The sequence below is a fragment of the Erinaceus europaeus genome, unplaced genomic scaffold (genome assembly GCF_950295315.1).
Source record: "Erinaceus europaeus unplaced genomic scaffold, mEriEur2.1 scaffold_307, whole genome shotgun sequence".
Lineage (NCBI taxonomy): Eukaryota > Metazoa > Chordata > Mammalia > Eulipotyphla > Erinaceidae > Erinaceus > Erinaceus europaeus.
This window is the reverse complement of record NW_026648251.1, coordinates 568-144,047: the sequence shown is the minus strand read 5'-3', so window position 1 is coordinate 144,047 and position 143,480 is coordinate 568. Positions and strand designations below refer to the sequence as shown.

Sequence of the window (143,480 nt, the reverse complement as noted above, 5' to 3'; positions counted from 1 at the left end):
GGAGGGATCAGTTAAAATGGCCTTAACAGGGAGTCGGGCTGTAGCGCAGTGGGTTAAGCGCAGGTGGCGCTAAGCTCAAGGACCGGTGTCAGGATCCCGGTTCGAGCCGCCGGCTCCCCACCTGCAGGCAGGTCCCTTCACAGGCGGTGAAGCAGGTCTGCAGGTGTCTGTCTTTTCTCACCCTCTCTGTCTTCCCCTCCTCTCTCCATTTCTCTCTGTCCTATCCAACAACAACAACATCAATAATAACTACAACAATAAAACAACAAGGGCAACAAAAGGGAATAAATAAATAAAAAAATTTTTTAAATGGCCTTTACTTGGCAAGTGCTGGGTTGATGCAGAGCATAGAATTGGTTTTTGTAAGTCTTGCTTGAGTCAGCAAGGGGAAATGTACCGTAGGAAGTCTGAAGTTAATGAATTATGTTAATGGAAGATACAAATGATCTTTACTTATAAGTAGGTAAAGAAAAGAACATTGATTGCTTCTAAATGTAAGAGAGATGTAAGAACTTTGAGAGCAGCGTAAGATGGGCAGTCATAGTTGCTGTGAAAGCTAAGAGGTTTGACAATTTCAATGTACCTTTGAATGACACAAGGAAATGGTATCTTTTTCTTAGTAAGTATTTATTTGCCAAGCAGAGGGAGTTCTAGGTGCATGACACATAACCAATTAGATCCCTAATCTTAGTAAGTTTTTTCCACTTAACAGATAATGAGCGTGCTGGCTGTGGGGCAGAAAAGATTTAGTTACTTATTAGATTAGCAGAACTGGGGTTTATTTTTAAAATGAACTGGGTAGTTGTTTGTTATTGGTGAGCTTATTTTTAGCATTTGAAACTGAAAAGTTGAAGCTGGAAATAATTTTAAGAGTGTATTGAAGAAATAGATGTGCCTTCCAAACTTGGGGAAGATGCAAGGGCAAATATAAACTAAGATTTGAACTTAATTTTAGACTGAGACATGAAACCATTTATATGGTAATGGAAAAAAATCAGTGATAGTTGAGTCTAGAGAAAAGCTAGTGAAATGGAGATGTTAATATTAGCTAGAGCAGGGTTAGATAAGCCAGGGAATAAGTCTCCTTGAATTGTAAGAGGATGTGGTAAAGCGCATCTCTTACACCTGCCAGTTGTATATTCATTCTAGGTCTATATAGATGTTGGGGGATTTAATGGTTCCTTTGGCACTGGTTTTTGTTGTTGCTGTTTTTCTCCCTTGCTGATGCTTTTGGAATGTATTTGTTTTTAACTCAATTATGTGTCCTTTGTACTACTAAATTTAGTCTTTTGTTTTCCTATTTGGAACAAAAATAATGGCAGTAGGTGTTCTGAGCTGTTGCCCCAATAGCCTTTTGTCTGCTCTAGTGGTAAACTGCAAGCAACATGATTTCACACACCAGAAAGGAAAAAAAGTTAATGATTTTTTTCACTCTATTACTAACTTGGCGATACTGTCTAAAGAAAGGTGAAAATTATCTTTGTTCTCAGTGATACACTTTGCTAATTTAACTTATCTTCTAGATATTGGCATAATATTTGTAGTAACACTTTAGATTTTTTAAACTCCCTGACAAAGCAATATAAGCACATGCTGTATTATTGGTTAATGCTACTTCAGGATTCAAAAATCCCATTTACTGCCAACTACTATTTTGCTTCGAAGGTTAGATTAATACATTTCATTTAGGATTTTTTTTTTAAAGTTAACCTATACATTTGGATTTGTAATCTTTCTATCAAACAGAATTCAAAGAAGCTTTTTCACTATTTGACAAGGATGGGGATGGAACTATAACAACAAAAGAATTGGGAACTGTAATGAGGTCTCTTGGGCAGAATCCTACAGAAGCAGAATTGCAGGACATGATTAATGAAGTAGATGCTGATGGTAAGTAAGTCTGGAGGTTTGCGGAGGGAGTTGAAGAAGATAGAGCCTTTAAATATCCTTGTGATGCTTCAACTATAAACAAACCATTTCAGGTAATGGCACAATCGACTTCCCAGAATTTCTGACCATGATGGCAAGAAAAATGAAAGATACAGACAGTGAAGAAGAAATTAGAGAAGCATTCCGTGTGTTTGATAAGGTAGGTATTCAGGAAGGTTATTGTTAAATTTTAATGAAGTGAAGACATTGGTGCCTCTCTAAATGCTTGTTTTTGTGATTAGCCAATATTAAATACCATGTTTTAAAGATCTGGATAAAGTTGTGAATAGTCAGACATGAGGTTCTGAGTTCGATCCCTAGCATTACATGTGCCAGAGTAATGCTCTGGCTTCCTCTCAATCATTTTTTTTTTTTAAGAATTTTTATTTACTTATTTATAAGGAAGATAGGGGGGACGATGACGAGAACCAGACATCACTCTGGTACATGTGCTGGCAGGGATTGAGCTCAGGATCTCATGCTTGAGAGTCCAATGCACCTCTCAGACCACAATAATAAAATTTTTGAAAAATAAATTGGCATAAAGTGAGATTTCCTAGTATGATGTTAAACTTGTGACAAAAGAAGTATTACTTAAGTCTGAATGTAAAAAAAAGACTTTATATAAGGAATCCTGTTTGTTTTCCAGTGATACTTTGTTTATATATCAATTATTTTCATATTTGTAATTTTATAGATTTCTCAAGTATATTTTATCCCTGATATTTAGTAAGCTTATTAAACTTTGATTTCAATAATTTTACTCAACTGTTCTAGGATGGTAATGGTTATATTAGTGCAGCTGAGCTTCGCCACGTGATGACAAACCTTGGAGAGAAGTTAACAGATGAAGAGGTTGATGAGATGATCAGGGAAGCAGATATTGATGGTGATGGTCAAGTAAACTATGAAGGTAAGTCTTTGTCTCACCACTTCTGTGTTTTGAATTTAAGTTAGAGATACTTGCTAAGTGATAAATCTTTTAATTGGCCTTAATTAGTCTGAAACTGTTTTGCTGTGCTTCACATTTAGTATTACATGCAAGAATACTTTTTAGATTTTCCAATGGCCTGTCTAAAGCATTAATTTTTATTAATAAAGCCTAGATTTTGCAAGCTTTGCTTTTATTTGCACTTCATAATTTCGAGCAGTGAAAGGATATGGGGACTGTTCTGTGATTGAGTAAATATGATTGATGATTGATGTTGCTAGTCTTTTGTTATTGACTCAATTTTCTCTATTTCTTTTTCAGAGTTTGTACAAATGATGACAGCAAAGTGAAGACATTGTACAAAATGTGTTAAATTTCTTGTACAAAATTGTTTATTTGCCTTTTCTTTGTTTGTAACTTATCTGTAAGAGATTTCCCCCTACTGTCAAAAAAAATATGCATGTATAGTAAGTAGGACTTCATTCCTCCATGTTTTCTTCCCTTATCTTACTGTCATTGTCCTGAAACCTTATTTTAGAAACTTGATCAAGTAACATGTTGCATGTGGCTTACTCTGGATATATCTAAGCCCTTCTGCACATCTAAATGTAGATGGAGTTGGTCAAATGAGGGAACATCTGGGTCATGCCTTTTTTTTTTTTTTTAAGTAGTTTTCTTTAGGAACTGTCAGCATGTTATTGTTGAAGTGTGGAGTTGTAACTCTGCGTGGACTATGGACAGTCAACAATGTTCTTAAAAGTTGCACTATTGCAAAACGGGTGTATTATCCAGGTACTCGTACACTATTTTTTTGTACTGCTGGTCCTGTACCAGAAACATTTTATTTTATTGTTACTTGCTTTTTAAACTTTGTTTTAGCCACTTAAAGAAAATCTGCTTATGGCACAATTTGCCTCATCCATTCCAAGTTGTATATTTGTTTTCCAATAAAAAAAAAATTACAATTTACCCAGTTGTTGCTTTGAATCTGAGTCATTTAATATGAGGTAGAATAGCTTCAAGAATAAAATGGTGGAGGTGGTATAATTTAGATGATTGTTTTTTGTTGTTTTTTTTTTTTTTTAGTTATAGTGGCAGGAGTTAAAATGGGGAGATTGCATAGTGGCAATGCAAAAAGACTTTCATACCCGAGGCTCTGAAGTTCCAGGTTCAATTTCCAGCACCACCATAAGCCAGAAATGAGCAGGGCTCTCGTTAAAATAAAAGATGCAAAAAGCCAAAATGAAATATTTTTAAATTTCTGTGTCTAGCATGGAAATGGTATAGGTGTTTGGTATTTTTCCCTTCGTTTTCCAACTGTGACATTCATTTGTCCATATTACTACAACCATATGATATGTGTTAAAGAAAAGTAAAAATCCAGATATGAGGGAAAAGATCTTTGTGTTTTTACTCCCCTCACCAGGGCACTCCTCATCTCTGGCATATGATGGTGCTGGGGATTGAACCTGGGCTTTCTGAGCCACAAGCATGAAAGTTTTTGTATAACCATTTTGCAGCTATCTCCCCACCTGTGCTTTTTGTTTGCTTGAATGCTAGGATTAGGTGACAGCACCACAGAGCCACTGCTCCCAGTGACCCTTTTAAATTTTCCCTATTTTTATTTGACAGGACAGAGAAATGAGGGGAGAGATAGGAAGAGAGAAAGACACTTGCAGACTTGCTTCACTGCTCATGAAGCATTCTCCCTGGAGGTGAGGAGCAGGGCTTCAAATCCTGGTCCTTGCATGTGGTGACATGTGCACTCGACCAGGTGTGTGGACCACCTGTCCCTCCCCCACTTGCTCAAGTCTGTTCACAAAACAAAGGAAAGTGAGTTGTGCTATACCTCCCCTTTAAGTATATTTTGTAGACTAGCAGTAACTAAGCTTTGTTTTAGTTTTTTGCTTCTACCTTGCTTTCTCTATAATTAAGCTACTCAAAAGGTAGTTATCAGGCTTTTCTTTTAAACTACCTTTTAAATTCTTAATGAAAGACTTTATATCGCGACGCCCGTCGGGTGGTCGCAGGGGGGGGTCAGGGTCGGAAGAAAAAAAAAAAAAGACTATTTATACATACATATATATATATATATATATATATAGCAAGCCAGAGCCAGGGTTAAAACAGTAGTCGGTACCTAATGATTATAGCCACAAGGATTTTAATCGTTTCATGGGACAATTCATTGCTGCCCATCTCTATCAGAAAAAGATTTTATTGCACATGGGGGTAGCGTCATCTGAAAGAAGCTGGAATACCCCTCCAGAACACAGAGCTCCAGGGCCCAAACCAGGATCCTTTAGCAAGCAGACCCTGTGCTTTTCCAGCTGCACTTAATAGTTCCTACATTTATATTAAGATCGTGGCAATTGATATTTCTCAGGGCTATCTATAATGGGTTTGCTTTCATACTTCTAAAAAGAATCTACTACAGTTGAAAATAATCCTAAAATGGTTACCAAAGTACCTGATAAATAGCATAGGCACTGTTGAGCTCAGTGCAGTTATATTCTCAAAGATAGTGCCTCTTCTGTATTTATTGGACAGAAGTCAATACAGAAGGGGGAGATAGGGAGAGACAGACACCTGCCACACTGTTTCACCACTCGTGAAGCTTCCTCCTATAGGTGGGAGTAGGAAGCTTAAACCTGGATCCCTACACTTTGCTGCACCAGGTGTTGCACCATTGGGCTCCTGTGCCTCTCCTGTGTGCTTTTGTGATAGTTTGTCACAAAATGACAGACACAGATTTTCTTTATTATTTATTATTGATTTAATAATGATTGACAAGATTGTAGGACAAGAGGGGGTACATTTCCATACAATTCCCCCCACCAGAGTCCTTTATGCCATCCCCTCCATTGGAAGAGACAGATTTTTCTACTGCCTGCCTTGTCAACTTCTGTGAGCTGATTTTTTTCAGATAGAGAACGGGACAGATGCCACCAGTGCTGTGGGGACGAAGATCAAACCTGAGACGTGTGCATTATAGCAAGTGTTTCCAGATTTACCTTGCCAACACAAGACAGTGGTTGCTTTTTTTCTTTTTTTTTTTTTTTAATTGGGTTGGAGGGGTGGGCAGGAACATATATCAGATAGTAAAGTCCTTGAAATCATTGACCCATTGCTGTTTCTATTTCTGAGATGTTAAAAAAATGTTCTGTCATTTAGCTGTCCCCTCTGTTTCACACCTTGTGTGGGTTTCTGGGCTTCTCTGTACCTTCTCATCAGATTTGTTTTCTTCAGTCTCTAGAGTGTTAGTCCCTAGTCTGCTGAGCCAGTTTTATAGGCTCAACCAAAATAAGAAAGTTAGAATTGAGGGACACTAATGGGCTTGATCTCTTCTATTTGTGAAAACTGATTTTTCATTAACTTAAATTTATCATTTCAAACCAATAGCCATTTTTCCTGCCCCCCTTTAAGGCTCTGTCAAATGAATTTAAATCATTATTTTAAGAGGAATGAAATCAGAGTCATCCGATAGTTGTAATTTAACAGAAATTCAGACTCTTGGGCCCTGACCCAGAATCTGAAGATCTGAAAAAAACCTTGTATGCAGATTTTTTTTTTTTTTTTGTTATTATGGAGATGTCCACTGAAGGGCCAGCTTTTTCAGGTAGATGCCATAGCACCAAAGCTTGATTCAGTGTGGTAGGGCTGGGCTTGAACCTTAGCTGAACTTTTGCTAGCCCACATTGGTAGTTTTTGTTTTATTAGGGAATGGCTTACAAAACATTTGACACGTAGGTACACTTTCTCATCTTTCTGAGATGCAGGTTATTCCCCACACCAAACCAAGTACATGGAAGCTATTCAACACATTTTGAACACCTTTGTCCAAACAGTTTAAAGCAAAAATCTGTGTTTTACTTATGTTCAAAATTAGGGGAGAAACTGTTTGCTTGGATGTGTGTCCTTTTAAAAAGGTAATAAACAGGGTCATTTGGATGGGGTTGCAGGGCTAAGGAGTCTAGGAGGAAGGGTTTTGAAGAGTTTGAGATTTGCCAGGCTGTCAGTGAAGGGCGTAACATTTCAAGCAGAACATGGGAAGAATGAAGATGGCTTGTTTGGGTTTGGAATTGCACATTCAAGAATGAATTCTGGAGAGATGAGATTGGGTTGTAAAGTTGTCCCTACATTTGCTGAGTGCTTTGGGCCAGACATGATTCCAGACATCTTACTCAAGTTAATCTTCATAACACTACATGGGTAGATAGCAGCTATCAACTTCTTTGTAAACAAGTATCATAAATTACAGCAAATGTACCAGTATTCAAATTCTGGTTGTCCAGGGAGAAGGGATCCAAGAATGGGGGAGGAAATGCTGAGAACACCCTACCCATGTTAGCAATTGGACCACTTACTAGTTTCAGTTTTCAGTCCTGTTATAGTTGAAAGATGTGTGTATGCAGCAGATTGAGACCATTTTAGAGAAGTGGGAGGTTTAAATACTTAAAAATCAAGTGTACGGGGGTCAGGCGGTAGTGCAGTTGGTAAAGCGCAAGGATTGGCAGAAGGATCCCGGTTCGAGCCCCCAGCTCCCCACCTGCAGGGGAGTCGCTTCACAGGTAGTGAAGCAGGTCTGCAGGTGTTTTTCTCTCCCCCTCTCTATCTTTCCCTCCTCTCCATTTCTCTCTGTTCTGTCCAACAACAATAACAGTAATGATAACCACAACCATGGTAAAAACAACCAGGGTAACAAAAAAAAAAAAAAGAGTGTGGGGGGGGAATGGGTTCCAGGAGCAGTGGATTCCTGGTGTAGGCACCGAGCCCCAGCAATAACTCTGGAGGCAAAAAAAATAAGTTCACATTCTTGAAAGTCTGGAAGTGGAAGTTGCAGTGGGATGTTAGACCTAGATTTGAGCTGGCTCAGCCACATGATGTTGATTTTGAGTCTACTGCTCAACTGTCCCAGTAAGTCTATCTTTGTCCATTAAATAAGATTGATACCTACCTTAAATTAAAAGACATGCATGTGACATACCTGGAAGACTGTAGGTACTCTATGAAAATGAGGTTGTGGGGATTTCTAAAGAGTCTTTTTATAGGTTGAGAAGCCATCCAGAGGTTGAAAGAGGAGTCTATACAGATGGGAAAGAATTTTTCACAGTTTAAGAACTACTGTGCTAGACACTAGTGCTCTGGAAACAAGAGAATCACATCCCAGGATTTCCATCTGGAGATTAGAAACAAAGTTTAGAAGTTGGTTGGTCCAGATGACTAGGGAAGTTTGGTATAGATATATTCAGTTGTGCAAAATGATGAAGCCATCTCCTTTGCCTCATCTTGGGTGGATCTCAAAGGAGTAGTGTTGGTGAGAGAAGTCAAAGAGAAGAACAAGTACCAAATGATCTCACTTCATAAATGGAGCTTGAGAAACAAAGGGAGCGGGGTGGTGATGCACTGGTGAAGGACACACTGGGTTCCAACCCCTGCTCCCCCCCTGCAGCAGGGATGCTTAATATGTGGTCAATCAAATCTGCAGATGTCTATTTCTCGCTATTTCCCTTTCTCAATTTCTCACTGTCCTATCCAATAAAATGGGGGGTGGGGGGATGGCCAAGCAGTGGATTTGTAGTGCAGATATCGTGCCCCAGCAATAACCCTGGAGGCAAAAAAAAAGGAAAAACACCAGATGGAACTTGGACTGGTGGTGTAAAAGGCACTACGCCGAGGTTAACTCGAGTTACCTATCGTAGGGAGATGAGATATTGTACCCATATGTCAAAAGTTTTACAGCAAACTCATCCACCCCACCCCCCACATACACCCATAAAACGATTTTTTAAAAAAAGGTTGCTAAGATTTATTTATTTTTCTTAAACTTTAAGATTTAGCAAGTGTGCTTGAATATGCACCTGTCTGGGCGTGCAAGATTACAATGGTTTGGCAGAGCTGCTGAAGTTTTGGTGCGCTCAAGCCCTTACAGTCCCGCATGCTCCCGGCATCCTCCTCACGCAGCGCGGCCATCTCCGCCTGGTGGAGGGGGGGGGGGGGGAGTCGCTTGCGCATGCTCCAGAACTCGCGCCCCCCAGGCGCCTCCTAGCAACGTGACACCAAACTACAGAAGGAGGAGGACAAAATGGACCAGCCAATCATAGCCATCACCACCTCAGTAAGGGGTGAACCCCGGGCCCTATCCCTCCCTACTCCCGCACTTATGGCCCCTACTCCCGCGCTTATGCCAGAGATCCTACCCTTCCCATCCCAGGCACTTGGGCCCCTACAATCCACTCTACACCTCCCCTGTATTCCCGAGCTTTATCTGATGCCTGCTCTGTTCCTTTTCTCTGTTGCTGCTTCTTTGTCCTCTATTTCCTTCCCATTACTAATTGCACTGAACAACTATAATAGGATAATTTTAAAAGTTATTAGTGATTTAATATGGATTTACACAATGACAACAGGGGTATAATTCTGCACCGTTCCCACCACCACTTCTGTGTCCCCATTCCCTTCATTAGAAATGACAGTACTTCTTCCAAAGTCAAAGATATGGGTTGACTATTATTTTTACAACTGTCTATATTTGTATATATTTGCCCATTCCTCCCCCCATAGTTATGTCTCCTTTTTCAAGTTACACCTACACCTATTACTACTATCAAATGCCCCTCCTTTTTTTCATCTTTCTTAACATTTTCTCTCTCTGTTGAACGCCCCCCTGCCCCGTGCTTCAGGTAAAGTGAACTTAAAATGGTAGGTGGGTGGGATTTATTTTGTTATTTTTTATACCAGAGCACAGCTCAGTTCTGGCTTATGGAGGTGCAGGGGATTGAACCCAGGACTTTGGAGTCTCAGGCACAAGAGTGTCCTTGCATAATCATTATGCTTTCTAGCACCACCTGATGGGTGAGATTTAGATCACCTGCTTTGGGCAGCACAAAGTAGCAGCTATTAATGCTTTTCTTCTATCAGGGGTAGGGACCTTTCTGACCTCACTGGCGGAGTAGGGTGAGGGGGGTAGATCATTTGATCTGGCCTTGCCAACTCAACTTGAAGTTGCAAGCTAGACTTGAAATTCAATAAATTTAGGAGTTTTTTTTTTTCTTCATAGCACCATAAAGTGCTAATTTTGTATGGTCCAAGAATGATGTTATAAACATCCAAATAACCTGTAGCACAAAAAAGTTTCCTCACCCTTACTAGATATATGGTGACTTCCCCATTCTTCCCTCATCACTTTTCTGGAACAAAATAGAAGTGGGAGACCTGCCTAAAGTTTGATTTCTGTGACCACAAGTATGCAGCAGAGATTTAATTTAAATCAAGTAAAGGGAATGTCTACAGAAAATAAATTTGCACTTAGTGTATACAAAAGGATGCCTTTAGACACATATTTCTGAGTAAAACTAAGGTCCAGAGGTCATCTAGTGGATATATGTTGACAGGAAGAATAGAATGTCAGTTTTACTGATTACATATATTTTTTAATTTCTTTGTTGGAAGATTAATGGTTTACATTCAACAGTAAAATACAATAGATTGTACATGTGTAAGATTTCCCAGTTTTCCACATTTCCACTCAACCCCCACTAGGTCCTCCTCTGCCATCATGTTCCAGGACCTGAACCCTCCCCCCACCACCCCAGAGTCTTTTACTTTTAGTGCAATACACCCAACTCTAGTCCAAGTTCTGCTTTGTGTTTTCAACTGATTAGATTATTATCATTTTATCTTTGTTACTATTTTTTACCAGAGCACTACTCAGCTCTGGCATATGGTGGTGTCAGGAATTGAACCTGGGACTGTAAAGCCTCAGGCATGAGAGTCTTTTTGCATAATCACTATGCTATCTACCCACCCCTGTTCATTACTTTTAATGTATTGCTGCCTGAGATAACTCATTTTATAATAGTAAAAGCAACATTATAAACAAAAACAGAATGCTTGATAATTTTACATAATGCAAGTAGCACTAAAGGAAAAGTACTAAATAACTTCTTTTCAAAGTGAGGCTGAAGCAAATATGTAATAATAATGAGTATAGAATATGGAAGACAAGTCAATTGGTCCAATCTCTATGGAGAACAGTCTGGAGAACTCTCCGAAGGCTAGAAATGGACCTACCCTTTGACCCTGCAATTCCTCTCCTGGGGATATATCCTAAGGAACCCAACACATCCATCCAAAAAGATCTGTGTACACATATGTTCTTGGCAGCACAATTTGTAATTGCCAAAACCTGGAAGCAACCCAGGTGTCCAACAATAGATGAGTGGCTGAGCAAGTTGTGGTATATATACACAATGGAATACTACTCAGCTGTAAAAAATGGTGACTTCACCGTTTTTCAGCCGATCTTGGATGGACCTTGAAAAAATCATGTTGAGTGAAATAAGTCAGAAACAGAAGGATGAATATGGGATGATCTCACTCTCAGGCAGAAGTTGAAAAACAAGAGCAGAAAAGAAAACAGAAGTAGAACCTGAAATGGAATTGGCGTATTGCACCAAAGTAAAAGACTCTGGGGTGGGTGGGGAGAATACAGGTCCATGAAGGATGATAAATGACATAGTGGGGGTTGTATTGTTAAATGGGAAACTGGGGAATGTTATGCATGTACAAACTATTGTATTTACTGTTGAATGTAAAACATTAATTCCCCAATAAAGAAATTTAAAAAAAAAAGAATATGGAAGACAAGAACTTCCTTGGAAACTGAGGAACACTAAAAATAATCTGCTTAATTTAGCAGATGAGATGTTAAAAATAAAAGCCATCATTTATTAAGCACTGTTTGTGGGTACGAGTCTTTTTATGTACTATGTCATTCTCCTGCCAACTCTGACAGTGCCTTTATGAGGGAGTCTCTAAAGGGTTAAGTAATTTACTTAGTGCTCCAAGTCTGTTAAGTGACAGAGCTATAGTTTAAGCCCAGATCTGTCTGGTTGCTCCATCATCCCTCCTCTTCAGTGTCAGACTCTAGCTGGAAAGCACTGACAACTGGCTGTATCATACCCATACGGTGCCTATTTGATGGTATATATGAACAGCATTCCCCATTTGCCATATGGCCAGGAGTTTGTATCTGCAGATTACATTAATATGGTGCCTCTACATTTTTTACCTTGAGCTTCCAGCAGAATGACAAAGCATACATCTTTTTGTTTGTTTGTGTTTTAATATCCAAATAATTTTATTGGTGACACAATGGTTTACAAGACAGTTGTTGACACATGGGCACAATTTCTTATCTTCCTGTGATAGGTGTCTGTACACTACTACTATCAGTTCCAAGTTCCTATTCACCATTGTCTACTGGCTACTTGATCCCTTCTCTTCCCCATCTGCTCCTAGTGCAGAGTTCTTTGCTTAGCTGAAATACACCCTATGCCCTACAAGCTTCACCCTGTGCTTCCCTCTTTTCTTCTTAAGTTCCACCTGTGAGATCACCCAGTACTCATTCTCTTTTTGGCTTATCTCCTTTAATATTAATCCTTCAAATTCCACCCAGGATCTGGAAAAAGAGAATATTTTATTATTTCTTATAGCTGAGTTATATTATTATTATATATTTATTTATTATATTTATTATTATATATTTATATAGTTATATTATTATTATATATTTCTTATAGCTGAGTTATATGAGAAATATTTCTTATATTTGTTGTTTTCTTTTTAAATTTATTTTCTTTTAAATTTTTTATTAGTGATTTAATAATAATTAACAAGATTATAAGATAGCAGGGGTACAATTCCTTATGATTCCCACCACCAGAGTTCTCTTACCATCCCCTCCACTGGAAATTTATCTATTTTTTATCCCTCTAGAAGTATGGACCACACTTCTTTATGGGATGCTGAAGGTGGGAGGTCTGGCTCCTGTAATTGCTTCTTCACTGGACATGGGCATTGGCATGTTGATCCATACCCCCAGCATATGTCTGTGGGCCATGGATATCTCTTCTTTAGAAAACCGTCTGTTTATGTCTTCTGCCCGTTTTTTAATTGAGTTGTTGTTTAATTGTAGGAGTTCTTTGTAGATGTTTGATATTAACCACTTGTCTGAAGAGTAGTGTGCAAATATCTTTCCCCATTTGCTGGTTTTCCTGTTTATCCTTATGGAATTTTCTTTTGATGTGTAAAATCTTTTTAATTTGATATAGTCCCATTTATTCATTCTTGTTTTTACTTCCCTTTCCCATGAGATGGAGTCTCCAAATACATCTTTATTTTATTTGATTTTTGTCTCCAGGGTTATCACTGGGGCTTGGTGCCTGCACTACAAATCCACTGCTCCTGGAGGCCATTTTTCCCATTTTGTTGCCCTTGTTGTTGTTGTTATTGTTGCCATTGCTTTTGTTGTTGTTGGATAGGACAGAGAGAAATCGAGAGGGGAGGGGAAGACAGAGAGTGGGAGAGAAAGATAGACACCTGTAGACCTGCTTCACTGCCGGTGAAGTGACCCCCCTGTAACAGGTGGGGAGCTGGGGGCTCAAGCCTGTCCTTGCGCTTTGTGCCATGTGCACTTAACCTGCTATGCTACTGCTTCCCCCCCCCAATACATCTTTAATGTTAAGGTCCTGAAATATTTCATCAATATATTCTTCTGTGTATTTTAGTTTCAGGTTTAATATCCATATCTTTGATCCATTTTTAGTTAATTTTGGTACATGGTGTTAGGTGGTGGTCTAGTTTCATTTTTCTGTAAGAGAAGGTAAATTTTGGCAAGGATGTTGAGAGAGAGAGAGAGAGAGAGAATGAGAGGAACTCTACTACACTGCTGGTGAGAATGCAAACTGGTACAGCCACTCTGGAGAACAGTATAGAAGAGAATCCTTAAACAAAATCAAAAGCAAATGCCTTACAATCCAGCAATTCCACTGCTAGGCATATATCCAAAAGATATAATAACACTTATTTGAAGGGACATATATGCCCCCATGTTTATAGCAGGTTTATTCACAATAGCAGAAACCTGGAAACAACCAAAATGCCCTGTGACAAATGAATGGATAGAAAAGTTATGGAACATCTACTCAACAGAGTATTATGCAGCAGTAAAAAGGGATGATATTGTGTCCTTTGGGATAAAGTGGATGGACTGGAGAAGATTATGCTCAGTGAAGCACGTAAGGGGGTGAAGGACAACTACAGAATGGCTTCTTTCACTCATATGCAGATATAGACAATTGAATATACAAATGTGAAAAAAGCAACATGTCAACTTATTTTCAAGACTGTGGGAGAACTATAGTGCTTATCTATAGGGGTGGGGATGGAGACACAGACCTTTGGTGACAGGAGTGATGAAAAAAAAAAATAACAACAAAAGAATACATTTTTCTTAAGCATTGAGGCTTTCTCTATTGAATTAAGGATTGGAGTCAAATCTGAGTCTTGTGTGTGGTGTAGCAGGTGTGCTATCCAGGTGAACTATTTTGCTGGTCACATAAATTGTTTGTTTTATTGCCACCAGGGTTATTGCTGGGACTCAGTGCCAGCACTATGAATCTACCACTGCTGGCAGCCATTTATCCCATGTGTTTGTTTGCTTTGCTTCATTTTTCCTTTCTTGTTTTTTATTTGACAGGACAGAGAGAAATTGAGAAGGGAGTAGAGATAGAGAGGGAAAGAGAGAGAGATAGGAACCTTCAGACCTGCTTCACTGCTCATGATGTGTCCCTCCTGACGATGGGAAGCGGGAGCTCAAACCCATTTCCTTCCGCATGATAGTATGTGTGTGCGCTTAACCGCATATGCCACTGCCTAGCTCCCCCATAAATGTTTGTAGTACTATCTTGGATTTATACAACTCTTTTCTTCCTAAGAACACCAAATATTGTTACTCCTAAATATCCAGCTGGGGGAGAGACGCACATGAAGAGGTGAGGAAGGAAGGGGACACCCACCTAGCCAGCCAGATCAATTGAGTCAACCCTGGCCATCAGTGGGGTGACAGATGTCTCAGACAATCACCCTCACATCTTGAGGTGGAATCTCAGTGTAGTTTCAATTTACATTTATCTAATGATAAGTCAAGTGGGACATTTCTTCATATGTCTGTGGGTCATGTGTATCTCTTTAGAAAACTGTCTGTTCAGATCTTTTGCTCATTAAAAGAAAAAAATAACCCTTCCCCCCTTTCTTTTATTTGATTGGACAGAGAGAAATTGAGAGAGGAGGGGGAGATACAGAAACAGAGATACCTGCAGCCCTACTCATGAACCTTCCCCTCTGCAGGTAGGGACCAGAGACTTGGACCTGGTTCAACCAGGTGCACCACTGCCCTGCTCCTTTAGTTATTTTTTTTTTCTTTTGTTGAGCTGTATGATTTTTTTTATAGATGTGTGATGTGCAAATGTCTTTTTCCAATTATAGGGGTTTCTGTTTGTCCTGTGCAGTATGTTTGCAATGTGTGGAAGTTTTTGGTTTTAGTTTTTGTTTGCTTGGTTGTTTTTTGTTTCTGGTGCTTGTTGTTGTTGTTATTGCTTTGTTTGTTTATTTCTTTGTTTTTTTCACCAGAGCTCTGCTCATCTCTAGCTTATGGTGGTATGGGGACTGAACCTGAAGTCTTCTGTATAAATAGTATGCTTTCTCCTTTCCTTGTTATTCTGATTTCCCCAAAGAGGACCTAAGTATTCAAAAAGCATTTAAGATCATAAAATAGCAATCTGAAGAACTGTCACAGGAGGAAACTAGCATTAATTTTATTTTAATATGAACAGATCTTTAGTACAGGTAAAGGTCTTTGCTCTTCAAGTAGATGTTTTAGTAATTACGTTTAACTTCCAGGGATCATCTCCTAAATAAGCACATTTTGTTTGTTAACAGAGGCCAGTCCATAAATCATCTTTTGGAAGAGAAGGATGGTGGAGAGTAGCATTAACAGTATGTACATTTTCAGTTTTCTCCATTCAAGTTCTTCTTCCTTTACTAATACCTCACTGGCGATTACTAATAATTTTAAGAAAATGGTGATTGTCTACATCTACCTGGGCCTCATTCACATTTAAAATATTAATATCACCTATGCTTTGAAAGTACCGCATCTTTGTACTAATTAAGTCATATTTCCTGACAATTCACTCTCAGTCTCTTGTTACCAACCCTGTAAACAGAAGTAGAGGGCCTGGGTGATGGCACAGCTGGTTGAGCACACATGTTACAATGCACAAGGACTCAAGTTCAAGCCCCTAGTCCCCACCTGCAGGGGGAAAGCTTTGTGAGTGGTGAAGCAGAGGTCCAGGTGTCTCTCTCCCTCTCTATCTTTCCCTACCCTCTCAATTTCTGGCTGTCTCTATCCAATAAATAAAGGTGACAAAAAAATTTTAAGAGAAAAGAGAGACAAAGCGAGAGAGGGAAAGACATCACAACAAGTCTTCTCCCAGTGTAGTGGGGTAGAGCATCTCACCTGAGACACACACAACAAAGCAGGCACCTTTCCAGGTGAGCTATCTTGCCAGCCATCTCTTTCTGAGAGAGAAGAGGAACTAGAGGAACCAGAGCATCCCTTCAGTACATGTGATTCTGGGGACTAAAACTGAGACCTCATGCTTGAAGGTCAAACACTTTATACACTGTACCACCTCTTGGACTGTTCCTTCTTTTTTATTTTATTTATTTATATTTGAATTATCCTTATTTATTTATTGGATAGAGACAGCCAGAAATTGAGATGAAAGTTGGTGATAGAGAGGGAGAGAGACAGAGAGACACCTGCAGCACTGCTTCACTACTTAAAGCTTTCCCCCTGCAGGTGGGGGGACTGGGGGCTTGAACCCAGGTCCTTACACATTGTAACATGTGCGCTCAACCAGGTGCTCAACCACCTGGCCCCCATCTATTTTATTTTTAAAGACTTACTATGAGAATGGGGCCAGGTGGTGGCACATCTGGTTAAGCACATACTTTACAGTGCACAAGGACCTGGGTTCAAGCTCCTGGTCCCTATCTGCAGAGGGGAAGTTTCACAAGTGTTGAAGCAAGGCTGCAGATGTCTCTCTGTCTCTCCCCCTCTCTGTCTCCTCCTCCCCTCTCATTTCTCTCTGTCTCTATCCAACAATAAATAAATAAAATAAAAATAAAAAAGAATAATGCTTTAAGAGGTGTTACTGGTTGACACACCAATCCTAAACAGATGTCTGCTTTCCACAGAATACTCCCATCCCTGGAACATATCACTTGAAAACTTTTATTGAAGAATCCCTGTTAAATCCAGTGATTGCAACCTATAATTTTAAAAACCAAGGAAGGAAAAAACCACCTCTTGTGCAAAGAAATGACCCAGTACTACATGACCTTCCCCATTACATGCCTCCTGACTTCATGGACTTGTTAAAGAAGCAAGTGGCTACTTATTCGTTTAAAAATCAACCTCGGCAAAGTCCCAGTAGACTGGTTTGCAAAGATCAGGTAAAGCACTGCCAACTAGGTAATTGTGGGGAAGCTACCAAGAGCTCCTGAGGGAAACATCCTCTACAAAGTCAATCGAAACCAAATGCCTAATTCGTTGGTATGTCCAGCAATGCTTACTAAGTGCAAGAACCTGTGGAAGGATCTAGGTTTGTACCTCCAGTTCTCCACCTGCAGGGGGGATGCTTCACAAATGGCAAAACAGATCTGCAGGTGTCTATCTTTCTCTCTCCCTCTGTATCTTCCCATCCCCTCTCAATTTCTCTCTGTCCTATCCAATAAAATGGAAAAAATGGCCACCAAGAACAGTGGATTCATAGTGCCAGCACCAAGCCTCAGCGATAACCTTTGAGGGAGGGAGAGAGAGAGAAATTGAGAGGAGAGGGGAGGGGAAGATATATAGACACCTGCAGACCTGCCTCACCACTTGTGAAGCTACCCCTATGCAGGTGGGGAGCCAGGGGCTTGAACGGGGATCATTGTGTGGGTCCTTGTGCTTAATACCATGTGTGCTTAACTGGTGCACCACCTCCCAGTCCTGACTTGTATATAGTTTTAACCAGAAGCAAGAAAACTCAAACTTGCTGCTCTTCCGTTTCTTACTTCCTTTTTTCTCTAATTTTTACTAGATAGCACAGAGAGAAATTGAGAGAGGATGGGGAGATAGAGAAAGGGAAAGACAGACACCTACAGGCCTGCTTCACTGCTTGTGAAGCTTACTCCCTGCAGGTGGAGAGCCAGGAGTTTGAACCCAGGTGCTTATGCTTGGTAGTATGTGTGCTTAACCGGATGTACCCAGTCCCCAAATCTGCTTCTCGTTTTAGACTACTGCATACCCTTGATGTTGGTTCAGAAGCAGGCTTTGGTTGAGTGTGATCCAAAGGAAGGGCATAAAAATTGTGTTGGGACAAAATTGTCACTTGGACTTTATTATTTATTTTTATTTTTGCCTCCAGGGTTATTGCTGGGGCTCAGTGCCTGCACCATGAATCTACTGCTCCTGGAGGCTAATTTTTCCCTTTTGTTACCCTTGTTGTTCATCGTTGTTGTTATTGCTGTCATTGCAGGATAGGACAGAGATAAATGGAGAGGAGGGAAAGACAGAGAGGGGGAGAGAAAGATAGACACCTGCAGACCTGCTTCACTACTTGTGAAGCAACCCACCTGCAGATGGGGAGCCGGGGGCTTGAAACAGGATCCTTACGCTGGTTCTTGTGCTTTGCACCAAGTGCACTTAACCCGCTGCGCTACCGCCTGACCCCTACTTGGACTTTGTTTTTTTGCTTACTTTATTTTATTTGTTTGATAAAAGAGATAAATTGAGAGGGGTGAGGAAGACGCAGAGGGAGGCAGACAGACATCTGTAGCACTGCTTCACCACTTGTGGAGCTTTCCCTCTGGAGGTGAGAGTGGACTTTGGCTCTTAATATCTCCCATTTATGGAGATGCTAGTAACAATATTAATCTTTACATTTCCACCAGAATATTACTGTGATAACATGATAAAAATGCATTCACCTGGATGATGCATGAAATATGAAGAGCTGGGCTACTAGGCTAGACAGGAAATTTGCAGCAGGGTGAGCCTGTGCCTTATGTGACTACAGGCCCTTTCTACTGCTTTGCAAGTTATAGTTTTGAAACAGGACAGAATGATAAATGTTCATGGAAAGTCTTGGCCTGTTCTTTTCAGTGGAGGTACACAAACACTGAGTTATACTTAGACTTCTGTGATGTGGTGCCAGGTAACTATGTTATAGGCAAACTTATTCTGCCCATCTCCTTTGCAAAATCATTCTTTCTCATTTTCCACCATTTACTTCTCTTCTGCTCTTTCTTTAATTTTTTAAATTTTTTTATTAGTGACTAAATAATGATTAACAAGATTTTAAGATAACAGGGGTACATACAGTTCCGTACAGTTCCCACCACCAGAGTTCTGTGTCCCATCCCCTCCATTGGAAACCTCTATTCCTTTTTTTTTTTTTTCATTATGGTTGCCCTTATTATTGTTATTGTTACTACTGGTGTTGGATAGGAGAGGGAAATTGAAAGGGGAGTGGAAGATAGAGAAGGGGAGAGAAAGACATCTGCTGACCTGCTTCATCACTTGTGAAGTGACCCCCCTTTAGGTGGGGAGCTGGGGGCTCAAACTAGGATCCTTACTCTGGTTCTTGCACTTTGTGCCATGTACGCCTAACCCAATTCACTACCGCCCGGCTTTCTAAAATGTCTCTGTTCTTTATCCCTCTGAGAGTATGGACCATAATTCTTTTTGGGGTGCAAAAGGTGAAAGGTCTGGCTTCTATAATTTTTTCCTACTGGACATGGACGTTGGCAGGTGGATCCATACCCCCAGCCTGTTTCTACCTTTCCCTAGTGGGGCAGGGCTCTGGAGAGGTGAGGTTCCAGTGCACATAAGTGAAGTCATCTGCCCAGGGAAGTTAGGATGGAGTCATGGTAGCAGCTGCAACTTGTAGCTGCAAGGCAATAAATAAGATATAAAGCAGGACAAATTATTTAATAAGCAGTAACCCAAAGGTAGGAATAGAGCAGATGAAATTTTGGGTCTTCATGTGGGAATAAGCTATGAAGTCTATTTTAGGTATATTCCAAGGGTCCCATGACTATAGTAACTTTTTCCCTAATTCTGATAGTTAACATGCAGGTGGACTAAAAGTATTGTCTGGGAAGGTGATTTCAGAGTTGAGAATAGGGCCTTTCTTGTTTTTATGGGCCACTAGGAGTTAGCCAAGGCTCAGTGTTGAAAGGAGAAAACAGAACGTTGGTACCAGGCAAAATTTAAAGCTTTCAGAGACTAAAAGATTTTTGCTTCTTCAGAAGAATTAATAAAACCTTCTGAAAGCACACTTTTCCTGTTTCTCCCCCTCCGCATCTCTCTTCTCACTCACCTCCCACAAAAGCTTGAGCTTTAGTAATTAGAATAATGAAATGTTTTCCTCATGATCTGTTTTAATGATATATGGTCATATATTCATGAGAGGAGAGCTATTTAGAGGTAGCATTGTTTGCTTACTAATAAAATTCATAGTTCTGGTGTTTCAGTAGCAAAACTCAGTAAAAACAATAGTTTAAACTAGATAGATATGTTACCAAATCAAAGATTTGAATTGCTTGCTGCTCAGGAAGACCAGTTAACTAAGAGTCCAAGCTTGGTATGAGATAAGCAGATTCATAGGAGGTTTAGGCCAATCCTGAGAAGATGGTCAACTCATGTCTCAATAAATAAGATCCATCTTACTCTGAGACTGGGTCCAGGATCTATAAAGGATAGTGGGTTATTAGGGAAGAAGGGGTCCAGTCAAGTAGCTATCTGAATAATGGCTGCTTGTCTGATGGCAGGGGGTCTTGTCACAGTGCTGTTTGTTCAGCCAGAAGGGCTCCTGTCATGAGACATGAGTCACTGTAGCATAGTGGTTTATAAAATTTTGAGATAAAATACTTAAGCAATACCTTCCCCTGTGAGGTCCTCATAACATCTATATGACAGAGGTCTGTCTAGTTTTTAACCATTTATTTATTTATTTATTTATTTATTTATTTATTTATTTATTATCTTTGTTTATTGGATAGAGACAGCCAGAAATCAAGAAGGAAGGGAGAGATAGAAAGGGAGAGAGGCAAAGAGACACCTGCAGCCCTACTTCACCACTTGCAAAGCTTTCCCCCTGCAGGTGGGGAATGGGGGCTCAAACCCAGGTCCTTACACACTGTAACATGTGCAGAGCACTGCTTAGCCCTGACTTATGGTGGGTGGTACAGAGGATTAAACTTGGGACTTTGGAGCCTCAGACATGAGAGTCTCTTTGCATAACCATTTTGTTATCTACCCCTGTCTATTTCTAGCCTTCTTTTTCTTTTTTCATATTATCATATGTATGTGGAGAGCAAAATAGAGTTTGTAGTGCTTGCTCACTTACAGAAGTAGATAGTAATTTGAATTGAAAGTAGGTGTACATAGCATACATCATTATTATTAAGATAGAACAACCTCTTTAAGCTCTATAATTTTAGTTGAATATTTACTCTATACTGTGCTTTATTTGTAACTAAGTTTTTTCTATTTTTAACACCTTTGTTCTGAAGAATATAACTGTTGAAGAATCTATATAGAATAATCAGATATGTCATACATATGTATATTCAAATATACATGTGTATTCTGATCTATATCTATTTGACTGTTAATAAATATCTTATTTATTAATTTAATATTTTAATTTTTATTGCCTTTATTTATTGGATAAAGACAGTCAGAAATCAAGAGGAAAGGGGAGACAGAGAGGGAGAGAGACAGAAAGACACCTGCAGCACTGCTTCACCACTTGCAAAGCTTTCCCCTGCAGATGGGGACTGGGGAACTCAAACCTGGGTCCTTGTGCACTGTAACATGTACACTCCACCAGGTGCACCACCACCCAGCACCATTAATTTTATTTATTGGATAGAGACAGAAATAGAGAGAAGGGGAGATTGAGAGGAAGAGATCCTATCTCTTCCTACAGCTCCTAGAGCACTGCTTCCCTGCTTGTGAAGCTTCCCCTCTGCAGATGAGGTGTGTAGGCTTGAACCCAGGTCCTTGCACATTATAGCCTGTGTTCTCAACCAGGTGCACCACAGCCTGGCCCCATTTGTCTCTCTTCAAATAACATTTTTCCTATCAGAGAAAAAATACAATTTTTAAAGGGTTTCTTCATTGTATGAGGTAATGTATGAGGGACAGATATTAGAGCACTTCTTAGTTCTGTCATATATATGAACCTAGAGTCTCTGGGGCTCATATATGTAAGTACTGTGTGCTCTAACACTGAACTGTTTTCCTAGCCTTAGAAATAATATATTTTTAATTATACATACAATATTCAAACTCGATTTGTTCCCCACCCCTGTGTTTCATTATTCCACTAAGGCTATTCCACCAGTTTATTTTGGGGTGAGTTCAACTGTTTTCATTCATTGCCACTCTTTCCACTACTTTTTTTTTTCTTGGATAGAACAGAGATAAATTGAGAGAGATGGGGAGATAGAGAGGGAGAGAGAAAGAGAGAACCTGCAGACATGCTTTATAGCTTGTGAAGTGACTCCCCTACAGGTAGGGAGCTGGGGGCTTGAACCGAGATCCTCGAGCATGTCCTTGCACTTGGTACTCTGTGTGCTTAACCCAGTGCACCACCACCCACCTCTTTTTTTATGTTATCTGTGTAGCTTACATTTTTTGTATATAAATCTCTGACCTGAAGCAACACATGCAAAAACATTACCAAATACACTTGGTTTACAGTATAGTCTATAAGACATAGGCACAACCTCTCATCTCCTGTTGACTGGTGTCTAGAAGACACATCACGACCCCAATGTCCCTTCATCCTGTCCCTCTCTCTCCTTTTCCAGAGTCCTTTGCATTGGTGCAATATGCCACACCTAGTCCAGGTTGCACCTTTTTACTTTACTGTTCTTTGTTCTTATATTCTGCCTATAAGTGAAATTATTTGGTACTAGACTTTCTCTTTCTGGCTTGTCTCACTCAACATGATGCCTTCAAGTTCTAGCCATGTTACAGCAAAGGAGCTGACCCCATCATCTTCACAGCTGCATAATACCTCATTGTGCATATGTGCCATGACTCCTTTAGCCACTCACCTGCCCTTGGGCATCTGGTGCCCAAGGTGCTATTACAAACTATGCTACTGTGAACATTGGTGTGCATAGGTCTTTTCAGATAGACATTTTTGTTCTCCCTGTATAAATCCTAGGAGAGGGATTAGTGGGTCATAAATTAAGTCCATTTCTAGAGTTCTGATGACTCTCCAGACTTTTCCATTAGGATTGGACCAACTTACACTCCCAACAGCAACGTAGGAGAGTTTCTTTCCCTCGCAGCTGCTTCTCCAACAGTCAGTGAGTGCTTCTCTCTTTCCTAATGTGTGACTTTCCCACAGGTATCTCAGTGTTGCTTTTACTTGCATTTCCCTGATCATCAGTGACTTTGAACATTTTTCATATGTCTGTTGGACCATAGGATCTCTTCTTTGGAGAAGATTCTGCCCTTATCTTCTCATTTTTTAATGGGGTTGTTTGTCTTTTTATTGTTGAGTTTGGCGAGTTCATAGTATGTTTTTGGTTATTAGTCCTTATATATATGATTCCTTTCAGCTCCACCCAAGATGAATTCATCATTCTTCATAGCTGAGCTGTGTGTGTGTGTGTGTGTGTGTGTGTGTTAAAACTTTCTTAGCCACTCATCTGTTCTTGGACAGTTTTAAGGTATTTCCAAGTTTTGGCTATTACAAATTATGCTGCTATGAATATAGGCATACACAGATCTCTTTGGATGGGTGTGTTTGGTTCCTTAGGATATATGCCGGGGAGAGGAATTGTAGGGTCATAAGGAAGGTCCATTTCTATTCTTGTGAGAGTTCTCTAGAGTGCTCTCCACAGGGATTGGACCAATTTACATTCCAGCCAGAAGTACAGGAGCATTCCTTCTCCCTCCTCCCCCACATCCTCTCCAGCATTTGTTACTGTCCTTTCTGATGTATGACATTCTAGCAGGGGTGAAGTGGTATATCTTATTGTTGTCTTAATTTGCATTTCTCCAAAAGTCAATGACTTGGAGCATTTTAATATATGTCTGTTGGCCTTTTGGATCTCCTCTTTAGTGAATATTCACTTCATATTCTCTCCCCGCTTTTGGATGGAGTCATTTGTGTTTTTGTTGCTTAGTTTGGTGAGCTCCTTATATATTTTGGCCTTTTGTCTGATGTACAACACATAAAGGTTTTCTCCCATTCTGTAAGGGATCTCTTTACTTTGGGTGGTAGTTTCTTTTGCTGTGCAGAAGCTTTTCAATTGGATATATTATCACTGGTTTATTCTTGTTTTGTCTTTCTTATGATTGGACTTAAGCCACTGAAGATACCTATAAAATTTAGATAGAAAAGAGTTCTGCCAATATTTTCCTCAAAGTATTTGATAGTTTCTGGTCTAACATCCAGGTCCTTGATCCATTTGGAGTTTACTTTTATGTGTGGTAAAATGTAATGGTTCAGTTTCATTATTCTGAACATTTCAACCCAGTACTTAACACCATTTGTTGAAGAGACTCTCCTTATTCCACTTAATAGTTTAGGGCCCCCTGTAAAAAAAAATTAGATTGACCATAGGTGTGGGGGCCCATTTCTGGGCTGTAACTTTTATTCCACTGGTCAATGTGGCTATTTTGTTCCAGTAGCAGGCAGTTTTGATAACAATGGCCCTATACTGTAGTTTGAGATCTGGGAGCATGATGCCTCTGGTTCTGTTCTTTTTTTCTCCAGATTGCTTTGGTAAGTCTATTTGTAGCTTTTGTTCCATTCTCTTTAAAAAATTTGATGAGACCAGTACTTGGGTGGTAGCGCAGCAGGTTAAGCACACGTGGCACAAAGCGTAAGGACTGGCAGAAGGATCCCGGTTCGAGCCTCCGGCTGCTCCCCACCTGCAGGGGAGTCGCTTCACAAATGGTGAAGTAGGTCTGCAGGTGTCTATCTTTCTCTACCCCCTCTGTCTTTCCCTCCTCTCTCCATTTCTCTCTGTCCTATCCAACAGCGATGACATCAATAACAACGATAATAATAACTACAAGAGCACCAAAAGGGAATAAATAAATAAATATATTTTTTAATCTTAAAAAAAAAGAATACAAAAAGAAAAAAATTTGATGAGACCTTGATAGGGATTTCATTAAATTTGCATATGACTCTGGGTAGAATATTCATTTTGATTATGTTAATTCTTCTAATCCATGAATATGGGGATCTTTTCCACTTCTTTGTATTATTTTCTATTTCCTGCTTCTTTTGGATTTTTTAATGTACACTATCATATCATCTGCAAATAGTGACAGTTCAGCTTTCTCCATTCTAATCTGTATCCCTTTAATCTCTTTCTCTTTGCTTGCTATGGACAGGACTTCCAAGACTATATAGTGTTGAACAGTAGTGGAGACAGTGGGTAGTCCTGTCTTGTACCTGCTTGTAGAGGGAAAGCTCTCAGTTTCTCTCCATTGAGTATGAGGTTGACTGTAGGACTGCTGTAGATAGATTCTATTAGTTTAAGGGATTTTCCAGCTATCCTTATTATTATTTTTTTAAATTTTTTATTTAAGAAAGGATTAGTGAACAAAAACATAAGGTAGAAGGGGTACAACTCCACACAATTCCCACCACCCAATCCCCATAATCCCCCCCCTCCCATGGTAGCCTTCCCATTCTCTATCCCTCTGGGAGCATGGACCCAGGGTCGTTGAGGGTTGCAGAAGGTAGAAGGTCTGGCTTCTGTAATTGCTTCCCCGCTGAACATGGGCGTTGACTGGTCGGTCCATACTCCCAGTCTGCCTCTCTCTTTCCCTAGTAAGGTGTGTCTCTGGGGAAGCTGAGCTCCAGGACACATTGGTGGGGTCTTCAATCCAGGGAAGCCTAGCCAGCATCCAGGTGGCATCTGGAACCTGGTGATTGAAAAGAGAGTCAACATATGAGGCCAAACAATTTGTTGAGCAATCATGGATCCCAAGCTTGGAATAGTGGAGAGGAAGTGTTAGGGAGGTACTCACTGCAAACTCTAGTGTACTTCTGCTTTCAGGTATATATTTTGCAGTAGTTTATGGATACGTGTGCACATAGGCTCTCTCTCACAGAAACTGGTGTATATCTAGATTATGGGACTTTGTTAGAAAGTGAACTACCTGAGATGAAATTAGAGTGTACTATAAAAGGAAAGGTCTCACCCGAGTAATGAAGTTGAAGGGTTGTCATTCCACACGTGAAGTCTCTGGATACAGTCTGAGGTGAAGCATATTGAGGTGGCAATCGTTGCTTTGGTTAGGTTGTGGTCGGCGGATGCAATATTATTTGGTTCGGATTGGGAGATGCATACAGGAAAGTGGGCCCTATCCAAGGGTTCCAGGACTGGGGGAAGTAGGGGCTCTATAGTAAAGATGTGAGGTTCCTGCTGTCTTAGGGTTCAAAAAGACAATCGATAGTTAATATTATCATCACTTTATTTGTTAATTGGGTTAACTTTGAAAAGTCCCTTTGTTATGGTTTGCTGTACAGTACCCAGTATCTTGTATATAGCTGTGCTATTGGATGCTTCTAATCTACTTGGTCTAGGCTTTTGAGAGAGTCCACATATCAAATACACAGCCTATATATTAAAAAGATTCAGTTTGTCTTTTGAGAAACTTTGAGACATACAATTGATTTCCCCCTCTCATATTAATTAACTACTGATTTATATGTCTACATTTTGCTAGGAGTGTACATAAACACCATTCCCACCACCAAAGGGCTGTGACCCATCCCTCCCGCCCACTCCCACCCCCCACTGGTCCAGGAGGCTACATGTCTACCCCTCACCACAGGGTTTTTACTTTGGTGCCCTACTTACAATTTGATCAGGTTCTGCTTTTAGTTTCCCTTTCAGATCTTCTTACTCAACTTCTGTTGATGAGTGGGATCATCCCATACTCATCTTATCTTTCTGACCTAGCTCACTTAACATAATTCCTTCTAACTCTGTCCAAGATGGGTCAGAGAAGGTGGGTTCATTGTTCTTGATAGCTGCATAGTATTCCATTGTGTATATATACCACAGCTTTCTCAGCCACTCATCTGTTGTTGGGCACCTGGGTTGCTTCCAGGTTTTAGCTATGATGAATTGTGCTGCTATGAACATAGGAGTATACACCTCTTTTTGGTTGGGTGTTATGGAGTCCTTGGGGTATAACCCCAGGAGAGGAATTACTGGGTCATATGGAAGGTCCATATCTAGTCTTCTGAGAGTTTTCCAGACTGCTCTCCACAGAGGCTGTACCAATTTACATTCCCACCAGCAATGTAAAAGGGTTCCTGTCCCCACATCCTCTCCAGCATTTGTTGCTGCTGTCCTTTTTGATGTATGCCATTCTTACAGGAGTGAGGTGGTATCTTAGTGTTGTCTTAATTTGCATTTCTCTGACGATCAGTGACCTAGAGCAGTTTTTCATATGTTTGTTAGCCTTTTGTATCTCCTCTGTGGTGAATGTTTTGTTCATTTCCTCTGCCCATTTTTGGATGGGGTCATTTGCTTTTTTGCGGCTAAGTTTGCTGAGCTCTTTATATATTTTGGTGATTAGTTTCTTGTCTGATGTCTGGCATGTGAAGATCTTCTCCCATTCTGTGAGGGGTCTCTCTGTTTGTTTAATAGTTTCTTTGGATGTGCAGAAGCTTTTCAATTTGATGTAGTCCCATTGGTTTGTTTCTGCTTTAGTCTTCCTTGCAATTGGGTTTGATTCATCAAAGATGTCCTTGAGGTGTATGTGGGAAAGTGTTTTACCAATGTTTTCTTCTAAGTATTTGATTGTTTCTGGTCTGACATCTAGGTCTTTGATCCATTTGGAGTTGATTTTTGTTTCTGGTGAGATAAAGTGGTTCAATTTCATTCTTCTGCATGTTTCAACCCAGTTTTCCCAGCACCATTTATTGAAGAGAGCCTCCTTTTTCCATTTAATCCTTTGTGCCCCATTATCAAAGATTAGATGCCCATAGGTGTTGGGATTTACTTCTGGGCTTTCAATTCTGTTCCACTGGTCTGTACGCCTATTTTTGTTCCAGTACCATGCTGTTTTGATGATGATGGCTTTATAATATTGTTTAAGGTCTGGGAGTGTGATGCCTCCATTTCTGTTTCTTTTCCTTAATATGGTTTTGGCAATTCTAGGTGTTTTCAGGTTCCAGATAAATGATTGTAGTGTTTGTTCTATTACTCTGTATCTTAAAGAAGCTTGGTGGAACTTTGATGGGTATTGCATTAAATTTGTATATGGCTCTGGGGAGAATATTCATTTTGATGATATTTATTCTTCCAATCCATGAGCATGGGATATCTTTCCATTTCTTGGTATCAGTTTCTATTTCCTTGAGTAGCGACTCATAGTTTTCAGTATACAAGTCTTTCACTTCTTTGGTCAACTTTATTCCTAGGTATTTGATTGATTTTGCTGAAACAGTAAATGGGAGTGATTTCTGGATGTCTTCTTCTTCAGATTTAGTGTTTGCATAGAGAAATGCCACTGATTTTTGTACATTGATTTTGTAGCCTGATACCTTGCTATATTGCCTAATAACTTCCAGTAATTTTCTACTGGATTCTTTAGGTCTTTCTATGTATACTATCATATCATCTGCAAATAGAGCTTGACTTCTTCCCTTCCAATCTGTATCCCTTTGATTTCTTTCTCTTGCCTGATTGCTATGGCAAGAACTTCCAATACTATGTTGAAGAGTAACGGTGACAGTGGACAGCCCTGTCTAGTCCCCGATCTGAGGGGGAATGCTTTCAGCTTCTGTCCATTGAGTATGATGTTGGCTGTAGGTTTGCTATATATAGACTCCACTATCTTGAGGAATTTCCCATCTATTCCCATTTTTTGTAGAGTTTTGAGCATGAATGGGTGTTGGATTTTGTCAAAGGCTTTCTCTGCATCTATTGAGATAATCATGTGGTTTTTGGCTTTGCTTTTATTGATGTGGTGAATGACATTGATTGACTTATGGATGTTGAACCAGCCTTGCATTCCTGGGATGAATCCCACTTGGTCATGATGAACAATCTTTTTGATGTGTTGCTGTATCCGGTTGGCCAAGATCTTGTTTAATATTTTGGCATCTATGTTCATCAGAGATATTGGTCTGTAGTTTTCCTTTTTTGTTCTGTCCCTATCAGCTTTTGGTATCAGGGTGATGTTGGCTTCATAGAAGGTGGAAGGGAGTATTCCTGTTTCTTCAATCTTATGGAATAGCTTAAGAAGTATGGGTATTAACTGTTTCCTGAAAGTTTTGTAGAATTCGTTTGTGAAGCCATCTGGTCCAGGACTTTTGTTGTTGGGGTATCCTTATTATTTTTAAGGTTTTCATCAGGAAGGGGAGCTGGAACTTATTGAAGGCTTTTTCTGCATCTACTAAGATCATCATGTGGTTTTGGGATTTCCTTTTGTTGATATGTTGAATCACATTTATTGACTTACACATGTTAAACCAGCCTTGTATCCCTGGGATAAGTCCCACTTGATCATGGTATATAATTTTTAAAATTATTATTGGATAGAGACATATAGATATTGAGAAAGCATATAGACATATAGACATATAGATATGCATATAGACATATATGCATATAGACATATAGAATGCATATAGACATATAGACATATAGATATTGAGAAAGCAAGGGAGATAGGAAGCGAAAGAGACCAGGAGACAAGTGAAGCTTTCCCCCTGCAGGTGGAGACCAGAGGCTTGAATCCATCCTTGTGCATCCCTGCATGGCCTAGTGTATAACTTTTTTAATGTAATGCTGTAGTTGCATTGTTAGGATTTTATTTAGAATCTTAGCATCTGTGTTCATCTGGAATATTGGTTTGTAGTTTTCTTTTTCAGTTGGAGCTCTATCTGCTTTTGGTATCAGGGTGATGTTGGCTTCATCTTTCCACTATTTGTATCATAATTTTAGCATACCAACATGCTTTATAGAAAAATTACACTAATAAAAAATGATAGTTTCCTTTGGGACAGAATGGATTGAGCTGGAGGTGATGATGATTAGCAAAATAATTAAGAAGGTGAATAACAACTATAAGATGCGTTCACTCATTTGTGGAATCTGGAGAACTGAAACTCATAAACTTGCAAAAACAAACAAATCCTAAGTAAATCATCTCTAAGGCTTTGTGAGAAGTTTGGTGGTTATCGTTGCGTGCGGGGGGGGGGGGACAGAATTTTGTGGTGAGTGCAATGTGGAACTATAATCTTATGATTTTGTGAACCACTATTAATCACAAATAAAAATGGCTTAAAAGAAAAAATTGTACTATAATGCACCTCTTATTGAAGACTTTAAATGCACTGTTTATAGTTTCAACTGGAAACAAAATTCAAGTGACTTAAACAAAGAAGTTTAAAGTACAAGTCTGAAACAAATATGCTAAAACTTAGAACAGCCTAAAGATAGATAAGTATCCCTAGGATGAATGGAATGGGGGGATAGGTGACTCTCCCAAGAGTGAGGACATAAAATCACAACTTAAAAATAAAATTGCTTCTAACTGCCCAGAATAGCTTTAGTATTGCCTTGGGTAATACAGCTCATTTGAAAATTCTATCCCTAATTGCCAATGTCTGTTACAGATACGAAGTAGGTAGCCACCTTAAAATATATTTATTTATTAGTGAGATGGGAAGAACCAGAACATTGCTTTGGCACATGCGATTCCAGGAATCAAACTAAGGACCTTACGCTTGAGAGTCCATTATACCACTTCTTAGGGTAGCCAGTAGCCATCTTTTAAAAAAAATATTTATTTATTCCTTTTTTGTTGCCCTTGTTGTTTTACTGTTGTAGCTATTTTGCTCCAACAGGGATCCTTACACTGGTCTGTGCACTTTGCGCCACGTGTGCTTAACCCGCTGCGTTACTGCCTGACTCCCAGTAGCTATCTTTTGAAAGGATCCCCTTAGGAAAAGATACCCTGGGTGAGGGTAGATAGCATAATGGTTATGCAAAGAGACTCGCATACCCAAGGCTACAATAGTCCCAGGTTCAGTCCCCCATACCACCATAAACCAGAGCTGAGCAGTGCTCTGATAAAAAATACAAAAAAGAAAAGAAAGAAAAAGAAAAGTTACCTCTATTAACTTAGAGAATGCTTTTTTTTTTTTTTTTTTTGCATGGTTGCTAGTCAACTTTTTCAGACAGAGAGAGAGAGACCATAGTACCAAAGACTCCCCACTCCTGTGGGGGCTATGGGCTTGAACCTGGGTCATGTGCATATCAAAGCAGAAAACTTTCCAGGTGAGAGTTCAAGACATATCCTTGGACAACTTGGTTGAAAGATTGAAGTTGAGAGCATCTTTCCAGCTCCTTGATCAGCTTTGACTGTATTTATAAGCTGTGACAATATTTCTGAAGACATGCTAATTTGAAAAGTGCTTCATAATAAAGTAAGGGCTGAAAGCATTTTTTACAAGATTTTTCATTTAGCAAGTCCTCAGTAGAGAGAAACCCTAAGCCTAAGAAGGGGATGACAAGTAAAACTTAAGGAACTCAACACTTCAAAGTTGGAATAATGAAGATAAAGATGTAGATAGCATGGGATAAATTATTGTACGTTTAAATGTGGGGAAAAGGGAGTTGGGCGGTAGTGTAGCAGATTAAGCGCACGTGGCACAAAGCGCAAGGACCAGCAAAAGGATCCCAGTTTGAGCCCCCGGCTGCTCCCCACCTGCAGAGGAGTCGCTTCACAAGGGGTGAAGCAAGTATGCAGGTATCTGTCTTTCTCTCCCCCTTCTGTCTTCTCCTCCTCTTTCCATTTCTCTCTGTCATATCTAACAATGACAACATCAATAATAACTACAACAACAATGAAAAACAAAAAGGGCAACAAAAGGGAAGATAAATTTAAAAAAAAAAGTGGGGAAAAGACCCTCGAAGTTTTCTCATTTAGCAGATTTTTTTTTTCAGTTTGAACTCTAAAAGAGCAACTATAAAACAAAGCAGTATTGTCACATGCAAGTATGCCAAGTGAGTGCTAGTTGAAAATGAATTTTGAAAGGTGACTACAGAAAGCTTATCTCAAAAACTCTGGGGCCCACTTAGTTCATTTAGAGCTGATGCTAAGTATAGGGCACTGGTAAAGCTAAGGACAATATCCCTGGTATCACTAGGCAAGCGTCTTTTTTCTTCTTCTTTTAATTTATAAAAAGGAAATATTGACAAAACCATAGGATAAGAGGGGTACAACTCCACACAATTCCTACCACCAGATCTCTGTATCCCATCCCCTCCCCTAATAGCTTTCCTATTCTTTAACCTTCTGGGAGTGTGGACCCAAGGTCATTGTGGGATGCAGAAGGTGGAAGGTCTGGCTTCTGTAATTGCTTTCCCGCTGAACATGGGCATTGACTGGTCGATCCATACTCCCAGCCTGCCTCTCTCTTTCCCTAGTAGTGTGGGGCTCTGGGGAGGTGGAGCTCCAGGACACATTGGTGGGGTTGTCTGTCCAGGGAAGTCTGGTTGGCATCATGCTAGCATCTGGAAGCTGGCGATTGACAAGGGAGTTAACATACAAAGCCAAACAAATTGTTGACCAATCATGAACTTAAATGCTAGAATAGTGCAGATGAAGAGTTGGGGGGGGGGGTCCTCCATTTTGTAGATAGCTAGTAGGCATATTTTAGTTATATTTCAAAGGGCCTGTGGCTATACTAGTTTTGTTTTTTTTTCTCTGAGCGTGAAATCTGATATGCAGGTGGATCCAAGTTATTGTCTGGGGAGGTGATGCCATGGCTGGAAAAGGGACAGAAAGCTGGGTCAGGGAAGAGAGTAGCTCCCTAATATGGAGAAGGGTTATAAGTATTGTTGACTATAAACCCCATCAGTCTGATTTGGTTTGGGGCCCATATTCAGCTTAAGAGCCTATGTGATCTCTGCATCCCTATAGATCTGAGCTCACATTCTGTGCTCATGAGTAGGAACATTCCAAGCTGCCTTGATATCAGGACCCATCTTCCTCAGGTGTAGCATAGTGTGTGTTGTCCAGCCTCCCTTCAGAGGATGGAACATTCTCTACCTTTGTTGATCCAAGTTGAGGGCAAGGTCCTGTGGGGGCCCCACAAAGGGGTCCATTTTGTTGTTCCTGATAGAGATGACCGGTAATAATGGAGAGGGATTTATTTGAGGTCTAGGCCCATCATGTCTGTTTGGTAATCTCAGTAATCCCCATATAGAGCCCTAGCTGATGGGGTGGCCTGATAGTGACTGAAGAGTCATCATTAAAGTATGCCAGTCTCTTGCCCTTATTCAGCTTTTGCAATCCTTGCTTTGAAAAGGTTAGCTTTGGAGTGAGTGAGAGAAGTGTAATAATAGGAAGTAGGCGAGGAGGGTATCTAAGTCTAATTAGATACTATTTCATTAGGAACTTTATACTGACTCACTGCAGACTGTTGTTGTACTTTTGCTTTCAGGTATATATTTTGCCCTAATTTATGGATACATGTGAACATATGTTCTATCTCATGGGACCTGGTCTATATCTAGGTGTTGGGACTTTGTTAGGAAGTGAGCCACCTGGAATGGAATTAGAGAATACTATGAAAGGAAAGGTCTCACCTGAGTAATGAGGCTGAAGGGTTGACATTCCACAACTGACTCTGGACACAGTCTGAAGTGAAGTATGTTGAGGTGGTACTCGTTGTGTTGATTAGGTTGGGATCAGCAGATGCAATATCATTTGGTATGAATTGATAGATGCATGCAGGAAAGTTAGCCCCACCCTAGAGGTTCTAGGACTGGGGAAAATATAGACTCTGTAGAGGTAGTGGGAGGTTCCTGCTGTCTTAGGGTTAAGAAGACAATAGATAGTTATTGCTATAATCACATTATTTGGCAATTGGGTTAACTTTGAAAAATCCCTTTGTTAGGATTTGCTATATCATACACAACATCACCATAATTTATGCCCTTGGACATTATTTGTATATAGCTGTGCCATCAGTTGCTTCTGTTATCCCTGGTCAAGTCAACATATCAAAGACTCAGCCTATGTATTAAAAAGACTCAGTCTGTGCTTTAAAAAGTTTGAGACATACAATAAATTTTTCCCCTCATATTAATTAGTGATTTATATGACTACAAATTAATAGGAGTGTACATAAACACCATTCCCACCACCAAAAGACTGTGTCCCATCCTATCCCCCCTCCCTTATTCCCCACTGCCCCAAGAAGCCAAACATCCACCCTCACCCTCATCCTCACCTCCACCCCCACCCTCACCCTCACCCTCACCCCAGGGTTTTTACTTTGGTGCCCTAGGCAAACTTCTTTTTGAGAAGTTTTTTTTTTTTGTGCCTCCAGAGTTATTGCTTGGGGCTTGGTGCCAGCGCTAGGAATTCACAGCTCCTAGAAGCTATCTTCTTTCCATTGTTGCTGTTATTGTTGGACTGGACAGAGAAATTGAGAAGGAAGGGGAAGACAGAGAGGTGGAGAGAAAGATAAACACCTGCAGACCTGTTTCACAGCTTGTGAAGTGAGGAGCCAGGAGCTCGAACTGGGATCCTTGTGCCGGTCCTTGTACTTCACATTATATGTGCTTAACCCGGCGCACTACCACCCAGCCCCCAAGAGGACCTTCTTCTTCTTCTTCTTTTTTCTTTTCTATTTCTTTATTGAGGGATTAATGTTTTATAGTAGAAGACCTTCTTTTTGAGACAACCATGTTGTCTATTTCTCCACCTATACAGGATTCTGATCAGTGAGTTCCCTATGATACAAGAGACTTTGTTTTTTAGAAAGAAGATGCACTTGATGAGATGTCTTCCAGTAGTGACTGAAATACTGTACCTGGTGACCCTTTGGTTGCATTCAGCTTATGTATTCAGAGTCTGATAGATTCTGATAGATTCTGATAGAGTGAAAAATCTCGTGTCCTATCTACGTGGGGTGGGTACTCAAAACATTGTCATAAGACCCTAGAAAATAGGGTCAGATTTTTTTTTCACTTATTCCAGTTTTCTAACATTGACAGTATTGGTGTAATACACATAAACTTGGTACTCTAATAACATTCTGCCATATTCTGTGACTCCAAGCTATTATAATTTTTCTCAGTGCTTAATCAATATGGAATGAAGGATTAATGAACGAGAATCAGATATTGTTAGGAGCACATAAACTAGCATCTCTGAGCTTCGTGCTACAAATGCAGACATGTGAAGCATATATGGGAATTAGGAAAGCATCTAACTTTCCAAATATGTGTTCATGTGTGTATGCATGTGTGTGTGTTATTACCATATGGACAATAGAGTTACCCAAATTGTTCACTTTCAACAAATTCAGCAATACATAGACCATCTCTCATGTAGGGCAACTGATTAGTCAAGGAATTATGGGGGGGGGGGGTGCAGATAGCATAATAGTTATGCAGAGAAACTCTCATGCCCAAGGCTCCAAAGTCTCGGGTCCAGTCCCCTACACCACCATAAGCCAGAGCTGATCAGTGCTCTGGAAAAAAAAAAAAGACATTATGGGTCAGCCCCTCTTAGCTATATAAAATAGACTCAGTAGAACAAACTAAAGAAGATGTAGATAAGATTCCTTTATAGACTAATGCTAAGAGTTTATCCATGAGTACTCAATTATAAAAATTTTATGTGTTTAGAATAAATGAATAAGAAGATCCATTAAGTCTGTTTTTTAACCATCAGGGCTATGACTAGTGTTTGTGTCTGCATAGCTGCACAGTTTTGGTGGCTTTATTTTAAATAGAGAATGAGAGAGGGACTAGGCGGTGGTGTCCCCTAGTTAAGCACACAGATTACAGTGCGTAAGAACCCAAATTCTAGCCCTTGGTCTCCACGTGCAGGGGGAAAGCTTCACAAGTGGTGAAACAGGTTGTCTCTCTGTCTCCCTCTCTTTCTCCCCTTCTCCTCATACTTTCTCTCTCTGTATATCCAATAATAAATAAGTAGTATTTTAAAATAAATAAATAATAAAAAGTTATTTAAAAAAGAAAGACAAGACAAAGAGTGAAGGAAATGTAGAGAGAAGGGGGGATGCCTGCAGCACTGCTCCACTGCTCATGAAGCACCCCGCCTCCTGCACACCACTTATAGGTGGGGACTATAGAAATTAAAAAATATAAGGATTTCATGGGGCTTGACTGGGGTTTAAAACAATCAAGGCGTGATCCGGGAGGTGGAGCAATGGATAAAGCACTGAAATCTCAATCATGAGGTCCTGGCAGCACATGTACCAGTGTGATGTCTGGTTCTTTCTCTCCTCCTATCATTCTCATTAATAAATAAAGACAATATTTTTTTTAAAATCAAGGCTTATTACATGGGAGTAACAGCATTACTGAATGATATATTTTAGGTACAGCAGATAGGCAATTTCGGCAGAGGTAAGACTAGGTTAGGCCCGTGAATCCATAAGTTAGTTACCAGATTTCAGCCACATGTGTTTAAGTCCAGGAAGCAGTGGCTATTGTGAGCTCTGCAAGTGTTCAGAAAGGCAGGGAGCTGGAAGATTGGGAGTGCAGGAACAGACTGACTTCAGCCCAGCGAGTCCTTAAGTCAATCCAATCTTGCTGTCAGCCTGACATCAGCCGAATGCTAATTTCGTTCTCACATTCAGCCTCAGCTGTTTGCTTTCTTCTTCTAGCGTTTGCTAATCAAGTCCCAAAGTCCTGTTCACGGGCTGTGTCACAACAGGGGACCAGGGGCTTGAACTCATGTCCTAGTAATGTGTATGCCCTACTTGGTGAGCCACCACCTGGCCCCTTGTCTTTACTTTACAATTATTTTCCCATCTGTTTATATGTGCATGATAGAACAAACAAGGAGAACAGGGAACAAAAAGTACTTATGGATGGTTTATAGAACAAACACCTATCTAGCCATAAAAATTGAACAACAGAATGTCTCTGACCCCAAGAAAATTCTTTGCTTAAAAAGAATTTCTGCAGTGGGGGAGATAGCATAGTGATTATGCATGCAAAAGGATTTCATGCTTGAGGCTCCAAAGTCCAGGTTCAATTCCCCATACCACCATAAACCAGAGCTAAGCAGTGCTATAATAATAATAATTAATTAATTTTTTCTGTGCTTCTGTGGCATGCTACAAGAATACCTGTATTTCTTTAGTGTTTTTCATGCCAACTGAGCAATTAAAAAGGTACAGGTGCAGCAGAACAAGTGCTAATGCATCATAAAATTACATTTACCATTGGCATGACTAGATACACAGAAAGCTGCTTCCAAAATCAAAATTATATATTAATATGTTAAAGATAGCTGCAAGGTGAAATATAAAGGCTGAGCTCCCACGTGGCAGATAATATCAGGATATGGATGGCTTCTTTTCTTATTTTTAAATTTTTTATTTATAAAAAGGAAACATTGACAAAATCATAGGATAAGAGGGGTACAACTTCACACAATTCCCACCACCAGACCTCCGTATCCCATCCCCTCCCCTGATAGCTTTCCTATCCTTTTTAAAAATTTTTATTTATTTTTTCCCTTTTGTTGCCCTTGTTGTCTTTTTATTGTTGTTGTAGCCATTACTTTTGTTATTGATATTGTCGCTGGATAGGACAGAGAGAAATGGAGAGAGGAAGGGAAGACAGAGGGGGGGAGAGAAGGACACCTGCAGACCTGCTTCACCGCAGTGCTCTTTTATCTTTTTAATATATCTTATTTATTTATTTGATAAAGACAGCCAGAAAACAAGAAGGGAAGGGGAGACATAGAGGGGGAGAGACAGACACCTGCAGCCCTCAGTAGGGACCAAGGGCTTGAACCTGGGTCCTTACGCACTGTAATGTGAGTGCTCAACCAGGTGTGCCTGGCCCTGGACTTGCAGTGCTTTTTTGAATAGGCGAGAAAGTGGGCTCCCATGTTTGATCTCTGATCTGAAGAGAAAAGCTTTTAGCTTTTCCCAACAAAGTATGACATTAACTGTGGGTCACTGATTCAGTTTAATCTCTTCCCCCTTTCATCCCCAGTTTCCAATCAAACAATGATATAGATATTATACAGTTTTATGTTAGAGTTGCTTTTGTAATGTGTCCTCATTTCTATTGCTCATGACCATACTTAACACACAGGGCAGGTTCACTAAGTTGATTTGTTGAACCTAATATTTTAAGCAAAATTTATTCATTTATTTTATTTTCACAAGAGAGGCCTGAGCACATCTCAGTTTTGTATAAGTAGTGCTGGGGACGGGGTGGTCAAACCTATGATTTCATTCATGTAAGCCCTGTGCTCTACTGTTGAGCTGTCTCCTCAGCTCAAAAACAAATACATTCAAAATATGAACAGTTGTGGGAACTGGGAGATGACTCACCTGGCACAATAGTACAGTGAATTACCATGTGTGAAGACCCCTGGAGCACCATCAAAGCAGAAGTTTCCTGAAGGGTGAGTAGTCTGCGATGTCTCTCTCACCCTCTATCTGGAAAAAAAAAAAAGTGTAAAAAAGTTAACTGGGTAGGGGCTGGATGGTGGCACACCTGGTTGAGCACACATGTTACAGTGCACAAGGACCAGGGTTCGAGCCCCTGGTGCCCCACCTGAAGGGGGAATGCTTTTGTAAGCGGTTGAACAGTGCTGCAGGTCTCTCTCTCTCTCTCTCTCACCCCTTCTCTATCATCCCTTCCTCTTTCAATTTCTGGCTATAGCTATCCAATAAATAAATAAAGATAATACAAGTAAAAAAAATTTTTTTAAAGTTTACTGGGAGTGGTGGAACTGTGCATCCCAAAGTTCCAGCAATGACCTGGAGGCAAAAAAAAGTTTAATTGTATATTTCCTACACATCCTCTCAGGCACAGTCATAAAATCGACTATGAAAAGTGAATATATAGGGGCCAGGCAGTTGTGCACTTGGTTAAGTGCACACATTACAGTGTGCCAGGACCTAGGTTCAAACCCCTAGTCCCCACCTGCAGGGGGAAAGCTTCACAAGTGGTAAAGCAGGGCTGCAGGTGTCTGTCTCTCTCTCTCCCATCTCAATTTCTTTCTGTCTTTATCCAATAATAAGTAAAATTAAAAAGACAAGAAAAGTGAATATGTGTTGAGTATAACTCCAAATTTCAAAATATAGCCTTTTCTACTATTAACTGAGATTGCACTATATGATGTTATATGGGTATAAAAAGTTGTAAAGAAGATAGATGATAACAAAGAAAATTTAAAGCCTGTATTAATCTGTTGTTGGTGTCCTTGTCCATTCTGTGTAGTCAATTAATCTTTCACCAGGTCAGTACGATATACTTCCTGCTCCAGTTCCCAAGTATGCTGCCAGGTAATTATATACTTATCAAGTTTCTTTTTAATACTTTCACTTGGGTGAGATTAGATAACATAATGGTTATGCAAACAGACTCTCATGCCTGAGGCTTTGAAGTCTCAGGTTCAATCCCCCACACCACCATAAGCCAGAGCTGAACAGTGCTCTGGTAAAAATAAATAAATAAATAAAAATTAAATAAAAAATACTTTCACTTACATTCTTTTGTTTACATACTTAATCAATATTAATTATTTTAAAATTTCATTTGTGCCCATAATAGTCAGATTAGCATTTTAAATAGTCATTGAGAAATAGTAAGTTAACAAAAATCCTCACATTAGAAAACAGATTTAAGCCTTCTTTCTTTGCCGCATCTACTGCGAGAATGAAGACCATTCTCAGCAACCAGACTGTCGACATTCCGGAGAATGTCGACATCTCTCTGAAGGGCCGCAAGGTCATCAGGTCATCATGAAGGGCCCCAGAGGCACCCTGCAGAGGGACTTCAACCACATCAATGTGGAGCTCAGTCTCCTCGGAAAGAAAAAGAAGCGGCTCAGAGTTGACAAATGGTGGGGAAGTAGAAAGGAAGTGGCTACTGTTCACACTATCTGCAGCCATGTACAGAACATGACCAAGGGTGTTACACTGGGCTTCTGATACAAAATGAGGTCCGTGTATGCTCACTTCCCTATCAACGTTGTTATTCAGGAGAATGGGTCTCTTGTTGAAATCAGAAACTGCTTGGGAGAAAAATACATACGCAGGGTTCAAAATGAGGTCAGGTGTTGCATGCTCAGTATCGCAAGCCCAGAAAGCTGAATTAATTCTTGAAGGAAATGACATCGAACTTGTATCAAATTCAGCTGCATTGATTCAGCAAGCTACAACTGTTAAAAACAAAGATATCCGGAAATTTTTGGATGGTATCTATGTTTCTGAAAAAGGAACAGTTCAGCAGCCTGATGAATAATCTCTATGGTGTCCAACCACACAAGCAGCAAAATAATGGGATGATGTGTGATCTCTTAAAAGATGCAATAAAAGCCAATGCTGGTTTGGGAAAAAAAAAACAGATTTAAAAATCATATATTTTTATTTTTTTTAATAATACAGGAGCTTTGTATTTCGGTCTGCAGTTCAAAGATTCCCAACAAGCTACTTTGTCCCTGTAAGTAGACTATACATAATTATTACTTCATGATGAATTTGATGTTTATGATAGACAGTGAATTCTTCTGATATGTTATATCTGTTGGCAACTGTCTGCTCTTGGTCTACCCTTTCATAGTCCATGTATGGGGAAAAGAAAGTTATGACTTTAAAGTTTTATTTATTTTTAATATTTTATTTGTTAATGAGAAGAATAGGAGGGGAGAGAGAGAAAGACCAGATATCACTCTGGTACATGTGCTGCCAGAGATTGAACTTGGGACCTCATGCTTGAGAGTTCAATGCTTTATCCTGGACCACCAAAATTTATTTATTATTTGGTGGATAGAAATAGAGAAATTAAGAGAGAAGAGGGAGGTAGAGTGAGGGAGAGGGGTGGGGGAAGGAGACCTACAGCCTTGCTTCACTACTCAGGAAGCTTCCCCTTATAGATGGGTAACAGGGACTTGAACCTGGGTCTTTGTACTTTGTAACATGTGAGCTCAACCTAGTGAGCCACTGGCTGGCTTCAGTTCTTTATCTGATGTGGAGAAACAGAGAGATTCATGTGTTCAGTTGGTTTTGGCTTCAAGTCAAGACACTACTAGTTCTCTTCTCATGGAGTGATATTGCGTGATTTTTGACATGCATTCTGTAAGTGAATGCTGTAAGTTAATACGATTTTGGTTACTATTAGTAGAGAAACTCAACTAAAAAACTATTTGTGTGGCTGGTGATGATGCAGCTGTTTGAGTGTACAAGTTACAATGTGCAAGGAGTCAGGTTCGAGCTCCTAGTCCCCACCTGCAGGGGGAACGATAAGATTTTTGAGTGGTGAAGCAGTGTTGCAGGTGTCTCTTCATCTCTCTCCCTCTCTATCACCCCCTTCCCTCTAGATTTAGGGCAGTCTCTATCCAATAAGTAAATAAAGATAATAAAAAAATTAAAAAAAAAGAATTTTCTCTTAGTTCAAATTAGACATCCTGGCAACCCATGATATGAACTAGTACAAGACTGTTGCTTCTGACAGTTTCTGTGTTTGCATTAATGGCTTTGATGGAGGAGGAGGTTTTTTCAGATCCTTTCTTCTGCCATTTTCATTTATGTCACTTCATCTATTTCACTTTATAAATAAAAGCTATTCACTGATTTGGAACATCCTGTCCTTCAGCCAAGTTAAAAGAATGCTTTCATGGAAAATGTTTCAAGATGAAGAAATAGCCCAGAGTTCTGATTTAGTCTGTCCAAAACATACATTCCCAGAGCAGCACTTTGGATGTGGTTTAGAGCCACAAATTTATAAATTGCTCAGAGCAGACTCTTTTGTACCCAACAGTAGAAGATGGTGGGATGTAGTGGATAATAAAGTAATTATACTTTCAGGGGAGGGAGGATAGCATGATGGTTGTGCAGAGACTCGTGCTTGAGGCTTCAAAGTCTCAGATTTAATCCCCTGCACAACCATAAGCCAGCGCTGAGCAGTGCTCTGGTAAAAGAAAAGGAAAGGAGAGGGGAGGGGAGGGGAGGGGAGGGGGAGGGGAGGGGAGGGGAGGGGAGGAGAGGAGAGGAGAGGAGAGGAGAGGAGAGGAGGAGAAGAGAGGAGGGGGGGGAGAAAAAGGGGGCAGGTGGTGGCACACCTGGTTGAGCGCACATGTTACAATGTATAAGGACCTGAGTTTGGTTCCCATCTGCAGAGGGAAAGCTTTGCAAGTGGTGAAGCAGTACTGTATGTATCTCTCTGTCCCTTTCCTTCTCTATCATACCCTTCCCTCTTTATTTCTGGGTGTCTCTATCCAATAAATAGATAATAAAATTTTAAAAAAATTTAAAAAAATAAAGAGGAATAATCTGTAGACCTTTATCTGGAAAACTCACAGGATTAGTTTTTAGCTTTCAGTTAAATTGTAGAAGAGATTACTATCACAGTGAGGAAACCATTAAATGATGCTTAGAACTGAAAAACACTTTATAAATCAACTGCTCTCTTAGGGTTGATCTGAATAATGAGTATGACTGTGGTTCACCTGAGTTTTTTCTGGTGCTGGGTACAGTGCTTGGGGTTGATAGCCTATCTCCTCTAATCCTCACTGCAGTTTAAAGATAATAAAAACTTTTTAAAAAATTTTTCTTTTAGTTCAGGTTAGACATCCTGGCAACCCATGGATTGGTCATCTCTATTTGGAAGGTCAGGAAATGGAAATTAGTTGCCTGAAGTCACACACACATATACACACATATATGAATAGGTAGAGTCATTTTAGACCCAATCTATTGTTACCTCAAAACTTGGCTCTAATCAGTGTTCTCTCTAAAACCAGTAATAGTGTATATACAAATAAATTCACCCATATCTATACATTTTAAACAAGAATCTGATTCATAATGTGTGTATCTGACCAGTATAGGACCAAATGACTTAGATGTTCAAATTGAAACATAGTTCCTGAAATTAGTTGCTGATGACTCAAGTTTGATATCTATTGCTCGAAGCACATGTGCCTTCTTCCTTTCAACAGAAAATGCCCCCAAAAGTTCTGATATATTTATGTGTAAGCTTTTCAGCGAGTACCAGCTCTAGGTAGAAGAAAGAGGTAAGTAAATGCTTGGGTGTTCCTGTCCCTTCAACACTTATATCCTAACACTTAATATCCTAAACAAAAGTCAAAGAAGCCAAAGTTCTAGTTATTCTCTCAAGTTTTGAATCCCAGAACCTTTCCATGAGGCATTTATTATTTGAGGGATCCAGGAAGGGAAATCTGACGTTTTATATTTCTTCTAATCACTGCAGTAATGCCTGAAACTCTAAGAGGGATTTTTATGTTAGAGTCCAAGAGTTGAGATGCAAGACATATATCTTAACTGTCACAAAATTTGGGGGGGTTTCCTCCTTTAAAAAAAAAATATTACCTTTATTTATTGTATAGAGACAGCCAAAAGTCAAAAAGGTAAAGGAAGATAGAGAAGGAGAGACATATGTAGCCCTGCAGGTGCGGACTAGGAACTCAAACCCCAGTCCTAGTGCATTGTAGTGTGTGCTCAACTCAGTGTACCACCACTTGCTCCCCCCTTTCTTTTTTTTTATATAATTTTTATTTATAAAAAGGAAACACTGACAAAAACCATAGGATAAGAGGGCTACAACTCCACAAAGTTCCCACCACCAGAACTTTGTATCCCATCCCCTCCCTGATAGCTTTCCTATTCTTTATCCTTCTGAGAGTATGAACCCAGGGTTATTATGGGATGCAGAAGGTGGAAGGTCTGGCTTCTGTAATTGCTTCCTTGCTGAACATGGGCGTTGACAGGTCCATCCATATTCCTAGCCTGCCTCTCTCTTTCCCTGGTGGGGTGGGGCTCTGGGGAATCAGAGCTCCAGGAGATAATGGTGGGGTCATCTGCACAGGGAAGTCTGGTTGACATCATGGTAGCATCTGGATCCTAGTGGCTGAAAGAAGAGTTAACATATAAAGCCAAACAAATTGTCATGAACCTAAAGGCTGGAATAGCGAAGATGAAGATTTGGGGGTCTTTGTTTTGTAAATAGCTAGTAGGCCTATTCTAGTTATATTCCTTTTTTTTTCTTTAATATTTATTTATTCCCTTTTGTTGCCCTTGTTGTTTTATTGTTGTAGTTATTATTGTTGTTGTTGGATAGGACAGAGAGAAATGGAGAGAGGAGGGGAAGACAGAGAGGAGGAGAGAAAGATAGACACCTGCAGACCTGCTTCACCGCCTGTGAAGCGACTCCCCTGCAGGTGGGGAGCCGGGGTTCGAACCGGGATCCTTATGCCGGTCCTTGTGCTTTGCGCCACCTGCGCTTAACCCGCTGCGCTACAGCCCGACTCCCTCTAGTTATATTCCAAAGGGCCCATGACAATACTAGTTTGTTTGTGTGTTTGTTTTTCTGAGCCTGACATCTGATATGCAGGTGGACCCAAGTTATTGTCCTGGGAGATGATGTCATGGCTAGAAAAAGGACCAGAAAGCTGGATCAGGGAACAGAGTAGCTCCCAAATATGGGGAAAGTGTATAAATATTGTTGACTGTAAACCAAATCAATTTGATGTGATCTGGGGCCCATATTTAGTTTAGAAGCCTATGTGCCCTCTGCATCCCTGTAGGTCTGAGCTCACATTCTGTGGTCGTGAGTAGGAACATTTCAAATGGCCCCAATTTCAGGACCCATCTTCCTCAGGTGGAACATAGAGTATGTTGTCCATCCACCCTTCAGAGGATGAACATTCTCATTCTCTACTGTTGTTGATTCAAGTTGAGGGCAAGGTCCTATGGAGGCTCACAGAGGGGTCTATTGTGTTGTTCCTGATAGAGATGACTGGTAACAATGGAGAGAGAGAGAGAGATTGATTCAGGGTCTAGGCCCATCTTGTCTGTCTGGGAATCTCAGGACTCCCTGACGAGGGCCCCAGCTGATGGGGTTGCCTCCCCTTTCTTTACACATTCTCAGGTGAAAAAAATCCACTAGAAAGATAAATATATTGTTAAAAAAAGAACACAAAAATCGTCACCTTAATTCCCCTTTTAAAGATGGTACTGGTGATAATACAACAAAAGAGTGAATCCAGAAAGAGGAGGATATGTGATTGAGGAGAGCGGGGATTCCATCTGGGAGAATCCTGGAAAGATGTTCCAGGTAGGCCACCCTGTGTCAAGCTGAGAGTAACACTCCCACGCTGGGGAATAAAGGAGAGGACTCCAGGAAGCATGTTTTTAAGGAAAAGGGAATTTAATAACTTAAAACTGTGCAAGTGAGAAAAAGACATTAACTAGCTTTAAGTGAAACAGCAGTCTGTGCAAGAGAACATGTCCCAAAACTTGGCTATGTAAGGATGAGACCACAGCACACTCTGATACTCATGAAGCTTCCCCCATGTGGTGACTGGGGGCTTGAACCCAGGGTCATCTCATGGCAAAGATTGTGCTCTGCCAGATGTGTCATCTCCCACCCACCCTCACTACTTGCTACTTTAATTAGGACTTGATTATTACTGAGGTTAAGTCTTCTTCCATTTTCTGGATGAACACATATTTCTTCTTTGTGAATTAGCTTTTGTTAACTTACTACTGTGGTGTCTATCTTTTAAAAATTGTATACATCTATCTTGATCTTTTAAGTTTTTTTTACTGGGGGATTAATGATTTAAAGTCAACAGTAAAATACAGTAGTTGGTACATGTGTGACATTTCTCAGTTTTCCACAGAACACTCTAATCCCCCTCCTAGGTCCTCCTCTGCCATCATGTTCCAGGACCTGAACCCCCCACCCCACCCCAGAATCCTTTACTTTGGCGCAATACACCAAATCATTTATCTTCATCTTATAGTGTTATAGTATTTACACTAAGATAGCATATGGTAGATACATTTACATAAAAGAGTATCTCTTCCTCCCTCCCTTCTTGCTTTCTTTCTTTCCTCCCTTCCTTCCTTTCTTATTTCCTTCTCTTTTTAAAAGATTTTTAATTTTTTAAAATTATTATTATTATTATATTTTTACTTATTTATTGGATAGAAACAGCCAGAAATAGAGAGGAAGGGGGAAGATAGAGAGGGAGACAGACAAAGAGACACCTACAGCCCTGCTTCACCATTTGTGAAGCTTCCCCCTGCAGGTGGAGAGTGGGGGCTTGAACTTGAGTCCTTAGGCACTGTAACATGTGTGCTCAACCAGGTGCGCCACCACCCAGCCCCTCTCTTTCTTTCTTTCTTTCTTTCTTTCTTTCTTTCTTTCTTTCTTTCTTTCTCTTTCTTTCTTTCTTTCTTTCTTTTTTTCTTTCTTTCTTTTTTATCACCAGGGTTATCTCTGGGCCTCTGGTCCTACATGACCATACAGCTCCCAGTGGTCTTTTTTTTTAAAAAAATATTTATTTAAAAAAAAAAGAAAGAAAAAAAATTTATTTATTTATTCCATTTTGTTGCCCTTGTTGTTTTCTTGTTGTAGTTATTGTTGTTGTTATTGATGGTATCATTGTTGGATAGGACAGAGAGAAATGGAGAGAGGAGGGGAAGAGAGAGGGGAGAAAAAGATAGACATCTGCAGACCTGCTTCACCACCAGTGAAGGGACTCCCCTGCAGGTGGGGAGCCAGGACTCAAACCGGGATCCTCGAACCAGGATCCTCGAACCGGGGTCCATGTGCTTTACCCACTGTGCTACCGCCTGACTCCCTCACTTTTTTTTTATTATTAAAAAAAGGAGACATTAACAAAACCATAGGATAAGAGGGGTACAACTTCACACAATTCCCACTACCAGATCTCCGTATCCCATACCCTCCCCTGATAGCTTTCCCATTCTTTATCCCTCTGGGAGTATGGACCTAAGGTCATTATGGGATGCAGATGGTGGAAGGTCTGGCTTCTATAATTGCTTCCCCGCTGAACATGGGCGTTGACTGGTTGATCCATACTCCCAGCCTGCCTCTCTCTTTCCCTAGTAGTGTGGGGCTCTGGGGAAGTGGAGCTCCAGGACACATTGGTGGGGTTGTCTGTCCAGGGAAGTCTGGTCGTATCCTGGTAGCATCTGGAACCTGGTGGCTGAAAAGAGAGTTAACATACAAAGCCAAACAAATTGTTGAACAGTCACGGAGCTAAAGGCTGGAATAGTGATGAAGTATTGGGGGGGGGTCCTCCGTTTTGTAGATAGCTAGTCATTTTTTAAAAAATCTTTTACATAGAGGGTGAGAAACAAAAATAGAGTGACTGAAGAGAAAGAGAGAAACCACAGGACTTTTCCACTATTCATGAAGCTTCCTCCCTGGCTTGAACCCAGGTCTGTGAGCATAGTATCACGTGCACTATAAACCACCTCCCAACCCCCAAAAGAGTGTGCTTTATAAAGTTAATAGCTCAGGGCTGAGGAGATAGCATAATGGTTATGTAAAATATTCTCATGCCTGAGGCTCTAAGGTTTTAGGTTCAATCCCCAGCACCACTATCAGCCAGAGCTGAGCAGTATTCTGTTCTCTCTTTCTCATTAAAATTAAGTTAGTAAAATAAAGTTACTAGCTCAGAGCAGCAAGTCTTTGTAGTTGTGATCAAAAGAACAAGCATGGGTGAGTCCTGCTAGAGTAGGAAGAGCTCCTGACAAGAACAAGGAAAAGGGTTACAGATCACTTAGTCTCCCTCAGTATTCAGAGTTCACGTGCAGAGCAGCTGAGCAGGTAAAACAAGTATTATTCCCATGTCACAATGACTTCCCTCAAGGCAATATGGTGCTGGAATGCTCAAAGAGATAGCAAAATAAATCCACAGGCAAAGCGACAGAAAAGGTTTTAAGTTTATTGAGGAAAGTGTGGCAGGGCGCACAGTGGACAGAGAGGCTGTCCCCTATCCACCCCCTGCCTATATACCCTTCTTTCCCAGTGGCGCCTTCCAGGTAAGTAGGAGGCAGAAGATTTTCCCCCTTGGGGTAGCTTATTCAATCACCAGATTTAGAGACAGAATTTTACTTATGTTTCTACCTGGGGGTAAGAACCAGAGTCTAATCTATTGATATTCTTTTTTTTTTTTTAATTTTTTATTTAAGAAAGGATTAGTGAACAAAAGCATAAGGTAGGAGGGGTACAACTCCACACAATTCCCAACACCCAATCCCCATAACCCACCCCCCTCCCATGGTAGCTTTCCCATTCTCTATCCCTCTGGGAGCATGGACCCAGGGTCGTTGAGGGTTGCAGAAGGTAGAAGGTCTGGCTTCTGTAATTGCTTCCCCGCTGAACAAGGGCGTTGACTGGTCGGTCCATACCCCCAGTCTGCCTCTCTCTTTCCCTAGTAGGGTGTGACTCTGGGGAAGCTGAGCTCCAGGACATATTGGTGGGGTCTTCAATCCAGGGAAGCCTAGCCAGCATCCTGGTGGCATCTGGAACCTGGTGATTGAAAAGAGAGTTAACATATGAAGCCAAACAATTTGTTGAGCAATCATGGATCCCAAGCTTGGAATAGTGGAGAGGAAGTGTTAGGGAGGTACTCACTGCAAACTCTAGTGTAGTCCTGCTTTCAGGTATATATTTTATAGTTTATGGATACGTGTGCACATAAGCTCTCTCTCACAATTAACAAATAATGTGATGATAATATTAACTATTGATTGTCTTTTTGAACCCTAAGACAGCAGGAACCTCACATCTTCACTATAGAGCCCCTACTTCCCCCAGTCCTGGAACCCTTGGATAGGGCCCACTTTCCCGTATGCATCTCCCAATCCAAACCAAATAACATTGCATCTGCCGATTACAACCTAACCAAAGCAACGATTGCTACCTCAACATGCTTTACCTCAGAATGTATCCAGAGACTTCACGTGTGGAATGACAACCCTTCAGCTTCATTATTGATATTCTTAATCAGGGTGGTTGGCAGCTAGAAATCCAACCCTTTCACTTGCTGATTAAGCCCTGATCTATGGTTTGAGGGTTTTGTTCTTAGTTGTTTTTTTTATTAGTGATTTAATATTGATTTACAAAATTATGAGATAACAAGGGTATAATTCCACACCATTCCCACGACCAGAGTTCTGTGACCCCATTCCCTCCATTGGAAACTGCAGTGGTTCTCCCAAGGTCACAGATATGAGTTTTCTTTCTTTCTTTCTTTCTTTCTTTCTTTCTTTCTTTCTTTCTTTCTTTGCCACCAGGGTTGTTGCTGGGACTCAGTGCCTGCACTACAAATCCACTGCTCCTGTAGGCTATTTTTTCCCCTTTTGTTGCCCTTGGTTTTTTTTTTTTAATCATTGTTGTGATTATTATTGTTGTTATTGATGTCCTTGTTGTTGGGTAGGACAGAGAGAAATGGAGAGAGGAAGGGAAGACAGAGGGTGGGAGAGGAAGATAGATACCTGCAGACCTGCTTTATTGCTTATTGAAGCTACCCCCCCCTGCAGGTGGGGAGCAGGGGCTCGAACTGGGAACCTTATGCTGGTCCTTGTGCTTTGCATCATGTGTGTTTAACCTGCTGCACTACTGCATGACCCCTATTATTTCTATATCTACATCTACATCTACATCTACATCTACATCTACATCTACATCTATATATTTGCCCATTTTTTCCTTATGGTCCTGTCCTCTACTCTTGATTTTTAATTTTTTTTTTTATGATTTACTTTTTTTCTCTCTATTATATTGGGGGATTAATTAATGGTTTACAGTCAACAGTAAAATACAGTAGTTGGTACATGTGTAACATTTCTCAGTTTTCCACACAACACTCTAACCCCCCACCTAGGTCCTTCTCCACCATCATGTTCCAGGACCTGAACACTTCTCCCCACCCCAAAGTCCTTTACTTTGGTGCAATACAGCCTGGCTTAGTTTTAAAACAGTTCTTTTTTTTTTTTTTTTTTTTTATTAATTAACAAAACCATAGGGTAGGAGGGGTACAACTCCACACAATTCCCACCGCCCAATCTCCATATCCCACCCCCTCCCCCGATAGCTTTCCCATTCTCTATCCCTCTGGGAGCATGGACCCAGGGTCATTGAGGGTTGCAGAAGGTAGAAGGTCTGGCTTCTGTAATTGCTTCCTCGCTGAACATGGGCGTTGACTGGTCGGTCCACACTCCCAGTCTGCCTCTCTCTTTCCCTAGTAGGATGGGTCTCTGGGGAAGCTGAGCTCCAGGACACATTGGTGGTGTCTTCAATCCAGGGAAGTCTGGCTGGCATCCTGATGACATCTGGAACCTGGTGACTGAAAAGAGAGTTAACATACAAAGCCAAACAAATTGTTGAGCAATCATGGACCCAAAGCTTGGAAAAGTGGAGAGGAAGTATTAGGGAGGTACTCACTGCAAACTCTAGTATACTTCTGCTTTCTTACTTTGGTGCCATACTCCAAACTCAGTCAATTTCTGCTTTGCGTTTCTACTTCTTCTTCCTTTTTTTGTTTTTTTTACATGCATAACATTCCCCAGATTCCCATTTAGCAATACAACCCCCACTATTTCATTCGTCATTTTTCATGGACCTGTATTCTCCCCACCCACCCACCCACCCCAGAGTCTTTTACTTTGGTGTAATACTCCAATTCCATTTTAGGTTCGACTTGTGTTTTCTTTTCTAATCTTGTTTTTCAACTACGGCCTGAGAGTGAGATCATCCCATATTCATCCTTCTGTTTCTGACTTATTTCACTCAACATGATTTTTTCAAGGTCCATCCAAGATCGGCTGAAAACGGTGAAGTCACCATTTTTTACAGCTGAGTAGTATTCCATTGTGTATATATACCACAACTTGCTCAGCCACTCATCTGTTGTTGGACACCTGGGTTGCTTCCAGGTTTTGGCTATTACAAATTGTGCTTCCAAGAACATATGTGTACACAGATCTTTTTGGATGGATGTGTTGGGTTCCTTAGGATATATCCCCAGGAGGGGAATTGCAGGGTCATAGGGTAGGTCCATTTCTAGCCTTCTGAGAGTTCTCCAGACTGTTCTCCACAGAGGTTGGACCAATTGACATTCCCACCAGCAGTGCAGGAGGGTTCCTTTGACCCCACACCCTCTCCAGCATTTGCTGCTGTTACCTTTTCTGATGTGTGACATTCTCACAGGAGTGAAGTGATATCTCATTGTTGTCTTGATTTGCATTTCTCTGACAATCAGAGACTTGGAGCATTTTTTCATGTGTTTCTTGGCCTTTTGGATCTCTTCTGTGGTGAATATTCTGTCCAGTTCCTCCCCCCATTTTTGGATGGGGTTATTTGTTGTCTTGTTGTTGAGTCTGGTAAGCTCTTTATATATGTTGGTTATTAAACTCTTATCTGATGTATGGCATGTAAAGATCTTCTCCCATTCTGTGAGGGGTCTCTTGATTTGGGTAGTGGTTTCTTTTGCTGTGAAGAAGCTTTTTAATTTGATGTAGTCCCATAGGTTTATACTTGCCTTAGTCTTCCTTGTAATTGGATTCGTTTCATTGAAAATGTCTTTAAAATTTATGCGGAAAAAAGTTCTTCCAATATTTTCCTCTAAGTATCTGATAGTTTCTGGTCTAACATCCAAGTCCTTGATCCACTTGGAATTTACTTTTGTATTTGGTGAAATACAGTGATTCAGCTTCATTCTTCTGCATGTTTCAACCCATTGTTTCCAACACCATTTGTTGAAGAGACTCTGCTTTCCCCATGTAATAGTCTGGGCCCCTTTGTCAAAGATTAGATGTCCATAGGTGTGGGGCCTCATTTCTGGGCTCTCAGTTCTATTCCACTGGTCAGTGTGTCTGTTCATGTTCCAGTACCAAACAGTTTTGATGACAATGGCCCTATAATATAGTTTGAGATCTGGCAGTGTGATGCCTCCGGTTCTGTTCTTTTTTCTCAAGATTGTTTTGGCAATTCTAGGTCTTTTCTGGTTCCAGATAAACATTTGTAGCATTTGTTCTATTCTCCTAAAAAATGTGCTTGGGATCTTGATGGGGATAGCATTAAATTTGTAGATGGCTCTGGGTAATATATTCATTTTGATGATGTTAATTCTTCCAACCCATGAGCATGGAATATCTTTCCACTTCTTTGTGTCTTTTTCAATTTCTTTGAGTAGTGACTCATAATTTTCAGTATACAAGTCTTTCACTTCTTTGGTTAGGTTTATTCCTAGATATTTTATTGTTTTTGTTGCTATAGAAAAAGGAACTGATTTCTGGATTTCAATTTCTTCTAACTTAGTGTTTGCATACAGGAATGCCACTGACTTTTGAATGTTAATTTTATAGCCTGACACATTACTGTATTGCCTGATGATTTCCAAAAGCTTCTTGCTGGATTCCTTAGGTTTTTCCATGTATACTATCATGTCATCTGCAAATAAGGAGAGTTTGACTTCTTCTCTTCCAATCTGTATCCCTTTAATTCCTTGCTCCTGCCTGATTGCTATGGCAAGAACTTCCAACACTATGTTGAATAGTAATGGTGATAGTGGGCAGCCCTGTCTAGTACCTGATCTGAGGGGAAATGCTTCCAGTTTTTCACCATTGAGTATGATGTTGGCTGTAGGTTTGCTATATATAGACTCCACTATCTTCAGGAATTTTCCATCTATTCCTATTTTTTGTAGTGTTTTGATCATAAAGGGATGTTGTATTTTGTCAAAGGCTTTCTCTGCATCTATTGATATGACCATGTGGTTTTTGGTCTTGCTTTTGTTGATGTGGTGGATCACATTGATTGATTTACGTATATTAAACCAACCTTGCATGCCTGGGATAAACCCCACTTGGTCATGATGAACAATTTTTTTGATATACTGCTGTATCCGGTTGGCTAGAATTTTGTTCAATATTTTCGCATCTATGTTCATTAGAGATATTGGTCTGTAGTTTTCTTTTTTGGTTGTGTCCCTGTCTGCTTTTGGTATCAGGGTGATGTTGGCTTCATAGAAGCTGGCAGGGAGTATTCCAGTGTCTTCAATCTTCTGGAAGACTTTTAAAAGTAGAGGTATTAGTTCTTCTTTGAAGGTTTTGTAGAATTCATTTGTAAAACCATCTGGTCCAGGACTTTTATTTTTGGGAAGATTTTTGGTAACTGTTTCAATTTCATTAGCTGTGATGGGCCTGTTCATGTTATCCACTTCCTCTTTACTTAGTTTTGGAAGTTGGTAGGTATCTAGGAAATCATTCATTTCTTGCAGGTTCTCTAGCTTGGTGGCATATAGTTGTTCATAGAAGCCTCGCATGATATGTTGAATTTCTGCAGTGTCTGTTGTGATTTCTCCTCTTTTATTTACTATCCGATTTATTTGGGTCTTCTCCTTTTTTTGTTTTGTGAGTCTGGCTAAAGGTTTGTCGATTTTGTTTACTCTTTCGAAGAACCAACATTTACTTTCATTGATCTTTTGTATGGTTTTCCTATTCTCAATGTTATTTATTTCTGCCCTAACTTTAGTAATTTCTGTCCTTCTGGTTGCTTTAGGATTCCTTTGTTGTTCTTCTTCTAGGTCTTTAAGATGTGCAATCAGGCTGTTTATTTGTGCCTTTTCTTGTTTCCTAATGTGTGCTTGTATAGCTATGAACTTCCCTCTTAGGACTGCTTTAGCTGTGTCCCAAATATTTTGATAGCTTGTGTCTTCATTTTCATTGAACTCTCGAAACATTTTGATTTCTTCCTTGATTTCCTCTTTGACCCAGAAGTTGTTAAGAAGTGTACTGTTGAGCTTCCACATTTTCGCACTGTTTCTAATCTTTTGTTGATTGTTAAGTGTTAGTTTAATTCCACTGTGGTCTGAGAAGATGCTTGGGATGATTTCAGTGCTCTTGAATAGGCTGATGCTGTCTTTGTGGCCTAACATATGGTCTATTCTTGAGAATGATCCATGTGGATTTGAGTAAAATGTGTATTCCAGTTTCTTGGGATGAATGACTCTGAAAATGTCCAATAGTTCTAGTTTATCTATCTCTTCATTTAGCTCCCTTATGTCTTTATTGATTTTCTGCCTGGATGATCTGTCAAGTTGAGATAGAGGGGTGTTGAAGTCCCCTACTATGATTGTGTTACTGTTAATATATTGCTGTAGCTCTTTCAGTAGAAGTTTGATGTATTTAGATGGCTTCTCATTGGGTGCATAGATATTAATAATTGTTAAGTCCTCTTGATTGACTGATCCTCTGAGCAGTAAGTAGTGTCCATTCCTATCTTTTTTAATCTTATCTATTTTAAAGTCTATCATGTCAGATATGAGAATAGCTGTTCCTGCCCTTTTTTGTGGGCCATTGGCTTGAATGATAGTTTTCCATCCTTTCACTTTAAGTCTGTGTTTGTCTTGTTGCGTTAGGTGAGTTTCCTGTAGACAACATATTGTTGGGTTGTGTTTTCTGATCCATCTTCCTACTCTGTGTCTTTTAATAGGTGAATTCAGTCCATTGACATTTATTGATATCAAAGATTGAAGATATTTTAACGCCATTCTTGTAGAGTTTTAGAGTGTTTTGATATATGTTCTATTTGTGGTGGTCTGGTTGTTTATAGGAGACCTTTCAGAAATTCTTTCAAGGCAGGCTTGGTGATGGTTGCTTCCTTCAACTGTTGCTTGTCTGAGAAGGTTTTGATGCTTCCATCTAGTCTGAATGACAATCTAGCAGGATATAGTATTCTTGGCTGAAAGCCTTTCTCATTGAGCACTCGATAGATATCTTGCCATTCTCTTCTGGCCTGTAGTGTTTGTATGGAGAAGTCTGCTGCTAATCTTATGGGTTTTCCTTTGTAGGTGACTCTTTGTTTTTCTCTTGCAGCCTTGAGGATCCTTTCTTTATCCTTATTCCTTTCCAATCTAAGTATGACATGTCTTGGTGTCTTTAGGTCTGGGTTAATTCTGTTTGGGACCCTCTGGGCTTCTTGAATCTTTATGTCTTTGGTGTTGTCTAGACTAGAGAAATTTTCAGCTATTATGGCCTGGAGAATGCTTTCTTCCTCCCCTTCTCTTTCTTCCTCTGGTAAGCCAATAATGCGTATATTGTTTCTTTTGAAGTCATCCCATAGGACTCTGTTGTTGTTTTCAGCATCTCTTAATCTCTTTTTGAGATCTCTTACTTCTTTTTTAGTTGTCTCTAATTCATCCTCAATCTTGCTAATTCTGTCTTCAGCCTCATTGATTCTATTCTCTCTGCCCTCTACTGCTTTCTGGAGTTCATCTATTTTGTTGCCCTGCTCTGATACTGTTTTAGCTTGTTCAGTTAGTTGCCTTCTTAGCTCAGCGATTTCAGCTTTCAGCTCTCTAATAACCATGAGATTATTAGAATTTTCTTCCATATTCTCATTTGTTGTTCCTGCATTTCTGATTACAATTTTTTCAAATTCTTTACTCACTCCTGTTATTATTTCCTTAGCTAATGTTTGGATGTTGAACTCGTTGTTTTGTGCTTCACCCTCTGGAGGACTTTTAGCTGGACTCTTGTCCTGGTTCGAGTCTCCAATATTTTTTCTTGTTGTTTTAACCATTTTATATAAGTTAACAGTTTTTTCAATCCCTGAGTTGGAGTTCAGTGGTGTAAAAGCCTTTTTTTTTTTCCCCCTGTAGGCTATGGGAGCCTGAGGGCTTTTAAACTATCAATAGGCTTCTTGGCTTAATCACTGACTCCTGACCAAGAGATAAAGCAGGGTGTGGCAGAGATACTCCAGTGGTTATGCAAAGAGACTTTCACAGCCCCTCAGCTATGCCACCGAGAGGCATAGGTCTTCTCCTGAGTTTCCCGGTCAGATCTCTGTACCCTGGTGTCCCTCCCTGTTTCTGCTCCAGACTCTGAGGGCAGTAGCAATGGAGACTCAGAGTTGTACTTGGTGAGTCTCTGGGGAGCCTCCTCCTCCCTTCAGCTGTCCCCTTGTTGTGGAGCAGACTGGAGGTGGTGTCTCCACTGACAAACTGTCGAACTAAGCAGCCACTTAATCTCTCCTTAGGCCCCTCTCTCCTCTCTGTCACCAGCCACGCGTGTTTGTACTCATGGGTGATTTACTGGGTTCCTGTGGTCATTCTAGTCCTGTCCTGTTTTGGTCCGGGTGGTCTCCTCTGGTATTCCTAGTTGATCCGGGAGAGGAGAGGAGAGGAGAGGAGAGAAAGCCATCTGCTGCTCGTAGCTCCGCCTCCGGAAGTCCTTTTAAAACAGTTCTATTTCATCAGCCTAACAAAATCATATTTATAAATTTATTCTATAGCACAGGGCACAGTTTCAAAAAAATTTATTTATATGTTTGTGAAGGAGAGGGGGGAGAGGGAATAAGAACTAGACTATCACTCTAGTACATGCAATGCTGGGGTTCAAACTTTGGGCCTCATGTTTGAAAGCCCAGTGCTTTATCCACTGTGCCACCATCCTGGTCACAGTCCTTAATAAGATCTTTCAAACCCCAATCCAGAGCCCCTTCTATTACATTGAACTTATTCACATTTATTTCTGGAAGGTACACAAAGCATTAAAATACATCAAATATTAATAATCTTGGGGCCAGGTGGTGGAACACCTGGTTAAGTGCATAGATTACTATGCACAAGGACCCAGATTCGAGCCCCTAGACTCCACCTGCAGGGGGAAGCTTAAGCAGTAAAGCAGAGCTGCAGTTGTCTGTCTCTCTCTCCCTCTCTCCCTCGCCCTCATTTTTCTCTCTGTTCTATCAAATAAAATAAAGTTTTTAAAAAGTTTAAAAAATAGATATTAGTAATCTTGAAATATTTTTTTATCCTACAGCATGAAGGTCCAGGACCAGGTCATTATAACCTGAAAATACCTGCAACAAGTTCTGTTACTTCTTGCTTTCAGTCCAGGGTGCCTCGATTCTTGCCTACCTATTCGGTAAGTATTCAAGAAGACAGACATGGCTGTAGGTTTTGTGATTGTGTATGGGGGCTGGTGGGCAGTGGGGGTACTAGGCTCTGCCTACTTTATTATTATCATCATCTTTATTTATTGGACAGAGACAGCCAGAAATCAAGAGTGTAGGGGAAGATAGAAAGGGAGAGGGAGAGAGACAGAGAGATACCTGCAGCCCTGCTTCACCACTTGTGAAGCTACCCCCCTGCGGGTGTGGACTGGGGGCTTGAACCTAAGGCCTTGTGCACTGTATGGTGTGCGCTCAACCAGGTGCGCCTCCATCTGGCCCCTTATCTTATCTGTCTATATTGCTGCTTGTCAAGGCAGCAGAATGTAGAGCTCAGAGAGATGAGAAACTCTTGGTCATCTCTGGACTCGGAGTGACTCCATGTTTGAAAACTGTAGCTGAATTATGGGCCCTGTTGACAACAGTTAACAAGTTATTAACCATCCACACTACGATGTGGATACTGTGTGTGGCGGTGGCTTGGTGATTTGAGGCAAGCTGTGTTCTTTTTTTCTCTCATGTATGAAGGGAGGGTGAAGGGAAAGAGGTGAGAGGACTGCCCCAGCATGTGGTGTGTGTATGGGGGGGAGGTCTCACTCATGATCTCTGGAATGCAAGTCCTGTGCTCAACTGTTTAGTTGTGGACACCTGACCACATTCTTTGTGGGTATAGCTTTTGGAAGTAAAAAGAAAAGAAACATTCTTACTGAGCCAGAGGGGACAAGGCATCAACAACCATCCTGCCCCTAAGGACTCAGAATAGACTGGGAAGAGGCTAAAGTCCACTGAAAAAATGGATGCTGGGAGCAAGCAAGAGAACCTCAGGGCCCTAGGGATTACACTTGCATAACATGGGATTTAGGAGTAGTGGCTCTCTTTTTTTTTCCCCTTTATTGGGGGGATTAATGGTTTACTGTCAACAGTAAAATACAGTAGTTGGTACATGTGTAACATTTCTCAGTTTTCCTCATAATACTCTAACCCCCTACCATAATGTTCCAGGACCTGAATACTCCCCCACCCCAGAGTCCTTTACTTTTGGTGCAATATACCACTTTTCTCTCCTCCTCCTCCTCCTCCCCCTTCTCCTCCCCCTCCTCCCCCTCCTCCTCCTCCCCCTCCTCCCCCTCCTCCTCCTCCTCCTCCTGTGCCTCCCCCTCCCCCTCCCCCCTCCTCCTCCTTTTCTCTGCTCTGATTTATAGTGGTATGGGGGACTGAATCTGGGACTTTGTTGCCTCAGGCATGGAAGTCTTTGCATAACCATTATGCTATCTTCCCACCCACCCTCTCTGACAGCTTCTTCTCCTTCCCCTCCTCCTTTTTTAATGCTGAAAGATAGGTTTCTTTCAGTTCCATGGCCTGCACCCCAATCTGTAACTCCCCCAAACTCATTTGTATTTAAACTGACTTGAGATATTGAGCAGACAAAAGTGCAAATACTGCCAGAAAGAAAATGGAAGCAATCCCAGGGCTTAGGGAGGATGGGAGGAGCTAGGAACCTCCCCAGAGAGCTGACACTCCTCTCTCTGGGCCTGTAGCCTACCCACCTGAGGTCTCTCTCCCAGGCTATCACCTCAGAGGGCCACTGCAGAGCTGTCAGTGCAGTGGAGGGAAAATGGTATTTATCTAGAGGAATACTGGGGATACTCTGGCAGCTAAATCTAAAACAGATGACAGCAGGGAGCTGAGGGAGCCTCAGAGCAGGTCTCACCCTCCAGCAACATCTTGACGCTCTAAACAACAGAACTCAGAAGCCTGAGAAATCTTGAGACAGTGGAGTCATTGTCATCCAGCTCCAGGAAACGGATAGAGATGCTAGAGGATACCATCAAGGGGATGCTGCTTCAGAGAATGTCTCTCTTAGGGCCGGGATAGATAGCATAATGGTTATGCAAAAAGAGTTTCATGCCTGAGGCACCAAACTCCCAGGCTCAGTCCCTCATACCACCATAAGCCAGAGCTAAGCAGTTCTCTAGTGAAGAGAGAAAGTCTCTCTTACAGAAGCCATAAACCAGAAAATTGTGTAGTGATGGTGCAGCCAGGGCTGGGGGATGGAACCGGATGTTGTTAAGGTGTGAGAACCACAGCCAGCAGCCTCCTGAGGTTGAGGCCCACCTCACTTCTGGTCCTGTGGGCCAGCCTTCCAGAACTCCAGTTGCAGATTGCTTCCTCATTAATAGCATTAATACAGGCTCATGTTTCCTTTGACAACTGGCCAGGACTTAATTAGATTTCCAAGCTGCTCCTCTGCCTTTGGCAAGAGAAACATCCTGTCGCTGACAGCAGCTTCTGCAGTGCAGCCGAGCTCATTCATTCTGGGCTCTGTCCCACTCCCAGGCTAATCCTATTTCCGTTCTCACTATCTCCTGAAGATATAGCAGACTGCAAGGAAGGATGGGTAGACAAGTAGGTGACCACAGTAAATGATAACAGTGGTGGGAGCTTCTGCTGCCAGTCTGTATGCCCTCGAAAGTCTGTGTGGCCAGCCAGTTTAACGGGAAGTGTGGCAAGCACAAGGCCTGGCGTCATGCAAAGTCACTAGTGAGTCCAGGTCTGAGGCTGCAATCTTCCCCTATCTGTCCCACAGGCCTCTCTCTGACAGACCGAAGATAAAAATGTTTTTGGGTTTCAATGATATGGGCATGCACCTGGCATGAAAATGACATGGCATTGAGATCTTACTCTGCGACAATGACATTTATTTGCATTTAGTCACTAGGGAAAAGCTTTGTTTAAATAATTGGAAGAAATAATTTTCCCCAGAGTTTTTATCAAAATGGAAACATGACTTTTTAGAATTTTTTAATTGATATTGATTTAGGATTGGTTTGCACATTATAAGATTACTTTTTTTTTTAATCTTTAAAAATATTTGGTTTTAATCTAACATGGTGGGGAAAAATTGAGAGAGGAGGGAGAGATAGAGATAGACAGTCAGACACTGCTCCATAGCTCAAGCATGGTAACATGTGCTCAACCAAGTGTGCCACTACCCAGCTTCTAAATTATAAGATTTCAAGGGTATAATTTCACATATTTATGTATGGAAACATGGCCTTTTTAATTGATTTAGTTATGAATGACAAGTTCATTAGATAAGAGGGGTACAATTGCACACAGTTTCCACTACCAAAGTTCTGCATCCCATCCCCTTCACTGGAGCTTTCCTAGTCTTTATCTCTTTGGTAGTATGGACCCAGGATTGTTATGGGGTACAGAAGGTTGAAGGTCTGGCTTCTGTCATTGCTTTTCCTCTGGACATGGGTGTTGGCAAGAAACATGGCTTTTTTAAGATTAGAACTGTATATCCCTTGACAATACTTTTATCTAACCTCCTTACCCCCCAAGTCCATGAAACCTTTGTAAAGAAAGGCCTTATTTTATTGTGTCAAGCCAAGGACCAACACATTTGTGTTTATATGCTGAAGTCAGCCAGTCAGATTCAGAATCCATTGTTTCTGACCTCTCACATTACATGGAGAGCACTAGAGGGGAGGTTGATGGGCCTCCAGGGACAAGAACCACCATGGCAGTGTCCTTTGGGAGCTGTGCCTTGCAGTACAGGTGAGCTAAATCCTACCTCCCTCTAAAGTCTAAGCTACTGCTAGCTCCCTGCTCTCAGTATCGCTGCAGCCTGGGGAGAGCTGCTGATGGAAGGCATGTGCTGGGCTCCAGCTCAGGGGTACACCATGCCTCAACACAGCTCTCTCTGTGTCCCTTGTCCTTCTGAGGGGATTCAGCATCCACACCTGAGCCAGCCCAGTTTGAATGTCCTAGATTTTGGCATTACCAGTTCATCAGTTTCTTGTTTTCTCTTCTGTTTACAGAAAACTCCAGGCCCAGGAGCATATACATCTTCCAGACAGTTCCCTAAGCAGCCCCGGACCATAGCCAGAATGGGCCGAGAACACAGCCTCTTCTTCAACAATACCATTGGCTTTTAGAATAAAGTTAACTTGCTTCTACACTACTATGAATTTTAGCAAGTCTTTGTGTTCAGAAAATTTATCTGTGACCCTGGAGGTGGTGCAAAGGGCAGGGCATTGGATTTGCATACATGAAGTTCTGAGTTCAATCCCTGGCCAGAATGATGCTCTGGTTCATTCTCATTCTCTCTCTCTCTTTCACTTCTTAATTATCTTTTATTATTTATTGGATAGAGACAGACAGAAATAAAGATGGAAGGGGGAAACAGAGAGGGAGAGAAATAGGTCCAGCACTGCTTCACCACTTGCAAAGCTTTCCCCCTGGAGGTAGGGGCCAGGGGATCGAACTCAGGTCCTTGCACACTGTAACGTGTGTTCAACCAGATGTGCCACCACCACCTGGTGCTCTCCCTCTCTCTCTCTCTCATAAATATCTGAGTTTAAAAAGAAAATAAGGGAGTCGGGCAGTAGTGCAGTGGGTTAAGCGCAGGTGGTGCAAAGCATAGGATCCTGGTTCGAGCCCCTGGATCTCCACCTGTAGGGGAGTTGCTTCATAGGCAGTGAAGCAGGTCTGCAGGTGTCTATCTTTCTCTCTCCCTCCTCTCTCCATTTCTCTCTATCCTATCCAACAATGACGACATCAATAACAACAATAACTACAATGAAACAAGGGTGACAAAAGGGAATAAATATTTTTAAAAATTTAAAAAAAAGAAAAAGAAAATAAAAGGGGATTGAGTGGGTTAAGCGCACAGTGGGTTAAGCACACATGGTATAAAGTGCAAGGACTGGCATAAGGATCACGGTTTGAGCCCCGGCTCCCCACCTGTAGGTGGGTCACTTTACAAGTGGTCTGCAGGTGTCTCTCTCTCTCCCCTACTCTGTCGATTTCTCTCTGTCCTACCCAATAACAACAACAGTAACAAAATGGAAACAATGACTCCAGGAGCAGTGGATTCGTAGTGTAGGCACCAAGCCCCAGTGATATAACCCTGGAGGGAAAAAAAAGAAAAGAAGGAAGAAAGAGAAAGAAAGAAAGAAAGGCTTTAGAAAGAAAGAGAGAAATAAAGAAAAAGATATTTTAGTCTTTTTTTTTTTTTTTTTTTTAGCTAGGGTACTGCTCAGCTCTGGCTGATGGTGATGCAGGGGACTGACCTGGGACTTTGGAGCCTCAGGCATGAGAGTCTCTTTGAGAGACTCATGAGAGTCACTACCTCCTAAATACCTATCCTTTAGAAAGTTTTAAAAAAATATTTATTTATTTAGTCTCTTCTGTTGCCCTTGTTGTAGTTATTGTTGTTGTTGTTATTGATGTCATTGTTGTTGGATAGGACAGAGAGAAATGGAGAGAGTAGGGGAAGACAGAGAGTGGGAGAGAAAGACAAGACACCTGCAGATCTGCTTCACTGCTTGTGAAGCAATGCCCCTGCAGGTGGGGAGGCGGGGGCTCAAACTGGGATCCTTACACCGGTCCTTGCACTTTGTACCACCTGCACTTAACCTGCTGTGCTATTGCCCGACTCCCTTTTAGAAAGGTCTGACCACAGAATATATTGGTATAATCTATTGCCCAGTGACCATCCAGCTGGCTCCTCTGAAATGGTCCCATGGTTCCTCCAGAGGGTTGTGTGTGCTCCTATAAGGCAGATCCTCTTAGCCCCATTTTGTGAGGGAAGCACAGGGAGCATACAGCCCAGGGTCAGCCAAGTCACTGGTGGAGAATTAGGACTCAGATGTGTCTGGTTTGAACAAAATGACACATGCTTGCTCTGTTTATTGTCAAAGGGTTTGCCCTTTTAAGAGTCTGTGCCCCTGAACTGCCTTCACAGCATCTGAAAATCGCCTGGACTCTTGGAGGCTGCATTCTGTGTGGCCTTGAACTCTCCAGATGGGTCACAAGTGCATTCAGGTTATAAAGCCTCACAGCTTCATAGAGACTTCCTGAAATGTATGTGTGTGTGTGTGTGGGGGGGGGGGAGTGTAGCAGCCAACCAAGTCCAGCCTCCCAATAGGTGGTGCTTCTCTCTCTCTCTCTCTCTTTCTCTCTCTCTCTCCCTCACTTCATCGCTGTCTCCATCCATCCCACTCTCTCTCCCTGAACAGGACACTATTGGTTCAGGCAGAGGAGGACTTATAGTTTCAAGTGAAGCATCGCTTCTCAGCCTTTTGGCTAAGATCAAGTGTAGTATCTGTTCTTATCAGTTTCAAGTGAAGTAAAATACTTAGGGTATCTGCTTTGAGCCAAGTGCTCTGCTGAGGTTGGGCAGTGGAGATTTGAAACAGACAAATGCGGCATGTGATTTAAGTTCGGAGAGAGTTGCAGGGGAGGAAGGCCATAGAGGTAATTTGGGAGAGTTCTCAATTCAGGAAAGCTTTGTGCCTAGAAGCTCCTTCTGGTCACCACCTTGTGTTGGAAGCTCAGAGACAGTCCTCATGAGAAAGCACATTAGCCCCAGTCTCCAGGCTGCAAGAGGACAAAGCCATGGCTAAGGTGATGATGACTGTGTGAGGGGGTGAAACCTGTCTGGGCAGAAGGCAGTACTAAACATCTGTCAGATGGGTACAGAGAGAGCCCAGCCTGACTAGACACAGGGGTGTGGGTAAGGCTTGAGACTCTTGTGGCTGCGTAAGCCAAGAAGCCAGTCCTGAAAGGGTTGATGCATGACAGCAGGTGTCTTGAAAAGGTTGGGAATAGTCTAGAATCCTTAATAAATAACTGGAAGGAATTTTTTTATTGATTTAATAATGATTGTCAAAAATGTGGGATAAGAGGGGTACAATTCCACATAATTCCCACCACCAGAGTTCTGTATCCCATCCACTCCATTGGAAGCTTTTTTTTTTTTTAATCCCTCTGGGTGTATGGACCCAGGATCATTATAGGGTGCAAAAGGTGGAATTGATTTTTCCACTAGACATGGATGTTGGCAGGTGGATCCATACCCCCACCCTTTCTTTTTTTCAAAATATTTATTTATTCCCTTTTGTTGCCCTTGTTGTTTTATTGTTGTTGTTGTTGTTATTGATGTCGTTAGGACAGAGAGAAATGGAGAGAGGAGGGGAAGACAGAGAGGGGGAGAGAAAGATAGACACTTGCAGACCTGCTTCACCACTTGTGAAGCAACTCCCCTGCAGGTGGGGAACCAGGGGCTTGAACCAGGATCCTTAAGCTAGTCCTTGCACTTTGCACCACGTGCACTTAACCCACTGCTCTACCGCCTGACTCCCCCACCCCTTCTTTCTATCTTTTCTTAGTGGGGTAGGGCTCTGGGGAAGTGGAGAGTGAACCCATATCTCTGATCTTGGGAGAACTACTGCAGTTTCCAGTGGAGGGAATGGGAAAAGAAAAATGTTATTTTATTGTTGTAGTTATTATTGTTGTTATTGATGTTGTCGTTGTTGGATAGGACAGAGAGAAATGAGGAGAGGAGGGGAAGACAGAGAGGGGGAGAGAAAGATAGACACCTGCAGACCTGCTTCACCACTTGTGAAGCCACTCCCCTGCAGGGGGGGAGCCAGGGGCTTGAACCGGGATCCTTACGCCACTTGCACTTAACCTGCTACACTACTGCCCGACTCCCAAGAAAAATGTTAAAGGAGTGTCTTGACATTGCTTTTTTTTTGCCTCAAGGGTTATTGCTGGGGCTCGGTGCCTGCACTACAAATCCACTGCTTCTGGAGGCCATTTCCTCCATTTTGTTACCCTTGTTATTGTTGCCGCTGCTGTTCTTGTTGAATCAGACAGAGAGAAATTGAGAGAGGAGGAGAAGAGAAATTGAGAGAGGAGGAGAAGACGGGGAGAGAAAGATAGACACCTGCAGACCTGCTTCACCACTAGTGAAGCAATTCTCCCTACAGGTGGGGAGCTGGAGGCTTGAACCAGGATCCTTGCACCGGTCCTCATACTTCATGCCACGTGTGCTTAATCCGCTGAGCTATCGTCTGGCCCCCTTGCTATTGCTTTTTTTTTTTTTTCTTTTGTGCCTCTAGGGTTATTGCTGGGTCTTGGTGCTTGTACTATGAATCCATTGCTCCTGAAGGCTATTTTTTTCCTTTTGTTGCTTATTTTTTTGTTGTTATTATTATTGCTGCTTTTGGATAGGAGGACAGAGAGAAATCAAAATAGGAAGGGGCAGACAGAAAGAGAGAGAGAGAGAGAGAGACCTGAAGACTTGCTTCACTGCTTTTGAAGTGACCCCCCCACCCCACAAGTGGGGAGCCGGGGGCTCGAACCGGGATCCTTATGTTGGTTCTTGTGCTTTGTGTGCTTAACCCACTGTGCTACTGCCTGGCACCCTTGTTATTGCTTTTTAACCAGAGTGCTGCTCAGTTCTAGGTTATAGTGGTGCCAGGGATGGAACCTGGGTCCTCAGTGCCTCAGGCATGAAAGTCTTTTGTATAGTTACTATGGTCTCCCTGCTGAACCACCAATCTGTAGCCAGTTGATTAGCAGGCCAGGTGGCAGCCTGGGGTTGTGGTTGTCTGGTTGGCCAGGCTGGAGTCTTTCTGGAATCTGATGCCATCTCAGAGTAGATAGTGTCAGAATTGAGCTGAATTCTTAGACACCCTGCTGGCACCTGAGAAATGCTTGTTGGTGTGGGGGAATCTCTACTCTCACATAGGGCCTGGTTTCAGGACACCAACTTCATGGTGGGCCTTCAAGGAGGTGTAAGTTCTGTTCTCTACTTCCTCCAAAGTTACTTGCATGGAGCTCAGTGCCCAGGACAAGGGGCATGGGTTGACACAGGGCATTAGAAGGGGTCCAGTCATTGCCCACTCAGCATGCCAGCTGTCCAAGTAGCTGTAGTCCTAAGATCCATGATCTCTGGCCAGTGTTGACTGTAGCCTGTGGAAAAATGAGTGGGAACCATGGGGCCTTCTCACTTAAAAGTCTAAGGTTGTTATTATTATTATCATTATTTGCCTCCAGGGTTACTGCTGGGGCTTGGTGACTGCACTATGAGTCTACTGCTTCTGTAGCCATTTTTTCAATGTTTTGGACAGGACAGAGAGAAATTGAGAGAGGAGGGGAAGATAGAGAGGGAGAGAGAGATAGATACCAAGTGACTCCCCTGCAGCTGGGGAGCCAGGGTTTCAAACCGGGATCCTTGTGCAGGTCCTTGTGCTTCGTACTATGTGTGCTTAACTCAGTGTGCTACCTACCACCAAGCCCCCTAAGGTTTTTATTACTATTTTACCAGAGCACTGCTCAGGTCTGGATTATGGTGGTCTGGGGGATTAAACCTGAGACTTCGGAGTCACTCAAGGTCTAGATCCTTGGGGGGGGGGGGGAGGGTAGTGGCACACCTGGTTAAGCGTGCATATCACCATGTGGAAGGATCCGGATTTGAGCTCCTGCTGCCCACAAGCAGTGAAGCAGGTCTGCAGGTGTCCTTCTCTCTCTTCTATTACCCCTCTCCTGTCAATTTCTCTCTGTGTTGTCAAATAAAATAGGAGAAAAAGGGAAAAAATTAATAAAAAATTAAAAAAAGCCTCTGGGAGCAGTAGATTCATAGTGCTGGCACTGAGCCCTAGAAATAACTCTGGTGGGGGAAAAAAAAAAAGATCTTCAGGTGGAACTTGTTGGCTGTGCTGTGGATGACAGGTCAGGCTGAGGTGGAACTGGGTTGGCCCAGGTTCATCATGGACCTAGTTGCAAGGCTGTGTTCCTCTAAGCAAATTCTGCCTGCAGGGAGAGGCCTTCAAGCAACCCTGCAGGCCTTCAAGCGTCTCTGGTGACTGCTATGAGCCAGGTGCGATTCTAGGTTGTTTCTACGCTTTCCTCACTTACTCATCTTAATAACCCACAAGGCAGGCAGGAGTCCTGCACAGCTATCTCACTGGCAAGGCAATGGGCCACGGAGCACCTAGGTGACTCAGTCAAGGTCTCAGTTAGAGGCAGTGACAGGATACCGCCAGGGAGTTCAGTGCCCAGCTCTATTTCTCACTATGCTGAATCGACCTTCAGTGCATTTCTGTGCTTTGCAAGTAAATGTATTTAATGAACACGGGGAGGCATTTCTGACGGGGACAGAGGCCTACTTTGTGGCCAACACCTCACCCCCTCCCCAGAATCCTTCACATCAGTCAAGTGACCAGTGTCCGGTTTGCTAGTGCATGCCACCAGGAGCTGGCTGAGTAGGGCTGAGAGTGGTCTCTTTAGCTTCCCCCAGCCAGGAAATATTTGTCTGGTGACAACATCTGACTGCCCTGGGTGGAGGGTGTGAGTGCAACAATGGCACTTTGGTACCAGAAAGGAGTCTGGGTGGTGGCGGCTGACATTCCATTCATAGCTGTGCCTGCAGAGAAGCACTGTCCATACTGTTATGTTCTATATTCTAGGGAGAGTGGGGAGTTCTGTGGGGGTGAGCAAGTGACCTCCAGTCTCTGTCCCCAGATTCTAGCCTTTATTCCAGCATAACAGGTTGGTGATGGGAGATGGGGTGCTTCCCTCTTCACTCTTCTAACCCCCAAGAAGGTGAGTGGAACTGGGTTCAGAAAATACCTAGACTTTCCAGTATCCAACTGACTTGAGGTTAGCTGGGTAAAGGCTTAGGAATGGGAAGATCCTTGCCTCTTCCCCTCTTCTGGCTCTGATGAGTTTTCTAGGTCTTTCTCACAGGCTGATATACAACCTGTGGGCTAAGGCATGGAACCCCAGGGGGACAGGAGCTGCAGGTGAGAGTTTCAAGTGATCTGATACTAATCACTAAAGATTGTGAAGGTGTTGTCTTAAAAAAAAAAAAAAGCACAAAGTGAAACATGGACCAAACATGGTGTATTGCACCAAATCAAAGGACTCTAGGTAGGGGAAGAAGGAAAGGAAGAGAACTTTGGGGGCCTACTGCATAGTGAAATTGTATGCATATGTCAATGACTGCACTGTAATATTAACCCCCTCAGTTACATACATACGTGTACACACACACACACACACACACACACACACACACACACACCCAGAAACCCAACGGCTCCAAGAAAGGTGCTTTCTCCTTACAGCAGCAAAACCCCAGAATCTTGAGAATGGGGCTAAGCACAGGGCTGGGGAGGTCACCAAGAGGCTTGAGTTCAGGAGTTACAAGGAAAGCCAGGAGTTGCAGCAGGTGCCCCCTGGGGGCACCCCCCCAAAAGTTTCTGTGTCAGCATGTATCCTCCTTTAAAATATGAGTGGGGGGGGGCAGTGGTAACCCATCCCAGTTCTAGCACCCTCCGGCTCCCCACCTCCAGGGGGGTCACTTCATAAGTGGTGAAGCAGGTCTGCAGGTGTCTATTCTTCTCTTTCCCTCTCTATCTTCCCCTGCTCTCTCAATTTCTCTATCCTATCCAACAACAAAAATAGAAAAAAATAGAAGGCCGCTAGAAGCAGTGGATTTGTAGTGCAGACAATGAACCCCAGCAATAACCCAGGAGGCAAAAAAGAAAAGAACAAAAGATCTGAATGCACTTGTGTGACACAGGGCACTGGTGTAGGGAACAGCATCTATAAGCAGGGCACTGCACAAGCCCCACAGCACCAATGGCTGAGCTAGCCAGGCTTGAGCCAGGCTTCAGCACTGCTGGCTGAGCCCCTGCCATAAACTCCTCTCCTGGGGGTTCTCCCCTTGGTGCTGAAGGGACTTTATCAGAAGAGCCCTTGGAGGTCACTTGCCCCCTTTCAGATGGCCAGTCTGGTCCTGGCCTCTCTCAGCTATTTTTTTCTCTTTCTAGTTATCTTTACTTATTGGATAGAGACAGCCAGAAATCAAGAGGAAGGAGAAGATAAAGGGAGAGAGACAGAGATACACCTGCAGCACTGCTTCACCACTCACAAAGCTTTCCCCCCCGTAGATGGGGACCAGGGGTCTGAACCTGGGTCCTTGAGCAAAGTAACATATGCACTCTACCAGATGAGCCACCACCGGCCCCCTCCCAGCTATTTCTTACAAGTAGCAGGGCACTGTGGATACCCATTCCCCTCAGGATGGGTAGAAGGCCAATTGGAAAAATGCTGTTTCAGCAGATTCCTGCTCCGCTTCAGCCCCTCATTCCAGCTCCCCAGAGATTCACAAGTCTCCTCCTCGTCTTCCTAGCACCCACCTTATGACAGCTGGGGCTTGGTGTCTACATGGCAGCCAGAGGCCACCATTTTCCTTTGTGACAGAGGGTGAGAAACAGAGATCGAGGGGAGAGACAATTCAGCACCACACCTGAAGCCTCTCCCCTGCAAGTATGGGGGACAGGTCCTCATACATGGTAGCATGGGAGCTCTAGTAGGTAGGCTAAATGGCAGCCCAATCTTGGGATTTCTTGACCCTCACCCACATTCTCAAACAAAGCTTCAGACAAACTTTTCCCTTCAAGGGTCTCTTTATTCAATCTTGGCCTGGCCCTCTGAAATGCATCTGGTGCATTTCCTATTACCCAAACCCAAGGCACTCTTTTCTTGTTTACATTTTTTTCCCTAATAGAATTCTGAAAAAAAAATAGAGCTCTATTATATATATTTATATTTATCCACGCACATACACATATATAGAAAGAGCCTTCTATCAAGGTGCAGGATCTGCTGTCCTCTGTTCCCCTTGGCCCCATGGGAAGGCACAAGGTGTCCTGGGCTGTGCTGTGCTGAGTGTGCCTCCACCAGCTCTTTCCCCTCCTGGGAACAGACCGGGCCAAGACAGATCAGAGAAGCCCTCACTGGCCCTTTCTACACACCTCAGAAATGATGGCTGTACCTGGTGGAGCTTTAAAACAAAAAATCCAAAGTGCAGAGAAAAAAGGAATTCCCTGATAGGCCCATGTGTGCCATGTAATGGGCCTAGGAAGACACCCACCCACCAGCTCCCAGGGCTGCTGCAGACAAAGGTGTCACACAGGGGGAGGGTCCACCACCTCACACCCTGGGTCGCTGACAAGTGTCTCCACTTGGCCCTGAACTGGGAGAACTGAATGGCTAGGGGAGGGCTCAGGTCACCCGGGAAATGGGGTACGGGTGAGGAGATGTACTGAGGACTGTCCCCTCTGCACATGGCCCTAGAGGCATCTTTACTGTTCCCTCTGCCCAGAGGTAAGGTTTGAAGGAATGATGCACTGATGGAAGGTATCAGACAGGGCTGGGTCTGGCAGTCATGTCTGTCCCCAGGTCCATTCTAGAGACTATTGGCCCAGGGTCTGAGGAAAATAGGGCATATTCTCAGGGAAGTGGGGGGCAGGCAGAGAAGGAAGATTAGTTAAGGCCTGTGCTGTTGATCTTGGCCAGATACTCTGGGTCCTAAAGACACTTGGCAAGAGAGGGGAAGGAGCAGCGTGGGGCTCAACTGGCCTCATTGGGCAAACAGGCAATGCCAGGCATGACCCCTCTCCCACCTGCTAACAGTTCTTCAAGCAGCAGCCACTGCAGGTGAGATATGAGAAGGGCCTGAAACCCTGTCCTGAGAATGGGGTTTGAGACTCCCCGAGACACATGTCCAAGAGGGGTGAAGTCCAGTTGCGAGGCTCCCTGTGTGCTCTAGGGGAGTAGGTGAGTCTCTAAGACTTTAAGGCACTTAGGGCTCGAGCAGATTGCCTGCAAGGGGCACTGAGAAGAAGCTGGGAGGACCACTGTGGGAGTTACCTTTGTTGGTGGAGGCTGGAGAGTATGCAAAGCTGGGGGGCTGGGGGCAGGCAGGCTCTGAGATGCGGCCAGAGGGTGGCAGGGACAGTACAGGTGGACCGGACAGACAACTACCACACATCTAGACACAAAGCCAGCCTGGGAAGAGGCCCTGGGAAGTTGTCCTCCCAGCTGCTTTCCCTTATCCTAACTACTGTGATGCCTGAGCCCCAGAGAGCACAGGATTTGCTTTGGATGCAAATCTGGTGTCCCCACCTCCCGATGGGCAGTTCCCTGTCCCCACGGGTCCTGTGGGGAAAGCAGGGGTGGGGGTGGGGGAGGCAGAGGATGAGCCGAGGCGGGCTGCAGCCTGCAGAAGAGTTCCCGAGAGATGTATTTCCCTCCCCACCCTCCTGAGCCCTGCCCTATGTCCCTGTGTCCTTGTAGCTGCTGGGCGGTGTCAGAGCTCCCTAGGGATGATGGAGAAGGGCAGCACGGGGCTGCTGGCCTCCAGCTCCAGGGCGGTGAGGAAGCAGTCCACGGCAGCCTCGCTCTGGCCCTGGGCCTGCAGCACCTCCCCCAGGCCCTGCCATGCCTCATGGCAGGTGCTCTGCCTCTCCACTGCATCCCGCAGCACCTTCTGGGCCAGGCTTTTGTGGCCGAGGCGGTTCAGTACCAGACCCTGGGAAGAGAGCACAGGGCAGAGTTAGCAAAGGTGTCTTAGGACAGGGGGCCCCTGGTTCTCACTCAGTGGGAAGAGGAAAGTAGCTTCCCCCTTCCAGTTAGAGAGGAGTCTTAGGCTTGGGCACTGCTGAGCGACTGTGCCCTTGTCCCCACAAAAATCCTGCCGAGCCCTGCTTCCAAGCAGGCCTCTCCATTTGATGGAATGTCTTCCAAGTCAGCAGTCCTGGCCTTCAGCCTCCTCATACCAGCTGGGGTTCCCAGAAAAATCTACCCTCACTTTCCTCCTCGGTCAACGGCTAGTACCACAGCAGCCACCTCTAGTGCTACTGTGTGTCTGACATGCCGTGGGCCTGCTATAGGTCTAGCCATGGTACCATCTCACACCCTTGTCTGGAGGGAGGACCTCAAGGCCGTGTGTGCGCGGGGGGGGGGGTAGGGGACAGCTCTTTCACTTATATCAGTAGCCAGCCTTCCTGGGGCCATCTGGCCTGGCAGACGAGGATTCCAGGAGGACAGACAGATGGCTAACAACCAGGAGCCAATGCTGGGTGAAAGGAGAAACTCTGGGAGGATGAGCCAAAGGTGACCAGGAATCCTTCCTGACCCTGCTGTTGGGCTCCAATAACCCTGTTGCTAGTGAGATAAAGGAAGTGATGGGGCCAGGTTGGTGGTGCACCTGTTTGAGTGCACACATTACAATATGCAAGGACCCGGGTTCGAGCCCCCAGTCCCCACCTGCAGGGGGAAAGCTCTGGGAGTGTTGAAGCAGTGTTACAGGTGTCTGTCTCTTTTCCTCTACTACCCCTTCCCCTCTCAATTTCTGACTGTCTATATTCAATGAATAAATAAAGATAATAATAATAATAGAGGATGTGACAGGAACTGTCAGAAAAATGGCTTGGGAAGCAAAACCACCAAGCTCCTATATCCTCTTCATTTACACTGAGCAGGGTACAGGGAGTGGCAAGCAGCCATCTTTCTCTCTCTCCTACCCCCCAAAGGCTGCTTTGTATTGTACCATTCATCTTTCAAGGCAGTGCAGGGATGCCCTACTAAGACAGGAGCAAGAGCCTGGACAGAAGAGTCTTCGTGGACAGGCATGGGCTAGGGCTGGGGAGTTGCCTTCGCTGTGCCTGGAGCCCCCTCTTGGGCACCCGCCCACTGATGGCCATGTACATTTTTAGCTGGAACATTTTTCTTCTCATCCAGCTCCCTGGAGTTGGGCCCTGCGTTGCTATGGAGACTCACTGGGGAAGAAGCAGACGCCTGATTGCACAAAGGCCTCTGAGCACTTGGAACATGACCAGCTAGGCAGGAGCCAAGCAGGGTGCTCAGGAATCCTAGGAAAAACCTCTCCTCCTCAGAGGTTGGCCGGTGTGGTCCTGCAGCTGGGGCAGGGGGCCAAGCAAACGAGGGAGCCACACATACAGTCTCTTTTCAACCAGTGTAGAGCCTTGCCCAGAAAGCTCAGGATAGGCAGAGGACCAGGGAGGACAGGGAGCAGCATCCAGATGGAAATGGTGCTGAGTCAGGGCACCCAGGATGGGAGGACACTCCCCTGTCTGGGTAGCAGGGTGCCAGGCCAGGCTGTCCTGTCCACATGACCTGGAAGCTAGGCCCTGAGCAGTGTGGATGGTGCAGAGCTCACAAGGAGGAGGGAAGCAGGCAAGATGACAGGCTGCCATATCCCAAAATTAAACACCAAAAAGCTGGATGTCTGAGCCCACAAGTGCTGCCCATGGGGGAGCTGACAGGATAGCAGGGCAGATGGGTGGGGTCTCCTGGATTGGGCAGTGGTACACATGGACTAGGGAGAAGTGTTTGCTAGATAAAACAGCTCTGGTGCTGACAAGGCATTTGAAAACCCTGTGGGTGTTTGGGAAGGGGTTAGATGTGTCGGTAGCCTGAACAGGGTGTGTGTGTGTGTTTGAGGGGGTAGGGAGGGCTTCTCTCAGTTTGGAAGTGTTGCAGGAGGCTCCCTGGCATGTCCTGTGGAGAGTCCACAGTGGGAAGACTAGACTGGGTCTGAATCCCAGCTCTGCCACTTGGTGAGTGCTGTGACCGTGGTTGAGTGGCTGGCTTTTTCTTGGCCTCAGTTTCCTTGTTTGGTTCACTGAGGAATTATGGGCAATAAATAGTGTGGACCTGGGGGGCTGTCTGGTGGTTCACCTGGTTGAGTGCACACATTACTGTAAGGACCCAGATTCAAGCCCCTAGCTCCCACCTGCAGGGGGAAAGTTTTGCGAGTGTTGAAGTAGTGCTGCAGGTATCTCTCTCTCTCTCCCTATCTCCCACTTCTCTCTTGATTTCTGATTGTCTCTATCAAATAAAAAAAGAAAGAAAGAGAGAAAGAAAGAAAGATAATAAATGGTGTGGATCCTAGAGTGATGACTTTGAGGGTCCCACAGTTAGGGTACAAAGTAGACAGTAAAAGGAAGTGCCCCCATTTCTCCAGCAGGCAAGGTTCTCTGAGGGTATGGGGGGGGGTGGGGAGACTGCAGTGCTGACCTTAGAGCCTGAAAGGAGACACCAGGCAAGTCAGGGTCAGGCGGAGGCCCTGAGGCCCAGGGTCTGTAACAGGATCTGCTGCCACCTGCCTGAGATACCAGCCCTGTTCCTGTTTGCTAGCAACTCAGAGCTGTTTGCTGCCTGACAACTGGGTGGGGCTCTGCCCCAGGAAGATGTGAGGTCTCACCTGCTGTCTTTGTCCCCCAGCCTGAGGCCTGTGGTCACACCCCCCCCACACACACACACACACAAGAGCCACTCACCAGGGACAATGGTAAGAACACAGAACAGGGAATCTAAAGTCTATCCAAATGCTCCTGAGTACCTGACTCCTCCCCACCCTTCCAGGGACACCTACAGAGTGACCATCACCTGGCAGATGCCACAGCTATGCTGTTCACCCATGGGTGAACTATGCACTATGACTAAAAGGGGGTGGATGGGTGGATGAATGTTCAGAGAGGGGCAGAGCTATGGGGGAAGTCCCTCTACCCAATCATTCTTCCCTCTGTTCCTGGATCTCAGGGGGAAAGGAGTATATGGTCGGGGGCCAGGTGGTGGTACACCTGGTTGGGCACACATGTTATAATGCACAAGGAACCAGGTTCAAGCCCCCAGTTCCCACCTGCAGCCCCCACCTGAAAGCCTTGGAAGTGGTGAAGTAAGGCTGCAGTTGTCTATCTCTCTCTCCCTATCATGCCCTCCCCTCTTGATTTCTGGCTGTCCAATGAACACATAAAGATAATAAGAAAATTTTTAAAAAAAGGGGTATATGGTCAAGTCTCATCTAGCCAGGCCCCTACTACCTCAAGAAGCTTTTCTTGCTCTTACCATCACCCTGGCATCATGCTCCTGACTGTGAGATTGTTGATTTCTTCCCAGTGGTTGTGTCCTGCCCCTTCCCAGAACAGCAGCTCATTGGAGCCTGGGGACGGCCGATACTGAGGTGGGCGCCATGACCTGCTTAGGGCCATATGAACCTGAGATGCAGGCTGAAGGGAGGAAGCTTCCCGTTTCCAGAACTGTCTCCACACATGAACTCATCCCATTCTTTCAGCGCCTGCCACTATCCCCGAGGAGAGCAGAGGAGAGAGGAGGCAGGCAAGGCTACTGTCCCCTTGGAGAGGAGAAGAGGCAAGCAAGGGAGTCCTGGGGTGGGGTGGGGTGGGTCCACGTGCCTCTTCTGAGGGGAAGTGGTGTCTAGTGCTAGACCAGCTGTAGGCCAGGCTGAGTGCTCTGTCCCCTCCAGTATTTATAGAAGTTATTTTGGGAATTTTCTTTGTGAGCTCAAGGTACATTCCTGGGATTCTGCAACAGTCTTTCCAACTGGTTCAGCTGGGAATCCACTGGAGTCTCCAGGTCCCTGAAGCTTCAGCTTGGAACCTCAGTCCACAGGATTCCAGGAAGCAGCACGTGTTGGGGTCCCCTCCCTCCCCCCCTCCCTGCAGTGCTGACACACCTTGAGAGGGAGGCCCACATTCCAGATGCTCTGGATTGCCCCAGGTGTGTCAGACCTGTCCAACTAGACTGAGAGTGCAGTCTAGGCTGGGGAACTGGCTGACACATGACCACACCAGCCCTCTGGGCACTTGTAGGCTGGGTCTAGATGGTGAGGCCCTTCCTGAGATAGCTCCTCCACTCACATGGGCCCACCCTAAGATGTACACCTTCCATGGGAGAAGCTAGACCTGTCCTGTCTGCCTGCCCTTCTCCTGGGGCCCCTGGGCATAAGATGTCAAAAGTCAGTGGGCCTCATCCACTGGGGTCTGTCTCAGAAGCCCCACAGTGCAGGTGATTTATAGCTAAGCTTTGTCTTAATATCAGAGTAAGTTACACCCTGAGGGGTCATAGGGAGTGTTCTCCACTAGCCTTAGAGCTGGGCCTTCCTTCTTTCCCCTTGCTGTGGACTATCTGGGGGCTCAGTCCTCAACACTGGGTCAGAAGGTGAAAGCTGATTCTCTGGTTCTGGAAGTGGCAGTGAGGAAAGGACTCAGGAAAGAAGGGTTCCCCCACCCCCAACAGAAGGTAGAGTCTAAAAGGGCAAAGGCTGACCTTGGGGGGTGGGCGGTGGCACATCTGGTTAAGCACACATTACACGAAGCACAAGGAATTGGGTTTGATCCCCTGGCTCCCCACCTGCAGGGTGTCACTTCACAAGTGGTGAAGTCGGTCTGCAGGTGTCTTACTCTCTCCCTATCTCCCCCTCCCTTTTCAATTTCTTTCTGTCCTGTCAAATAAAAATGGAAAAATGGCTGCCAGGAGCTGTGAGTTCATAGTGCTGGCACCGAGCCCCAGTGATAACCCTTGAGGCAGAAGAAAAAAAAAAAAAAGAAAAAAAGGCTGACCCTGTGCATGCTCTATCCAAACATTTGGTCTTTCAGACCTCAATTCTGAACTAGCTGATCACTTCACATTCTGATCTGGTGAGATTGGACTCCATTGGCAGCGTCAGCGTGGCCCCCACAGCAGCTCAAGGTCTATACAGAGTCCTGGGAACCAGAGCCAAGGGCACCTGCTTCAGTCCTTTTAAAGGCCCTTGAGATAGGGTGAGGGCTCAGGGTGTGTACTGGGGCCATGCCAGCCTAGGGGTGGGTGCAGGGGGCCTGTCAACACCAGTGAGGTCATGCTGAGAGGCCTGTCCCTGCACCCTACCCCCCACAGTGAGCCTCCATAATGCTCCCTTTTCCACTTGCCCCTCAGAGGATGCAGAGCACAAGTACTAGAGGGCAGGGGTGAGGAAGAGAATTGGTTCAGTGAATCAGTGGTTATACATTGAATAGAGACAGAGAAAAGCTGAGAGGGGCGGGGGAGAATGTGAGGGAAAGACGTGGTCTAGGAGGTTATGAAGTGGATTAAAGCATTGGACTCTCAAGCATGAAGTCCCGAGTTCAATCCCTAGCAGCACATGTACCAGAGTGATGTCTGGTTCCTTCTCTCTCTCCTCCTATCTTTCTTATTAATAAATAAATGAAACATTAAAAAAAGAAAAGAAAAAGAAAGACACAGAGAGACATCTGCAGCCCTGCTTCACCACATATGAAGCTTTCCCCCCACAGATGGGGACTATGGCTTGAACCTGGGTCCTTGCACACTGTAGTGTGTGTGTTTAGTCAGGTGTGCAACCACCTGGCCCCCAACCACACATTTCTATTGAGCCACAAGACGTACCACTTGAGCAGATGGGGCTGGCAGACTCCACTGAGTAGGGAGTGGCTGTGGTATGTGCTGAGGAACCTGAGTTCTTGGCAAAAGCAGACTGCAAGTTTGGGAGTCCTCTCACTCCCTCAGACTGCTGGGCCCTCACCTGTCCCACCCAGCTCAGAACGTTAACACAGACAAGTCTAGAGCAAAGGACACAGAACAGAGGCCAACAGAACCCCAAGAAAGAGCTCCTGCTATGCTGGGCACCCCCAAAAGATGGAGTCCTGCATTTTATTTCTTGGCTGCTCGTTAGAAGCAGAGGCTGACCCCGCCAGCAGGACTGCAGAGTAGACCACTGGGGAGGAGCCCAGTCCTCCCTGCTTCTCTTCGCCAGCAGCCTTGGGGCATAAACAAGTCCCTTTAGCTGAAGTCTCTCACCCCAAAGAGGAGAATGGTACCTCACTGCTTAACTTACTCTTCTCCTATGGAGAAGACTGTCTCTACCTAGCACTGAGGCAAGCCTGGCACTGCACTGTGGGGAGAAAAGAGGCTGCTCACATAACCAAGACGACTCCAAAAGTGACACGGTGAGGTTACATACCACAGGAGCCAAGGCTCAGGCACAGCAGACTCCCACTTCTGCTGGGGTGCCCAAGGAAGGAAGGGTGCTAGGGAGATGGGCAGCAGGAATCTGGAGCATGACCCAGCACAGGGGCTGCGGAGGAGCAGGGGACTAGGAAAGCAAACCCCCCTCCCAGGACTTGACCTGCTAAGGGGAGGCAGATGCCACCCACAAAGGCAGGTGGCAGGGCTGCAACTGCCCCTGCCCACTCATGGCGCAGCTTTCAAGCTGTTTTCTCCAGTGAGACGGGCTGTGCCAAAGTACACACACTCTCGGCACAGTCATGTGGAGGCAGGGACAGCCAGTCTGTGACTGGGTCATGTTCTATTCACAACCTCAGAGAAACTCTTGCTCAGGAGGGCGCTTTCTGACTCCACTCCCCACAGCTCCCCATTGATTCCTGTCAGCCTCCTTCCCCAGGAGGTGGTAGCTGAAGGAATGATGGGTGCAGGTTACCTGGGGTTCCCCTCAGTCATGCCTATGGAACCCTCTCTGCATGGGGACAAACTTGCAAGAAAGACCCTAGGGCGTCTGGGCAGTGGTACACCCAGTTAAGTGCACATAGTATTAAGCACAGGGAGCTGTGGAAGGACCTGGGTTCAAGCTCCATTCCCTACCTGCATGGGAAAGTTTCATGAGTGGTGAAGTAGGTCTGCAGGTGTCTCTCTCTCTCCCCACGACTTCCCTCTTAGTTACTCTGTCCCATCCAATAAAATAGGAAAAAAAAAAAATTAAAAATGGCCCCCAGGAGCAGTGGATTTGTAGTGCTAGAACTGAATACCAGTGACAACCCTGGAGGAAAAAAAAATAGAACAAAGAAAGAGAAAGAGCCACCCTGCTTCCCTGTACTGTTTTGTCAGGGTCTGGACAGTGATTCACCTGACCAAATTACATTGTGAGTACCCAGGCCAAGTGGGGTTTCTCACTGCCTGGAGAGGAGTTCAGACCGGGCTGGCAGATAGTCAGACCTGCTCCTGAGATGTCACTGGGAACTCCCATCTGCAGAGAGCATGCCACCTTCTTCTTCCACACTCAGCAGCCTCCCCAGGGCCCCTGGCCATGCACAAACCAGGTGGAGGTGGCGCTTACACCACTGGCTAGTGCGTCACTGTCATGGAAACCAAGGAAATAACTACTTGGCAGGGTTCTGAACTGAGTCCTAGGGAGAGCCAGAACCACAGAAATATCTCCCTCATTACATTTGGGGCAGAAAGGGCAGCAGACTCTGCTTCTGAGTCAAAGTCTATATCCTAGAAATGCTTGAGCCCTGGGGATCCTGAAAGCAGCAACCTTCTACTCCCACCACACTCTCTCTAGCCCGTCTCCAATCTCCTGTCCCAGGCACACAGTCTGGAGAGGCTCTGAGGCCAGCTTGAGGACGGGGAGCTGGACCTGCACCTACACAGCTTGCAGAGACCACCACTTTCCATACCTCTGAGAGCAGCATGCAGCTTCTATCATGGGTCTATCAAGGAACCCAGAGAAACTCTAACCTGGACTGTGGGGATGCCTGCGCTCTGGGGAGGGGTGCCTCTCTCTCCTTTCTTTTTCTTAAAATTTTATTTATTTATTAATTATTGGACAGAGATAGAGAAATTGAGAAGTGGGGGTAGGGAGAGAGACAGAGGGATATCTCCAGCCCTACCTTCACCATTCGTGAAGAATTCCCACTGCAGGTGGGGACTGGGGGCTTGAACCTGGGTCCTTGCACATTGTAACATGTGCACTCAACCAGGTGTGCCACAACTTGACCCAATATTTTATTATTTATTTATTTATGATGGAGAGAAATTGGGGGGGGAGACAGAGAAGGAAAGAGGCAGACACCAGTAGCCAGGCTTCACCACTCGTGAAACTTTCCCCCTGCAGGTGGGGACCAGGGACTTGAACCAAGGTCCTTGTGCACTGTCATATGTGTGCATAACCAGGTGTGTCACTTTCTGACCCTGGGAGGGGTGCCTCTCTTTCCTTTTGGAACCTAGAAAAGGTGGGTGCCCTCACAGAGTGACAGTGGCAGGTTAAGAATGGTGTTCCTAGGAGCCTGCCTTGACAATGACTCAGTGGTCTCTTTCTTTTTTAAAAAAATATTTATTTATTCCCTTTGTTGCCATTGTTTTATTGTTGTAGTTATTATTATTGTTGCTGTTATTGATGTCGTTGCTATTGGATAGTACAGAGAAGAGGGGAAGACAGAAGGTGCTAGGGAGATGGGCAGCAGGAATCTGGAGCATGACCCAGCACAGGAGAATGGGGGTGTACATGAGGTTTTACCTGCTATCACACTGTAGATTTTTCAGAAGTACTTTCATAGTATAATGTGTACGTAACTGGGCACACTACCACTGGCCCAGTTTTTTAAACCAGAGCACTACTCAGTTCTAACTTATGGTGGGGTGGGGATTGAACTTGGGATGTTGGAGCCTCAGGCATGAGAGTCTCTTTGAATAACCATTATGCTATCTCCCCCTTCAGAAATACTTTTATATGCATTACCACATTTGATGAGATCAACACTAGCCTAGGAATGAGGCAGGCTGTGACTCGTAAGAGGAGATCTAGGATGACGGGAGTTAAGTGTGTCTTTTCCTAAATTACCAAAGGCAGGATTAGATCTTAGATGCCCTGAGTCTGAGGACAGCACATAAAAGGCTCTTAGACCAGGGAACACCAGAGAGCAACATGTTAAGGTATTTGCTTGTGGGGGGGGGCAGTAGAAGGGTATTTAGTAAACCTTCCCCAGGCTTGAGGTTTGTTAAATTTTTATGCATGTGTGTGGGAGGCTGGCAGGAACAGAGCATGTGGAAAGGGAATGGGCTACCCATGCTGGAGCTGATGGCCCCTCTGCCTGGAACTCTGACAGTACGCAGGCCTGGTTCCAACTTACTCCGACTTCATCAAATCAGCAAGGTGCTAGGGGAAGAGACAAGGGCCCATTTCAGAGGTGTCTCTAAGGAGACACTCTGGACAAGCTGTTCAGTTACCATGGAAACCCGTGCCTGGAAACGGCTTCAGTTTCCAAAAAATAGCTGCAAACAATAAGCATAAATGGAAAAATGGTAGGCTGTTCCATCGAAATTGTCCATGTTACTGGATTTCACCAGCTTTAGGGGCTTCAGATGGCATAGCGGGCTCCTTTCTATCCGTGAATGCAGGAGAAGGCACTCATCCCTGCATGGCTGCAGGGCTGGGGACAGAGCTCCGACCACTCTGCTCACTAGCTGATCAGGTTTCTGGAGGTGACCTCTAGGGAGGCATTCATCAGGAGCTAATGTCTGGACTGTGGGGAGGAAAGGACTCCTTGCAGAAGCCAAACATCTGCTGAGAAGAAGAGAAGGCAGCAGTGCCAAGTGCAGGGACACAGCCAGTATATGATGTCTTCTGGGCTTTCTTCAGCCCATGCTGACCACTCACAGGGGCCTGAGCTAGGGATCCACTATGGAGTCAGGCAGTTCAGAGTCAAGAAGAACTATTCTAGTCCCTTCTCAGGGACTCGCAGGGTTGAAAGGAGCCTTATAAAGTGTCTGGTTCGGGGTCCCCACCCCAGTGTGATATTTCCTGTCTCTTGGTAACATTCTCACCAGACAACTCATGAGTCTGTGCCTGACTTAATCCAAGAGTTGTACCGTCATTCCTGACACTGAGCTGGATGAAATCCAAGTCTTCAGAGCTCACACTCCTGCACAGATCAGACCCCTCGTGGCAATGTCACCCTGCAGCCATCTGTAGTCATCCTGATCCCTCTGTGTCATCATGTGGCAGGCATCAGTCATCCCCTTTGGGCTGCTGTTCTCAAAAAGTGCTCAAAGGGGAACATCTGAGGTAGAACCCTAACCCCAACAGCAGAAGACATTCCAACAACTGTGGGCTTCTGAATGACCCCTTCAACTTGACTGGGCACAGCAGGCCTGCACATGTCAGATCATCTCACTCGCCCTGACACCTACTGTCTGGAAGTGGCTTAGGGAGGTGGAGAGGAGAGCCCGATCTAGGGCCGGAGACTCCCCACTGCACACACAGGCACCTAAAACTCAGGTTTAGTAAAGGTAGCCAACTCATCTGAGACCTCTGAAGATCAAAAAGGCCAGGCTGGGGCCAGGTGGTGGTGTACCTCGTTAAGTACACACATCACAATGCACAATGACCCAGGTTCAAGCCCCTGGTCCCCACCTTAGGGGGAAAGTTTAATGCGAAGTGAAGTAAGGATGCAGGTATTTCTCTGTCTCTTTCCCTATCTCTGTCCCCCTCTCTTCTCAATTTCTATCTGTCTCTATCCAATAATAAATAATTAAGAAAAAAAAATAGAGAGGCCAGGTCAGGACAAGAGTACCAGTATTCGAGCTGTTTGGGAAGTAGGGTGGAGGGCAGAGGGCAAGGATTGCACGTGTGAGGCCCTCGGTTGGATCCAAAGCATCATACATGCCACAGTGGTATTCTAGTCTCTTTCAATAAAGAAAGAAAACTTAAAAACAGATCAGCAAAAAAACATCAGTATCCTGCTCCCAGTCTTTTAGTCCTTCCTATAGGGAAGGTTGCCATGTTCTGGGTACCCCAGTCTTGAGTTTGGGTCTCAGTCTGCTGATCCTTTACCCACCTCCACCCTGCCAAGATCATTCTTATTGTGTGCTTGAGTCACACCTGATGTACCTGACAACCCCCAAACCACCCCCCGCACCCCACTAAGAGGCTTTTCTGAAGTAGGGAGAGCAACCAAGTGGTTAGGGATGGCCTGGGGACCCCCCACTCCACCCTCCTCAATGGAAAACACCTTTTTGGAATCTTCTGGAAGTCTCCCAGGGAAGGAGCTAATGAGTAAGAAGGAAAGCATTTAGGGACAAAACTGTCTCATAGAAAACTGCAGCAAAGTGGTCTGGGAGGTGGTGCAGTGGATAAAGCATTAGACTCTCAAGCTTGAGGTCTCAAGTTCAATCCCTGGCAACACACATACCACAGTGATGTCTGGTTCTCTCTTATCTTTCTCATTAATAAATAAAATCTTAATAATATTGAGAAATAAAAAGATTTGCAGCAAAAAGGGACATCACAAAGACTACCAGCCAAGTCAGTCTGCTCAGACTGTCCCACCAACTCAGGCAGTTCCAGACTAATAGGAAAGAGATTTGTCTATCCCAAAATAGCAGACAGGCCAGCTTCACAAATACTAAGGGACAGGGGCTGCACAGCCCTGGGAGTAGTGGGGGGGCACTGGGGTACAAGGGTGACTCACCAGGCTGTGCATGATACGCACTCCATCGGGGTTCACTGTGAGCGCCTCCTTGTATAGCTGCTCAGCCTCCTCCAAGTTGCCCTTTGTCTCTGCCAGCCGGCCACGCATGTAGAGCACTGAGTGTGAGGTGGGGAAGAGACCCGCAGCCTCCTGGATGCAGAAGCCCGCTTGCTTGAGGTGTCGCTGCTCCATGAATAGCTCAGCTGCGAAAGCAAACAGGTGATGGGAGGTGAGGCAGGTTCCAATCAGAGATAGTGGCTAGCGGCCTGTAGCCAATCTTCAGTTTAAAGTTACAGAGTTGGTCTTGGGTGGCACAGGAACTCTGCCACCCAGTCATAGCACAGGACAGACTTCCTTGGGGGCAAGCCCCCTAGTCCCCAAAACCCAGTTGTGACTTCTGAATACTGATCTGTGTTAGGCACTGAACCCTGATCCAATCAGACTGTCTCATCTAATACTCACAAAAACCTGACAGAGCTAGCACTCCCTAGTGGCCCCTGTCCCCTAACTAGGGCTTTGCACATGCATGATTTCACTGTTTCTGAACCAATTTTTCTTTTCTTTTTAAATTATTTTTTGCCTCCAGGATTATCAATAGGGCTTGGTGCCGGCACTATAAATCCACTGCTCCTGATGGCCATTTTTTATTGGATAGGACAGAGAGAAATTGAGAGAGGAGAGGGAGATAGAGAGGGAGAGAGAAAATGCACAAGGACCAAGGTTCAAAACCCCCGGTCCCCACTTGTAGGGGGAATACTTAGTGAATGGTGAAGCAGAGCTGCAGGTGTCTCTCTGTCTCTCTTGCTCACTATCTTCCCCATCCCTTTCAATTTCATTCTGTCTCTATCCAATAAACAAATATTTAAAAAACTAGAAATAAAAAAAGACAGACCTAGAGAGAGACAGCACAGCACTAGAGCTTCCTCAGGCACCATGACACCTCCCATGTGTTGCCAGAGTTCAGACTTCAGGTCCCTGCATGGCAAGGAACACTCCCTACCCAGTGAGCTATCTCTTTGGCCCATCAAACAAGGACTTTTGATCTCACCGCTGAAGGAACAGGAAAACTGAGCATCTAGAAAGTGAGGGACTTGCCTGATTTCAGGGCCTGGCAGTGGACACGTGGGCGGTGTACTCTGAAGCCAAGTGATGATAATTTTCAGTGTCCCTGGAGGGGATCTGAAGTGAGGGAGGGAAGGAGATGGGCTGTTCTTCTCTCTGCCTCCAAGGAGGGGGGGGTGTCAATTGACAAACTTGCTCCTTCCATGAGATCCAGATGAGGGGATGGGAGGAGGAGGAGAAAAGGCAGGAGAGTGCCAGTGAGGGGGCAGAGCTGGACCATGGACTGTGAGCTCAGATTGACAGGGATGCAGAGATTACACAGGCTCCTGTGCTAAATAGCAATAGATATGGGCCCTAAGCCAGATCAATGGGGTTAACAGTTAATGGTATTTATATACTTTTCCCATATCTGCACTGATCCACCTTTCTAGTACTATTCTCAATTCTTGATACCATCTTCCAAGACAATACTTTTAGCCCACCTGCATGTTAGCTGTTGGGTTCAGGATTTATACCCCTCTTATCCTATGGTCTTGTCAATATTTCCATTTTATAGATAAAAAGAAATAAAAAAATACTAAAGTCACAGGCCCCTTGAAACACACCTAAAATAGACTTTCTACTTCTTCTCAAAGGCCCCTAGTTTCATTTGCTCTATTCCTACCTTTAGGTTCCAGTTTATTAAACATTTTGTTCTGCTTTCTATATTACTGTCTTTCAGCCACCAAGCTGCAGACACTACTATGACACCATCCTGACCTCCCTGGACAGACAACCTCACCAATATGTCCCAGAACATCACCTCTCCATAGCCCTACCCTACTAGGGAAAGATAGAAACAGGTGGTATTGATCCACCTGTCAGTGCCCATATTCAGCAGAGAAGCAATTACAGAAGCCAGACCTTTCACCTTCTGCTCCCCATAAAGAATTTGGGCCCATACTCCCAGAAGGATACAGAACAGAGAAGCTTCCAATAGAGGGGATGGGACATGGAACTCTGGTGGTGGGAACTGTTATGTATGTACCCCTGTTATCTTACAGTGTTGATAGCCATTATTAAATCACTAATAAAAAATTTTTTTAAATGGAAATAAGGCATTGGACAGAATTCTCACCAGAGAGATTCAAAGGCTGACATGAAAAAATGCTCAAAGTCACTATCAGAGAAATGTAATAAAGATGATATATATGTATATATGGGGGCAGAGCTGGCACTTACATCAAGGAATGCTGTAACAGCTACAAACCAGCTGGGGCCCAGCTACTGTGAAGCCTTCTCTTTCATTTTACCCTCCCAGGTCCCAGCCATGGAGGTCTGTGCTTCCAGGAGATCTGTGCTTCCAGGAGCCCCCCCCACTAATGAACAAGGCTGAGAGAGGGGAGTGCCTTACTCATATCCCACAGCGAGGCACACCTGGCCCCAGGAGCCTCTGGCCTCCCTCCAAAGCCCAGACCACTTGCTCAACAATTTGTTTGGCTTCGTATGTTAACTCTCTTTTCAGTCACCAGGTTTCAGATGTCATCAGGATGCCGGCCAGGCTTCCCTGGACTGAAGACCCCACCAATGTGTCCTGGAGCTCTGCTTCCCCAGAGACCCACCCTACTAGGGAAAGAGAGAGGCAGACTGGGAGTATGGACTGACCAGTCAATGCCCATGTTCAGCGGGGAAGCAATTACAGAAGCCAGACCTTCTACCTTCTGCAACCCACAATGACCCTGGGCCCATGCTCCCAGAGGGATAGAGAATGGGAAAGCTATCAGGGAAGGGGGTGGGATATGGAGATTGGGTGGTGGGAATTGTGTGGAGTTATACCCCTCCTACCCTATGGTTTTGTTAATTAATCCTTTCTTAAATAATAATAATAATAATAATAATAAAAAAGCCCAGACCACCGCCTGGTACACGCACTTGCGTGCGTGTGCGTATGTAGGGGGTCACAGCACATGCCTGTCAGTGCCAGCCCAAAGGATCTTCCCCACGGCCAGTCTGCCTTCTCCCCCTTGCCAGTGGCAGTTCTGGGCCAGCCAATTTGAACACACTTTGCAAACCTACACCACCAGGACGCCTACACGGGCTCTTTTAGAAACGTGATTGTGGGGTTGCAGTTGGGCCTCACAGCCCACTCCACTCACCTCTCTTGACAGCCCCAGCTCAGCTGCACACCTCCCACCCCCTAGTTCCCAGAGTTGATGCCCAGATTGGACTCTGCCAAGCAGCGTTATCATCCAAATATGGAGGTTCAGAGGAGGTGTGGGGTGGGCTGAATAAAAGACACCCCCCAAGAGGAAGTACCCAGAAAAAGGCAGGGAAAGTGGGCCACAGAGCCCACTTTCCCGTTGTGCTGAGCAGCAGGGAGAGGAGGCCTAGCCAAGACACTGGGAATACTGAGCAGGAGTTGCTTAAAGTTCCTTGTGCAGCAAAGTGGCTTGCCACATCCTCAAGTGCTCCAGATGGTTTCTGAGCAAGGGGATTCCTGCTCTAGTGAAGGCAGGAATCTGAGAAGCCAGACTCCCATGATAAGGCAAGTCAGAGGAGCCAGGCAGTGGTGCACCTGGTTAAACACTCACATTACAGTGCCCAAGGACCCAGGTTCAAGACCCCAGTCCCCAACTACAGGAGGAAAGCTTTACAAGTGGTGAAGCAGGGCTGTAGGTGTCTGTCTCTGTCTTCCCCCCTCAATTTCCATCTCTACCCAATAATAAATAAATAAATATTTAAAGAGAGAGAGAGAACTGTTAAAAGAAAATAAGGTAAGTGAGAGAAACACAGTCTCAGGTTCCTGGAGATGATCATAATCAGATAGTTCCGGGGCAGACAGTGTGGGAAGGTGAGACTCAAGAGGTGGGGCTTTCAAGCCAGGGCTTTGCAGGAAGGTGAGTTGTCAGGGGTGTGGACTATCTTAGCCTCGGCTCTACTCTGTGCTTCCTTCTGGGGCAGCTCTTGGGGCTCTGAGCAGGCTCCCTTCACAGTTGAGTGTCTAGTGGGCCCCAAGTGAGCACTGATAGTTCTCAGCCTGGCTGGCAGGGGTTGGGGGGGCAGAATGCGACAAGGCACCAACCCACTGGAGCCAGCCAGGACGGTGGTGTGGCAAGTGCCTGGGCATTCAGAAGAGGTCGGGGACCAGGAGGTAGCACATCCAGTAGAGCACACACTTCATTATGCTCAAGGACCTTGGTTCAAGGCTGTGGCACCACATAGGATCACCAAGGGGCTGCTTCATGAATAGCAGTCCTATGCTATGTCATCTACCCTGCTTTCTGTCTCTGTGAAAATAAAAGGGGGAGAAGTCTACCAGGAAACATGAAATCACACAGGTGCAGAGCACTGGAAAAAAAAAAAAGGTGAGGGATCAGGTCAGTGTGAAGAAACTCTAACTACAGGAAGTGCTGGGGCCTAAAAATACAGACTATCAGAGCCAGGCAGTGGTACAACTGGTTAAGTGCTCATATTACAGTGTGTAAAGACTTTGGTTCAAGCCCCTGGTCCCCACCTGCAGTGGGAAAAGTTTCACAAGTGTTGAAGAAGGGCTGCAGGTGTCTCGTTGTCTCTTTCCCTATTTCTGTCTCTATCCAATAATAAATAAATAAATAATATTAAGAAAACCAGGGTGTCTGGCTTGGCAGAAAGAAGGAGGCGCCTGGGGCTGAGTACCACGGTGATAGAACCCAGGGTCATGAGAGGGGAGAGGCAGAAGAAGTGCTGGCAAGGCCTCATGCTCGGTGGACCAGCCTTGAAACTGGCAGGATCTGCTTCACTGAGGCTCTGAAGTGGAGGCTCCACTCTTCCTGCCCTCGCTCATCACTGCCTGGCCCTGGCTCAGCTCATTAAGCTGTTTACAACTTGCTGCCCTGTCTCCAGAGCCTGTCCCTGTCCCTGGTCCCTCCCTGGGGGACTTCTCTCAGTTCCTTACCATCAACAGATTTCAATTACAGGGAGCCCCACTTCCCTCCTTCCTTGGGACCACATACCAGGGAACAGGCCCTGAAAATAGGTGTACTCTCATGGACTTCAGTTGGGCAGGAAACCCAAGGATACAGAACAGAGCCAGAGGACTGAAGGCTTCTGAGGGCTGCTGGCCCACTTGTACAAAATCCTGGCAGGCCCAGGTTGGGGCTCTGGCCTGCACAAAAGAACCTGAAGGTCTAGGGCTGCAGTGCACCCCTTCCATCTAGTCTTAGCATCCCCAGGCTGTTGCTTTACCAAATATGGGGCTCCCCAGGCTACGGCAGGACCACCAGCACTGTGCCCACCCATGGCCCTGACCTGGAGCCTCTCCCCTGACTCAGTGGCTGCCAGGCCCCAAGGGGCCCACACCCATCTTGCCTCTCCTCCCGAGATGAGCACTCACTGTTACCAGACTTTCCCGACGGCTCACTGTTGAGGTCACTGCCCCTGCACTTTCGGGGGGCCCCCTCTCTCCACATCTCCCTGACTTCCTCTCTTGCAGAGGAGTCTTTGAGCTTTTCTTTCTCTTCCCTCCATCTCTCTCCACCCTCCACCCCCTTCCCTTTCTCTAGGCAGGCTCCAAATGGAAAAACATCTGTTCCATGGAGCTTTGTAAGAATCCCTTTTATAACCCCCCCACCCCAGACATCCTGGTCTAAGCTGACACCCAGAGCTGGACCTGTCTCCCTGTTATTCTTGGGCCCCCTTCCCCCCTCTTTGCCCTGAGCTGAGAAGCAGGACCATGTGTGAAGGCATTTTAGGGGTCTTCTCCTATGAGGTATGTTTCTTGTAGAGGTCCTCCCAGAGACTCCCCCCAAAGTGGGGAGCACCCAGGCAAAAAGCACAGACCCCTTCTTCCCTTTGGAGCAGCAGAGTAATTAAGGATGGTTTTGAAATGAACCCTTAGCTCTGAACACCCTTTTGAGGAAATCTGGACACTAGAGGAGGGAGGGGCAGGACAGGCTGGGCAGCAGCATGGAGAGCCCTAGCAGAATTAACACAGACACCCAAAGATGTGTTGGGCTCAAAGACCCTCTGCCCCAGGACCAAGCCAGGGGGCTCAGAGTCCTTCAGGCCATCAAGGAGTCACTGATGTGTGCTCTCCTAACTCAGCTTCTGCAAAAGGGGTTACCAGCAGAAAGGAGGAGGAGGAAACTGAGTGAGGGAGAGAGGGTGTGGGAAGAAGATACTGAAGGCAGGAGGGGGAGAGGGTGGAGAGATAAGAGGAGAGAGGGAAGGCGAAGGACCAAGAGAAACATAAGAATGGGGCGGGGGGGGGGGAGGGGGGAGGCAGACAGAGGAAAGGACTGGCTTCTCTTTTGGCATTACTTTTTTCTTTTTCTTTTTCATTATTATTATTATTATTTTGCCTCTAGGTTATTGCTGGGGCTTGGTGCCAGCACTATGAATCCACTGCTCCTGGTGGCCATTTTTTCCCATTTTACTGAATAGGATAGAGAGAAGTGGAGAGGAAAGGGGGAAATAGGGAGAGAGAGATAGACACCTGTAGACCTGCTTCACTGCTCATGAAGCATCTCCCCTGTGTGTGTGTGGGGGGGGGCAGGGCTTGAACTGGGATCCTTGAGCTGGTCCTTGCACATAGTACTATGTGTGCTTAACCGGGTGCGCCACTACCTGGCCCATAACACTAATTTTCTAACAAAATAGATTCATTTATATTTTGATAGAAAGACAGGGAGGCAGAGGGAGAGGGAGTGTAAGAAATCAAAGTACCAAAGCTTCCTTCAATGTTGTGAGGACTGGACTTAAACCTGGGTTGTACAAATGACAAAACAGCACACCATCCAAGTGAACTATTTTGCCAGCTCTCAATCTAATCTTTAATAACAGTCCCAGCGGCTCCTCCCACCCACCTAGCTGACAGCTCAAGGAGCTTCCATCTGCAAGACTGGGAAAATTAGGTGTCAGGGCCCAGATAGTGGAGATCTGATACCCGAGAGATGAGACAATGGCCCCCAGGTCTGCCTCAAACACACCGTCCATCAGAGGTGTGCCATGCAGAGGTCATGGCAGTTGAACCACCTGCTCCTCTTCTGGCCTCACGAAGACCCACTTCCAAGTCCCCCTATCAGGTAAAATCCCTGGGGATTTCTCACACTAGGCAGCAACTGGGAAGAGTTGGGAGGTGGAGGTACAGGGGTAGAGTTTAGTTGGGAGAGGAAGGATGTGACATTTCCCAAACGCAAGTAAATTAATGATGGAATTTCTTGCCAAGACAGATTGTGATGCAATTTATCTTGAACCAAAGGGGGGATGGAGTGGTGGGGGTGGGTGGGGGAAGGAGGTATTAGCTCATTCCAAAAATGATAAAGGGGGATATTTTTTCCCTTCCTGAAAATTTGCTGCAGCTGGTGGAATTATTCAGTGAAGTGGGTGGGGAGGGACACTGAGGACAACATTCTTAGCCTGAGTCAGGCTGTGGGAGTCTAGGAGAAGCCATTGCCTTGGTGATTGGTTCCCTGAAACCCCTGAGTTCAATAGTCCCTGGAGGGGAGAGGGCTCATGGAGTGCAGTGTTCCCCAATCTTCCCGTGCTCAGAATGAAAGCCAGATGATATATTCTTAACCCTCTTTCTGGCCGTGGTAGCTGTTCATCAGTCTAGCTACTCTTTTTTCTATAACCACAGATCCCTTGACTTTTTTGTCTTTTCATATTTATTTATTTATTTATTTATTTATTTATTTATTTATTATTAGATGGGGCAGAGAGAAATTGAGAGGAGAGGGGGGATAGAGAGGGAGAGGGACAGAGAGACACCTACAGCCCTGCTTTACCACTTGTGAAGCTTTTCCCCTGTAGTTGGGGACCAGGGGCTTGAACCTGGATTCTTGTGCACTGCAATGTGTGTGCTTAACTAGGTGTGTTACTGCCTGGCTCCTCCCTTGACTTTCAGTGGTGCACATGGATGGACACTCAGGATGAAGACATTTCCCAGAGCACTTTGCAGTGGGGTATAATCACATGACTAAGTTCTGGCCAGTGTACCATGACAGACAGTGATGTGTGTAAACCCTAGGATCTGTCCTCACAGGAGGGAGTGGTGTCCCCTCTCCACTTTCTCTGACCATGCTTGGGACTGTGAATATGGTAGAGAGGCATCTTGGATCTCAGGGCCAAAAGTGGCCTCTCGTGGAGAGAAGAGCCAACAAAATGTGAAGAACCTGAGGCCAGGCCCAGGTAAGGAGAACTCTCATCACAGTCAAGGCCTCCATCTTTGCACTGTTACCAAAGAAACATGAATAGAAGGGGCCAGGTAGTGGCTCAACTAGTTAGGCGCACACATTACAGTGCACAAGGGCCCAGGTGATTTCTAGAGACATTGTTGGTATGCTTCTAATTCTACTTCTAAAATCCTCTTCTGTTTCATTTGGTTTAATACACCCTGCTTAACACTGCATTCTATTTACATAACCACTGTATTCTATTTATATAACCACTGTTAACAAGCACCACCCTCCCTCCAGGGCATTGGTGGTTCAGTGGTAGAATTCTTGCCTGCTCCGCCCCCTCTCCTTGTCACACCCTGATTTTCACCAGTCACTTTTCTCTCCACCCTCTCTACATCACATCCTGTTCACACCCTACTTGGAAAGTATATATAAGGACAGCATTGTTTGTTTTTAGTTTAGTTTTTTAGTTTAGCTTAGCTTGGTTTAGATTGTGCTGCGTCCTGCATGAATAAAGAGATACTGCGTACAACCCAGCCATGAGTCCTTGTCTCCCGTCAGTGAAGCTCAGTCCAACACCCAGGTTTCAGCCCTTTATTCCCACCTGCAGGGGGAAAGCTTCACGAGTGGTGAAGCAGGGCTGCAGGTGTCTCTCTTTCTCCCTCTCCCTTATCTCTGTCTCTATCCAATAATAAATAATGAAAAAAGAAAGTTGAACAAGGTCTAGTGGGAAGCTACTGCTGCTTGGACTGGTCTTGTGCAATCCTGTCTCCTAATGCCACACAGCTCATCCCTTGCCCAACCCTCCTTCATTCAAAGCATCCAGATTCTGTTCTCTGAGCTTTCTCTCGATGGGTTGAGTCTCTTGGACACTGTCCATGGAAGAAAGGCTAATGTGTAAACTATTGAACGGCTTGAGTTTATACTACTGAGATGCTCAGTTCTAATTACAGGCAGGGGAAGGCCTTTCACCATCCTTGGAGTTACTAGGACACACCAGCAGCCTTAGTTAGAGGCAATGTATTGAGAGAAATGCCAACAGCCATGTGAAGTGCAGGAACCATTTTCTTTTGCTGAAAGACACAAATGGTCTCAAGGGAGGGGATCCAGAACAGGTAACATGGGACTCCAGAATTCTATCTCCACACTACCACCACATTTCTGTGAGTGGAGATTCCCACCCACCCACCTACCCCCAAGTGGGGGCAGTTTCCTGCTGAAGGTACAGGTGGGGGCTGGGATACTGGCCACCAGCTTTGGGAGCTGTTATGGCTCTATTCTGAGGTGACAGAAGGTAAGGCCTCGCTTACTCCTCTTCCTCCATCGGATACAGCACAATCCCCTCCCTTCTCCCATCCTGCCCTCCTAAGAGCCATGATATGCTAACTGGGGCAGGATATGCATTATTACATTCCTGCCCTGTCTAGCCTTTTTGGGAATCTGGGCCCAATTTCCTTTCAGATTCAAAGCCTGTGGGGGCGTACTGCATGTTAATGTGTCCATATGTGACTTCAGGCAGCAAGGATCCTTAGGCTCTCAGTAAACAGGCACATTTTAACTCTTACTTGCAAAATATGCATATCCCTGTTCTCTTCTTCATTTCCTCTTGGAGAATATCAGCCTTGGTGGCAAAAAAAAAAAAAAAAAAAGAAAAGAAAAAAGCGAGACGCTTCACTCTGACAGCTTTTGATCAAGGAGGCATGTTGGACTGATGCATTTTTAAAATTCTACTTATTTATATTTATTTTCCCTTTTGTTGCCCTTGTTGTTTTTACTATTGTTGTAGTTATTATTGTTGTTATTGATGGCACTGTTGTTAGATAGGACAGAGAGAAATGGAGAGAGGAGGGGAAGACAGAGAGGAGGAGAGATAGATAAGACACCTGCAGACCTGCTTCACCGCCTGTGAAGCGACTCCCCTGCAGGTGGGGCGCCAGGGGCTCGAACCGGGATCCTTATGCTGGTCCTTGCGCTTTGCGCCACTGCGCTTAACCTAGTGCACTACCGCCTGACTCCCGATTCTACTTATCACCTTCCTCTTCCTCCTTCCCTACCAGAGCACTGCTCAGCTCTGGCTTATTAAGGTACAGAGGAGTGAACCTGGGCCTCAGACATGACAGTTTTTTGCAGAACCCACCTGCTCTGTATTCTTCTGGTGCTGCTGTTTTATCTCATGTAAGAACATCACTGGCCTCTTTTTACTAAGAATCTACCTCTCACTCCACCGTCGGATTCCACTTTCTTTCTCTCTTTCCTTTTTTTCTTGATTTATTTATTGGGTAGAGACAGCCAGAAATTGAGAGGGAAGGGGGAGATAGAGAGGGAAGGAGACACAGAGATACCTGCAACACTGCTTCACCACTCGTGAAACTTTCCCTCTGCAAGTAGTGACCAGGGGCTTGAACCTGGGTCCTTGCATATTGTAATACATGTGCTCAACCAGGTGTGCCACCACCTTGGCTCCAAGATTGTGTTTTCAAATCCCTTCATAGAGTCAGCCTCAGCTTTCCTCTCTATGGAGGGGTCGATGGCCCCTCCTACTCCCTAACTAGTGATGATGGTCTCTACCCCTCCTGCTTTAGGTAAGTTAGCTAAACTGTCCTAAGCTCTCAGCTCTGGACTAACAGAAGAAAGGGCAACAACAGAACCCAGCTGTAAGTCACCCTGAAGCCCAATCCTCACACTAAATTGACCTCCAACTCCAGAGGTCATAGTGCCAATCAGCCCTCAGGAGGGTTTGTCATGGCCAGGCAAGTGGCTCAGAGGGTGAGGCATGTTCTTTGCTAGTGTGAAGCTCTGGGCCTTAGCTCCAGCACTGCACAGGAAGAAGCAGTTCCTTGGCCTTGATTTCTCTCATTAAATACATTTAAAAAAAGGGGGGGTGTCAGGCATACCCAGTAGAGCATACACATATATGAAGACTGAGGTTCAAGTCCCCAACTCCCCACCTGTAAGGGAGCAGTAGAGCAGTCCTGCAGATCTTTCTTCTCCCTCTCCATCTCCCCCTCCTTTCCCGTCTATCAAAAGGAAAAAAAAAACCAAAAACAAGAAGGGGCTTCTGGGAGCACTGGAGTGCTGTAGGCACTGTGCTCCAGCAACAATCCTAGGGGCAAAATAAAATAAAAATAAAAATAGGATCTGTCACCCAGCTGGCAGCCTCAGTGTTTCTGGCCCATGAGAATCATTCTTTCACTCTTCTGGGTGCTGCCATCTGAGTCCTAACTAGTTCTGCTTGGCAGAAGGTGAATGCAAAAGAAGTGCGAAGCTTGTTTTTTGAGACAAAGACTACCCATCTGCGTGTCCTTTCCTCACTCCTCACACTTGTGCCACATGTACTTAACCCGCTGTGCTACCACTCAACCCCTACTCCTCACACTTGCATTTGCTGTTCTCCAACAGCTCCCAGGCAGGCGTGCACCCCCCCTAAATTTTCTCCCCCTATTCGGTGGAGAAAGCAACCCACAGCCAGTGCGGGGGTGGGGTGGGGAGAGGGCCTTGTCCGGGTCAAATAAAGCAGCAGCTGCTGGAGCTAGAGTGCCTGGTTCAAGTTCAAGTTCCCAGGTCTTTCTGTGACCCCTGCAGCCTTGTCCTGGCCCTCTTCATCCCCTCATTCCCATCTTCAAGTAAGCACATGACTTGGAGAGTCCAGTGGCCAGTACAGAGCTGGGTGGATGTCACTGGGGGCCAGGGACACTTACCAGCTTGCAGCCAGATCTGTTCCAGCGTGGTCCACAGCTTCATGGGACCCTGCTTCAGTATGGAGCTGGGCATGGTCAGCTCTGACATGGCCTCCTCCAGCCGTGAGGCTGCGATGGATGACGCCCGCCGAGAGCCTGTGGAGCAGGACCAGGGGAGCTGAGCAGCAGAACACAGGTGGCACATGCTGGGCCTCAGAACTGCAGTTGCACAGCCCCTGGGGTTGGGGTGGGTGGGTGGGGAAAAAGGGGTACAAAAAAGCAAGGTGACAAAGCTAGGTAGTTGATGTGTAGTTCATAAGGCATCCAGGAGGGGCTGCCTCACAGCTTCACCCAGGGCTAGGGAGAGGGGCTCAGGGGCAACCAGGCAAGAGGAGACCATCACAAATGTTGGCAACGCTGTGTGTCCTCCCACTGCCAGAGACACTGAACATAGAAATGACTAGACTGTCCAACAACAGGAAGTAATAAGACAGTGAGAGTAGGAGATAATCATGCATAGATATTAGTACTGGTTTAGAAAAATGTTCACGTTATACAGTAAGTGGAAAAAAAAAAACCACCAAAGGAGTACAGTCATAACTCCATGAAACGCAAATAAAGGCATGGGATAAAGTGTGTGGGGGGGTCATTTTGTAAGGTTTGGGTAGTTGGACTGTAGAAAATTAAAAAAAAAATTTTATCTTTTTATTTTTTTGCCTCCAGGGTGATTGCTGGGGCTCTGTGCCAGCACTACAAATCCACTGCTCCTGGAAGCCATCTTCCTTCCTTCCTTCCTTCCTTCCTTCCTTCCTTCCTTCCTTCCTTCCTTCCTTCCTTCCTCTCTCTCTCTCTCTCTCTCTCTCTCTCTCTCTTTTTTATTGGCTAGGACAGAAAGAAGTTGAGAGAGGAGGGGAAGTAGAGGGGAGAGAGAAAGAGAGACACACCAACAGACCTTCTTTGATGCTTGTGAAGCACAAAGCTGGGGGATTGAACCTGGATTCTTGTGCTTAGAACTATATGCATTTAACTGAGTGTGCCAACACCCGGCCCTGTAGATAATTGTCTTTTTTTCTTTTTGATGTTTACACTTTTCTGCTTTCCTATGTGCACATTACTACTTCTTACATGGAAGGGTAATATCTGAGGTTATGCTGTGAAGGGTCCTTGGGTGGTAATGGAGCTCAGATCCTATTCCTTTTGCAGAAATCTCTCTGGAGTGGCTCTGGACCACCCTATTCTGGACAGAGAAGCCCCTGACAAATTAATAATTCACAGGCAGTTGAAATGCAAGCCTTCTCCCCCCACCCCCCATGGAAGCCATTAAGGCTACAATTTAATTAATTTAGAAGACTTTAGGGGCAAACCCACAGATGATTCTATTTTATATATATATATATATATATATTTTTAATTTTTTTTATTTAAGAAAGGATTAATTAACAAAACCATAGGGTAGGAGGGGTACAACTCCACACAATTCCCACCGCCCAATCTCCATATCCCACCCCCTCCCCAGTAGCTTTCCCATTCTCTATCCCTCTGGGAGCATGGACCCAGGGTCATTGAGGGTTGCAGAAGGTAGAAGGTCTGGCTTCTGTAATTGCTTCCCCGCTGAACATGGGCGTTGATTGGTCGGTCCATACTCCCAGTCTGCCTCTCTCTTTCTCTATTTTATATTTTAAAAATATATTTATTTATTTATTTATTTATTATAAGATAGACAGAGAGAAATTGAGAGGGGAAGGGGAGATAGAGAGGGAAGAGAGACAGAGAGATACCTGCAGCTCTGCTTCACCACTCATGAAGCTTTCCTCTGCAGGTGGGAACCAGGGGCTTGAACCTGGGTTCTTGCACACTGTAATGTGAGCACTTAACCAGTTGCACCACCCCCTGGTCCCAGATGATTCTATTTTATAAGATACATGCACACAGAGTCCTAATAGCTATGCTCAGGGTTTTTCCCTGTTTAATTGCAAGGGTATTACCCTCCCCAGGTCAGCAGCGGCACCCACAGCCTGGCACTGCTCAGATGTGCCTCTCAGATCCATGGTGTGAGAGGTCAACACCGTCACTTAACAACGAAAGTGTAACTTGGTGCATGGAAAAAAGTGAGCAGTGCCATTGAGTACTGCTCCACTCACACTCTCTCCTCCTATGACTAACTCTTCTTGTGTCTTTGAGGAAGAATTTCTGTATACACCAAGTCTCTAGATAAGAAAACCTGGTAATTCCTGAATTAACTTGAATTTCACAAGTCATAAGCATCCCCTACAAGTGTTTTTTTTATTCCCCCCTCTAGGAAACAGTTACCTTTGGACTTAGTGCTAAAACAGTAGCTAAGCCCATTGCTTCTATTTGACTGGATCAGCTGAGGACACTAGGATGGCAGATGAGGTTAAAGTTGAGCTTTAACTTCAGGGGAAAGGTTTTCTGTGCTCCACAGCTGTCTTGCCAGACAATTCTCCCTGTTCTCTTCACTCATTTTTTAATTTTTATTTTCTAAGGAAATTTGTATCTACTTAAACATTTAAATCTTTTTTTAAACAAATAATCCTTATCTATTTATTGGATAGAAACAGCTAGAAGGGAGTCAGGCTGTAGTGCAGCGGGTTAAGCGCAGGTGGCGCAAAGCACAAGGACCGGCATAAGGATCCCGGTTCGAACCCCGGCTCTCCATCTGCAGGGGAGTCGCTTCACAGGTGGTGAAGCAGGTCTGCAGGTGTCTATCTTTCTCTCCTCCTCTCTGTCTTCCCCTTCTCTCTCCATTTCTCTCTGTCCTATCCAACAATGACGACAACAACAATAATAACTACAACAATAAAACAAGGGCAACAAAAGGGAATAAATAAATAAAATAAATATTAAAAAAAAAAGAAACAGCTAGAAATTGAGAGGAAGAGGGAGATAGATAGGAGAGAGAGAAACACACCTGCAGCCTGGCTTCACCAGTCATGAAGCTTCCCCTTGTAGGTGGGGACTAGGGGCTTGAACCCAGGTCTTTGTGCATTGTAACATATGTGCTCAACCACGTGCACCACCATAAAGTCACTTCTCTTCACTCCTGACCAGAAGGGCCTAGGAAGAAGTCCTAATGCCATCCCCTTAGCAGCAGGCCTAATGGTGCCATCTGGCCAGAAGCAGGGGTGCTATCTGGCCAGGCTGGATGAGAGAGGGCATAAGCCACCAGGACTGAAATACACGGCTGCAGTGAGGAGTGTTCTTACCAGAGTCTGCGTCATGGGCATCAGGCAGGGTCAGGTGCATTCCACTCTGCTTCTTCATGGTGGGGCCCTCACCATAGCTGCCATCCTTTTCCAGGCCTCTAGAAAGCAAGGGAGGACCAGGTCCTGCTGAGATGGAAGGCTGCTGGGAGGGTACAAGGGAGTCTCATACGAGCAGGCTTTGGGGCAGAGAGTTCAGGCCCTGGAACAAAGCCGAAGTGGGACCACTAGGAAGGACAGAGACAACCAGAGAGGTAGCACAGAACATGGCCCAGGTCAGGAATTCTAGAATCTGGGACCAGGCAGTGGTGCACCTGGTTAAGCACTCACATTACAGTGTACAAGAACCCAAGTTCAAACCCTGGCCCCCACCTGCAGGGGAAAGCTTCACAAGTGGTGAAGCAGGGCTGCAGGTGTCTCTCTGTCTCTTTCTCCCTCTCTATCTCCTCCTCCCCTCTCAAATCCTCTCTGTCTCTATTCAATAATAAATAAATAATATTAATTAAAAAAGAGGAATTCTATAATCTGGCATGTCCTATAGGTAAAATGGCTGTGATGCTGTTTCCCATTACATCGTGTGCATGGTTCCTGTGGGCCCATTGGTCTTATCTTCATTCCTTAATACCACCACATTTTGTCCAAAAGCAACCTCTTGGTAAGAAAGCTTCAACCAAACCCCCTTTCCTTTAGAACCCAAGCCCAGTGCCCTTGTCCATCTAGCAAGTTCTCTGTGGCTTCCCTCGCCCCTCATAGCTGCTTCTTTCTTCCAGCTCTCTCATTAAAGGGGGTAGGAAACTCCCTGCCATTCACTCCTCCTCTGAAGCAGTCAGCCAGAAGCTCCCAGAGGGCAGGTGGTGGGATTGTGTGTCCTCTGCTTCCCACAGAGATGGGCAGCAGAGGATGCCACCCCTCCAGACACAGTGGTTCTGGGCAGGCTCCCTTCCCTTTCCTGGGAGGTATCACCAATGGGGGGGGGGTGCAAGAGGGTCAGACATTGGATCATAAATACTAGGTTACTAATTTTTTTCGGTTGTATGGACCCTGGCAATGCTGCCTTTCTACGGCTGACACCCTCACCTTGAAGACAGCATGGCCGTGTTGACCTCACAGATCACAAATACACAAAACAAGGTGTCCACGCTGCGTGGGAGTGGGTCCAGACCCAGCCTGCCCTCCCAGTCCCTAAAGACCCCAGAAACAACCTATAGCGGGCATCTCTCTTACCTCTGGGTTTTAAGATAGCTGACAGTATCACTTCCACCCCAAAGTGTCTGACAGCCAGACAAGGAGAAGAGAGAGTGAAAGTGATTGGAAGCGCCATGAAGAAGAAGCAGGCTGGCCCAGGCAGTGGGAGCGGTGCCAGGAGCAGAGAGTGGTGGGGTAAGGCAGGATAGTGCAGACCGTTAGGCTGTGGATTCTGGTCTCCTTCCTTGGCTACCCCAACTAGATTTTGTAAGCCCTCGCTGGTTCTCCAATCCTCCCTATTGTTGGAAAGGCCTGGAGGGTACAGCACTAAGCCCTCTGGTTCCAGAAACTGACCTCTCTGTAGCTGGTGGAGCTGCTGCAGAAACGTCCCTAGAGGAGGTACCTTGGGGCTTCCTGTCATGAGGATCAGAGCTGAGATATGAATGGTGATCTGAATGGAGCTACCCCTCCCAGGCAAGCTTCACTCTCCTGACACCCAGGCAGCATCTGGTAGCCTCAGGGCTCTGCTGCCAGAAGGGAGGCACAAACCTGCAGGCGGACAGGCCTACAGCTTTGTGGGGGCCTGCCAAGATCTCTGGGATGGACAGACAACTGGCCATCCAGCCAAGCTCCTTGCCAGCACCAGGAACTACTCCTCTCTGCCAGGGAGCTGCACTGTGCACCTGCCCTGGGTCACAGCAAGGAATGGCAGAGCAAGGGGCATCAGCATGCAAGTCCTCTCACACCAAAGTCTGGTCTTACTCTCGCATCATACTGTTGCCAGGTAGCTACTATTCATCCCCTCCCCTGCAAAGTCGCTTTCTGGAAACTTCCACCCTCTGGTCCTATTCTGCTCTGGAGTGTCCCAGGCCTCAAGAGAAGGCTAAGGACTCCCTACCCCCTCAGAACCACTTCTGTCAACTTCACCCTGGGATACACTCCTCTGGAGACTGTGAGAGCCTTTGGGACGCCCAGAGTCCCCATGAACATGCAGAAAGTCACCAGAGTCAGTCACCAGATACCTCTGGGAGATGATACACCTACAGGAAGGAGAAGGGGTGGGAGGCAGAGGACCAGGAGGAGGCCAGGCACTGCTCCCCCTGCAGACCTTTCTAGCTTTGGGTTTACAGGCTGAGCCCAGGTGTGCAGACAGCAGGCTTCCTGCAGCTGCAGCCTAGACCCAACACACTACACTGCCCCATGACAAGCAGGGCCCAGGCTGTGGGAGGCAGCAGGAGCCACCCTGATGGGTGTAGTAACAGTGGGTGAGGGGGAGGAGTGGGGATCTCTCCAGGAATTATTTCATTCTCTTCCTCCAACTTCCACTAGAAGCAGGAAAGAGGCTCTAAAGTTTGAGATTCAGGTTTGAGATTGAGTACCAGTACTTCCCATTCTCATCTTTTGTGTAAGACAAAAGGAGCATTGTGAAGACAGCAGCAAGGAGGTCAGGCAGTGGCATACTTGGCAGAGCACATATGCTACGATGCACAAGAACCTGGGTTCAAGTCCCCAAACCCCACCTGCAGGAGGGGAAGCTTCACAAGTAGTGAAGGAGGGCTGCAGGTATCTCTCTATCCCTATTACTCCTTTCCATATCACTTAAAAATTATTTATTATTAGATAGAGACAGATAAAAATTGAGAGGGGAGGGGCAGATAGAGAGGAAAAGAGACAGAGAGACACCTGAAGCCCTGAACTTTTCCTCCTGCAGGTGGGGACCAGGGGCTTGAATCAGGGTCCTTGTGCACTGCAATGTGAGGGCTCAACCAGGTGTGCCACCACCTCCCCCCCATATCACTTCCTGCTTATCTCTAGGCAGGTTCTTTTGTACTCCTTAGAGGACTGTCAAAAAGCTAAGATTTGATCAGAGACAATGAAAAAGGCCCAGGAGTGGTGAAGGTCCACATTCTCAGTCTAATATCCCCAGCACTACAACCCCCCACCCCCAACCAGGCATTCCAGCCACTCAGTTGTGGTTTGTTGCCCTGGTGACCACCCACCATCTGCCCAGGCTGCCTCCACACCCACAAGCCCAGAGATAATGCATGTCACTCACCCCAGTTGGGAGAAGTTGTGCAGGGTCTGCCACATTTGCAGCATTTGCCTGCAGGTCACGAGGGCTTCCTCTGGGCCTTTCAGAACCTGCTCCAGCTTCACCTTGGTGAACATCAGGCTGTTGGGGATAAGGGCACTCAGTTACACCCAACAAGGGCCCCACACCTCTGGCTTTTTAATATTTTTATTTATTTATTATTGGACAGAGATTGAGAGGGGGAGACAGAGAGGGGAAGAGACAAACAGACACTACTTCACCACTCGTGACACTTTCCACCTGCAGGTGGAGACCAGGGAGAAGCTTGAACTTGGGTCTTTGCTTACTGTAATATGTGTGCTTAACCACATGTGTCACTGCCTGGCCTCTTGCCCCTGGTTTTCCCATGGGCCCAAGGGGTTCTGTCCTGGCAGCAAGACTCCCTCCTTCCCTCCCCCACTCCATACCAGGCTGAGTTGAGCCCCCCCCCCCAATCACTTGTTCTCTGTGCCTCAACTTCCCTATCTGCTCTGTCAAAGCACAAAGATCTGCATTTTTAGTGTCCATACTATTCATCTATTTGTTCCTCATCACATACAACCTTTTTTTAAACCTCCAGGGTTATCTCTGGGACTCGGTGCCAGCACTATGAATCCACAGCTCCTGGTGGCCATTTTTTCCATTTTATTGGATAGGACAGACAGAAATTGAGGGGAGGGGGAGATAATGAGAGAAAAAGATAGACACCTGCAGACCTGTGTCATGGCTTGTGAAATGTCCCCCCTTGCAGGTGAGGAGCAAGGGCTTGAACCCAGATCTTTGTGCTTAGTATATGTGCTCTTAATTAGATGTTCCACCACCAGGACCCAAACTTTTTTTTTAAAGTTGTTATTATTTTGTTATCATTATCATCATTATTACTATCTAATTTCCTTGGCAGACTGACTCAAACATCTCACCAGCTCAATTGGCAGGAAATAGGATGAACATGTTACTCTCAGATAAATGTTTTTAGTAGGAGACTTCCAGTTTCAATAAAAAAATACATTCAGGAGAAAACATTTTACCATCTTTCTCCCCTAAAGAAACAGTTGTCTGCTAAAGGGATGGTCTTCACAGCTAAATTAAGAACATATCTGCAACAGCTGAATGGTTTTTCCCAGTGAGCTTTTCCTGGGACTCTTGAGATCACATACAACCTAGCCCACCCTCTGTAGTACTGCCCATGTCAGTTACTATTCATACTTGGTTGCTCTAGCTACCCACATCCTCAGCTAACACAGGGTTGTTAGTTTTCATGTCTCTTTGCTGCCTTCTTCTCCTCCTACTTTTAAATGTTTTTCATTTTGAATAGAGACAGAAATTGAGAAGGGGGAGGGGTGAGAAAGAGACAGAGAGATACCTGCAGCCCTGTCTCACTACTTGTGAAGCTCCCCCCCACCTCCCCTTCCTAGTGGGGACCAGAGGCTTGAACCTGGGTCCTTGCTGAAGGTAACATGAGTGCTCTATTCAGTGTGTGTCACTGCTAGGCACCTTTATCTCTCTTTAGTCTCTCTCCCTTTCCCTCACCCAGGGGAACATGTTCAAGGATGTCTTATTGCTGTACCACCTCCCCAGCATGACTACTTCTATCTTTATACCTCCCAAGTTCACAAGGAACGAGGCTAAACAAGGACCGGATGAAAACGTCACTGGAGGGCAAAGTTCTGCTTACCATTTTACCAGCACACAGTAGGCGCTCACTTAACATAGCCTAACCTGAAACGCAAACTTTGCTTCCTGCCCTCGGATACATGATGATGATGATGATGTTCTACTTTGTCAAAGGATTTGTCCTGGAGTTTCCTTAGACAATCAGTGGGGTTACAGAAGTAAGTGAAGTCCTTACTCAATCACCATTTAGAAACAGTTATCTTATCTGCAGGAAGAAAGCTTCAAATGTAAACATAGTTACCTGGCAAAGGGAAAGTAACTATGGAGTGGCAGGAAGGTGCGAGAACTTGCCCCAACGGCCTGGAAGGGAGGGAAGGAACCACAGGAGTAGCCAATAGCTCCTTTGCTCTAGCCCTGCCCTTGAGTCCACAAACCACCAGAACTGGGTTCATCAGCACCAGACAGGGTCCTGACTCAGTGTAGACTATCAGTTCCTGGAAAGTCCTGCCTGGGGTCTAAGGAGGGTGGGGTGGAGGTGGGAGGGAAGCATCCCTGGGGATACCTGGGGGGATCAAGGCAACAGCACTCTCTTTGTGGCAGTACTGCAATGTTTTCCCCACAACTATCTTGAGCTGCATGTGGAAGGAGTTTGCAGAGAATCTGGCACAAAGTTCAAAGGAGGCTATAAGCATGGCTTTCAAGGGATGGGGAGCAGTGAGTCCCATCCACACCCCCTGTCCCATCACTGTGAAGAGAATTCACAGGCCTGTCAGACCTTGAACTTGACACTGCCTGGTGTGGGCTTGCTTTGAGGTAGGTACTCAGACCTTCAAGGAAGCTGAATCCCACATGGAGGGAGAAAGGGTGTATCCTTATGGTCCAAGTACCATACCACCAGGCCTCTCTAGCTGTAAAGCACCCATTTTTAACCCATTCCACCATGCCTGATTTAAAACCCTAGCTCCCACCAAACCTTCCTCAACTCTCAGGTTGACCTGTGGGCTGGGGAGACAGCATCATGGTTCTACAAAAGCCTTTCATGCTCCAAGTTCCAGGTTCAATCCCTAGTGCCACCATAAACCAGAGATGAGCAATGCTCTGGTTTGTTTCTTTCATTAAAAATAAGTAAGGGGCCAAGTGGTATTGCATCTAGTTGAATGCTTACAACACAATGCGCAAGGACCTGGGTTCAAAACCTTGGTCCCCACCTGCTGGGGGTAAGTTTCACAAGTGGTGAAGCAGAGCTGTAGGTGTCCTCCCTTCCTCTCAATTTCTCTCTGTCTCTATCCAATATAAAATATTTTCTAAATGGACAGTGATTCCACTAGATAACTCTTAAAAAATAAAATAAAAAATTTTAAAATATTTTTTAAACTTTTTATATTTATTTTCCCTTTTGTTATCTTTTTTTTTTTATTGTTGTAGTTATTATTGCTGTTGTTGTCATCATTGTTGGACAGGACAGAGAGAAATGGAGAGAGGAGGGGAAGACAGAGGGGGGAGAGAAAGACAGACATCTGCAGACCTGCTTCACCGCTTGTGAAGCGACTCTCCCTGCAGGTGGGGAGCTGGGGGCTCGAACCGGGATCCTTATGCCAGTTCTTGCGCTTCGTGCCATGTGCGCTTAACCCACTGCTCTACCGCCTGACTCCCGAAATAAAAATTTTTATACAAATCTTGTTAAAATGACATTGCCAAAGCTGGGAGATGGATCATCACAGCACACACTTTGTGACACCCGAGAATCTAGATTCAAGCTCTCCCCCTCCACTCTCCCCAATCACACCTGCCTGGGGGAAACTTCTCATTTGGTGGAGTAGTGCAGGGGTATATCTCATTTTTTTCTCTACCTCTCTTTCATTCTCATCCTCTATCTAAAATTAATAAATAAGAAAAAATCTGGGGGCCAGGTGGTGGTGCACCTGGTTAAGTGCATGAAGTACAGGGCACAAAGACCCGGGTTCAAGCCCCCAGTCCCCACCTGCAGGGGAAAAGCTTCACAAGTGGTGAAGCAGGGGTACAGGTGTCTCACTGTCTCTCTCCCTCTCTATCTCCCGCTTCCCTCTCAATTTCTATCTCTATCCAATAATAAAATTAAAAATTAAAAAAGAGAAAAACATCTGTGGGAGGGAGGGGGAATTATGCAGGTGCAGAACCCCAGCAAAAACCCTAGTGGTGGGGTTGGGTGGTGGCACACATAGTATGAAGTGCAAGGACCAGCAGCTCAAGGATCATGGTTCAAGCCTCTGGCTCCCCACCTACTGGGGGGCTACTTCACAAGTGGTGAAGCAGGTCTGCAGGTGTCTTTCTCTTCCTCTCTCTATTCCCCCTCCTCTCTCAATTTCTCTGTCCTATCCAACAACAACAAAAATGGAAAAAAAAATGGATGTCAGGAGTAGGGGATTCATAGTGTAGGCACCGAGTCCCAGCGATAATCCTGGAGACGGGGGGAAAAAAGGGACCCCGGGTGGGGGTACAGCATAATGGTTATGCAAAGAGACTCTCATGCCTAGGCTCTAAAGTCCCAGGTTCAATTCCCTACACCACCAGAAGCCAGAGCTGAGGAGATCTCTGGTTAAAAAAAAAAAAAAAAAAGGGCCCCCATAGGACTTTGCCCTCAACTTGGATCAACAACAATAGAGAATCTTCCATCCTCTGAAGGGAGGCTGGACTCTACGTTCCATACTCTATGTTCCACCTGAGGAAGATGGGTCCTGAAATTGGGGCAGTTTGGAATGTTTGTTCCTACTCACAACCACAGAATGTGAACTCGGATCTACAGGGATGCAGAGGTCACATAGGCTCCTAAACTGAATACGGGCCCCAGATCACATCAAATTGATGAGGTTTACAGTCAACAATATTTATACATCTTCCCCATATTTGGGAGCTACTCTCTTCCCTGATCCAGCTTTCTGGTCCTTTTTCCAGCCATGACACCATCTCCCCAGACAATAACTTGGGTCCACCTGCATATCAGATTTTAGGCTCGGGGGAAAACAAACAAAAACCTAGTATAGCCATAGGCCCTTTGGAATATAACTAAAATATGCCTACTAGCTACCTACAAAATGGAGATCCCCCTCACAACTCTTCATCTGCACTACTCCAGCCTTCAGGTTCATGATTAGTCAACAATTTGTTTGGCTCTGTATGTTAACTCTCTTTTCAGCCACCAGGTTCCAGATACTAGCATGATGCCAACTAGACTTCCCTGGACAGACAACCCTACCAATATGTCCTGGAGCTCCGATTCCCCAGAATCCCACCCCACTAGGGAAAGAGTGAGGCAGGCTGGGAGTATGGATCAACCTGTCAATGGCCATATTCAGCAGAGAAGCAATTACAGAAGGCAGACATTCCACCTTCTGCATCCCACAATAACCTTGGGTCCATACTCCCAGAGGGCTAAAGAATAGGAAAGCTATCGGGGGAGGGGAGGGGATACGGAGTTCTGGTGGTGGGAACTGTGTGGAGTTGTACCCCTCTTATCCTATGATTTTGTCAATGTTTCCTTTTTATAAATAAATTAAACAACAACAATAGCAACAACAACAACAACAAAAACCAAACATAGTGGCAAATAAGTAAACCAATACAAAAATAAATACATTTTAGGTATGTGTTACTATACATTAAGGTCTCTAAATCTTACCACTGAAAGTCCAGATATGGGTTAATTATTATTCCCCAAACTGTCTATGTTTGTATATATGCTCCTTTTTTTCCTATGGTCCCATCTTTTCTTTCTTTCCAAGTCACACATATACCCATTACTACATATGAATGTCTTTCCCTTTTTCCTCTTCTTTCTGGATCCTGATGGAGTCGGAGTTAAGAGCCCTCTGGTCATCTTCCCCAAACATTTATCCCCTTCTGGGAGTATGGACCAAAATTCTTTTAGTGTGCAAAAGGCGGAAGGTTTGGCTTTTGTAATTGCTTCTCTGCTGGACATGGACATTGACAGGTGGGTCCATATCTACAGCCTGTTTTTTTTTTTTTCTTCCTTTATTGGGGGATTAATGGTTTACATTTGATAGTGAATACAACAGTTTGTACATGCATAGCATTTTTCAGTTTTCCATATAATAATACAACCCTACTAGGAGCCTGTTTCTATCTTTCCCTAGTGGGGTAGGGCTCTGGAGAGGTGAGGTTCTGGGACACATTCGTGAGGTCATCTGCCCAGGGAAAGTCAGATGCCACTCTCTAACCTTCTGTGTCCCTATAGGAGCTTTCCATTTCGTTCCCCTCCAGAGAGCTGTCACTCCACTGGGGTCAGGACATGGTCATCTGCACACCTGCTGGCCTGCTTCTCACTCCTGCCCCCCACCAAGGATTAGCAATTAACTCTGCTCCCTTGGGAAGAAAGATTCTGTCATGTGGCCAGTAGGTGACACTTTCAGGGGCACAATGGGCCTCAGCCTCATCAGAACACTGTGCTTTTTATATGGGGGTGTGAGGTGGGAACTGTTGGCAGCAGGGGTTGGGGGACAGAAGGGCTGCTCACCTCCTCCCATCAGCTCACACACCTGCTTTTTAATCTGAATGAGCCTCAAATGTCATTTGTAGGGAGAATTCTCCTTCTTTTTTTTTTTTAAAGCTCACTACTTTAGAGGTTCAGTGAAGGCAAATGGGGTAAAAAGCCCACTATTTTAACTGAAAGGCACTAGTTCTGCTCTTAGATAAACCCTGGCATGGCCATGCCTGCCCTTCTCTGAGTATTTAGGACAGTGTTTAGTGAGCACCGAATTACAAACATGTGAATATAAATCTATTTTCCTGTGTTTTTTTTTTTTGTCATATAAGTTCTTAAATTCCAAGATAAACTTATATCAAGGATTTTTACACACACGTGAAGCAGATTCCAGTTAATCCTGACTACAAATTGCAAGTGAACACTTTTATCTTATCCTTGTGCCTCCTACATGACCCACCCACCTGGGTACCTGCAGGACTGTGCCCACCTGTATCAGGGGTTTCTTTCTTTCTTTCTTTCTTTTTTTTTTTTTTTGCCTCCAGGGTTATCACTGGGGGTTGGTGCCTGCACTACGAATCCACTACTCCTGGAGGCTATTTTTCCCATTTTGTTACCCTTGTTGTTGCCCTTATTGTGGTTGCTATTATTATTGCTGTTATAGCCATTGTTGCTGTTGGATAGGAGAGAGGAGGGGAAGACAGAGAGGAGGAGAGAAAGGTAGACACCTGAAGACCTGCTACACCGCTTGCGAAGCGACTCCCCTGCAGGTGGGGAGCTGTGGTCTTGAACCGGGATCCTTATGCTGGTCCTTGTGCTTTGAGCCACCTGCACTTAACCCACTGCGCTACTGCCCAGCCTCATGTCAGGGTTTTCACTTAAGTGCTTGACTCAGCTGAGCACATGGTGTCAGCTCAGTACAATGAACATGAACAGAGTATCATTACAACCATCCAGCCACGGCCACTCTTTGGTTCTTAAAACCCATATAATTCAAAGCCATTGCCTGAGCTGCTGTCCTCAGATCCTGCACTGTTCTTTTTTTTTTTTTTCTTTAAATTTTATTATTTTATTGGATAGGACAGAGAGAAATTGAGAGGGGAGTAGGAGGGACACCTGCAGACTGCTTCTTGAACCCATGTCCTTGTACACTGTAATGTGTGCACTTAACCAGGTGCACAACCACCCAGCCCCGTTCTTTTTTTAGTATCCTAAAATATCTTGTTCTGTCCCTTCTAACAACCCTGCTCTCTTTTTAAACATATTTTTTATATATCTATTTATTTATTACTGGATATAGATAGAAATTGAGAGGAGAGGGGAAGATAGTGAGGGAAAGAAAGGGGCTGGGTGGTGGTGTACCTGGTTAAGTGCACATATAATGTGCAAGGATCTGGGTTTGAGCCCCCAGCCCTTATCTTCAGGGGGAAAGACTTGCAAGAGGTGAAGCAGTATTGAAGGGGCTTGTTTCTCTTCCTCTGTATCATCCCCTTTTTTCTTGATTTCTGGCTGTCTCTATCCAATAAATAATGATAATAATTTAAAAAAGTTTTTCATAAAAAATCTATTAAAAATAAAGGGAAAGAGACAGAGCTTCCTTCTCCCCTGGGAAAAATCACTGGGAACAGACAACACTGGCCCAGGACTAGAACACCCAGACCAGAGTCCCAGTTCTGTGACCAGGCAAGTCACAGATCTCAGACCTCTGACAGGAGAGTGAAATCTCCTGTCATGTGTCCAGGGGCTCCCACAGGCAGAATAAGATGGCCATTCAAGCAGCAGCTGAGCAGCCCACAGCTGTATGCACCCTTGAGTGCATACTGGTTGATGCTCAGTGTTTGGGGAGCAACTCCTGCTTTCAAAAGGTGAGCCAGGAGACAGAAAAAAAAGCTTCCAGGCAGGTGTCTCTGAAGACCCTCAGGAGGCCTCTGTTTCATGGCCTGCCCAGCAAGATAGTCCTCCACAGCTCCTGGAACATAAGGCAGACCTGGGAAAGGGGGAGGACTGGGGGCCAGAGAAAGCAATGGTCACTGGGCCTAGAGTGAGCAGCCTGGGATGTGACTCTCTCTGGAAAGCATGCTTCTGTGGTCCGACTTGCAGCCTACTGTGTCATCACATCTGAAGGCAGGTGTGGAAGAGTAGTGATCAGAACAAACATGCCCTATGTCCTTTGCCCCACTGAAGGAGGGCAGTTGCTGGGGTGACAGGAAGGAGAGTTCTGGATCCTGGCACTCAGCAGTCTTGCTCAAACCTAAGGAACATGTGCCCAGGCCATAGTAGGGAGGCCCTGTGTGGTCCCAAGTGTCCATAAGCTTACAGCCTCTCCAGAAGTGCAGGCAGGCACCGCACTAGCAGTTTGTGCTGGGGCCAACTCACCACATGCCTCTTCTACCACAGATAACTGCTCAGCATGGGGACCTGCTACCTCCCACGCCTTTATATCCCAGAACCTATGGGCTCAGTCAACCCGAACAGAATAAGCTTGTGCTGAGCAGTGGAAAACACCTCAGTCCTGCAGGGTCAGTCTGTTTATCTGCATGAGGGTGAGCCTGCCATCCACTGGGGAAAATAGATGCTAGCAAAATCAGCCTGCTCAGATGTTGCCCTTGTCAATTTTCCCGACAGCTTTGGCCAGTGATGATGAAGGCCCACAGGGAACAGCCCTGCAGCTGCACCTGCCTTCTCTCTATCTCTCCTGGGCCTTGCACTCCTGATGCAGGATCTGTCTAGGAGGTGGCCCAGTGGATAGAGTACTTGCCTCTGCTGCACAAGGCCCCAAATTTGATTCCTGGTACTACACATATGGATCGGTGCTTTGGTCTCTTTACCTTAAGGAAATACATAGATGTCATCCAGTGGATAAAGCACTGGACCCTCAAGTGTGAGGTCCTGAGTTCGATCCCTGATAGCACATGTACCAGAGTGATGTCTGATTCTTTCTCTCCCACTTTCTCATAAATAAAATCTTAAAAAAAACAAACAAACAGGTAAATACATAGACATTATATATAGAAGTTGGGTTGTTTCATCATGTTATAAAAAATAGAAATCAAGACTTGGAGGCCTTCCTGTATGAGACAAAGACAAATTATTTCTTTCCACTGCCACAAAAAGGAAACGTCTCAGGATGAGCCTCCACAGAACTGGGTGAGCATGAGCCTTTTCAAGAGTTTTTTCTTTTTCAAAAAAACCCCTATTCTGTAAATGGAATATTTTTGTGGCAACAGCTCTGGATAAGCAAATACTGTCCTGGGGTCAGAGGTCATAAGAGCCATTTCCCCTCACCTTCTGACCACAATTCCCTATGTCCCTTCTTCCTGGATGGCTCACCAGCTCCTGTTCTTTTTAGCAGGGGGGTGTTGGCAGACATGCCAGGAAAGGGATGGGCTATGTGGGAGGCGAGCACAATGGTTTTGCAATTCTTACTTTTATGTTCCCAAAAGCAGCTCCCTGCAAAATTACTCGTCATATCAACTCTTGAAAACAGCAATGACAATGTGTCTGAGGGAGCTGACGCTGGCCCTGGCATTTTCTGTCAAACAAGAAGACAGCTGAACTGAAATATGACCACTGGCATTAGATGATGTGGGTAACCCTTGCAGGCCCCACTGCTTTCTGGAAAATTCCTTCATCTCTCCGAGCTCTACCTGTTGCCCGGGAAGCTGGGAGAAGTCTGCAAGCCACTGCCCAGGAAGGCTCTCTTGGAGGAGGAAGAGCAGGGTGTCTATAACGTCACCCATCAGGAAAGGTCAACTGTCATTTATTTTAAAATATTTTATTTACTTTTTATTTTAATGAGATACAGAAAGAGATAGACAAAGACCAGAGTACTGCTCAGCTCTGGCTTATGGGGCTACTGGGGATTGAACCTGAGACCCCAGAGCTTCAGGCATGAGAGTCTTGCAGGACCATTATGCTGTCTCCTCAGCCCAAATGTCATTCTCAAGACAGTCTTCGTTATTAGTGTTCCCAGCAAGACCCCTTACATCCCTAATATCTGACCCATTATCACTCAACACATCTTTGCTGGAAAACAGGAGGAAGTTGAGTCACAAGAACTCACCAAGGCCTGGAAAGCTGTGGATGTTTCCAGGATAAGAAAACTCTATTAAGTGCACACAGTACTAAGCACAAAGACCCGTGGAAGGATTCGGGTTTGAGCCTCTGCTCCCCACCTGCAGGGGGGGATGCTTCACAAGTGGTGAAGCACGTCTGCAGGTGTCTTTCTATCTCCTCCTTCTCTCTCAATTTCTCTGTTCTATCCAATAAAATGGAAATAATGGCCACCAGAAGCAGTGGATTTGTAGTGCTGGCACTGAGCCCCAGCAATAACCTGGAGGAAATAATAAAAAAAAAAAACACCTCCAGGGAAGTGAAGCAGCAGACTTTTCCCTTCTCCCTGGTCCCACAGGCCTTGCTCTAGCCTGTGTGAGTCCCCCCTCTTCTGGCTTCTGGCCACCTCAGGGGCCCTCCACAATGGGGGATGGTTGGCAGCAGGTGTGGTGATGCAGAAAAGGGGGGTATTATCTCTTTAAAGGACAGTAATTAGTAATTCCAGCTGGTGGCTGTGCTGTGCTGTTTTTAATGAAGAGTTCTATTTTTAAAGAAAACACATAATTGAGTGAAAAATGCAGGCTATTCTTTGAGTCAGGCAGCCACGCCTCTGGAAAGTCTCACTTCCTGGCCAGAAGGCCAGAGCCCACACTCAGCACGGGGATCCACAAGAAGTGGTCACCAAGGACCCCTTGATGGTGAAAAGCAGGTGAGTGTCATGACCTACACTTAAACCCCCCTTTTCCTGAGGAGTCCTCATCTTTCAGTCACATGACTTAGGCAAGTTATGTGAGCACCTCAGATGTCTGTCTGTAGAAATGGAAACTGCCACAGCTCTCTTCTTTGGAAGGTGTGTGGAAATGAAAGAGCTACTGGGGTGGATCACCCCATTAAGACCATTATTACTGGGTGGGAGATAGATAGCATAACAGTTATGCAAAGAGACTCTCATGCTGGGGGCCAGGCGGTGGTACAACAGCTTACACACACACACAGTATGAAGCACAAGGACCTGTGTAAGGATCCTGGTTTGAGCCCCCAGCTCTCCACCTACAGGGGGGTTTGCTTCACAAGTGGTGAAGCAGGTCTGTAGGTGTCTATCTGTCTCTCTCCCTATCTTCCTCTCCTCTCTCAACTTCTCTGTCCTATCCTAAATAAATAAACAATAAAATAAATGGCAACAGGAACAGTGGATTCATAGTGCAATAACCCTGAAGGCAATAAAAGAGACTCTTGTGCCAAAGGTTCCAAAGCCCAAGGTTCGATCCCCTGCACCACCATAAACCAGAGCTGATCAGTGCTCTGGTAAGAACAAAATAAAACAAAAACAAACAAACAAAAGTTATCACCTACCCAGCTCATTTATACCCTCTGCACCTGTTCCTTGCCTACAGTGCAGTGCTGAGGTTGGGCCAGAGTGAATTCTATGAAGTGCTTAGCCGAGTCTGGCACAGACCCAGCACCAGGCAGATTGCTTTTCATGGAGCCCATAGGGCTCAGACACAGCATGGCTGACACATGGTCAGACATGGCATGGTTGACCAGGTTTGTCCTTGACCTACCACTCAAGAACTACTGACCCTGAGATGCCATCTGACTTCCCTACTCATGTCTGCATCTTTCAGGCAGGAGGGTTGTAAAGACTAAGAGATGACCAGGCCAAGCCACACAACAGCACAGCAGTGTGCTGAGTGTGAAAGCACTATGAGGACTGAGGGATGCTAGCCTCCTGTGTCTTCCCTCTCCCTCCCCCAGTCAAAAACCAAAACAGCATCGTAGTCTATCCATGGGCATGTTAGGTGTGCGGCTGCTCAGCTCCCTGAAGGGAGATGGGGGAGGCAGAGTACAGTCTCATCTTTAATTTTTTTTTTTTTTTTTTGCCTTCAGGGTTATCGCTGGGGCTAGGTGCCAGCACTATGAATCCATTGCTCCTGGAAGCCTTTTTTTTTTTCTTTTCACTTTATTGAATAGGACAGAGAAAAATTGAGACAGGGAAGCTAGAGGGAGAAAGACACCTGCAGACCTGCTTCACCATTCATGAAGCAACCCTCTTGCAGGTGGGGAGCCAGGGACTTGAACCCAGATCCTTGAGTGGGTCCTTGTGCTTAGTACTATGTGCGCCACTGCCTGGCCCCCAAGTCTCATCTTTAAAGGAGTTCCCAAACTCATGATTAATCTCAAACAATTCAGCTAAGTACCTAAGAAGATCAAGTACTAAATCTAGTGGTTCAGCTAAAAGAGTGCAGGAACTTCAAGGCAAAGCAAGGACTGGAGGGTACCCTAAGGGTTAGATCTACAGAGAAAAAGGTCTAGAGGTGCTGACCTAGCACTGAGGCCTGACCCCAAGACCAAGTTCTGTGTGTGTGGGGGGGGGGGGGCGGGGGAGTGGGGAGCAGCAGGGAGAAGGGGCCAGGCCTCTCCTGATTTGATTCCCATCATCACCTGGCTATTACATGATGGCTGAGCCACACAGGGCTCATAGACTACTCCTGGAGACCCACCACCAGGGTAATTAACTGATGAAACTCACAACTCTGCTCTTTTGAGTTTATTTTTAAGTGATTCTGCCAAGGAGGGGCTTCCTGAATGGGGGAGTAGTTAGGTCCTGCCTTTTATACCTTCCCACAGACTAATCACTAACAACAAGGGACCCTTATGAAAGGCTGCTTTTCTTAGCCCTAGAAACCAATGATGTTTCCTCAGATTGAGGATTACACACTAACCCACATCCCCTAATCTTTTAAGGTGCACACTGATCCTCCACCATTTAATGAGTTAAATCCATGTCGATTGACTTTGAAGTTAAAAAGTGGGAAGCCAGCCTGTGACATAGCTTACTTGGATGGTGCGCTGCTTTGCCAGACACAGGTTTGATTCTGGGCCCCGCTGCATTGAAAGAAGCTTCAATGCTGTGGCCTTTCTCTGAATGGTTGCTAGCTTCTGCTTCTTACAGTTGGCTCCTTCTGGCATCATGTGCCCTCTCTCCCCACCTGACCTGGCAGGGCTGGGCTGAGCACTCTTTGTGGTTGGGTGAGGCCTTCCCTTGGTGCAGACCCACAGCTGACCCAGCAAGTGTCGGCGCTAGCTGCTTCCTCAGCAGGCTGCTTCTAGTTCCCTCCTTAAGAATCTAATGTAAAATTCACAATTTTGGGGGTTGGGTGGTGGCCTACCTGGTTGAGTGCACATGTTTCAGTGTGCAAGGACCCAGGTTCAAGTCCCTGGTCCCTACCTGCAGAGGGAAAGCCTTGCAGGTGTCTCTCTGCCTATCTTTCTCTCTGTTTTCTCCTTCCCTCTAGATTTCTGGCTGTCTCTATCCAATAAATAGACAAAAAAATTTTAATTCATGATTTTGAAAGATATGAACACAAGTCACACAGAGCCTTTTTATAACCAGTCAGTGCTGGAAGAACTTCCAGGAAGATGATCTTTAGAACAATGGTAGGCTTCCAGCCCAGCATAAGACTCATTCCAAAGATAGAGTGTGTGTGTGTGTGGGGGGGAGACTGCATAATGGTTCAACACCCCCCCCCCCACCATAAGCCAAAGCTGAGCAGTGCTCTGGTAAATAAATAAGTGAATAAACTATTATTTTTTTTAAAAAAAGACTAACTCCAAGGAGCAAATCTTGGTCTTGTCTATATTTCTTATCTGGTGACTAGATGGTTGTAACTAGAAGATGAATCAATGTAGAGGGGAGACCAGCTCCACTTCAGGGCACAGAGGTGGCTGTCCCTTCCAGGTCATCTTCCACAGACAGAGAGGCTTTGTCTCTGTGCTGGGCCACTATGCCTGTCTCCAGCAAATGCTGGTCACATGTTGCTGAGGGAGTGAGTTCAAGGTCTACTCATACCACTTAAAGACCAGTGCAAAAATCCCTTGTGCAAAACCTACAATATCTTTCTCCTTCCTTTCTTCCCAAAGGGAGTCAGTGAGGTGGTCTCCTTCCTGGTGTGAGTGTAAGCAGACCCCAGCGGAGAGCTGAGGACCGTGGCATCACACAGAGCAAAGATCACAGGGTGCTCCACCAAACAAGGAGTCAAAAGAAACACTGAATGTCAAAGCAGCTCAGCGGATGAGGAATTGACCTTTGGGAAGAGTGCACTGGTGCCAGTGATTATGCCTGGCTTAACACCTCCCTCAGCCAAGTGGCCTGTAAGTTTAACCTCTGCACTTGTACTTGCCCTCCCTGGGCAGGTTTGGGGGTGGGGGGCAGGAGCCGAGCCAGTTATAAACATTTAATGAACACTGCAGTGATAAACTATGTTTGTGCCTCTGATTCCAGCCCCCTCACTGGAGTTCTGGTATCTTAAGCATCCTTTTGATCTCCTACAAGTCCCTAATATGAACAACCCCATAAACAACGATGGGTTTAAGACAGAAATATTAACAGGAGCTCCAGGGTTCTAATCTCTTCTGCTTGAAGGAATACATCCCTAGATGTATTTTACACACACACTCCCTCCCTCCCTGTCACTCCACCTAAGAAAAGGTGAGGCCGGCCTGGTAGATGGGAGTGGTGCCTTTGAAGGCCAATATTAGCCTGAGCTGGATTCAGTCAAGGTCTGGCCCCAGTTAACGCCTAGCTGTCAGCTTAAACATTTCCCAAAACAGCCTAGGTTTCCTGGGGGAGATGTTATGCCAGCTCCATTTGTTTACCCGGGAGCTCAGGCTTGTGGAGAGAGCCTTATTGTTCTCTTGTGCTGGAGAGTGGCCCTGGGGTTGTGACACACTTTCCCCCAGGACCTTTTCTGAGTTCCCCAGGACCTAGGCTAAACTGGGCAGAAATTCTCCAGGGATCTAGGTTCAATCCTTCGCACCACTGTAAGCTAGAGTTGAGTAGTGCTCTGGTAATAAAAGAGAAGGAAGAGATGGAGGAGAAGAAAAAGGAAAAAGAGGAAGAGGAAAGAGAAAGAAACTCTCTAGGCAGCTTACTCCATGAGAGGGTGGGTGGAGGCTGGCAGCTTTGCCTTGTGGCAAGGGAAAGGGCATGCTGATTTGCTGCTAATGGCCTGCCCAATGGCTCTTGCTCTCCAAACCAGGGCGGGGGAAGTGAGTGACAGGTTGGTTATTGGAAAGCTCCCATCATTAGCCCAGGAATGTTGTTTGGTTACCATGGTGACCCATACTCCAAGCAGCCTGACTAAAGCACAAGGAATCTGTTACCTAAAACCAGAACCTCACGGGGCTTGCAGCTTCAGGAGCCTAGCTTATCAGCACCATTCCTGCTGCCCCTGACCTGCAGCCCTGCCCTGGCTGGGCTTCCCAGCTGCCTCTCATTCCCAGGGTGGGGAGGGACGGCTAGAACCTTCTCCACACTGGCACCAGTCCCTCTCAGATCTTGCTGCCTGGTCTAGCTTGGAACTAAGGCCCAAACTGAGAGCCTGTAGCACCCCTCCCCCCAAACGCCATCCCCTTTCCTGAAGCTCACTCATCATCTCCCCTCAGGCCCCTCTTGGTTCAATGGCCAGGGGCAGACTGGCCAGTACATATGTTCCAGGCTTAGCTGGAAGCCCTCAGAATTTCAAGAAGCTGCTTGGGACATCTGATTCCCCTGCGCCAGGTTCACACTGTCCTGGTGAGGCCTTCAGTGGCAGCCTCATCACGTTTCTGTCTTAAGTTCCAGCTCCATGAGTGAAAGGTCAGCCCACAGCAATGGACATCAAGACCTCTCTGCTTTGTATTCTAATCCTTGCATTCAGGAGGATTTTCAAAAGTCCAACTCCACAAAAGCTGAGTTATTTTCTGCAGAACGTAGGAGCTAGGAGTGATAGGCTGAGGAGCTGATAGGCAGAGCTGCTCTGACCTCACCTCCCTCCTTGGGTGGGCCTCACGCTTTCAGTCCCCATCCGCACTAGCTTTTGAACATGGCTGTACACTGACTTCAAAAGCAAAGCAGAAGGAAGCAAGATAGTCTTTTGGCTGATAAGAGGGGAAGTACAAGCAGGCAGAACTTTGGGAGAAGAGGAAGCGTGAGGGCTGTGGGGTGGCGGTGCACCTGATTCATTACACATAGTTTTAAGCACAAGGACCCAAGCAAGATTCCAGGTTCAAGCCCCTGGTTCCACACCTGCAGGGGAGAATGCTTCACAAGTGGTGACACCGGTCTGCAGGTGTTCTCTCTCTCTATCTCCCCCCTCAATTTCTCTGTCCTATCCAATAAAATGAAAAAAAAAAAAAAAAGGCCACCAGGAGCAATGGATAACCCTGGAGGCAAATAAATAAATAAATAAATAAATAAATGGCTCAAATGGAAAGGGTTCATTGTACCCATGGGCATCATTCCTGGTGCTGGGCTCCCCTCACTCTGCCATTCTGGTCCCACTCCCCCCTCTTTGGCTAACACAGGCTTGGCAGAAAGGAAATATCTTCAAAGGGCCTTGGCCTCGGGACACAGTTGTCATACTGTTGTGAGGTCCAGGTGACCCATGGACCCAGACCACTGGCCACTGAGTGCCCCTCTGTGCAAATCTGGCTGGGTGCCCCGAGGTCAGGGTAAAGGGGCTTTGATTTTTCTCTTTGCTCCGATGAGATTTACTGGGCCAGTCATTTAATGAGCCGCAGTGACAACAGCTGGAGCCACACACAGCTTGCTCCCAATGCAGGGAGCAGCTGGGGAGCAGGATGCAGTTTCAACTCAAGAGTGATGACATTTTTCAGTGATCCCTGACCGGTAATGGACTCAATGACATTTCCTGCTAATCCATGGGTTTCTGTACTCTGGTGTTTCACTTGTGAGGAACAGGATTGGCTTTTTTTTTTTTTTTTCCTTTCAGGGTTATCACTGGGGCTCAGTGCCTGCGCTATAAATCCACTGCTCTTGGTGGCCATTTTTTTCCATTTTATTGGACAGGACAGAAAGAAATTGAGAGAGGATGAAGAGATACAGAGGGAGAAAGATAAGACATCTGCAGACCTGCTTCACCACTTGTGGAACTTTCTCCTTGCAGGTGGGAAGAAGGGGCTTGAACTCAGATCCTTGTGCTTAATACTATGTGCTTAATACTATGTGCACCACCACCTGGCCCTGTATTGGCTTATTTGTAAATAGCCAAGCTCATACCCCAGGGCCACTCCACAGATTTGTGTAAGTGGATTTTCCACCTCCACACCATATGTATATATATTCTTTTTAAAATTGATTTAATAATGGTCAACAAGACCATAGGATAAGAGGGGTACAATTCCACACAATTCTCACCAGAGTTCCTTATCCCATCCCCTCCATTAGAAGCTTTCCTGTTCTTTATTCCTCTGGGAGCATGGACCCAGGGTCATTACAGTGTGCAGAAGGCATATACATTCTTTTTTATTTTTTAAAGGTAGATGTTTTCCCCTACAAAAACAACAGAAACATGGGACCAGACATAAGATAGCTCATGGGATGGGGGTGCATGCCTTGCCATGTATACATCCCATGTTCAAGCCCTAATACCATATGGGAGGTGCAACAGCACTGGGGGAAGCTCTGGTGCTCTGGGCCAGCATTCTGGATGTGTGTGTGTGGGAATGATGATGGGGGAGTGTGAAACAGTAGCTTGGGAATGATGAAACTCTACATGCAAAAGGCCCAGGTGCCAGAAAACAAAACTGAATTATCTTCTTTCTTCCTCTCTGGAGGCTAGACATCCCTGTACTTTTTTTTTTTTCCTTTTTTTCTTTTAAGTCGGTAGCATCTTAAAGTAAAGAGAGAGCTGCTCGTGGTCTTGAAGATTAAGGGTTAAAAACTCTGCCTTTGGGAGCTGGGAGGTAGCCTAGCGGGTTAAGTGCACATGGCACAAAGTGCAAGGACCGGCATAAGGATCCCGGTTCGAGCCCCCAGCTCCCCACCTGCAGGGGAGTTACTTCACAGGCGGTGAAGCAGTTCTGCAGGTGTCTATCTTTCTCTCCCCCTCTGTCTTCCCCTCCTCTCTCCATTTCTCTTGTCCTATCTAACAACAACGACATCAATAACAATAATAGTAACTACAACAATAAAACAAGGGCAACAAAAGGGAATAAATAAATATTAAAAAAAAAACAACTCTGCCTCTTAAGGTTCTCAAGTCCCAAGTTCAATCCCCCACACCACCATAAGCTGGAGCAGTGCTCTGGTAAAAAAAAAAAAAAAAAACTTTGCCTCTGAGTTTCCATCTCCATCCTCTTAGCCACCCCCACCCCATGCTGACAATGGGCCCATGGCAGACCACACACTGTGAAAGCCCCACAGAGAACAGGGAGCTCTGGTCTCCACACACTCCATGGCATAGTCTGTCTCTAGTGACAGAGGAGCCTGTGGAGGCCACAGGAGAAGGGACTTGGAATAGGCTCGAGTACTTTCCTCCCTTGAGCTCTGATCTCAGAGCTGTCTCCTGGATGCCAGGCCCACAGTTTGGCCTAAGAGTCCCTGAAGCCAGGCATGGCTCTCAGTGTCTGGTTGTGGGGGGCTCTGTTCCCATGATGGGGTGGTGATCGCCTTAGAAGGATTTACCTGTAGAATTAGGGACATGACTATAGAGGGCAGAGTGACTCTACATGTTGACCAACAACAGCACAGTTTGTACTGGGACTTCTTACCTCTCTGCGAGGGTTGGGGGGGCTCAGGGACCTTCTGAGGGGTCTCCTGGGAGCCATCTCCCCAGACATGCACACATATGCAGAGCTGTTTAGCTTAAAACAACACCAATATGGTCTCTCATAGATGATGCTCATCCAGTAAGTTCTGCAGCCTCTTAGTGCCAGCTCAGGTTAAGAAAAGCTCCTGTTAGAGGGCCAGGTGGTGGCACACTTGGTTAGTGCCCAAACTACAGTTTGCAAGGACCTGGGCTCAAGCTCCTGGTCCTCACCTGCAGGAGGAAGGCTTCAGGAGTGGTGAAGCAAGGCTGCAGCTGTCTGTCTCTCTCTTTATCTCTTCCCTCTGCTCTCAATTTCTATCTCTATCCAATAGTAAAGAGAGAAAGGCTCCTGTTATAGTTCAAGTCCAGACAACTCCAGAGGCTCAGCATTCTCCCTGCCTTACCCTTACACACTCCAAGGAGTCATGAAGCTCAAGGAAAGTACTGCCCTCAGGGCTGGGTGGTGGCGCACCTGGTTGACCTTACACAGGTTACAATGCTCAAGGACCCAGGTCCAATCTCCCAGTCCCCACACCTGCAGGGGGAAAGCTTTGCGAGTGATGAAGCACTATTGCAGGTCTCTCTCTCCCCCGGCCCTTCCTCCCTCCTCAATTTCTGGCTGTCTCTATCTGATAAGATAATACCAAAAAAAAAAAAAAAAAAAAAAAAAAAGAAAGTACCACCTCCTTGTCCCCACTCCTCCCCCATGATGTAGCACCTGGGTACAGTTTTAGGGGAAGGTACACTGTGTTGTCAGTAAAGAAGGGGAGATTGGATAGGGGAGACTGGATTGGAGAGAAGCCAGCCCAAGAGCAGAGGAAGGCTTTAGGCAGATTTCCAAATAGGTGGCGTTATCCCAGCTGCACTAAGCAGGTTAGGGAGATGCCATGCAGTAGGACTGTAGATACTGGCATGGGGGTGAGTGGTGGCTCCCCTGGCATGGGGTGTCCAAGGAGGGCTGATAGGAAAACACACAAATCACTTCGCCCATATCCATGAAGACAGCTCTGCTCCCATCTACTCAGAGTTCCCCAATGTTGACAGATCAATATGATTTCACACACAAAAGAGGACGGACATGCTGAGAAAATGGTGCCTGCCTCTTAACCTGTTTCTCTGATGTGCTCAGAGCCAGGGTCAGGGAAACTTCCCCACTCTAAGGTTCTAAGTCTTTCTTTCTGGCAGTCCTGGCTTACTTAATTATAAAGTAGTACTTTGTTTGTTTTTTGCCTCCACTGTTATCGCTGGAGCTTAGTGCCAGAACTACAAATCCACTGCACCTGGTGGTCATCTTTTTTTTTTTTTCCATTTTACTGGACAGAGAGAAGGGGAGATAGGGAGAGAGACACCTGCAGACTTGCTTCACTACCTGTGAAGCATCCCCCTGCAGGTGGGAAGCTGGGGGCTTGAACCAGAATCCTTAAGCTGGTCCTTGCGCTTTGCACCATGTGTGCCTAATCAGGTGCACCACTGCCTGCCCCCTGAAGTAGTGGTTTACAATAGAGTCAACACACACAAGAGGCTCTCCTGTGGGCAGAAGACAGTAGGGATGAGACTTGGGAAAATAGCTGACTGGTATCAGCAGGGGCCCTCTACAGAGATGGGCCTGAAGATGATGCAGTGATGAGGAGCAGTGACGACAGAAGGTGTGGACAGGACCTCACTGGAGGGAAATGACTCCCTCTCATGCCCACCCCTACGTCTGTTCGAAGGCAGGAGGGTTGTGTACTGGCCTCCACCAGCCCAGATGTGTTGCAGTTCCATCCTTGACTGGCTCTGCCGGGGTTAGGGTTAAGCTGCATTGCTGATGTCCCTGTGAGGTTCAAATGCAGAGCCTAGGAAGGCCCAGGTGGAGGCCAAGGGGTTGGGGCGCTGGGAGCAGCCAATGCAAGTCCATTTGAGCAGTCTCCTTGGGGGTTCCCCCAGCTCTCTGTGGGCCCTGAAGGAGCCTCACAGGACTCAATGCTTCCACTAGTGCCTCTTCCTGCACTGAACACCAGAACTACAAGTCTGAGCCCCAGCTGTCTCCAGCCTGAGGGTCTGGAAGTCCTGAGGGCTTTATTGGTATGTGCTGGCCCCTGACCCCAGCACCCACAGGGAACTCACTTGAAGTTCTCAGGATACTCTGTGATGGCCATGTTGACAACATCCAGGGCATGCTGGTAGTGTTTCTGGGCAGAGAAGAGGAGCGCCAGCAGGTGGAGGGCGTGGACATCATCCTTGCACACTTTCAGAGCCTCCTGCAGCTGCTCCATGGCACTAGAGATCTGCCGAAGGAAAGCAGATGCTCAGTGACCTTCTCCAGGGCTCTGGAACCAGCCACCAGCCAGTGAAGGTGTGAGACTCAAGTGAGACCCCGGGATCTGGAGACACCGGGCTGGGGGGCTCTGAGAAGACATACTCCCAAAGAACGTGGCAATGGCATCTACTGGCCCAAGCCAGGCTCGAATGAGGTGCAAGAGAAGCAGGTTTGCAGGAGGAAGGAGCTGGTGGTGCAGGAGTCAGCAGGCAGTGAGTGCAGGTGTACCTCAGAGCTCTGGCACAGACCACAGTCCTAGCTGGAGAAAAGGGGAGGGGCTGCTTATACTGGGGGACCAGTGTAGGGGGGGGGGCGACAAATATTAGAGGGAAATATAGTTTGACCAAGGCAGAAAGACCTGCAAAGACAGTGCTCAGGAGATGGGGAGCTTTGTCTTGAATGTGGATACAGATTTGATTCTAGCCTTGCATTTTATCCATGAAAAAAAATTATTTATATATTTATAAATTATGTTTGCTTTATATGTATATATTATATAGTTATAAATATATTTATTTAATATATATTTCTCTTCTGGTCATCTGTAGGCCTTCACAGCTCATGCTGATTTTTTTTCTCCTTAATTGCCATCAGGGGCTTGCTGTCTACAGGACTGATCAATTTTTTCCTTTTATATGACAGGACAGAGAGAAACTTGAGGGGTGGGGGAACAGAGAGAAGGGGTGAGGGAGAGAAAAGAGACCTGCAGACCTGTTTCACTCCTGCAGGTGGGGAGTAGGCCCTTTGTGGTCCGGAGAGTGGCACAGTGAGTAAAGCATTGGACTCTCAAGCATGAAGTCCCGAGTTTAATCACCGGCAGCACATGTATCAGAGTGATGGTCTGGTTCTTTTTCTCTTTCCTATCTTTCTCATTAATTAAAGAAAATAAAACACTAGGCCCTTTGCACATGGCAATATGTGTGGTCACCCGGCTGTGCCACTGCCCAGCTCCACTTCATGTAATTTTTTTCTTCAGATAGAGCTAAACAGAGGTGGGGGGGAAGGTAGGGGAGATAGCATAGTGAATATGCAAAAAGTCTTCAAGCATAAGGCTTCAAAGTCCCAGGTTCAACCCCCCACACCACTGTAAGCCAGGGCTGAGCAATGCTCTGGGCTCTCTCTTGATATCTTTCTCTCTGTATCTCTCTAATTAAAATAAAACAATAAAGGACTGGCATAAGAATCTTGGTTCGAGCCCCCGGCTCCCCACCTGTAGGGGAGTCGGTTCACAAGCGGTGAAGCAGGTCTGCAGGTGTCTATCTTTCTCTCCCCTTCTCTGTCTTCCCCTCCTCTCTCCATTTCTCTCTGTCCTATCCAACAACGATGACATAAACAACAATAATAACTACAACAATAAAAAAATAACAAGGGCAACAAAAGGGAATAAACAGAGAAAGTTTAGAGAGAGAGAGAAAAAAAGGAAGTGAGAAAAAAGAGAGAAAGGAAGGAAGGAAGGAAGGAAGGAAGGAAACCTAGCATGAGAGCCTCCTTCAGTGCTGTAGGGGCAGGGCTCAAAGCTGGGAGGTGCACTCACAAAGCAGTGCTCTACCCAAAGCGAGCTAATCTGCAGGCCCTGAAACAAATAATTTCAAGCCTGTTTTAAGACAAAGGAAATAAGACTGGACAGATGGGAGGGAATCAGTGACACTAGGTCAGGAAAAGTACACCTGAAGGGGTCTGGATGTTGAGGTAGTGGGGAGCCCACTGAAGGGCCTGTGTGTGGCCTGGTACGTGTGCAGGAGAGGAGACCTGAGGCCACTACAAATTCCAACAAGCCAGTGAATTAAGGTCACTGCCCAAACCACTGTTGAGGTGGCGGGTGAAAGATGACAGACCAAAGCCACCCCAGGGACCCTGGTGGTGACCCTAGGAGGGGAAGATGTAGGCAGTACAGGCATAGCTGGGAACAGCACCTACTACCGTTCATACCCACCCTGCTCACGGGGCTCCCAGGCCCCCCCCCCCCCCCCCCCCGGCTGCTGAAAGCACTGGTGACTTGCGACCATGGCCTCGGAACCTATCTACAGGTAGTAGTAACAGGGTCCCCAGTGTACCCCAAAGGGAGAATGTTTCAGATTGAAGACCACACACCTGCCTGCCTTACCAGGATGGTCACTGTTCATGGAAGGCAAGGGTGGGGGCTGGGGGCAAGAAAGTAAGATGGTTCAAGGAAACCATGCCCCACCCACCACCTTTTGGAGAAACCATTCATGGACAATACCCCATATCCCCAGAATCCTATAAGAATCCTATATAAGAGACACCTGCACCTCTTTCCTCACCTGACTCCACCTGGGAATCCCCACCCATGTGTGGCTCAGCCAGGAAGGTCACCACTCAGGGAATGGCTCCTTGCCAGGATGCCCTGGCTGAGGCTCACAAAGGGACAAGGTGCTGGCAGAGGGCAGGAGAGTTTCCCTACATCTGAAGGAGGAAAGAGGGTTCTGGCGGTCACCTACATAAGTGCTCTTCTGTAATGACAGAAAAGCCAGTGACAGTCCCAGTGAGAGCCAGGATCTCCTAAGCAGTGGCCTCTGAGCACACCCTCCTCCCCATTACATAACTGTTCTCATTCTCCACCACACGCACTGGAGCCCTGGGCCTCCGAGAGCCTCCTCGCCTCTGCTCAACCACTGCCCTGCCTGGATGAGTGCCCATGCTCACTGTCCCCTCTTGCCCTCTAAAAGACTGACCTGCGCTTGCCTGTTGCCAGTAGCCAGGGTGTTGGAGGAGGAGCCCTATTATAAGCATGAATCAACAGTATCTGGATTCTCGAGTCAGCTCTGTGGCTCACTAGTCTTTGTCTCTGCTGTGCTGGGTCCCTGAATTCAGTTTCTTTATCTGCAAATCAGGCATGAGCTCTATTTCCAAAAGATAAAAGACTGAATAGACATATAGAGAAAAATGCTTATTTATCTCCTGTGTAGCCTCCCAGCACCAGTGTGGCTGGGTGACCAGCAGCAGCAGCAGGGCTGGTGGCCTGAGCTAGGGCAGGAGGGATTAGCTGCAGATTTCAGCTCAGGGCAAGAAGACCTGTCTCTTTGCTGCCTCCTGCCTCCAACCACCAAGCCCTCAGCAAGTAGTAAGGTTGTAACCAGGTGCAAACAGAGAGGGCAGGGAGGGGCCAGGCAGTGGAGCACCTAGACAAGCACACAGATTAGGGTGTAGAAGGACCTCGGGTTCAAGCCCCTGGTCCCCACCTGCAGAGGAAAAGCTTCATGAATGGTGAAGCAGGGCTGCAGGTGTCTCTCTCCTGCTCTATCTCTCCTTCCTCTCTCAATTTCTCTGTCTCTATCCTATAATAAATTAAAAAAGAAAAGAAACTGGTAAGATGCATAACAGACAGGTCAATTCTCTTTCTACCCACAGGCTCCTGGGGGCAAGGGTCACTTTGGGTGTCGGCTCTGGGGTCAGATGGTTAGAGGAAGGCTGAACCCAGGCATGTAGCTCAGTGGCAGAGTACAGGACTTGCACGCCTAAGGTCTGAGTTCTTTTCTTCTTACATAGGCTGAAGGGGTGCTCTGACTCTCTCTCAATAAACAAATCAATCTTTCAATTTTCTTCTTTTTTTGTGACCAGGGTTACCGCCAGGTTTTATACCTGCACGATTCCACCATTCCTAGAGGACTCCTTTTTAGAGGGTGAGAGACAGAGAGAAAGAGGGAAAGAGAGGGAGAGAGGGAGAGAGAGAGAGAGAGAGAGAGAGAGAGAGAGAGAGAAAGAGAAGAGAGCTACCACAGTTCCGCTCCACTGCCTGTGAGGCCTCCCCCATTTAGGTGTTCCCCATGTGGTGGCGAGGCTCACTAACCCAGATCTTCATGCATGGAAAAAGTATGCACTGAAGTGGATAAAGCAGTGGACCCTCAAGCATGAGGTCCCAAGTTCAATCCCCAGCAGAACAAGTACCAAAGTGGTGTCTGGTTCTTTCTTTCCTCCCATCTTTCTCATTAATTAAAAAAAAAAAATTGTGCACTATACCTCCAGACCCCCAATCAACTTCCTAATATCTGAACTAAAATGGAACTTGAGGTGGTCATGCTAAGTAAAACAAGTAAGGAAACTTCTGTATGGTGTCACTAATATGTGAAATATAAGTAACTAATAGACAAATAATAGCAAATCCCAAACATTTTTTCCTAAACTAACTCTTAGACTTGGTGAAAAGTCTGGCTTGGTGAAAACAGAAGGGCTAGGAGGAATAAGAAGTAGGGTTTCTCTTTCTAGATCACTTCTAAGCTCCGCTTTATGGTGATGCTGGGGATTGAACCTGGGATCTTCAGTGCTTCAGATGTGAAAGCCATTTTGCATAGCCACTACACCATCTTCAGAAGTAAAGGTCTTCGGGATTGTTAAGAGGGCACTGGAACTTGGGCAGTGAGTACCTTGAGGTATATACACAAACATAAATGTAAAACCACACTCCTGAAATTTAATAGTATTAAACCGATGTTAGACCAATCAGTTATGAGGGACGTATGCTCTCACACTTTCAGACCTGAGAGTTGTGTCAGTTCCGTTAACTCTATCCATCCTAGGGCCCCATTCCCCCAGGAGCCCTGTGAGTCTATAGTGGGAAGTCTTACAGCTTTACCAGACTGCAGACAGTTCCAGCTCTTAGTCCACTATGGGGAGCTTGACAACCCTCCCCCTGCCCTGAGGGAAACTGGGTCCTGGGTCCTGAGTCCCAGTGGCCCAGCCATCTCTCTGGGAAAACAGACACCCTTCATCAGAGGTGGCTGGAGAATTGAAGAACTTTAGGGCAGGGGTAGATAGCATAATGGTTATGCAAAGAGACTCTCATGCCAGAGGATCTAAAGTCTGAGGTTCAGTCCCCTGCACCACTATAAACCAGAGCTGCTCAGCACCCTGGGAAACAAACAAGAACTGAAGAGCTTTAAAAATGCATCACCAAAGGTTTACCATGAACTTCCCTGGCAAGCAGAGTACTGCTTCCTTTTGTGAGGGCTAAAGAAAAAGTGGGGGAGTCGGGCGGTAGTGCAGTGGGATAAACGCACGTGGCGCGAAGCACAAGGACTGGCACAAGGATCCGGGTTCGAGGCCCCAGCTCCCCACCTGCAGGGGAGTCGCTTCACAGGCGGTGAAGCAGGTCTGCAGGTGTCTATCTTTCTCTCCCCCGTCTTCCCTTCCTCTCTCCTTTATCTCTGTCCTAGCCAAGGACAATGACATCAACAAGAATTACAACAATAAAACAACAAGGACAACAAAAGGGAATAAATAAATAAATATTTGGAAAAAAAAAAAAAAGAAAAAGTGGGCTCAGGTATCTTTCTATTTGGTGCTGGGAACACCAGAGCAGACAGGGGAGGGGCTAGGCCAGGCATGGCCATTAGAGGCAGAGGAGGGGTGGGGTGGGAGATGAAGGAGACATAGGAAATGAATGAATGATGGCTTTAGGGAAGAAAATGACTGAGACAGAAGGACCCACAGAGGTAGAGTGCATGGCATAGTGCAACAAGTAATAAATTAGGTTGAGGAGAGTGGGGGGTAGGGGTGGTGTAAGGGACAAGGGTGTTGGGTGTGGGGTGAGAGAGATGGGAGTCCTGGCAACAACAGAAACTGCTGGAGTGTGAGAAGAAAACACCAGGACCATACAGAGTTGGAGGGCAAAGAAGCCCACCTCAACAGGAAGAGCCAGGGTGCTCCTGTAGTCGGGAGAAATAGCTTGCTCAATTCACTGATGATGAGGTCAGAGGGCACAAGCCAGGAAGCCTAGTGCTCTGGGTCAGTGAACTAGGCTGCAGGTGGCCCCTCTCCAAAGGCTCAAGGGACCCCCTTCCTCCTCCTGGGTTCTCAGCTGGCTTAGTTCAAGTACTGTGGCAGAAAAGGGGTATAGAGCTATCCTGGCCAGTTCCCAGCCAGGTGGGGATCCTGAGAGTCTCAGGCCTTCAGCATGAAGTGGGGTCCAGGCAGCCTCCTCATCAGATGCAAACTCCTAGCCCCCTAACCCCCCAACCTGGGGAAGTGGAGCTCTGCTGGTTTCTTGCAACAGTATGGAGCCAACCATTCCACTGCCAGTCCAGGTGAAGAGGGCTGAGCTGCAGGGGTCAAGGCCATCTGCAGGCCCCACACAGGCCTGTACTCACTGCATTAAGGCTACCAAGAGCCTTGCTTTGGAAGGCTAGATATGTGTAGAGCAGCACCCTGCAGGGTGAGGCCTTGGGCAAGCAGAGACTAGAAGGACTCTTGGGGAGGAGGCTCTGACTCTTGAGAGCTGACCTCTGGAGCAGGTGACTACCCAGCCTCGGCCCTGGACCAGTGTCCTCCTAGCACCAGCAGCATAGGTGTCCAGCTTGAGGAAGTCAGAAAGGTCAGCCTGAGAGCCAAGGATGGTCGCGGTGCTGGCCAGGTGAAAGAAGTCAGTGGATAGAGGCCACCTGGCAGGCTCCAGAGGCCAAACATGACTTTGTGTCCATGGGTCAGTGGAACATTTGAGGGTGACACAGAAACAGTTCCAAGTATCAGTCACTTTGCTGCCCCAGCTGTTGGGAAAAGTTGGGCACAAGGTGAGCACGTAAGGGTTCACTGTGGTCACTCATCATCTTAAGAGACTGAGGTCTTCTAGGGGAAGTTACCACACTGTCTAGCTTAGGTCTTACTAGCTCCATCTGATGTAGTGTTAGAACGAATAGAAAAACAGAGGCTCTGAGAGGCTAAGCTACCAGCAGGAGCTCATATGACTGGTAGAAGCACTGGTGCCATGAGGGGTTAGGAACTGTGATGACCTTACCTTGCGGACAAGAGCCAGCTGCAGGGAGACATAGAGGATGATCTGGGGGTCACCAGGTGCCAGCTGCAGGGCTCTGTATAGAGAAAGAGAGTAAGTAGGCCCAGATGGTGGAGCACCAGGTTGAGCCCCCAGTTCCCACCTGCAAGGGGGAAAGCTTCATGAGTGGTGAAGCAGGGCTGCAGGTGTCTTTCTGCCTCTTTTCCTCTCTATCTCCTCTTTCCCTCTCAATTTCTCTATCCAATAATAAATAAATTTAAAAAGAGAGAGGGAGTTGGGCTGTAGGTTAAGTGCAGGTGGCGCAAAATGCAAGGACCGGTGTAAGGATCCTGGTTTGAGCCCCCAGCTCCCCACCTGCAGAGGAGTTGCTTCACAAGCACTGAAGCAGGTCTGCAGGTGTCTGTCTTTCTCTCCCCCTCCTCTCTCCATTTCTCTGTCCTATCCAACAATGACAGCATCAAACATAACTACAACAATAAAACAAGGGCAACAAAAGGGAATAAATAAATAAATATTAAAGAGAGAGAGAGAGAGAGAGAGAGAGAGAGAAAGAGAATGACAAGCTAGTCACCAAGAGGGGAGAAACCAGCATGTAGCTATAGCAGGCTAGCCCTGAGCTAGGCACCAGGAAATAAAATGTCACGGCTAGAGGACCCAGCCGGGGGCTAATGGCCCAGGGCTGTGGCTCTGTGCAGGGTGGCAAGGACTGAGTTGTGGTTTCTCCGGAGATCAGACTAAGGGGTGAGAAGCCCTTCCTCTGGGTGACTGTCAGCCCAACTTTGTCTCTGCTGTGGCCTTATATAGAACCTGGAGCCTGACCTCTCTACTGGAGGACACAAAGGGTGGAAAGGGCCTCTGCACAAGCATCTCAGGGGTGGAGAGGTGTGTGTGTGTGTGTGTGTGGGGGGAGGAATGTCCTCCCCACCTGGGGTGCCAAGAGGGCTGGAGGGGCCACATGTACCGATGACACTGGCACAGGCAGCCCCTACCAGGCGATGTTTCCACACAGTGCTCAGGGAATGAGACACACAGGGCTGGAGGGCAGAGCCCTGCACTGGCCAGAGGAGGAGTCAGGAGGATGCTCAGGGCTGTGGTAAGGCTGTGCCTTAACAGGGACTGAGTGGTGGTGCCCTGGTTGAGCACGTTACAATTTGCAAAGACACAAGTTCGAGCCCCTTGGTCCCCACCTGCAGGGGAAAGCTTTGCGAGTGGTGAAACAGTGCTGTGGGTGTCTCTCTCTGTCTCTCTCCCTCTCTATCTCCCCCTTCCTCTCAATTTCTGGCTGTCTCTATCCAATTAATAAATAAAGATAAAAAAACCTTTTCAATAAAAAAAAAAAAAAAAAAAAAGGGAAAAGATCTTAGCCAGGATAGGCAGAGGCAGTGACGGCTGCTCTGCCTCCTCCCCATCCTTTCCCCGCCAACCCGTTGCCCACTGACAGGAAGTAAGGGCTGGGAGTGGGGGTGGCTAGGAAGAGGCAAAGGGCACGTCTGAGCTCTGCTACATGTAGGGGCCTGTGCAGGTGCTCTCCCTGCACAGCAAGCACAGTGATGATTATCGTCTCCATTTCAGAACCCTGAGCAGGCAGTGATGGGAGCCAAGTTTGGGGGTGCTCCTATCCCACCGTGGGCACTCAATGGGTGCTCAAGATAGATGTTAGCTCAGCATGCTTGCCTGACCCCCAAAGGCCTGTCCCTGTCTCCAGTGTGAGAACCTCAGTTTGCCAGTCCCTCAAATGGGTAAGTGCACTGAGACACAGCATGTGAGTGTGCCTCTTGCCTCAGCTAGGACTTGGCCCTTACCTTTCCAGAGTTTGCAGAGCCTTCCGGTGTAGTTCATCCTGCTTGGACTTCAGAGTTGCTGCAGAGACAGGAAGGAGACAAAGCCATGAAGGGATGTACCCGGGCAGCTGGTTCTGCAGGAGTGCAGGCCTCCCACCAGTGCACTGGCTGAAATGTTCACCCACAGCTTTGCCACCCTCGTCTTGGCTGCCCAGGGGCTTTGAGGGGACCTGCTATTTCTTGGCACCCTGGCTCCCTCTCCACTCCTCTGTCTTTTTGCCACCTGGGCCATCTTAACCCTCTGAAAGGCCCACGTCTGGAGAGGAAGCTAACAGCATCTGCCTAAGCAACAGCCACCTTGAGATGCTTACTCAGGAGGCTGCTACTTCTGGTTTAATAATTTTAATACTTTTGTTGTTGTAGCCAAGGCTTCAGGCTTCATCAGTCTTTAACAACAAAAACAATTTATTTATTTATTTTTTAACAAAACCAGAGAGAAATTGAGAGGGGAGGAGGAAATAGAGAGGGAGGAGAGAGAGAGAGAGAGAGAGAGAGAGAGAGAGAGAGGGAGAGAGCGACCTGCAGCCCTGCTTCACCACTTGTGAAATAGAGACTGGGGGCTTGAACCTAGATCCTTGTGCATAGTATTTCAACAAATTTTAAGTGCACGTTTTAGTGTTATGTATGGAGAATGTACACCACATACATATATCAACCAGTCCTAGCCAACACCCCTCATATACTTTCCCCATGAAGTTTCTTGCTTTAATCTAAAGCAAAGACCTTCTCTGCTTAAATCAGACCCACTTTCAGTGCTCTAAGGCAGGCCTGTGAAGCTCCAGCAACATGTTGAACCACTTGAAAATGATACATTTTCACCATGAAAAGCTTTGTAAAGGTAAATTTTATAAATACTAGTCATCCAGGCCCTAGCCTGGACTGCTACTCTGTCTGGTCTGGTGGTGGTGGTGGTGGCGGTGGCGGTGGAGGGGGCAACACACACCCATGACCCCTCTGCAAGGACACAGAAGCAGTGGCTGCCTGACTGGCTGGGGGTGGGTGTGGGAGGCCCATGGCTGAGCTGCCAGGATGAGGATTCAGTTTTTTTTTTTTTTGCCTCCTGGGTTTTTATTGGGGCTCAGAGCCTGCATTATGAATCCACTGCTCCTGGAAGCCACTCCCCCCTTCCCCATTTTCTTATAGGATAGGACAGAGAGAAATTGAGAGGGGAGGGTAAGACAGAGGGGGAGAGAAGGATAGACACCTGCAGACCTGCTTTACTGTTTGGAAGTTACCCACTGCAGGTGGGGAGCAGGGGGCTTGATCCGGGATCCTTGCATTGGTCCTTGCACTTCATACTGTGTGTACTTAACTCAGTGTGCCACTGCCTGGTCTCCCCCAGGACTCAGTTCTTCAAAATGGCATTTCTCGGGGGACAGAGTGTAATGGTTATTATGCAAACAGACTTATTTTTGCCTGAGGCTCCGATGTCCCAGGTTCAATCCCCCACACCAAATAAGCCAGAGCTGAGCAGTGTTCTGGTAAAACAAACAAACAAACAAACAAACAAACATCTGGGGGCCTTGCGGTGGTGCGCCCAGTTGAGTGTACACATTACCATATGCAAGGAACTGGGTTCAAAACTCTAGTCCCCATCTGCAGCAGGGTAAGTTTCACAAGTGGTGGAGCAGTATGTCTCTCTCCCTATCTCCCCTCTTAAGCTCTTCTGTCCTATCAAATGAAATAAACAAGTAAATATTTTTAAAAAATATAAAAATAAGGGCAAGCTTAAGAGGGCAAGTAATGGAGAGGGACCAAGATGTGTGCGTGTGTGTGTCCATACTTCATGTGTGTGTCTACATCTGAGGAGTCAAGGGGGGGGGGTGTCCTTGGGGGAAACTGGTGGGACAGGTGGCTTGGAAGGCAGTGAAGGAACCTGGTCTTCCAGGCCTTGGCACTCACCATCGGAGCCCTGCAGGCTGTAGGTGAGCCCCAGGGCCAGGTAGCCCTTGGACAGGAATTCCCCAGCCTCCTCTCCAAGGTCGATCACCATCATAGCAAAGTGCTCCGCCTCCTCCAGCTGCAAAGAAGACAGGGCAAGGTCACTGGGGAGGGCTGTGCTGGCCTGGATACAGACGCTGCTCAGCCAGCAGCCTGGGAGACTCAGAACTGCCATTCCTTACACGTGGGCAGCAGGGTCAGGGAGGCCCTCTGGCTTATCTGAGGCTGCAGACCCCCAGTGGGAGGGCAAAGGCTGTTTCCTGGGCCTCTCCTACCATGAAAAGGCTCTGAGGTCAACACTACCGTGCACTGCTTCTCACAGGTTCAAGTTTCCCAGAGCCTCAGCTCCTCATATATGCTTTGCTGAAAGCAGGGATGCAGGAGCAGATCATCAGTGTAGCTCCTGATCTGGCCTCTGAAGGGGCAATCTCAGTAAAAAGACAGCAGGAGCAGCTGGGCCATGGGCCTGTCCCCAGGAGACACCATCACCCCTGCAGGGAGGGCAGGCCGCCATTCTGGCTCCATCTGTGTGCTCACTCCCAGTTATGGAGAGCTCAGACTCTGAAGGGGAAAAAGGCCTGGGGCTGTTTTTGTCCTGGGAGCAGGGGGCATTGGTCCAGCTGGAAGGGGACCAACTGGCACAGGTCACATGCACACCCAGCACCACAGACAGCATGTGACGTAGAGAGAGGCACAGACAGGGCAGGCCTCATGTGTCCTCTGGTATATCCATACAGTCAGGGGGGCTGAGAGGTGACAGGGGCCACGGCTGTGCTTACTCTAGGCATCTTTAAGAGGTCCCTTCCCTCTGGCCCAGTCTGTAACTGTCACCTATCCCCATGGCTCGCAGGCAGGGTACTCCTGTTCATGGCACTGAGAACACAGATAAAAGTCACCTCACCACTCCTGGCAGCCATTCCCCCCCCCCCACTTCTTCCTAATTTTTATTCGATAGGACACACACACACACACACACACACTCCTATCCCCTAATAAGTCCAATTCTTTTTTATTATTATATTTATTTATTGAATAGACACAGAAAACTGAGACGGAAGGGGGAGATAAAGAGGGAGAGAAACAGAGAGATACCTGCAGTCCTGCTTCAGCACTTGTGAAGCTTTCCCCCTACAGGTGGGGACCAGGGGCTTGAACCTGTGTTCTTACGCATAGTAATACATGCACTTAACCAGGTGAGCCATCACCTGGCTCCAAAAGTCCAATTCTGAATGGGAAAAGTCCAATTCTGAATGGGAAATATTTTTAACTAATTGTGTTTGGAGGAATAGTGAAACATTTATATCTCCCTTCCCTCCTGCCCCAAATAACTGGTCTGGGACCCTAGATGCTGCCGACACTGAGGCAGGAGGCTCCTGCACATAGCAGTCATTGGGCCACAGGGAGACACCCTCTCGTGGCCAGGGGAAGCTTTCCCCTCACCTGTAGGGGGAAAGCTTCACAAGTGGTGAAGCAGGGCTGCAGGTATCTCTCTGTTTCTCTCCCTCTTTATCTCCCCCTTCTGTTTCAGGCTAAAGTCTGGGACCAGTACTTCCACCAGGGCCTGTGCTGTTCCAACTGTTCCCCATGCAACCCACACCGTGGTCAGCACACAGTCCTCTGCCCAGTACCCTCCTGACTAGCATCACCCCTCCCCAGGGCCCACCTTGTTATCACACCCAGACTCAGCCTGGGGTGTCCCAGCTGGCTCTGGACACAAGGGCAGAACTGAGGGACAGCAGGTGCTCCGCCTCTGGGCACATGGCCACCCAGTCCACTTTCACTCAGCACAACTCATTTTTCAAATGTCCTAGTTTCAGCCTCCTTTCCTGCAACCGGGCCAAACTGTCCACCCCCAGACTGCTGGGCTCTCTGTTCTGAGGGTTGGCTGGGCACTGGTCTGGCCCACTGGGGGTGGCGGCAGCCAGAGGAGCTGCGAAGGCGGGAGGCAGGGGTGGCGTCAGCAGCTTTCAGGATCTCAGGCACTTGGCCTCCACTGTGGGCCACAGCCCCATTCTGCTTGAGAACACGGAGTGGGGGGTAGCTTCTCTGCACAAGCTGCCCCTGGGGTCTCCCTGGTCTGCATTAAACCCAGTGCTAACCCAGGGAGCTAGGGAGAAGCACTCCTCCAGACACAGCCCTCCCATACCGCCTGTGCCCACTAGCAGTCACAGAAGGCAAGGTTTGTTTAGGCATGGAGTCCGGTGCCAGATATGACAAGCACAGAAGCCCCCTGTTTGGCTGGGAAAAGCAGTACCATAAAAGGCAGAAACTGTTGCCCATTGCTCTTACTGGCATGAGGAGAGATGTGGGGTGTCTATGACAGAAGTACCAGCCAGCGCTCTGGGCTGAGGTCTCAAGAAGAGAGGTGGTTCTTGCTCTCCAGAAATGTGTGAGCTACAAGAAACATATGTGACATGCCTGGTGTTGATGGCAGGTATAACTGGGGCTTTGGCAAGTTGAAGAAAGCTGGGTTCCAGGTCATATTCTGGGAGCATGCCCCTACCACTCCCATCCTGGAACTTCCAGCAGGACCTGGCCCCTGCCTGTCCCTGATTGAAAAGTGAGCCCAAGCCACCTCCCAAGCCCCAATATGTATCTCAGCTGAGGTTAAACAGCTCACCCTCCTCCTCAAGTCAGATGGCAAGTCTACATGTTTTAAGTTTCCTTCTGGGCTTTTCTATTTATGTTGTCATTGATTACTTTGCTCCTAACTCATCTGATTTCAATTTGGACTGATTTGATCCTAATTTTATTACCATGTAATCTGAATGCACATAATCACTGTAATTATGCTGCTGAGGGAAACAGCTCCTCCACGGCGGGAAGACCTAAATTTAGGGCTTCCTGGCAAGGATGACCACTGGATGGGTGGACCCACAAAGCTGGGAGCCCTTGGGAGCACAGACGCCCTCCCAGCCCACAGGCATTCTGGGCCTCATCCCAGTTATGGGCTTGATGCCTCGCTCAGAGGCGCTGGGAATGTGCAGGGCCTGAGCGCTGGCGCTGCACCGTCTAGCTCACCCTAGCACCCTCTCTGCACCTACCAGCTCACACCTGCATCCTTGCATCTCCCTGTTTTCACACCACCACCCTCTCTGCAGTGCTCAGCCTCTTGCCAACACCCACCGCCAACTCGTATCTAGAGGACTCAAGGTGCCAACAGTCTCCTCAAAAAACTTGGGGGAGCAAGGCATTTCCCTGCTAATCACAGTTATTTAACCATCTCTGTGATTGGTCTGCCTGCATCCTCCCTGGACTTCTGAACCCACCCGGTTCACTGCCTCCACCCTGTGAAGTTCCTGACCCAGCCAGCCTCCTTCAGACTCTTGTCATGTATGCCACATAGGAGGGAGCAAGCCTTAAACTAACTATCCTTAAACTTAAACTCTCCTGTTACAAACAAGGAAACAGAGGCACAGTCAGGTTATGGACCTTCCTTAAGGTCCCCTGGGGGGGGGGCAGTGGAGTTGTTTTCTCCCTCATCACACTGCCTCCCTCTCCCACACAGAGAACCCGAGCCAGACTGATGTCACAGAGCAGGTGGCAGGAGCTTCACAGTACACAGTACTGCAGACCTGAGGTCTCATGACCAGAGAGACAGAGGGGGGTGGTTTTTCCACCCTACCAGCACAGGGAATCAGTGTGGGGGAACCCAAGAAAGAATCTAGGCCAGTTCCAGCCTTCAGGAGACCTGATCAGAAGGGTTGGTCTGTAGGGAGTGCCACCCTTCATATTGCTGAGAACCATGGAGGAGGCAGTGGCTGGGGAACTTGGGAGAGGCAACTCATTCTTATTCATTGTTGTTATTATCACCATCTTTTTCCCTGCAAAACTTTGGCCTTGAACATGTGTAATTTCACCACTTCAGACCACCTCTCCCACCCCCCCTCCAGAGTTATTGCTGGGGCTCAGTATCAGCACTATGAATTCATTGCTCTTGGAGGTCATTTCTTCTGATTTCATGGGACAGGGCAGAAAAAAATTGAGAGAGATGGGGAAGATAGACAGAGAGGGGGAGAGAAAGAAAGACACCTACAGATCTGTTTCACCGCTTGTGAAATGTTCCTGCTGCAGGTGGGGGGCGGGGGCTTGAACCTGGGTCTTTGTGTTTCATATGTACTATGTGCACTTAACTGGGTGTGCCACTGCCTGCCCCCCCCCCCCACTTTTTCATTCCAATTAAGAGCGGCAAAGAGGACAGACACCACAGCACTGGGGTTTCCCTGATTGTCACGGTGCCTCCCGTGTGGTGCCAGGGCTCCAACCTGGACTGCAGGCATGACATGGAACTCAGCCCAGCCAGAGTGAGCAACCTCGACAGCCCTAGAGGCTGCTGATTCTGAGGAGTCTGCTGTGTCAGCCTGGGGTCTATCTCACACAGCCTGAGGTCTGTGTCAGCCTGGGGTCCCTGCTACCTTTGGAATGCTGGGCACATGCTGATAAGGGAAGGAAGGGGTTGTGGGGGAATGGGGGGGGTTCAGGAAGGAGGAACTCTGTGTGAGAAACGTTCCCTCTATGGGAGATACAGAAGCTGTTTAGCCTTCAAGAGTTGTGAGTGAGGCTTATGGCCAACATGTGGGGGAGATGACATGCTGTTCCCAAAACGGCCCCACCCCAACACCGACAGGCTAATGTGGGCAGAAGGAAGACAGGACTGTCAGGAAGAGAGCTCCAGTGAAAGGATAGAATCCCTCAGGGGCTGCACCCCAAGTCCTCCACAAGTCTGGAGCAGCAGGCAAGGAAGCCTGGGGGGAGGGGGGGTGGAGGGTCCCTGCCACACTTACACACACACTGACATCCTCCCTGAGGGAACCTACAGTTTAATGGACATAGAGGCCAGTCACCTCAACTGGCCCAAGGGCCAGAACAAGAGTAAGGAGAGAAGAGGGGCGCAACCCTCTGACCACTCAGCACTGTACCTCTCAGGGCCCTGCATATTGGATGGTAGGTGAGCTGATGTTGGTTCAGGGAACCCCATAGCTGCTGCACTGGGCATGTGGGGGCGGGGAGGCCTCTTCTCTAGACTCTACATTCAGCCACCTGGAGATGACATTTCAAAGTCCATCTACATACTGACACCATCCTGGGTTTGGAAGGCTAGAGTTTCCTCAGAAGCCTTTTTGGTTATGCAAACAGACTTTCATGCCTGAGGCTCCAAAGTCCCAGGTTCAATCCCAGAACCACTATAAGCCAGGGCTTAGCTGTGCTCTGGCTGAGAGAGAGAGAGAGATAGAGAGAGAGAGAGACCCAGACAACTAGGAATAGCAAAGAGGATCATTTGTGAACACAAGACTAGGATTACTTTGGGAACCCACCAAGTCACGGGTGAGTGCAAACACGTGTGGCTCATGGACAGAGAGGAATTTAAGAAGAGATTCCTGGGGATGGGTGGTAGAGCACCAGGTTAAGCACACATAGTGCAAAGTACAAGGACCAGCACAGGATCCCGGTTCCAGCCCCCAGCTCCTCACCTGCAGGGGGGTGACTTCACAAGCAGTGAAGCAGGTCTACAGGTGTCTCTTTCTCTCCCCCTCTCTGTTTTCCCCTTCTCTCTCAGTTTCTTTCTGTCCTATCCAACAACAACAGCAGCAGTAACAAAAACAACAATAACAGCAACAACAACAATGCAAAAAAGATGGCCGCTAGGAGCAGTGGATTTGTAGTATAGGCACCCAAACCCAGTGAAAAAAAGAAAAAAAGGAAGGAAGGAAGGGAAAAAAAGGAGGAAATAAAAGAAGAGATTCCTGGGGCTAAAAGCCTGTACCTACTTGGGACTGGCTGGTTAACAGTCCTGCAGTTTTCCAGTTGAGGTGCCACCTCCAGTCTGAGTTCTATCAACAAAAAGACTGCTGAAGGGAGGAAAGGATCCCCTAAGGCCCACCAACTGCTACTTTAAGTCTCCACTGCTACTGCCCCTTGGAAGCTGGAGCAGTAGTGGGGAGGCCCTGTACTCAGAGAGAAAGAAATAGACACGTGAAGACCTTCACAACTCATGAAGCAAGCCCCCTGCAGGTGGGGAAAGGGGGCTCGAAGCTGGATCCCTGCATGGGTCCTTACACTTTGTACTATGTGCATTTAATGGGGGCCTTGGGGGGTGCACTGCCCAGTTACTCAGAAGCCTTTCTCACACACTATCCCTGCATCCCTTCTACCTTAAGATCCCACATTCACCCCCAACTAACTCACAAAACAAGTGATGCACCACCATGTCTTGAACCTCAGGCCCTGTCTGCCCCAGAACCACAGGCCACTTACCCAGTGAAGGGACCCGAGGCAGACCTTGGCAGCCATCAGGGGCACGGTGGGGTCTGAGGGCCGCAACTTCATACACTCGCGCAGCAGCGACACAGCATAGGTGGACTGCAGAAGAGAGAGCAGGTCATGGGTAGGGGAGATAGCGTAATGCTTAAGCAAACAGACTCTCGTGCCTGAGGCTCCCAGGTCCCAGGTCCCAGGCCCCAGGTCCCAGGCCCCAGGTCCAATCCTCAGCACCACCATAAGCCAGAGATGAGCAGTGCACTGGTAAATGTACTATGCATATGTGCACATGTATCCATAAGTTAGGGGAAAATATATACCTTAAAGCAAAAGTGCACAATAGTTTGCAGGGTCTCAGTAAGTGCAGCAAGCAAATAGAAAGACCTAAAAAAGACATCATGAAGTACCTAATCAAATAGTTTCTACTTAGACCTAGACACCCTCCTCACCTACTTCCTATTTTAATTCCCTAAAACACTCCAAGGCTAACCTTATCAGACAAAGTAAGGACTACAAAAGCTGGATAAGGGAAAGAGACTGGCTCATTAATGATGACTCTTTAGTCACTACCAAGCCGGGCCCTAGTCAGAACATCCTGAGATTTCCACACAGACATGATGGACCTAGACCTCTAACAGATCCCTCTCTCCACTGTCACTGGTTATCTTCATCAGGAACAACATAATGGAGCCCTTTGTGGACCCCTATAGGACCTTGACCCTTACAAGGATCAACAATAGTAGGGACTGTTCCACTTTCTGAAGGGAGGTTGGACCAATAGACTCTGCCACTCAAGGAAGATTGGACCTGAAATTAGTGCAGCCTAGATAGTTCCGAGCCATGACCATGGGATGTGAGCTCAGATCTACAGGAATGCAGAGGTTACACAGGCTCCTGTGCTGAATATGGGGCCCCAGATCAAATCAATGGGATTTACAGTTCACAATATTTATATACTTTTCCCAGATTTGGGAGCGACTCTCTTCCCTGATCCAGCTTTCGAGTCCTATGTCCAACTCTTGACACCATCTTCCCAGACAATATCTTTGGTCCACCTGCATGTTATCTGTTGGGCTCAGGCAAAAATTAGTATAGTCATGGGACCCCTAGGACTCTACTGTGAAAACCATGGAAATACCTAAAATAGACCTCCTAGCTTTTTCCAAAATGGAGACTCCAAATCTCATGTGCTATATTCTTGCCACTAGGTTTCTGATTATTTAACAACTTGTTCTGCTTTTTATCTTAATGCTTTTCAGCCACCAAGTTGCAGATGCCACCATGACTGTTGTGACCCCAACAGGAGTTTGGGACTATTAGCATACGAATTACGTCAGCCTGAGGCAGGACACACAAAGAATGCAATGTATAAAAGCAAGGGACTGGGAGCAGGCTGCTCTCTTTGGCTGCTGCTTCATCTTGGCGGAGGTGCTCCAGGTATCTTCTCCTGGGATCTGAACATATGTGACACTGCTTGCTGGTAAAATTTTAGACCCCTCTACAGCCATGAGCAACCTTTACCAGAGCTGATAACTGTTTATCTTACGGGCCTAAACTTTTGATACCTATACTCAGACTTTATGGACCTAGCGTACTCTTAACCCCTGATGATAATTGCTTATTTTGCCTTTTACCCATTTCACCCTAATAAAACTTTCTATTGTTTAAACCTGTTCTCAGCTCTCCGCTGTGAATCCTTAAGTGCCAAAGCCCTAACCTCTTTTAAGTTGAAGTTACAACACATGATGTCAACCTGACTTCCCTGGGCAGACAACCTCACCAAAGTATCCTGGAACCCCATCTCTCCAGAGCCCTACCCCACTAAGGAGTATGGATCAACCATAGGCTGGGAATATGGATTGACCTGCCAATGCCCATGCTCAGCAGAGAAACAATTAAAGAAGCCAGACCTCCCACCTTTTGCACCCAATAATGATCCTAGGTCCACGCTCCCAGAGGGATAAAGAATAGGAAAGTTTTCAATGGAGGGGATTTCTATTGGTGGGGATTGTGTGGAATTGCACCCCTCTTATCCTATGGCTTTGTCAATATATCCATTTTATAAGTAAATAAATAAATAAATAGGGGGTGGGGTGGGCCAAGCAGTGGTGAACCTGGTTAAACACACATAGTATGAAGCAGAAGGACCCATGCAAGGATCTGGATTCGAGCCCCCGGCTCCCTACCTGTGGGGGGCGCTTCATAAACAGTAAAGCAGGTCTGCAGGAGTCTCTTTTTCTCTCTCCCTCTGTATCTCCCCCCATTTCTCTCAATTTTTCTCTGTCCTATCCAATAAAATGGAAAAAAAATGGTTGCCAGGAGTAGAGGGTTTGTAGTGCCAGCACTGAGCCCCAGTGAAACCCTGGAGGCAAAAAATGAAAAGAGAGAAAGAATGAATGAACTTGAGAGAGAGAAAAGTGTTGGCAAATGTAGCCCCAAGTCTTGACAGACTGGGGTGTCTTGTGGCTATAATGGGCAGTTCCCCAATACTCTGACCGTCTCTCTGCCAAGAGGCAGAAAGAGAACCCAGTGGGAGGAGTCTGGGGAGGCAGGCAAGTCCCTCCAGGGCCTCAGGATGAAGGATGTGACTCAAGTCTGTTGCAGGATGGAAGAGACAGCAGTTGGAAGATTAAAAAAAAAATTTTTTTTTAAATTATCTTTTATTTATTGAATAGAGATAGCCAGAAATTGAGGGCAAGCAGAGATAGAGAGGGAGAGAGAGGCCTGCAGCACTGTTCACCTGCAGAGGGAGACTGGGACTTGAACCCAGGTCCTTGTGCATTGTAACATGTGTATTCAAACAGGTGCTCCCCCACCTGGCACCAGTTGGAAGCTCTTCAGAAGGAATTCCAATGGGAAGGACAGGAATTTCAAAGGCACAAGGGACTCTCTCAAACTTCAGAGCTCAGCATGTTTGGTTTATAAGCAATAAGACTGGGCCAAACCTTCAAGGGACTTGGAGGTGGGGGGTGAGCATGAAGGCTGGTAGTGCAGACAAAAGTCAACCTGGAAGAAGAGCCTGGGGACCCCACCCAAATGCTCAAACAACTCAACCACAGAGATGGGAGCACCCTGCTGAGGAAGGGTCAGGAGGGGAGAATAATCAGGCTCAGTTATAGGATCACCCATTTCTGGTAATAAGAACAGTAGTAACTGACACTTTCTTAGATCTCAGGACACGTTGGCATTGGTATAAGTCAGCAAAATACAGACCACCGGCCAAATCTGGCTCTCTGCCCGCATTTATAAGTTTTTTTTTCCTTCTTAATTTATTACTATTATTTTCATTTTGACATAACTTATTTTTTCACATTCTTTTTAAATTAAGAGGGATTAATGTAAATACAGCTGTTGGTATGTGTGTAAAATTTCTGTTTTCTGCAAAATACTCTTACCCCCAGCCTACTTCCTCCTCCACCATCATGCACAAGGGCCTGAAAGCCCCCTTGCCCCCCGAATTGTTTACTTTGGTGCAATACACCAAACCCAGTCCAAGTTCTGCTTTGTATTTCCCCTTATGTTCTAATTTCTCAGTTTCTGTCCATGAGTGGGATCATCCCATATTCATCCTTCTCTTTCTGGCTAATCTCATTTAACATGATTCCTTCAAGCTCCATCCAAGATGAGGTGAAGAAGGTGAATTCATTTCTTTATTTTATTTTATTTATTGCCTTTTGTTGCCCTTGTTGCTTTGTTGTTGTAGTTATTATTGTTGTTGATGATGTCATTGTTGTTGGATAGGACAGATAAATGGAAAGAGGAGGGGTAGACAGAGAGGGGGAGAGAAAGATAGACACCTGCAGACCTGCTTCACCGACTGTGAAGCGACTCCCCTGCAGGTGGGGAGCCAGGGGCTCGAACCTGGATCTTTAGGCCAGTCCCTGCACTTTGCACCACCTGCACTTAACCTGCTACACTACCGCCTGACTCCCTCTTCTTTTTTTTTTTTTCAAGAATTTTAAAAAAATATTTATTTTAATGAGAGAGAGAGACCAGAGCACTGGTCAGCTCTGGGTTAGATGGTGCTGGGAATTGAACCTGGGACCTCAGAGTCTCAGGCATGCAAGTCTTTTGCAGAGCTATAATGCTGTCTCTCCAGCCTGAATTCATCACTTTTTTTTTTTTTTTAATTCATCATTCTTAATAGCTTAATAGGACTGCTCAGCTCTGGCTTAGGTAGTGCTGAGGACTGAACCTGGGACCTCAGAGTCTCAGGTATGAATGTCTTTTGCATAACCACTGTGTAGTCCCCCAGCCCTGTAAGTAAAGTTTTACTGGCACAGGGCCACATCCATTCATGTATGTATTGTCTGTGGATATTTCTGTGATGTCCAGCAGAGTGGGCAGTGCCCTTACAGAGATACTATGGCTTGGAACATCAAAAAAGCCTACTATTCAGGCCCCTGCTCTACGTGTTCTAGAAGTATCTATTTCCTCTTCTCGCCTCAATTTGCCTACCTGAGAATGGAGGAAACTGAGATGCAAAGATGTAGCTCACAGAAAGATACCCTGTCCTGGAGCTGAAGAGATAGCTCACTGGGTAGGGTGTGTGCCTAGACCAGGGCCAGGTTCAAGCCCCAGCAGCACAGGATGCTCTGTTGTCTCTCCCTCTCTCCCCGTCTATCGTAAAGAAAGAGCTGGCCTAGGAGCAGTAAAATAATGCATGTAGCTCCACAAAAACAAAATCACTACTGCCACCAACAAAACTTGTTACCCTGCTCATAAATGGCTGCAGTGGGGTTTGAATAACCTGGCTCAACCTTCCTAATCACAAGCCTCTCCTACCTCTATGGCACCTACCTCTGACAGAGGCAGCCCTTAACTCCCCACTCCTCACACACACACATTCAGGGCTAGAACCTTCCAACTGAGTCTAGTGTTTCCAGAAACTAGCAGTGACCCTCCACCCTCCTCATTTGCATACTTTCATGTTACCCTCAGGGAGAGGGGGCACGTGTGCTTAACTTTACCCATCCCTGTGTACTGTGCCCTACTGTGGGCAGAGCTCCCCACCACTGATGAGCTAAGATGCTAAGGTGCTGTCCACAG

At 45.7% G+C, this 143,480-nt stretch overlaps 3 protein-coding genes and 2 pseudogenes across 3 annotated transcripts in view; 4 read left to right on the top strand and 1 right to left on the bottom strand.

Moving 5' to 3' along the window:
* CALM2 (calmodulin 2) overlaps positions 1–3,517 on the top strand; it is a 10,739-nt gene extending 7,222 nt beyond the window's left edge. Inside the window, exons 2-5 of the mRNA XM_060184861.1 lie at positions 1,747–1,890; positions 1,983–2,089; positions 2,707–2,842; positions 3,182–3,517. Coding sequence (XP_060040844.1) covers positions 1,821–1,890; positions 1,983–2,089; positions 2,707–2,842; positions 3,182–3,210 — 342 coding nt within the window. The 5' untranslated portion in view covers positions 1,747–1,820 and the 3' untranslated portion in view covers positions 3,211–3,517. The remainder of the gene's footprint in view (positions 1–1,746; positions 1,891–1,982; positions 2,090–2,706; positions 2,843–3,181) is intronic.
* A 35-nt stretch (positions 3,518–3,552) lies between these two features.
* Positions 3,553–60,551, top strand: STPG4 (sperm-tail PG-rich repeat containing 4). The gene is made up of 8 exons (XM_060184860.1): positions 3,553–3,652; positions 4,579–4,634; positions 15,644–15,700; positions 16,967–17,224; positions 39,065–39,129; positions 40,234–40,288; positions 56,452–56,556; positions 60,409–60,551. The coding sequence occupies exons 1-8, from the start codon at positions 3,553–3,555 to the stop codon at positions 60,523–60,525; spliced, it is 813 nt and encodes a 270-aa protein (XP_060040843.1). The 3' UTR covers positions 60,526–60,551.
* Positions 39,488–40,174, top strand: LOC103123607 (large ribosomal subunit protein uL6-like; annotated as a pseudogene).
* A 2,106-nt stretch (positions 60,552–62,657) lies between the features above and the next one.
* Positions 62,658–62,743, top strand: LOC132536713 (U2 spliceosomal RNA; annotated as a pseudogene).
* A 6,094-nt stretch (positions 62,744–68,837) lies between these two features.
* On the bottom strand, positions 68,838–138,578 carry LOC132532412 (tetratricopeptide repeat protein 7A; the record flags this gene model as incomplete). The annotated part of the gene is made up of 10 exons (XM_060184859.1): positions 68,838–70,763; positions 82,261–82,463; positions 94,157–94,291; positions 97,360–97,457; positions 100,598–100,714; positions 121,454–121,614; positions 128,395–128,467; positions 130,194–130,251; positions 132,135–132,252; positions 138,429–138,578. Coding segments are annotated over 10 exons (1,335 nt in total), but the record flags the coding sequence as incomplete, so codon positions are not given.
* Positions 138,579–143,480: the final 4,902 nt, after the last annotated feature.

What these genes read in the sequence shown, in the direction of transcription:
- STPG4 (XM_060184860.1), top strand. Translation starts at nt 3,553, where the DNA reads ATGTTATTGTTGAAGTGTGGAGTTGTAACTCTGCGTGGACTATGGACA. An exon ending in GTTCCCAAGTATGCTGCCAG is followed by an intron (nt 39,130 to 40,233) that starts GTAATTATATAC and finishes TTAATAATACAG; the next exon opens with GAGCTTTGTATTTCGGTCTG. An exon ending in GATTCTTGCCTACCTATTCG is followed by an intron (nt 56,557 to 60,408) that starts GTAAGTATTCAA and finishes TTCTGTTTACAG; the next exon opens with AAAACTCCAGGCCCAGGAGC.